Genomic DNA, 123,833 nt, shown 5'->3' on the forward strand with positions numbered 1-123,833 from the left:
CCGTTTGAGACCCACTGAGATAAGTTAACCTACACTAAAGTGAACTATCTAAACACTGAGAGAGTCCTTACCTCACTGAGCTGACGTTATAAGATCCTCTCAGTCTGACAGGAGAGGACTGTCCTCCACCTTGGTGTAGAAACAGCCCTTTATATCCGTTAGCATAGCTAGCTAACCAGATGCTAACAACATTCCACGTTACCACTCGCGCACACACAAAATGTGCTCGTGCCACACAGAGCCGAGCTTGAATGAAACACAGAGACCCATGTACTTGTACTGTAGGCTACAGTATATCATATTATTTTCGATGGCTTTACTGTATAATCAGTGTAACAGATGAACAGATCGCCACCGGCTTTCATCTAAACACACAGCCACGTAATGATAACAAAACAAAGGTCGGGGGTCATTGGTCAAGCAACACACCAATCAGAGAGCAGCAGTGAGCACACCTCAGGCTGTGTTTTATATTTGTATTCTTTATTTCTGATGTATTTCACACAAAAAACCTTTAGCAGAAACGTTTTCACTTATATGATTAAAAAAAGAAAAAAACGGCAAAGTGGCAAGGCTTGCCAACCCTGCGTTGGGGGGGCACAGTGACTCATTTGGGGGGGCATGGCCCGCGAATGACCTCCCATGAAGCCGACCCTGGGAAGAACTCACATGTAATACTGAAGTAAACGTAGTAATACCCCACTGTGTTGACGGTTGAAAGTAAAAAACCTGCATTCATTAAACTAAAGGTACAAGTTTTTGTATTTCAAATATATTTGAATGCTCACTGGCAATTATTCGGCATAATACATATTGTTAGGATCCAAAGTGTTCCCTCTTGTTTTGTCTTTGTCTGTCTGTGTCTCCCTGGCTGGGCGTGGCTGACCTGGGTTCCCCTTCCTGCCTCTACACCAATCAGCTGCTGCTCGTTCTTCCTGATTGCCACCTACACCTGAATAGGGCCCGGTCCTCATCTCCGTCTGGACCCTTGACCGTCTTACCTTGTCCTGGTGAGCAACAATGCCCACATTGAACCCTGCTTCTGTATCGTACCTTAGTTTCGGATTCATTTTGGTCACTCTCTGAGAGCTTAACACATATTATATTATTCGATTATAATAATTGAACTGACATCATTTACATTTTGCAGCTAGTAAAAGTGGAGATAACTTCAATGACGTGTTATACTACTCAGTATATTAATCTATGCATCATAACTCAGAATATAGTATTATCAAGAAATATGGACCTAAAGTAACTAGAAACTAGTGTTTGTAAATAAATGTAGTGGAGTTAAAATGACAGTATTTGCTTCAAATTACCTTAATATTTACTTAAGTACCGTACTTAAATGTAAATGTACTTTCCACCACTGTATACTGTATTAGATTGACTGTAACTTAATAATTACTTTGTTAAAGTAGAAATACCACGGTGTCTAAATATGCTGTGTAATATGCCACCGATTAGTTCTAATGGAGGCCTAATTTCTGCTCAAATGCAACAAAAAGAAGGGAAACATCAGTGAGGGAAGGACTCTGATTTATGAATGGCTGCAGATATTCACACGGCTCTGCGGCTGATTGACCAATCAAAGCCGGTGTTGTGTCAAATTATGCACCCCCGTCGTGAAATGCACCCCTTGACACGGGAACGCGCATTTGAACGTATAGTCCGCTATCCTATGTTGTCTTTTTGATGGTTGGGTTGTCGAATCCTGGATTTTGCATTCATTCGTCACTTATTTTTCAGTTAATTGTTTATTTAATATATGTTTTTATTTAATTGTGACGTCCTGTCTGTATACTTTTGCTTGTACTTGTGCTTTAAAATGTATTGTTTATTTTTACATCAAGTGCTTGAGGGTGGGATTAATATAATGTTTTTTATTTTGGGTGGTGCTTTTTATGAACAGCCTGGTTGCCACGATATGCACCCCTTGCTATCTCTGACAATAAACGTGTCACATACATGAAACTTGCTCCATGTATTGGTACTAGTCCTACAACTATACCCTCCAAAGTGCTTGAGGGTGTGATTAATAGAAGCATCTTGTTTTGGGGGGTGCTTTTTACAGTAAGCCAGGGGCTGCATTTCATGACGGGTGTGCATAATTTGACACAACACCGGCACGAGGGAGCTATGTCCTACAGCAACACCATTAATACACGGGAACATCAAGGCGCCTCGTGTCTGAGCAATAGAGGAGCTGAATTTAAAAAGCAGTGGCTTCTTTCTGCAGTGCACGAGAACACGCTGTAGACGTGTTGGGGATGAAAGCGTCTTGAGCTAACACCTCCTCTGCTGTGATGTTGACAACATGTGCATCAAGCTAACGGAGTGTGATATATGGCTTGTTTTTGACACGAGTGCGGGCATAATAAATCGTATGATCATCAGTCTCAGTAAATAAGATGCATAAGTGGAAAAAGCTGTCACGTGTGTGGCTCGTTGGTATTGTGGGCTCAGTAAATGTGCCCGTTTTCTACGAATTCATTCAGAGTTCTGACTTTTACGATAGCTATTATCCAAGAAGTTGGAATAGTTCCACATCAGCATATTTACATTAATTTGAAATCAAACGAGGTAAAATATGTATTCTTTTACGAGCTCTGGTGTGTTATCCACCAGAGACGAGCTTTAAAAACACAGAGACTTTTGTATTTGTACTTGAGAAAATGTCTCACTAATGCATTGAGAAGCTTGCCATATATTATTATTATCACATCAGTTCTGCAGAGGAAAATTGGATGAAAATGAATGGATTGTTCACCGCACTAAGAAACAGAAAAATATGTGATTTAGATAAGACTCAGATACATTTCCAAAGATAAGGCTTCACTAAGTAGAGAATTGTCAAAACTTTGATTTTTTTCAGGACACTTCAATCAGATACATCTCTGTTATATATTTGTAATATGTTACCCGAGGATTACTTGATTTCCACCGCTAATTTACCATGACTTCATATTTTCATCTTTTAGAACTAGCCTACTTTATGCCTCTGAGCTGTATAAAAAAAACATTTTATACTTTTAAAGAATGATAGATTCGCAAAGTTATCGGCTAGGCTACTTGGAACAGAAACTTCCCCAAAGATTGTCCGGCAGCTGTTGTCTTTGGACCTTTGGTTCACTTCTCCCTCGAGGAATTAAGGGTCTAAGTCCGTGGGCAGATGTGAACATGTCTGCAGGCCAACATCCGGCTGACGGTTGTTTTTATATTCTTCCTGGGTCAGAAAGGATTCACACAATCGGTATGTAATTGGACCCCAGAAGCAGAAACACCAACTGTAAAAATCTTTTTACAAGCTCTCTGAAAAATGGATCTTGGCGTGTGAAAAGGTAACACGTTGAATGTTCCAGAAGATGCATCTGTCCATTAAATAGAGTTCTTGGGAAACTGGTTTGGTTTGTGGCCCAGTTCCTATCAGCATCCGTCCACTGATCTCCAACCAGCTGCTGAACCCCACCTTAAATCGGAACAGATCTCCTCCACAGCTGACTGTCATTACCTCCCAATTAGCTTGATCGCAGATTGGGGTTCATTAGAAAGGCGGTTGAACCACTGATCAAATTATCTGAGCATGAATCAACTTAGTCATGCGACGGCTCCCACACATGATGAGCGGAGGGGGCGGTCCGGAGACCCAAAAATATATGGAGCTGCTTCAGCTCCTCTGACGTTTCTTTCTGGTCCACGCTGTGTGTCTTATGGCTGGAGCCTACACCTGCACACACACTCATTCTTCGGCTTGCGCACACACACACACGCCGCCATCCTGATCGTTCTCATCAAGCCACAGAGGAGTTCCAGATGGGGGCTTTATCAAGACTATTTGTTCATGTACACATGCTCAGAGCGAATGGAAAATAAAGACTAAACAAGAGAAGGGGGGAAGCTTCGGCAAATAGTGTTCTGGTTATTTGACTAAGCTCGGTTTCATCCTCCCTGAGATTTGCCTTGATGTGCCCCACTAAGGTGGCATTTCTTGGAAGCACATATGGGTGTCAGTACAAACAGACTGGGTCAGTGTAAAGGGGAATTATTTGCGGGGTCAGTGTCGTGTCAGTGCCGATTACGTAAATGCGGCTGAAGGCTGTCTGAGTTATGTATTTGAAGATTAAATTCAAACTAACAGCAGATTTTCTCTGGAGGCTGACATTACTGTTGATTGATGAGTTCAACTTCAGTGAGGAGTCTCCTAGAAACCATTTAAGCATGTAAACTTTACTGGCAAGAGGTGGGGAAATGAATAACTGGCCATTTTTATTGGCCACACTAGTGGTGGAGCTCTGTGGGTTACAATGTCCTCTTGTGTTGGTGACTTAAATATCCCAACAACTGTGGTAACGTTTGAAAGCAGCCTGCTAACTTTGTTTCACATTAATGTCCCCTCAAGATGAATGTTATCCTTTTTAATGATACCCCAACTTCATCTCCTAACACAATATCAATACATTCTTACTTTATAAAGTTTATTATGTATAATATGGCAACAAATAGAGCATGCCAACGCACAAAAAATACATGGTTATCATTATACCTGAACATCATTAGCATGGGTGAGCTCCAAGCATGGCTTCAGGCTGTACAATATCATTTTCCTCAGCTTGTTGCGAATCATGGTGCATTTAATAATCATTAAATATGCCCTCGGTTACTTCTCCTCGGCCTTCAGTAATTCCAAGCGCCGTACATCATAAGAGCTGCAGAGCAGAGGAGTGGAAATCAAACCTACCCTCGAGCACGGCTAATCATTTAGAATGATCCATTGAATTGTCGATGTAGTTGAGTTTTCAAAGTAATGGTTGATTCTCCCTTAGGGACAAAGTGCTGAGGGAGAGTCAGAGAGGGTTTGTTAGAAAGGGTCTGAGAGGACTATAGGTCAAAATGGCCCTTCATGCCTCTAGGTTGTAGAAGAGATACATGTTTGTTAGTATTAAAGCTTTGTTTGTGCAAGGAGTTCAAAATGCTGCAATTGGGGTTAATCATGAGGAAATGCCCCCACATTAAAACATCTTGTTTATTGTTGAACCATAAACAAACTGCATCTTGACTTCTGTACTGGTTTCAATAGTATTACTGTGATTATAGAAGCTCTGGTTCATCAGTATCAGTGTGCTGCATGTGAGGACACACTTTGTCCTCCCCTGCTTGTAATTAGCAGCAGGAGGCTGACAGGTCATATGTATGCTAATCACACACAACACAAACACAGGAGTGGACTCCAGCTGATCATTACAGGGACACGTCTCACACTCAACCTGAGAGCAAACTACTGGGTACATTTACTCAAGGTACATACTATTTTGACAAACTTGAGCATTACCATTTTCATGTATATTATAGTTTGTTCTGTAGAAGTCAACTTAAGTATTCCCAGCAGCATCTGAAGGGACTCTATTTGCCTTTTCAGAGCTTAATGGATGAGGAGGTTAGGAGAAACCAGCATCTTATCCCACTTTAATATTGATGGATGGGAGTCAAGCTGGGGCCAGGTTGCCTTATAGAGCCTTGTCATAGGAGGAAGTGTATGAAAAGGACATGCACCATGATGGGTAAGCATCACACAGCATCTCTTCAGGTCTTCCTGCTCCCCATGGAGCGTTCTGGAAGAAGAGCCACAGTGCCCCCTGCTGGAAGAAGAGCCACAGTGCCCCCTGCTGGAAGAATCCACTCACTGTGTGTCTGCATGTGTCTGTTTATCTCACTCAAATGACATGAGGAAATTGGGATTTAGTTCCACAAAAACAAAACAAATAATCCCCACTATTGAACATTGGAACACTCACAATGTGGAGATCTTGGTGTTTTACAACATTTCAAAAATGCTTTATTAGTTAGTCATAAATCAGTCATGTATTATGAGCACTGGGCCTCTGACTAATCGCTGGCTCAGGTGTGTTTTGGTTGCGGAGTGGTTCCTGTGTGTGAGCAGTTAGTCCAGAAAGCGGTCGAGCATCTTCTGGATGTTCTTGAAGGCGTCTCGGCCCAGGTAGTCGGCCTGGCCCGCCTCCCACAGCTGGCGGTGCTCCAGCCGCTTGGCCTCTGTTTCCTCGGCCCTCTGACACCATCGGGGAGGGGAGGAGGGGGCAACAGGAGGGAAAAGCAAACACATGTTTAGCTTGATTTGTTTCATGCTCTTCTTTTAAACACTTTAACCTGAGTCCAGTGGTGGAATTTAGCTAAGTACATTTACCAAAATATCATACTTATTTTCACATACTTGTACTTTACTTGGGTATTACCCTTTAATGCTACTTTATACTATAGTACAGAGGAATATGATATCGTTTTACTCGACTACATTATCTAGCAGCTTACATGACTTACTTAGATACAAGTGACACACTTTTTTTTACAGTGTATCTACAACTGTAAAATGCTACTTTACGCCACAATATTGCCACCTTAATATTGTAATAAAATATCAGATATGGAGGATTTTTTTTTCTGCGGAATTAGTACTATTACATATGATATTGTACTATTGATGGAGTACTTCTACATATTGGTACTTTAATTTATCCATCTGAATAATCCCCCCACCACTGCACATTACAAAGGCTTTAACCCTGAGCAGTATTTGAAGCAGGTAGTGAAACGTACAGGAAGTCCCTCAATGTCAGAGAGGTCATCGCTGTCCTCCTCTTCCTCTGAAGCCAGGTCCTGGGTCTGGGTCCTTTTGGGGGGGGAATCTTCCTCAGAACCCTGTATACACACACACACACACACACACACACACACACACACACACACACACACACACACACACACACACACACACACACACACACACACACACACACACACACACACACACACAGTCATTCTTTAGCACAATAATGGCAGCCGAATGAGCTCTCCTCCTGCACTGCGTGATAACACTGTTGATGTATGCTCATGGTCTGCTCAGGCTTATCTTACAGCTTGTTTAAGCACACTGCATCAAGTGGAAATGAATGAAACCAACGCAGTGAGAAGCTGTGACAGATAACAGACGCCGTGTTTCTTTTTCAGCTCCAGTCAGAGGCAGTCGAGCAGAAATGGTAAATTAACAGGAGCTAACACGAGGCCCTTGAGCTGCCTAAATACCCCCATCACAATCACCGTGATGTATTCAAAACACAAGCAGCAATGCTAATGAGGTCATTCATTAAGCTAATTCATGGATTGATTGCAAATATGTCTAATGACTACTTGCTCGGCTGCACAAAATATTTAAAATGAACTCCGAGTTACGTTTTCTTTTAATGGAGCTAGCCGTTTCCCCCTGCTACCAGTCTATATGCTAAGCTAGGCTAACTTGCTATAGACCCATCTCTGTATGTGTAAGGCAATAGTGGCCTATTTTCTCACGCAGCAGACTCGGAACAACATGTTTCCAATAATCCCATTTTTAGCTACATTTTTGTCTCACCCCCCTCCTGAGAAACATCTCTGTCTGTCCCTTCACTTAGTTCAGCAACTTAATTCAACAGCTGCTACTAGAACTTCTGATTATAGAAGTGTGTGAGCCATAAAGGTCATGAGACCAGTCTTTGGTTGTTCTGTTGTTTTATTTAGAAAAGTATTTTCACCTCATGTCTGTTTTTACTTCCTTTCTTTTAGTGTTTTCCCATCAGTTTTGATCGTCTGTCCTGGCCTAGTTAGTTAGTTCCTACTGCTCCCCATCATCCCTGCAACCACCTGACCTTCATCCCCTCGTCATCATACATACAGTAAGTCCTGCTATCCTGTTAAGTCCTTGTTTGAACCCTGTATGTCTGATTCTTGTATGCCATGAAGTTCTGATACTTATTCTGACTTTGTCCCTTTGAGCAACACCTTGTGTTATATCCAGCAGCGACGTTAGACAAAGGTGAACAGACGCATCAGCTTACTGTCTCTGTGTCAGACGGTAAATCGAACACGTTAAGAAGCGGGGGAAGAGGCATTGGTAGGGAATCGGAAATGTCCAAGATTTCTTTCACTGGCACCTTGGCTTCTCTCTTTTGGATCTGCAAAACAAGGGAGGATGTAGAGCAAATTAATCACTTAGAAAGGGAGAGCAAAAAGGCATTTTTCTTGTATATCTATTTACATGGATGAATATTTAAGACAAGGAATCATTATAATACATTATATAAGCAGTGACACTTACTGTCTCTGGGCTTACTGTCTCTGGGTCGGATGGTAAACGGAGCTCGTTTTGAAGCGGGGGAAGATTTGCGGGCAGTGAATCTGAAATGTTAGAGTTTTCTTTCCCTGGCACCTTGGCTTTTCTGTTTTGGACCTGCAGAACAGGGGAGGACGTTTAGTGTTGGAACCAGTCCCTGGGCCGGGCAGACATATGTGGCGTCTGGCTGCATGTCCACTTTCCTGCCAAACTCTGTGACAAGAGGCGCTTGAGCTGCCTAAATACCTCCCTAACAATCACCATGATGTTTGGAAAAAATCATGCACAGGCAGCACAGCTATGCTAATGAGGTCATTAATTAAAGAGCCTGTGACAGCATCCCAACAACTGTTGTGCAATGAAATATTGGGCTACTTGTAATCTCGAACCGTCAGTTTAAAAAAGAAAAAGCGATATCGTTCCGTTAAATATCAATAATTTCGAACATCGCGGGGAAATTCCTTCGACTCATTTTGAAGTTTTGGGGGAAGCCGGAAGTGACGTCAATGCGGGAACGCTTCACTGTGCGGAGAGAGAGCCAAACACGGACAAAGTGTGTTGTCATGCGTAGAAATGGTGAATTACTGAGTTTAGGCACGTTAATAACGTTTTAATGAAGTTGACTACAGTATATTCATGTTTGTCAGTGCTTTCATGTCAATTCGGCGAACATTGATAAATGATCGTGGTGAAGATGATGATTACATTAGGATTAAAAATCGGTAGTGAGAGCTGCTGAATTTCCTCCTGTAGGATGTGATATAAAAACAAATCGATTATTTTTGTAGTTGTAAACTCAAGTGGATGAAACTACATTTATTAGTGCTTTCATGTCAATTCGGCGAACATATGATACATTAAATGATCGTGAGAATGATGATTAAAAATCGTTTGTTTGAGCCGGTCTGCATTTCCTGATGAGAAAACCACCCGATGCTTTTTGTAGTTGTAGTACACCAACATGGATTAAACGTGTGGTTTTTCACCACAATGTTGGGGAAATTAATGGATAAAATGCACGGATTATTATTATTACTATTATTCCCACTCCGATCGGGACACTAGGTCCACCGTTTCCCCGCAGCGAGGCTCCCTCCCCCCGTTGACAGTTTACCTGGGCTGGGTGTAGTGGCGGACTGGCCATCGGGACGAATCCCGATGGGCCGGTACCGAAGTGGGCCGGTCGGATAAGTCACTAGCACATCCCCCATAGGCGGCGCGTGAGGCTCAGGTTTGGGAAGGCTAAATCACTTTTTTTACCTGACGCTGCCCGCCTCCGGCGTCTATAGAAAAGAGATCAACTCAGTGTGCGGAGTTTAAATCTCTCAAGTCATATTACAGGATAAAGGAAATACAGTTCAAACTGCCGTATGCAGAGAAGACGCCGACGTGTCGCACTTATCATTCATATCACATCATCAATCAGATCATCGATCATATAATGTATCATATATTTCCTTATCTCAGTCAGCTTCTCCAGCCGTATCTGGCCGTGCAACACTTACAGTGTCACATACTGTATGCAGAAGAGAAGTATTATTTTAAGCAACACATTATGTTGACGAAACACTCGAGTCAAATGTAATTAAAGTCAGATCACTCGTGTCTTAGACGTGAACGCGCTCTCAGCTGGTGAGAGAAACCCTGGCTTAATTTACCGAGTTGATAACCGTCGTAGGACCGCTTAGCGAGATCTCGTTTGTTAGTTTGTTGTTGTTAGTTTGTTTGTTACTCAAACATATCCAGGGTCTGTTGAACTGGCTTCGTAGTACAGAGCACAGGTGGCTAGCAGCGCTAATGTCAAAGACACAGACATTGCATTATATTTGTATTTTACCAGGATGCAGTGACACAAATATTTACATATTTACATTTACTATCTACAGCACCCGCCGCCCCTGACATCCCCCACTCCCCCTGTTGACAATTTACTAGCGGTACCGAAGTGGGCCGGTCGAGAGTCCCGGGATGATTTTTAGTCCCATTCCACCACTGGCTACATGACCGTATGATCGCCTATATTGACGCACCTAATTCCTAAACTTCTAACAGATACAACATAAACCGATCCTTCAGCCTCATATGAGCTCTCAGACGAGCTCTCAGACACATTCAAAATTAAACTGTCATCGCTGTCTGAGCTTGCTGCTGTGTGCGCCATCGTGCGTTTACATGCAGCTGCTGGGATCCTGAACGGTGCAGCTGGAGCGCTGTGCCCGCAATGACGTCACACGTAATTTGGCGGGACTTGAAGAATCCCCGAGAAGATCCAGAAAATGGTCAACATTGAAGGGCAGATTAATGGTTATCAAAGTACAAATATCCAAAATCAGTTCAGTAACGGTTTTCAAGGGGACAATATTTACTCAAATTGATGGGTTTGGATGATGGGGGAAACTCGTGTCACAGGCTCTTTAAGCGAATTCATGGGTTGAATGCAAATATGTCTAATGACCACTTGCTCGGCTTCACAAAATATTTTTGTTTCTACTTTGTTTTCTTCTGATGAAGCTAGCCGTTTCCCTATGCATCCAGTCTCTATGCTAAGCTAGGATGCTACTAATTTAGAGCCAATTCATAACTTTGAAAGGGGGATCTGTGTAGGACAGGGTTGCCAACTTTGGGTACCTGGCTGGAGTGAGATTTTGATATCATGGGTTTAATTACATATGCGCACGAAATGACTGCTAGTGTCAGCAGCAGGACCTTAGCATAGCCTATATATAGGATATATATACAATATATACAAATACACAATATTGGACACAGACTATAAAAGGCACAAAGTTTCATTCACTAATGAAAGTCAAACACATGTTTGTTTCCACTGTTTTATTGTGTGCCTGTCGCAATAAGCAATGAATTGACGTATCGTACGATAAATAAAAATGAACTCGATACATTTCCATTTACATGAGGATGTGACTAGCAGTTTGAAAGGATGTACTTGAATTATTATTATATATTATCATTATGTCAGTGGTCTAAAATGGTCATACAACGGTGCCGACAATATTATCGTTTATCGCAATAATTTCCGGGAAAATGTATCCAACAAAATTAATTATCGTGAGAGCTATACATGAAACACACACACACAAACAAATCTACAGACTTACTCCAAACTGCCAAATATATTAATTAACACACTCTCACTCTCATATACTCTTTGACTCTATTTTGGCCTAGTAGAACAATAAGAAGCAGACTTTTACTTTTTTATCATTTCTACTGGTTCTTAGATCTGAGCATGCGCAATACGGGTCGGCAGTTGCGAGAGAGTATTTGTGTTGGGTAATCTATGGTATATGGAGGACGGAACATGACTTAAGTATAAATAAGTAACCTGGAGCCAATTCTGCAATCTCTCCACAGGTGAAAGAGTTGACATGCTGAAAACCCAACCCCTGCAGGGGGGTCTGGGGAGATTCTCCCCCAGGAGATTTTTTTTGTTTTAGTTTTGAAATAGGTTACTAACATAAAATACACATTCTGGTAGCCTACTCTCTTGAGAAGAAAAATAAATAAATACACGACATATTTAAAAAAGTAATGCCATTTTAGTTTTTTGTTACTTTGTTCTGAAAGCTGAACCTGCTGCTCCTCACAGAGAGAAGAGGGAAGAGGCTGTGAATTACTTTACATTGTGGATAAGGGTGGTCAGCCAAAAAGGCCAAACGGGCCGTTGCCCTGGCAACATTAGCCCGTACCTGTGCACGTCCCTGCACCTATCAATCATCAAACCGTGGGGTCTTATTTCATTACGTGTTGATTTCTATCAACACGTAATGTTGTATCGATGTATATAGAGATGTACTACAGCAAAAGTATTCTCCTTCGGGACTTCCTGGAACAACACCACGCCGTTATCTTGATTCTGATTGGCCAGAAGACATTATCAAAGATGTTCTATTGAGAAGACGATCACTACCTGACAAAAGTTTTCAAAACCGTTTCTAGTCTTCGGTATTCTTGTTTTTGGCGTGAGAATAGTTTGGGCAGCGTGAGAGCGTGAGATTGAGAGAGAAAGCGTGTGTCACACGCCAGATGCGTGAGAGTTGGCAACCCTGGTGTAGGATATGATACAAATCTAATTGTCAGATCAAGAAATAAGGCATTTATATTGGATCTCCAATTGCTAAATCTACACAGAAGAATATTTAACACAAGGAATCAGACGTTAATAAGATGTTAATATAACAGTATATAAGCAGTAACACAAAAGTGAAGAGGTGCAGCAGCTTACTGTCTCTGGGTCGGATGGTAAACGGAGCTCGTTTTGAAGAGGGAGAAGATTTGTGGGCAATTTTGAATTCGAAATGTTTGAGGTTTCTTTCCCTGGCACCTTGGCTTTTCGCTTTTGGACCTGCAGAACAAGGGAGGACGTTTAGTGATGGAACCAGTCCCTGGGCCGGGCAGACATATGTGGTGTCTGGCTGCAGATACCACATAAACGTATTTGGCCTAAAAAATACAGTGACTTTATCACACCTTTTTCCCTTCAAAAGAGCTACTTATGCTGGAAAAAACGAAAAGAATAAGCTAATAATTACATATATCAACTAAATATCCATTAGTGACCCATAACAGATGCATTTGCTTACTCTCTCTGGGTCAGGCGGTGCATGGCGCCCCTTTTGAAGCGGGGAAAGATGTGCTGGCAGTGGACCAGAGTTGACCAGTTTTCCTTTCACTGGCAACTTGGCCTTTCTCTTTTTCATCTTCAGCACAACTGGCATCTTAGCTTCTTTCGTTTGGGTCTGCAAAACAAGGGAGGGTGTTTTAGTGTTTGGAAAACAACCAGTCCCAAGCCAGGCAGCCATGTGTGGCGTCTGGCCGCTCGGCCATGTCTACGCTCCTGCCAAACTCAGTGGCTGAAGAGGGGGGACTCATCAGAGGGATGTTCTGCTCCAGTGAGGGGAAATCTGCAGAGCCTCTGCCAAACATGGACCATGGCTGACTTCCTGCACAACAACCAGGAGTGACACAAGTGGTGTAGAGTAGATACACTCAAGTACCTGCTGTGGCGTCTCTGCTGCAGATGATTCCGTGTTGCTGCGGTATTCCCTCCACCACAGAGACAAAAACTGCTCCATGTTTGAGTGGCCGCCCTCCCTCTGGCTGCTGCTGCTCCAGGGCTTCACTGATCCTAGGAAGTGCACAATCTTTGCATCGTGGCCAAACCTGCAGGAGCAAACTGTAGCTCAGGATGTTTGTGCACACTGCAGCAGAGTAATATAATTGGTGTGTATCGACATACCATAGAAAGGAGCAGTTACTATAGTGATTACGGTGTTATTTTAACGGATATAAATGATGGGCTACACTACAACAATGAAGCCTTTGAAACTTTGATGGATAAAACAGAGCGAGAACCTGTAATAAGTGAAATGTGTGTAAGGAGAGATTGTGTGTGTGTGTGTGTGTGTGTGTGTGTGGTGTGTGTGTGTGTGTGTGTGTGTGTGTGTGTGTGTGTGTGTGTGTGTGTGTGTGTGTGTGTGTGTGTGTGTGTGTGTGTGTGTGTGTGTGTGTGTGTGTGTGTGTGTGTGTGTGTGTGTGTGTGTGTGTGTGTGTGTGTGTGTGTGTGTGTGTGTGTGTGTGTGTGTGTGTGTGTGTGTGTGTGTGTGTGTGTGTGTGTGTGTGTGTGGGGGTGGGTGTGTGCGTGCTCACTGTTGGAAAGCGGGCAGGTAGCTGTACAGGGAGCTGGCGCTGAGGTTGTAGATGAACGGCAGGTGTTTGCTGATGTCTTCCACCGGCCAGCCGCTGAAGAAAGAATTCAAAAGGCCCTGGTCCCCTCCTGAAGCCAACACATGTCACCAGTATTAAAAAAGTAGTTATTGTAGATGGAGTGATATAAAGTTGAATGTGGAACTTCACTGTGTTATTCTTTATTGTAGGTGATGATAATAATGAGAAAAAATAGTTGTCATGGGTTACCATCGAAGCTGCCATGCTGCCGGGCGTGCTCCAGGAGGCGGTGGTGTGTGTGCAGGGACGGTCTGAACACAAACACCCCGGAGTTGAAGCAGTCGGGCCAGCCGGGGTCCGGAGCTGCCGACAGCTCGTCTCTGTGGAACAGCTCGTCCACGTTACACAGGACCTGAGGGGGGACCCCGCCCATCAGGTCAGTGTGGGACATGCCATGATATATTGTGACAACCTTGCCTGTTCCTCCGTGTTTAACATGAGAACATGTTGACACTGAGCACACAGAGGCAGGGGGACATGCTCCTAAAGGGCCACTCATATGCTATTGATTCCTATTGGAACATGATGAGTGACCCTCAAAGAGACTGACAGGGTGTTTACTGGTGTATAGGGATAGATAACTCCAGATAGTGATAGTATAGTACGGCCATTGAGCCTGCATTTCCTCATGCTATACTGCCATTTGTACAACATCTGCCTTCTTTTTCCCTATGATCATTGACCAAGATCGCTTTTCCATTTTCCCCAAGCTCCTTCATAATAAAAGTTACCCAGCTCTTTTGCCAATGGAATTCTTTTAATGTGAAGGAGCTGCAAGCATTTCCTGTTGCAGCTCCTTTTGTGAGGATAGATCAGCATCAAACACAAAGAGTGCACTTATTGGACATAATGATGTATTTCACAGTACAATATTACACATATGTTGTGTTTCTGTGTGTGAAGGACTCACCAGTGTGTCGGCATCCAGGAACACACACTTGCTGTACTGGGTCAGAGTCCAGCAGTGGATCTTGGTGAAGGTGATGCCCAGCTCAGGACGTCCCAGCAGGGACAGGTTGAGACGGTCCTCACTGTCCATCACGTCCACGGTGATCACCTCGTCGAAGACACTCTGCAGGGCCAGCCTGGTGACGACATACATGACACGGTAAGTGAGAATTATACAAATGCCATATATTCAGCTTATATGCCAGAGAAATGAAATCATTCACCTTGACTGCTCTGAGATATTGGGTGTTACCATGACAACGATGCTGCGAGTTGTCCCGTGGCGCCGCAAACTTTTGGCCACCACTGTAGCTCCCATGCAGTAGGAGTTTGTGGTTGCCAGGGTGACAAAGGCCTCCCTACCTACAAAATGGTCACGACAAGGTTTAAACAATTTAAATATACAACCTAAGAATGGCTGTAAATAGGTTGCTAAGAGACGTTTATACCACTTTCCAAAAGAGCAATCGACTTTAAAGGTTGAATAATTTTCCAAAACTACACTTTGAGAATAACAAAATATATATATTTATGATTGTGTGTCTGCATACGTCTTTATTTGATAGTTTTAGTATCCTTACAGTTAAGAATTATTATATTTTGCTCCTAAGAATGACCCTAAGAAAGCAATTTTCACACAAAATGACACTAATGGTTATTTTGGTGCCTTGTTTTCCATTATGGTTGAACATGAGGGTGGGAGCATGTGGGGTAAGTGTAGTTGTAACTGAGCCATTTTCCTGGCCAGTGGTCAGAGGCAGAAGCTCGTGAGCTTTTGTCTGAAGACATCTCTGGGCTGCGTGTAGAGTTACAGGAGAGTCTATTCTGATTCAAATCAAACTGGGTCACTAGAGTGCACTCCGTATAATTCAACAACAGAACAACAAGTGTGCACCACAGATCAAAATCTCTTTAAATGTGCAGAAAGGGTCAACTACTAGGACACTACATCCTCAAGAAAACTCATCAAATAAGCAGTACAATGTCATTTTACACATCACTTAGGTCACAAACGATCACCTACCTGACATTTTCCGTGCGTTAAATCCGCTCTCTTTATCCAGAAAATATGAGTTAGCTTCACTTCACTGCAGCAGGCCTCTCATTGGGGGTGTGAGGAACAGTCAGCGGGGGTCCCAGGTGCACATCTCTGGAGCTGCTGTGGAACCTTAAATACTTACAGGATGAATGTGATACCGCACGCAGCAGGAAGTGACATCCCATTCTGTATTGGGAGTGTGTGTGTTCATCTGGTCATTCAACTAGTGAGTCTTGCCAGGTGTTGTGCAACTGTGTGGACCTTCAGCAGCTGCCCTCTGCTTTGGGTTCACCCTGCTTTACACAGGAAACAGTGAGGGAATATAAAGCACAAAAACATATTCTGTTAAAATACTTATTACCCCTATTAAGTATCACAATGTCAAAGAAGTGTAACCTGATTACTTTCTCTTACTTTTATATCAAATATCAATATGCAAAATCAAATGTAATGCAACTAAATTGGTATATAAAGAGTTTTATAAAGTAGTCAGTAAATCAATCTTGAGTTGTGATTATTCTGTCTCACAGTCATTTTGACTCATTTTATAGTAATAATCATAAAGCAGACGAACTGTACAACACCACTTTATTGAAAAACTCACACACACATCAGACGTAGTATACCCGGATTAGATCTAAACTTGTAAATGACATGACAAAAACCTCCCAAAAACACTTCAAAGCAGATCATGGTGTAAAAGCTGAAAGCAGCATTTATCCACATCCTCCAGTATTTACAGCTCACACTCATATTTCAGCGTCATAACAACAATCCCCTCAGGCAATCATTCTGATTTATGATACTTTACAATAAAGGCACGACTCATGGGCGAGTCTGAGGATAAAACCTGATTCTGATTATCATCACTGCGACAAAAAAGTGCATCAGCATGGCCTCAGAGTGCTGCTGAAGTCAAACTGATAAGATAGACAGCCTGCAAAAAATCATCTGTCAACGATTGACTCCTAAAACATTATTTATGAAATCCAATAGGAAAGTTTAGTCTTGTTCATGTTTTGTTGTGAAGCTGGGAGCATTAAACCTTATATAGTGGTTATGTTAATGATCTAGCTAGCTGCTAACAATGCTAGCATGGGCTGTAATAGCAAACCATGAGCTAATGATGCTAATTCTCTGTAGCACCTTTCATATTACACATGAGTTTCTTTGTCAATATAAGACATAAAGAAAGTTAAACTTCAAGGAATCAAATGACAATCAAACATAACAACAAACAAAAAGCTTCTACTGTATGTTACATTTACAAATGCGATGCAAAAGATTTTAAGCATTTACAGTACCAATACACTGTCTACATTTATTAGATCTTAAAATGAAACAATCAGCATTTCATATTAAAAGCTCCTTCCGCTGGATTTGCATCCAGTTACAGATGATAATGTCATACAAGGTCAAACATGCCTGTACCATGCTGTAGATTCATATCTGTACAAAATGAGAATGCTGTTAAGCTACCATCAATAAGAAACCAAAGCTTTCTGTGATAAACATTTCACAATAAAAGCCTTACTCAAAGAACTAAAGTCCTATGTTCTTAGTTACTATTATTTTGAAAAAGCCAAATCTTTTTTTACGGAACACTTTGAAACAAAGAAACCAATCTAAAGACATAAACTCGGGAGGGAGGGGCTCAAAAAATATAACACCAAGTCAGTGAATTAAAATGTAAGGGCAGCATAGTGAGCATGGCTTATTTGAATACCTTATTTTATTAGAAAATCCCCCGTATTTAGGCAGACTGAGGTGTACATTAAAGGGTCGCTTCACAAAAAACAAAAAGAACAAAGACATGTTGGAGTGGGGAAATACAACAAAGGTAGACACCGCAAAAATAAACACTTATTTGTTAAAACAGGACAATGATTTCATGTGTTCAGTAATAACACACAAACTATTATCATCTTAGTGATGTCAGCAGTGAACGGAAGAGAGATGAAACATAAGTGCCATATTTATTTTCAAGTTAGATTTAAAGGTGTGTGGGATTTAGTGACATGCAAACTACGGTGGCCTTCAAGGACCAAAAGAACTTGATGAACGCTGTTGAATCATTGCGGGGTGATATGTAGACTCCCTATATGAAGGGCACATTGAAAGCTCATGAAAACATTCTTAGTGATTATAAAACTTGTTTGGGAATATTAGATTGTGTTTCTGCACCCTAAATCCTACACACTGCTCCCTTAGGTTGTTTAATAAGGCTTAAGAAAGACCTAGAGAAATATGACTGTTGGTTGAAGGTACGTTTTGTAGAGAAGGCCACTGACTTTTCTTGAGTAGAAATCAGACGCTGTGTCTAGGATGTCCTGAGCAGATTGCTGAAAACTGAAACATTTAAAGGAAGAAAGAGTTAGTGCACTTGTACTTTTACTTATGATACCCTGAGTATGCTTAGCTGCTAATAATGATAAGTATCTTTCCACCTACCTTGAGGATCAGACTGATTACCGTGTTGGCCTTTACCGCTCTCTGGATCTACACCTAAACACACAACATGTGATCAGTGAGACATGTTGAGATATATTTATGTTGTCTATATGATCAGATGAGTCAGGAGTAACGTAGTGACCTCCTTGTATCTTGAAGCAGAGCTTCTTCTTCTGGTAGGCGAAGTAACTGGACGCTGCTCCCAACAGAGCCACTCCTATGGCGCTGGCAATCCCTGCAATCTTTCCAGACCCTGCTGCTGCGACACACACACACACACACACACACACACACACACACACACACACACACACACACACACACACACACACACACACACACACACACACACACACACACACACCACACACACACACACACACACACACACACACACACACACACACACACACACACAGACAGCGTATATATTGTTATTTCTCGTATGTCTCCTAACTAAAGTTGACTTTTCTATTTGTGTCAATTCAAGTTAATTTTCTATAGTTTATTCAAATATATATAAAGATAGTGTGTAAAATAATGGTCATTTCTACTGCTATACATTTTGCAAATAAAATTAATTGAGCTTAAAAAATAACAAGCATTTTCTTTTTTTAACAAATCACTGAAAGAAATTGTCAAATTATTATTACTTTGCACAATTAAAGATGTACATATCCTATGTTTATAGCTCCTTAGTAGTAGGTTTATCTATTATAGTGTTTTCCCACTCATTCTGTATATGTCCATATTGTGTACTCTATGGATAAATATTTCTAAAATCAATTTGGAATCTTTAAAGTTTTTCTAATCTAAAATTGTAATAAGAACAATACAGATGATTGGACATCCTTGTGTCTGATTGGCCCTTCATGCTCAGAACCAACATGTCAATAGTCATGTATTTACTAAATAATTATTGACGTTTCTGTCCTGAATGTGATCTTAATTCAGAGTTATTCTAACAGTAACCTGCATCACCTCAGTCTTCCACAAGGTGGCAGTCTTTGGACTTTGGATGACAGAACCTACACACACACTGGGAAAAAATTCCCAGAACACTCTGTATGGAATGTTTAAATATAGTCATGTAAAAGAAACATGAACATAAGAAACACACAGGCAGTTGGTATCAACCGGAGGATAATCAGTCAGTGGGAAAACAAACAAATAAAAAAGAGAAAGGACAGGTCTAGACAGCTGGAATACACCCAGGCTCAAGGGCAGGGTGGGACACACACACACACACACACACACACACACACACACACACACACACACACACACACACACACACACACACACACACACACACACACTGGCTGCATACAAAATAAACCTGTCTCCACTGACTGGCACTGAGTCATGAGGGAGAGGTGTGTCTTGTGACTCAGTGCTAAAACAGGGCGTTGCATGGACATGAAAAAATAATCGCAGGAGCATGCAGCCAGTGTTCTGAATGTGTGCTTCAGTGGATGATAGAATGGTTTTAAAAGGTTTAAAATGTGCATTGTGCCAGGTCAAATGTAATCAGTCAGGTGTACCTTCCATGGTTCATAAATCAGACGCGTTGTGAAGTCAACTCTGATCAGTCCGCATGTTTGTTTTATTCATTATGCATCGTACATCTCATGACTTAACATTGCATTCACAGCAGCAATGCTCCATGAAGACCAAAAGTAAGAAAAACTACAAAGAAGACACCAAAAATAAATACGCTGACGGAAACCGAAAAGAACACAGAGAGCTTCTCATGAGCTAAAAAACGCCAGAGGGAAAAAACATCATATGATCCAATTCTTCAAAGTTAATCCAATGACGAGTATGGTGGCCGTTGGAGCGAACGCACGACAATGGCCCTAAACACTTTCATAAGAGAAATGCAAATATACTTTTCAAGTTGGTGAGGATGTTTTCGTACAAACGAGAAGTAAAACCAACTGTACATGTTGGATCTGTCAGCTTTGAATGCTGGCAATGTAAAGTATGTGTGTGCGGTGCGAAGACACACACACACGGAAACTTTATGTAGGACAGCAACGACCTACAAGCTTTAAAACAACAGGAAACATTACTGTTGTGTAAGAAAAGTAGCTGTGTGCTGCAGTCACACATTAGACACTCTGCACACTAACAACATAATGAGTCCATGGCACTGCTGGGTGGAGTGAGAATACAATGAATGTAGGTCTACACCCACATACAGCAGGGTGTCTGGAATATCAGGGAGAAAGTCGACACTATATTATTTAGTCTTTTAGCGGGGGTTCACCGTACACAGATCTCTCAGCTCCATTTCAGACATGCAGCTATGTGTTACGATAACAGAGGTCAAAGGGCACAGGGGGTGTACCCGGGTTAGCTACACAGTTTCAAATTAACCTTCAAGAAAGAATAAAAAATCCCAGTAATCGTCCCGACGTCAGCTTCACAATTCTCTCACATTGAAGCAAACACTATTAAACCTGAGAGCCAATCAGATGTGAGATGCTTCAGGGTATAACTTGCAGCAGATTCATGGCCCTCTCTAACAGAGGGGCGAGGACCTGCTTTAAGTTGGATATCCACATATAGAATTCCTCTGGCATGTTAGCATTTAGCATCTTCAGGATGTGGCCCCACAGAAGGTCTGGATCTGCAACGACACACAATCGTAGCAGTGTTTTAGCCACAGAAACCAGACCGGGTCCAAGTATCAAAGATGTCAAATCACCCCCAAACACACCAGTTTGTTCTGGTGAACTGAGGCTGAACACCAACACAGCAAGTATTGGATCGGCGACCAAACTGAAGCAGTGAACCCAACTTCCTCTAAAGACCGTAAACAGGAAATCCCATCAAGACTTAAAGAGCGGACGAACTCTTCAGGGAGGAATAAAGAGGCCCACGCACAAACACAAAGACAGGAAGTAGAGAAGAAGATGAGATATGGGTTTACCTTGAGGCTCTTCAGCACCATCTAGGATGAGGACACAAAGAAGATTTAGTATTGTAGCAAACTTATAACAATACTGCAGAATGAAATATATCAGACGTACCGTTAGATTCGTAGCCGTGGTCCGAGCCACCACCTGGATTAAAAAAGAACATTTAGATTTAATTGTTGTATTTAATGATACCTGTTTTATTTTGAAATGTATTTCCTCCTTGTGTCTCGTCTGGCTTTACTTCCTGCCTGATTGTCTGATTGTGTTCACCTGCTGCCCCTCATGTCCCTGCCCCCCCCCCCAGCTGTGTCTTGTCATTGTGATTGTGAGTGTGTCTTTCCGTCTGGTTTCCATGAGGTCCTGCCTGTATTCCCCTCGTGCTCCCTGGTTTTTTTTTGTTTACCAGCTCTAGTAAAAAAAGGTCTTATTTTTCACTGCTCCTGGGTCCCACTTCCTGCCCAACCCTGATAGTATTATAAGTAGTAGTGTCATCACTGGGATTCCCCTTCTACATTTGTTTGACTTTTCTTACTCCAGCTGAGAGGGGGTGTAAGCTGTGCAGCAGAATGTGATCTGAAACCAGCCATGTGGCTCCCATTACACTGCAGAGCCTGTGGGTTTTATTCCTCTTTCTTTCGTAGAAGAACAACTAATGACTTCCATGCTGCAGCTCTACCGCAGTAAAGAAACACAAAACAAAGGCTGTATGACCATTCCTTTACTGAGCTATTTCATTATGGGTTCATCTTCTTAAATCATAAACTAGCGTACGCAGTTTATCACTCAAATTACCGTATAAATGTGAGTCCACCTTAAGCATGCCTAAAGCAGTGTTCTGGTGTCCATTTTGCACATGGCAGTGATATTTATGTTCAATAAATGCAGATAATATTTGACCGCCAGATCTTCCTCTTCTTTTTTTTCAGGACATTGGAGTTTTTCAGGACATATGGACCGGTCAGAACTTATTTTTCTGATGAAACCCGTGAACGACAGGGTTAACGACAGGTAACCCTAACCCAACCCTAACCCAAGGAGAAAATAATACAAGCGATGCTGTAGCAACTGGTAAAAATCACTAACATAACAAGTGAGTCACAGCATGTTAGCCAACATACTTACATACTTATATACCTTATTGTCAACCGTCTTACACTCTCATATGATTTCTGAATAAACCCTTTAACTGTTTTGTGTGTGTGGTTTGCAGAACTAATGCCCCTAACATGAAAGCACACTATTTCACTTCCCTCAAAACAACGAGAATAGATGAATAAGATGTGGTCAGATTGGAATGTGTCAGCGTTGCCGTGACAGTAAATACATGTTTTGCAGTTCTCTTGAGGCACTAAACTTGAATGAGTCAGACACGAAAAACAAAGGAAGGAAACTACATCAAGATTCAAAACTACATCCAGTGTTCAGAGGCATTTATATGTATATCTAACACAAATATTCATACTATATTGTATTAAGCGTAATTGAACCAATGTGATGTTAGGTCTCACCTCCTCCTGGGCCTTCATCGGGCTTGTAGCCATCACCACCAGCATCAGCTAAGTCGTTGATATCGAAAGTTCCTCCACCTTTTAGAAAAATACAATTTAACCATTAAAGTTGACATTTATTAGGATAAACCTGCTGTACTCTGACTCCACATGGGATTAAGATAACAAAGAATATCAGCAGATGTGTCCTTTTAACAGCCATTTAAATTCAGTTTAAAGACGTAATAAATGATATGTGTGGACTGACTGACCTCCTCCGCTGGGTGGTGGGTTCACTACAGGTTTGTCAGGTTTGGGGTTGGGGTCTGTGGGCACAAATCAATCATTAAGGACATACAGCAAGAAAGCAGGCCAGAAATCAACATGAGTGAGTTTGAGAATATACAGCATTTTGTTTATCAGTGTCTTTGCACAAAAGGACTGTACTGTCTATGAAAAGGAGTCATATTTGAGTGTCCTTTGTCTAGTTTAAATGGAGGATTCAACTATTTTTCCAGCTAGAACTTGTCGATCTGTCAGCTAAAATAACAGTTGATGAAAGGATATAGGATATAGCAGATCTTAAAATGGCATTGTTCTCGTGTTGCAGCGTAAAGCTAAGCTAGGCTAAAGTAGCATTTCGTTCTAGCATCCCCGTCTGGCTGCTTAGCTCACATACCAGGACAGCTAGGACTGGATCAAAAATAGAAAGCGTGCTTTAATGTGATGGAAGTAACACTACCTCAGATCATGAGGGATATAACTTATTTACACTCTTGTATAGTAGCATTAGCATCCAGGAGCTATCAAGAGCAGGGCTATCAAGGAAGAGTATGAAATTCCCCTGGCCTTGGAAGTTACACGAAGAAGATCACTTGTTTTAATAGCCTCAATGTCATGTGACCCAGTGACTCCAAATACACGCTAGATAGAAGGACAACTCAGTCCAAACTCTATAACTCCATTCGTTCACACAGTGACGTCACGAGCTACCCACAATGCAACGCGCGCCATATATATATATATATATATATATAAATACGCCATTTTCCTGGAGGTGCTAATATCCTGGAGGTGCTAATATAAACAGCTAGCTAACGTAGCCAGGCAGAGCACACTAGGTTTTTTTTCTGAATTAACGACCGAAGAAATCGCTGCATGTCTTCGGATTACATCTCTGGACTTGAGGGGTGTGCTCTAGGTCGTTACCAGCGTAAACTAGAGCTGTGTGGGTTGTCGGATTGCCCTTACAGACTGCCTGCAGATGTATGGAAAAACGACCCTCGAAAGTGGCCTTCGGTCGATTTTGGCAGCATCTACGTCTATCTTCTGGAAACACCAGGTGAATACCCCACTTGTCACAATAATATTATCATGCCAATGCATATATGTGGTAATTTAGAGTTGACTATATTGATTAAGGCAATAGACTATGATATTCTGCTTGCACCTCGTGTGAAATGGCGGATACCGGAAGTACGGTGTCGCCCTTGGCCCAAAACCCGTATGTGTGTGTGAAAGAATAGCATTTCAGCAGCTATTATTGGACCATGACTGCTGGGGAGGGGTCTATCAAACCAATTTAGAATACTTGTAAATAATACAAATAGCAAAGCTTCAGCCATTCATTGAGAACATTGCAAATTTGATATGAGACATTCCCCTCACCTGGACCCAGAGCATCCCCCAGATCAAATCCGTCGCCACCACCTGTAATCCACAAACACACGATTAAACACTCTTAATTAACACTTGTTTAATTTACATGTGACTATTTCATGTCATTGTGATTAGGTTACTTTTTGGCCCTTTTGGCTTTGTTTTGATTGTCAGCCCACAGAGAAACAGGAAGGGAACATGGCTACAAACCAGGAGATCTTAGTGGGGAAACCTACCAGCATCTCCTGAGCTCGGTTTCTTGGGCGGCTTAGGGGTCGGGATAGGCTCAGCTGCAGAAAAAAACATTTATTTAGACAAGGACAACAAAAGGTCATTTGTAAGCATGCATATATTTATATATATTTAAATCATGTAAAGCTGATACAGAAAGAAACACAGACTTAGCCTGGTATGAAAGCCCTGACACCACACACAGTGCACCGTGTATTTACCTGGTCCAAATGCATCTGAAAGGTCGAGCCCACCTGGAGGGAGAAGGAGGGGGAAAAGCATTAAACACGAACTGAACTGCTCCATTAGAAGGAATACTTTTTGTTCAGGATTAGTGAGGTCATCACTTTGCACAGTATTTACACACACACACATCTTCATGGCTGCGATATAGGGATGCAACCACACATTAAGAATGCAACCCATCAGGTTCAACCACACCGTAAAAATCACACATAGAAAAAAGAATAAAATACACCTAGATGTCACGTGTGAGGAATTCTTGTATGTTGGATTCATGGTATGTACTGCCAAAAAAGGTCATTCAACCTCTGGGGCTCATTGGTATCTACAAATGCAGGGGGGAAAAGCAACCTGCTCAACCCACACAGCCACATCACCTGTATACTGTGTGTGTGTGTGTGTGAGAATCTAGGTCATGGTTTTAAGCCTTGGTTGATGCAGTGGTGCAGTCATGATGTGGTGTTGTAGATTAGAATACAGTTGCGTATTCTACAAGAGAGAATACTGTGATCAGGTTAAATAAAAGGTGGTTTCCCTGATAGGCTTTTTGTCTATAACACATGGAATAATGTGACAGGTGAAAGGATACATACCGTCACTTTTAGGATCCTCTGGGGCCTTCGGTTCCTCTTTGGGTTTCGCAGGTGTAGGTGGTACTAAGAAATACAAATAAAGGAGCAGTTTCTGACAGTTAGCATTTCCAATTTTCTCTGAAATGTCCCCATATGTACCAAAAGTGTCACAGGTTAGTAGGATTAGTGGGCTGTGGTTTGTAAACATTCCACAGATTACTCTTGTTTTTAAAAGAAGCTATGTATGTAATATGTTACCGCTGTGTCTGTTATTTTAGTAGCTTTCCCCTCTATGCGTGTGCTACATTGTTAGAGATGCCGACGCCCAAGAACATCCCCAACAATGCAAACTAAGAAAACCCAGGCAGGTTCAGACACCACCGCATGCTTCCAGGGGACAGAAGTCATGATTCAGAAGGCCAGTGTCTATGAGCCTTCAAATTCCACCTAATAGCTTGTGTTACATTCACCTTCCCCAGCAGACATGTGTTTGAGGTTAATCATTTTTCATGTAAGGACATGACTGACAATTGAGAAAAATCCATCCCCTTAAGACAACAATGACATTTGAATGAAAGCTCATGATGAAAATGTATTTTGTCAAAAATAAAGTCAAAAATATAAGTGAGGAATAACATTTGACCCCTTAAGAGTGATTCAAATGTGTGGGCTATAAGGCTTTCTTTACTGTTTTATAAAAATGTTTTTATAATAATCTTGTTATGATGATTCTGTTGATGTAAATGCTTCTTTACCGACTTTGTTAGAGCTATACAGTGCTCTTATATTGGCCTTAATCTCCCATGTTTAGGAGTAAAAAAAAGATATGCCTTTTCAACTAAATCATCCCCAACCCTGGATGCATTCCACAGAGACGGCCACTCACCTTCATCGCCATCATCGAGAGCATCGAAGAGGTTAAATCCTGTGAGGAGTACACCATTAATCAGACATTAATAATCAACACTGATAGAAGAAACATGTTCAAGCTGAGTCAGGGTTTGAATCTCTCTCTGTGTCCACAGTGGAAGCACATGTGTTCTGTGTTTGGACGCTTCAGTCAGACAGTGTATTTGCAGGTTCCTATGGCAACTGAGTGATACGCTGTGACAAATGAGTCACTGCTCGGTGAGTTGTTTCCCCACAGAGAAGCAGATGCCTACACTTCGTTGCCCAGGAGGATTTAAAACGGTGTCACAGTGAAACACACACAGGGTAATCTTACAATGAACTTGTGTGAATGTACTCCTATCAGTCTTTTACAAACCATTTGGCTGAAATAACATGTTTGTTTACATACATTCTAAATGAGCAAATCTCTGTATAATATAGAAGTTCTGTCATTTGACACAACCCTCAGATACTTTCTGGTAAGTAAGGCTTTAACACACGAATTGCAATATTTATTATATATTAATATATTTTTGACAATAGATTTTCACATGTGTTTTCTCTGCCTCAATATGAGAGAACAGCAGCTATGGCAGTTTTGAATATTTTTCAAAATGGGTGTTTGCTCTCTTTTGGAGCCTTGTGTTTATACTGTTCCAGACAAAATGATCTTACTGCAAATTAAACTTTAATAAGTCATTTTGCAGAATCCAAATCTGTGCTAAATATCAAACATCGTCCGTGACTTAGTAACCAAACTGACTTCAAGACAGCATGCCATCTTCCTCTCAAGTGCGTGCCTGTGGTTTTCTCTGCCAGCCCTCGTTGGTTTAAACAGGATGCAGCGACGCACGGCACACAGACAATTCTGTACAAGACTATTTATATCAAATTAATTAATTGTATTTATTTTAGCTGGTTATAATTATTTTAATTTCCACAGGGGGATGTTTCTGTTTTTTTCTGAATTTTCAGTCTTTTAATATTAATATGTATTTTAGTTATCATCCATGTACAGTTATTATGTCTTACCCAAACTGTCTGTTAGATAATGACCCCATTGAAATGTATGTCCATTTTCTAATCTGTATTTGCAGCTTTTTCACTGTTATGATAACCTTAATGTCTGTGCAGGAAATATATAAGTATTGGCGGGTTTTGGCAACATGGGTGGAGTTCACATTCCAGAACCTCCAGAAAGTGGGGTAATTTAGTTCATAAATAACATTCTTTAGCATTTAACCCTCAAATACGAGAGTCATGTTAACATAAAATACTATTAAACAGTTCAAATAAACTGAAAATAATAGTCTAAAAAGTGGTCTACTAGTTTTTTCTTGGTGGGGAACATTAAGGGACCTTGACTCATGTCCTCGGGTTTAAAGTCCTTACAAGTTTGCATTATAGAACAACTGAACCTCACCTTCCTGTTTCATCCTGAAACAACTATCCTAAATGTATCCTCTTTTAAGAGCGATTACCTATTTTATATATAATTAACTCAATTTGGGATTCACTTCTTCATTCAGTGTGTCTGGTAGGAATACAGCTGGGTCAGTCATATAGTCCTTTATGGATGTTCAATCACAGGACAGGAGTAGATTATATCTTCCTAATCTTCCCAAACCTTTCACAGTTTCCACATGATGGAAAATGGGACAGTTTTCACCACCATCACTAGTAGTAAGCACTGATTATTTTATAGCAAAAATATATATATAAGTTTTTCTTTGCAGCCACTATTATGCTGTGTATTATGTGAGTATTTACTATGGACTAAATAAAAAATGCATGCTTTCCTGCTTCACCTTAAGAGACACGAACACTACCATAAACATAAAGTAGGAATAACACAAATTGGGATAAAAATAGACGTGAGCTTACCGTCTTGTGTTAAAGTCCCAGTAACAACAAAAAGAAGGGAGACAATCCTCAAACAGAGCCTCATGGTGACTGTAGAGTTACTTCCTTCGAGTTTTAATTTAGTTTAGTTTACTTTTAAACGGTCTGCTTCAGCTGGCAGGTATTTGTGGACCCAGCTTTCTTGTGCACAGTGAAAAGCAGAGCAGCTCTGGTGTCCTGTTACACAGTCATGACTCAACTTTGCCTATGAAGGGTGTGGCAGCCCTGCAGAGGGGCGTTTCACGCTTGTATAAAGAATGTTAAATTAACCCGTTAATAACGTATGTCAAATAGCATGCGTGTAGTCAGATTATATTTTCGATATAATATTCGATTTTTTTCATGATATCTTAAAATGATTGTACTATGATTTTTTCCTGTTTTTCGATTAAATATTATACTATGACTTATTTGGACATTCATGATTTATTTTACATACTATACTATGATGTTTTAAAAAAATATTTGTTTACATTGACCTTTCATTACATTTTCCAAATATTAAATATGTTTCGTAATATTTTGTAAGCTTAATTAAATATCATTAATGTTGTAACATGTAGTTTTATACTGAATGCTAAACGCTAGCTCGGTGACCGGAAGTAGCATGTCTGTAGCGTTTCAAGCATCCTTCCGCTTTATCCGTGGACAGGCAGATCTCCGCCTGCAGGGCAGACACCGGTTGTACACACATCTGAACCTGGCTGACAGTGGCAGTGATGATGTTATTGCAATACAATATACAAATATATTTTCCACATACTATTGTGTGTGTGTGTGTGTGTGTGTGTGTGTGTGTGTGTGTGTGTGTGTGTGTGTGTGTGTGTGTGTGTGTGTGTGTGTGTGTGTGTGTGTGTGTGTGCGTGTGTGTGTGTGTGTGTGTGTGTGTGTGTGTGTGTGTGTGTGTGGTGTGTGTGTGTGTGTGTGTGTGTGTGTGTGTGAGTGCGTGAGTGAGTGTGTGAGTGAGTGAGTGAGTGAGACTAGTCCGATGCATCAGAATCAGGTTTATTTCTAAATTGGTTTACCCATACATAAACACTGTGATTTAGTTCTACAAAAAAAGGAACTAATATATAAGGATTTGAAAGTGAATATACACATACAATAAATGTATAGCACACATACTATTTGCATTGTTTTCGAATTTTAAAGTAAACTGGCTCTTTCATTAGAGAAGCATTTTTTTAAAAGGGTATTTATAGAATATCTATTTGCAATGGATAGCCCAACTTTGGTATGCACTATGCACAGTCCCCTCTGTGAACAAACTAAACATTATGATGACCAAAATATGTAAAGAAAACGACGTAGTATAGTATGTTGAAAATATGGTGGAAACACAATAAAGTATTGTATGTAGAAATGTTTCTATATTTTTATATGTCAAAGATTACTATACTATCTATATATAGATTACTATACTTCCGGGTTACAGGCTCTGATAATGTACACATTTCATACATTCATTATTTTTAATACATTTTCTGTTGCTTAAACATGTTTTGTCCATGGAAAAAAATGTAAGAACAAAAACGGCATAGTATGTCGAAAATGTGAGATAAACTGTTTATTATTTTTAAAAATCAGCATTCATATATAGCCTATAAATAAATGTTTACAATAAATATAAAGTAGACTAGGTGAGAATAAGACAATTTCCAATGACTATGACAACAATTATTTGCCATGGATAGCCCAACTTTAGCAGGTACAATTCACTGTTAACAAACTAAACATGAAGATGGTTTATTCTGCCATGCCCCCCCCCCCCCCCCCCAGGATGGTATGACCCGTAGACGCCCCGCCCCCTGCTGGCCAGAGACGCTACATATCCAAGGTCAGCTGACTGATACGGATGACGCAATGGCAACAGCTCACAACAACTTCGCCAGCTCACGAGATGCACACGGAAGAGTTACTGGAGGGAATACACAGCGATAACTAGAGTTTCCTGTGATTTAAAAGGTCAGTCAATGGCCAAACGTCCACACAAACTTAACAAATAAGCAAACTAACACATAAGTGAAAAATATAAGCAAATAAACAAACACGGTACCGCTGTGTTAGCTTACAGCTATGCTAACGCCGGTACAGTTGCTACAGTCCGGCCGAATAAACAAACCGCTCATTGTCAAATTCACCCGAGTCATGGTCACTTCGAAAAAATAAAATACTGTGAGAAGTACCATGCCATTTCATTATTATTTTTTAATGGACTGATATGTTCGCTACTGTAGTTGTCAGTGGGTGAGCACTTCCGGTTTACAGGCTCTAATAATGTACACACATCACTTACATGATTCTCTTAATACATTTTCTCTAGCTTAAATATTGTTTGTCGAGGTATTTAATCCATTTGTGATGTATGTTTAGCAGCAGAGATATACTCTGTCTGCAGTGGTGTTAGGGTGCAGTTTTAATTCATAATGCGCCTATCTTGTAGCTATGATGTGTGTGTGTGTGTGTGCGTGTGTGTGTGTGTGTGTGTGTGTGTGTGTGTGTGTGTGTGTGTGTGTGTGTATAGCTCCACCTGGTGGTCACTAACTGCACATGCTATAAGTAGCAATACTACATTTAAAAATTACTTTGTTATTCGTAAAAGTCCTGCATAAAAATATACTTAAAGTACCAAAATTAAAAGTACCCCTTACGCATAATGGCCCATTTCAGAATCGTATATATATATACATGATTATTGATGTGTTTTAATCACAACTGGTCAAGGGGGAGCTCATTTGAATAACTGTTGCTGCATATCTTCACCTATACATATATGTAAAGTTTACTAAATTAATGAGTTATATTTTGTATTAGCTAATATTCTAAACCTAAAATGTAACTAGTAACTAAAAGCTGTCAAATAAATGCAGTAGAGTAAAAACAGCATCTCTCTTTGACTCTGTACTTTTTTAAATGACATACTTTGGCATGTATTCTGATATATTGAATATTTGTTTATGACTTTTTAATGACGATTACACTTTTTTTCACAATGGCATTCTATATTAATCACCTCCATATATATTATTAATATGTATCTATATATATATATGTATATATATATAATATATGCAGTGTTTCCCACAGATCTGAAATATACTTGGGGGGTGGTGGTAGTGGGTTGAGGTGACGTGCAACAACATTAACATTAGCCTTTCTTTTGGTCGCTTGTTAGCAGACCCTTCACGCGATGGCAGAGCGAACAGGTACAGGCAGGGCCCATAGTGAGAGCCCTATAGTTAATCTGCTACCCACAAATAAACATATGGACATGGGTTACTATTTAAAACAAATGATAAATGTATTTAGGAACCTATCAGTGATTTTAAGTGGGGCTGGACCTCAAATCCTCTAGGGGGGTCCGGGGGCATGCTCCCATGGTAAGATTTGTTTTTTAATTTTGGAGTGAAATGCATCAATCTGCTGCATTTTGAGGGGGAAATAAAGAGACTAGATCTATGGAAACACCTATATGAAACAGAACTGTATACATTTCAATAATCATAAAATCAAGGCCATAACCAATAACATACCATTTCCAATATGAAAAAACACTGAAACTTGTTTATTAATTTATTTTTGGTTCATTTATAGTTGTGAGTGTGTCTGTGCTCCTGAATCAGCCTCTCCTGTCTCCCTCCTCTCCTCCTGCTCCTCTTTGAGGCAGCAGCAAAGACTAGTTTTAGCTCTCAACAAGTTTTAAAAAATGTATCTTACCTTTTTTCACCTAGTTAACTTTTAATTTTTTATTGATGCATATTTTACTAATCACTCCCCTCTCAAATGGAAACATGTGTTTACATAAATGGTGACCAAACCGTTTGAGACCCACTGAGAACTTAGACTAAGTTAACTATCTAAACACTCAGAGAGTCCTTTACCTCACCTGAGCTGAGGTTATCCCGAGCTTGAATGACACACAGAGACCAATCAAGGGCTTTGATTTATGATGACAGTGGCCATGTTGGCAGGCCACATCATGTGGACAGCCAGTCACCCTGTGTGAGGCAGGCCACATCATGTAGACAGCCAGTCACCCTGTGTGAGGCAGGCCACTTAACAGGCCAGGCCATCGGGAAACCCCCCGGTCCTCCCGATGGCCAGTTCCGGACTGGGTACAGGAGGCGTAGAGCGAGGGATCATTGTCCACAAGTTAATCGATCACAGATGGCGTCGTGGTCACGGACGAATAAAAAGAAATTATACAAAAAAAAGAAATTATTAAAAAAACAACCTAAATGGGTATTGAAATATACTTGGGCGGCCGTTAATATACCTGGGCGGCCCGCCCAAGTATAGTCTATGTGTGGGAAACCCTGATATGTATTTAGTGTACAAAATGTTTCCTTTTTTAATAACGTTTTTACGAAACCTTTCTTATAACCATGTCATAATGTTTGTTTTTCAAATGGAAATGATTGCAACTTTAAATCCTGAGGACTTTCTTTATCTTGTGTTTCAGCGTTCGGAGGTCTGCAGATGGACTGGTGTTTACAGAGGGAACTATGGAGGAGTCAGGTTTGTCTCCGTTATTTTATACATATAACTATCACTAAATCACATTGTAGTGAACAATATGTGGGATTTCTATGAGTAACTAAACTATGAATTTATTTATTTATGACATATCATGACTTTTTATGCCTTTTATGACATACTTGACTATGACATTTTGTTAGAAAAATATCACTCGTCACCGGCTTGCTCTTCAATATCAGGATACATGTATTTATTATCCTTGCAAGAATGGAAGTAGTCATCACATACAGGGCTGCGTGGGACAAATAGTTCCCCGAACAGTGTCCTTCAAGATGCTCAGATACAAGAGAGGGTGTTAAGCTCCTTACACATCAAACTGACACCAAAGAACACCGAAGAACACGCCCCGACGTCACGTCGCCTCACGTCTCCTGCGTCTTGGCCATGTGTCGCACTGGAACACACCGCAAAGACTTCAGCCGACGGCCAAGAAGCACGTACGAACTGCGCATGCGTGAGTGGCAATAACTCTCCTTACCAGCAGGGCGGCGGTAGTGTGTATTCGTCATTCAAAAGAGGCAACAACCGGAAGACAGACTGCGTGATAACCGAGAGAAGAAGAACAGACTGCGTGATATAAACAAACAACAAATTGCGTGCGTTCCATGTTCACTCTACAGCGAGGAGCTCATGGGGCTTTCCCGAACCTGAGTCGAGAGCTGGAGTCAAATGAGATCTCACATTTGCCTTCTTAATAGTTTGTTTGGGTCCCTCACTTCCGTTTCGCTTCTCATGCACTGATTCGCTAAGGTGAACAGCCAATCAGTGCCTACTATACTGACTTCATGGTGTCTTTTCTTCTTTTCTCCCCACAGGACTGCGAGGACATTCATCTGACATCAACGAAGACGTGGCTTCTGGAGTTTCTGAAGAACTTACGGTACTATACTTTGACTTTTATGATATTTCCGACATACTGTACTATAACTATTTATGATATTGTCAACTATGTTGATTTTTTGCATTTTTATATATTATAGATATTTTCATTCTACTAAACTGACTTCATGGTGTCTTTTTCTTCTTTACCTGGAACACCGAGTGCAAGTACATCTGACATCAATGAAGACGGTGGCTTCTGGAGATCCTGAAGGACTTACGGTACTATGACCATTTCTGATATTTTTGACATACTATACCAGGGGTCGGCAACCCCTGGCACGCGTGCCACCATTGCAGTACCCATAAGGAGCTGTACAAATGCCGCTGCGTGGCTGTGTCTTTAGTTGAAAGCCCAGTGGCGATCTGCTCATCTCTCATCGAAATAATAAATACAAAATACACCACAGACCTCTGTTTTTCTGCTGCATCGTTTCACTTCCAGAAACATACACACGCTCGCTCACTCTCGCTCTACCATCCACACATGCACACGCCACACCGCTCTCTCTCTCTCTTAAAGGGACAGCGATCTCATCTCACTGCATGACCCTAATATCATAACATGTGTGTTCTGGAGAATCACAGAACGGACGATCGTCCTTATTATTATGCCGTTTAAACCAATTATTTAAATGTGTTTGTTAAATTCGGCATCATGTAAGTTGCGCTGACAGGTCCACGCACTGCTTCCCCGCAGCGAGGCTCCCCCCACCCTCCTGTTGACAGTTCACGAGCGTCGAGCTCCCCCCCCCGTTGATAATTCACGATCGTTGGCACGCTGATAACAATTTTTTTTTTGTAATGGCACTTCACATCAAAAAGGTTGCCGACCCCTGCACTATGTCCTTTTGTTGAATATTTTCACAAACTGACTTCATGGTGTCTTTTCTTCTTTTCTCCCCACAGGACTGCGAGGACATTCATCTGACATCAATGAAGACGGTGGCTTCCTGAGTTTCTGAAGAACTTACGGTACTATACTTTGACTTTTTATGATATTTCCGACATACTGTACGATGTTTTCTTTTAGCATTTTTCCGACATTGTTGACGGGTTATGACTTTTTTGTAATTGTTTTCAACATACTATGTCATCGTTATCGACATACTATACTACGCCTTGTGTCTACGCACTACACCGTGCCTTATTTCCACGTTAAATACGATGTTTTCTCCGACATTGGTTAGGGTTAGGGTTAGGGTTATGACTTCTTTATCATTTTTTCCAACATGCTATATTATGACTTTTCGGTCACTTTTAACGAAATAAAATACCACGCCTGGTATCCACACACTATACCGTGCGTTATTATGGCATCACATATTTTTTTCGATTATTTTGTTGCATTTTTTTAAAAAAATCGACATATGTCGTTTCAAAATGTTAAATTTTTTGAAATGCTATATTATTACTTTTCTGTCATCGTTATCAACATACTATACTACGCCTTGTGTCTACGCACTAAACCGTGCCTTATTTCCACATAAAATACGATGTTTTCATGGGTTAGGGTTAGCTATACTGACTTCATGGTGTCTTTTCTTCTTTTCTTCCCACAGAGTGAAGAGACAATCCCCCCCCCCCCCCCCGCCACGCCATCAATTAAGACCCCGGCTGCCTATGTTTCTGAAAAACTTGTGGACGTTTTCAGCCTTGGGGAAGTATAGCAGACTTAGCAGCCTGAGGGACGTATAGCAGACTTAACAGACTATCGATGTGGCTGCAGTGAGAGCCCACAGCCACTTAGCAGACTTAGCCGACTTGGGGCGGTGGCTGGGGTGCCGAGCGGCCCCCCCCAGCCACGTCAGCCCCCCCGACTTAGCACACTTAGCAGACTTAGCAGGCCTACAGACTTAGCAGACTATCGGCAGTGACTGCAGGCCCCTGCACAGGAGTGTAGTGAGAGCCGGCAGCCACCTATCGGCCGCTTATTAGACTTAGAAGACTTGGGGACGTTTAGCAGACTTGGGGACGTTTAGCAGACTTGGGGAAAAGGCTGCACTGCTATGTATGAATAAATGTGAATAAATGTGAATAAAAAAAAAGTTTCTTAAAATACATTTGTCTCCTTTGTTCATTTCCAGTTCCTAAGATAGTGTCCGTTTCACTAATCTCTTACTTCCTAACCCTCCTTTCTTCTATTCCCTTAATCAACATCCTATTAATGTATTTATTACCCTTTTATCGTTATCCTTCTGTCCATCTCCATCTCTGCATCGTATTAGGCTCGAACCTGTAACCTCTGGTCTACCAACCACCCTTCTATCTCCTTGAGCTATGAGACCTGATGACAGTTTTCTGCTGTTACTTGTATTTGAGTTCTTCATCAAGGGAAAGACACATTAAAACTCTGCATGGCACAAGACTCAAACTCCTGGGATCTTTAAACTCAGTGGACCACCCGAGGTTTGAACTCATGTTCTCTGGTCTCCAAGACAGGTTCTTATCACAGTGAGCCATCCGACCTGACACAGTTAGATGTTCCCTGGCCTATCTGAGATTTTCACCTCAGGTTTGGACCTTAAAATACACAGCCCAAGCACCTCTTATTTGACCTGAGACATTATTGTTTCGTAGAGCTTATGTCTTGTTCATTTGGGTTCGTGGACCTTAAAGATGACTGGACCTGAAGAGCCTTGAACCGGCAACCTTCTGTCTCACCGTCAGTCTTCTAGCGCTCTGAGCCATTTGACCTGACACAGTATGAGAAGGTTTTGAAGTGCTTTTGCCTTTTTATTTGGGATGATGGACTTTAAGAAACAATGTACCTCACAAGGATCGAACTAACAACCTTTAGCTTTCGGGGCAATGTTGTATCTCTCTGAGCCATTTCTTCTGGCTCTTCTTCGTTTCATTTTCTAATCTAATTCTTCACTTTGGGTGTTGGCTTTCAAAAATCACTGCACCTCACGAGGATCGAACCTAAGACTTTAGGGTTGCTGAGCAGTTGTGTATCTCTCTAAGCTATTTGATCTGTGAAGCTTTCTATTGTTTTGGAGTTACATAAAAAAACATTAAAAAAAAACATTAAAAAGTTCAAAGAATATAGTTTAAAAGAATGTATTAAATACATACATGGAAAACGACTGGAAAACTTAACTATTTGGTGTGTTTGGTGTTGAACCTGCTCTGCAGACAGGAGGGAGAGCATGTGCAGTGAGTGACCACCAGGTGGAGCTATACACACACATCATAGTCACAGGAACATTACTGGGATGGTTGTACAGACAAATCAAATCAAATATTTGGACCTGGGGAATATTTCTTTATATTACATAGCCTGTACCAGTGATATCATTACTGTGGAATACAGTTCAATGGAGTCTGTTTTTGATAGTCAACGTCTGTAGGGTAATTTGAGTGCTTTATATATTCCTAATAACTTTTTTTCGTACTAATGTAGTGAGTAGTGCACCTCAAGGCCTGACTCCTCCCCCAAACACTCCCTCATTAGAGTATAAAAGCCACCTGGGTCCCTTTGTTCTTTCCTTTTGCTCTGCCTAACTAAAATATAGGATACTTTTCTCAGTTCTGCTAGTATTTGTATGGCCAAACTTGCTACATCCTTGCAGATTGTCCTGAAGCTCAGTATCCAAAACCTCTTCCTTGTGGCGAGTAAGGCAGCACCACTGAATTGTTTGTCTGCCACATGGTGAGCTATTTTTAACCTTCATTTAACCATTGCTTTGGGTCACTTACTGCTATTTTGTTCTGTTCTCTAGACTTAGTTATTTTTGTTTATACCGTTAACATCTTTTGTTTTGTTTGTTTAATGTGTTTTGGTTGATTTAGTAGTTTGATTAGTTTTGCATTTGTCTTACACTTGACCTGTTTATCATTATTTAACCAACTGGGATCCTTTTTGTTTAACCTTGTTTCATTTCAGTAAAGCTGAGTGCCGGTCATTGGGGGGTTAGGGTTGGGGGGGCTAAGTCACCCTCACTGTTTGTAGTGAAGAGCACCGGGGGCCCGCGTGAGGAGCCTGTTGGCTGTGACTGCACCTGGTGAGTATTTGGATGCACCCTAGCGTCACGTGAAGTAGCCTGCCACCCCATCGACTGGCCTCAGCCCACCTTAGTTTTGATTTGTTCTTATACAGACTTTTAGTGTTGCATTTTAGGTACATATTTGTTAAGATCATTTTAAACTGAATAGTTTCTTTTTTATAACCACGATTTTATCTTACAGCAACCTTTCCTGAGTTCCTTTTTCTTTTATACATTTGAAACAAGAGACTTCACTTTGAAACCCGTCTCCCGCCCCTCAATTACCGAACCTGTGTCCCTGAATGTGAACGCACGAATAGACTCATTCAAAACCACAATAGCATCTTAAAATAAATAACAATGATCATGTTTAGATTATTGTAATGATTGGCACAAAGAAGTTCACCATTGATCATCTTTATTGATAGTATTCTATTTAAAGGATGAAGAAGTTCAGAAAGATGTCGTCATCCGAGCCTCCTCCTCCTCATGTCAGAAAAAACACAAGCAAGACTCAATCAGTGAAATAAATCTGCCACTTTGTTTGATTAGATTAAAATATATTTTACTCACAAGTTGTCCTGAATCTCCACACTCAGCTTCTCCCGTAGAAGCGAGATTTGGGGGCAGTGAGCTGCTTCAGCAGGCGCAGCTCGTCATCCTGATTCTCAATGATCTTCTTCAGCTTTTGGACTAACTCCAGGTTACCTGAGAAAAGGCGAAGAAAGGTGTCACAAGTGAAGAAATAACATAGAAGCCTATGAATAAAGGACAGGTAGTATCCAGTGCATGTAAATGGTCTGCAAAGGCTAGAATCCCTGTGGTCCCATACACAACTCTCCTACCTCTAGTATCATATTAGAATAAAAGCAGACTCACATCTAGCACTGGGTGCAACAGCTGTTGGAACAAGAGCATTGATACAACATTAGTTATCAATAACAACCATAGGGAGGTTATGTCAGAGGTGCTTATCTCCAACATCCTTCCAAGTATGTTAACAAATCAGATAAATGTGTAACGTAAAATAGCAGCATTAAAGTGTATAATGTACAATTACTCTGTAGCAGGTCTGTATTCAACAAATGAGTCTACCTGGACGGAGAGCGTGATCAATACTGAATCCAGAGTCGGCGTCTGAAATGACAAAATAAATGTTTGTCATACTTTTCTGTTGTAAATAATTCGATACCTAAAGAGAGATGAAAAAATACAGAGTTTTACCTACAATGCTGTGTTTGTAGAATGATTTTTTTACCCCACATTAATATCCTTTTGTATGTCAATAATTTATTAAATAAGGGAGGATTTACTCACTTCCTCCAGCAAGCTTGGTAGGTTTGGGATCTGAGGAGCACAAACGTATAATAGATAATGGCACACTTTCTTTGTCGTTTTTTTTACAGTATATATTTCAAAAAAGGTTTTTAAAGGTGACGCCAGTGCTGTGTGTTTGGGTGGTTCTGCTGCCCTCTTGTGGACAATAAATGAAGCACTGCCACCAGCTGAATAAAGTCCATTTACACAAAGATTAGTAGTAGTTTATATCAGAAATAATTACCTGGACCGAGAGCATCAGCAAGATCGAACCCTGAAAAGAAAAAATAAAGATTGAATAACCAGCGTAATGAGGTGGGAATGTGTTCTAGTGAAGAGTTCTCACCAGTGGGTTTAGTAGGTTCCGGTTTGGCTTGTCCCGAGGAGGATCCTGGAAAGTACAGACATTTTTATTCTTCCCTCCACACATGTGATTCATCTCATTGCTTTGAGGTCACATGAGCAGTGAGAGCATCACACTGCTGATTCATGCTAATAATGGCAAACCTTTACTGTCTTTAGTCGGGAAACAACCATTCATTTATAAATTAGAGATTGGGTGATTGCTACAGATTAGAAAAACAACATCAAGTCATTCTATTAACTAGAACTACAGTAGTGATGAGGAGAATTCAACTTGATTGAATCTCAAATTCAAACCCAGTGAATCAAAGTGTTTATCAATATTTTGCATTTACTGAAGCAACTCACCTCTGCCGAAAAAGCCATCAAATAGGGACCCTGATTGAGAAAGACAGAAGAAGTCATTACAACACAAGATGTAAGGTCCACTCCCTGCTTTAGGTTGTTGTGAAACGAGTGGGAGAGGGGATTTGTGGTTGTTATTTGAAATAAGGGTGTGTATGTGTAATCTCTCCCCTCATGATAAAAAGCTTTATATGTATAACAGACTTACAGATAAAGGATGAATGGATGGAAAAACTAGAACCGTCAACCATAACCATAACATCTGGAGAAAATAAGCTTTCATATTGGTGACCTTTATTAACAAACTTCACCCCATCTGAAACCCTTTGAATAATCGGTGTGTGGCTGAGTGTTACCTATGCTTGGATTTATCATTCTGTTACAATAAAAACATATAATAACTAATATAACAGCAGAGATTTAGCATTTAACTATACTTAGTTTATTAAATATACCCTAGGCTGATATGAATGCATGTTAGTTATGCTCCAGCACTTTGTACCCACAAAGTGCTGGAGCATAACTAACATAGAAAGAAAGCATTCATAGTGGAGACAAATGTAAAAAATGTATCTAAAGAGGAAAGTAATGACAATTAAAAATACAAAAACGACATTTATGGAGAAGAGAGACCTTACCTCTGGCTGAGACGGTCCCAGAGACTAGCAGCAGGAAAGCGACGCTCAGACTAAACTTCATGGTGACGGTGTTTCCTCAAAGAGATCCAGAGGTGCAGCTGACCTCCACCTTTTAAAGAACACGCCGGGTGGGGCAGGCTGTTACAACAGAGATATTGCGAAAAAAATTACTTGACGAAAACAGATTATTTCAAAACGAACAGAACAATTAGTGGTGAGCTTGTCTTGTTTTGTAGTATCAACATTACAAGGAGCCTCCCTGTTGGTGTTTTACATCATTTGTTATGGACCATTAGTAACAATTGTGAAATTACCTTTTTCATAATTGTATTCAGGAATGTACATCATATCATAACAGGTAACTGATTAGAATCCACAGCCTACCATTAAAGTGTTTATTTACCCAGAAACCATTGCATGAACTATGTGTGGGTCCCAGCCAATGAAAATGCTCCGTGTTGGATCGACTGTTGCTTGGTAGCTGATCTACAAAAACAAAAAAAAAGACTTTTTAAATAAAAAAAAAAAGTAATTGTTCATATTCAACATGTGATTTATAAAAAAATTGTCTGTGGGGAACTCTGGATTCATTATTAAAATAAACCAAATAATACACAAATTAAGTAGGCCTATGGGTCATAGCCAGCGTTTTGGATATTTTAATGACTTCCATTTATAATTAGACTTCTCGGTTTCATTTATTCGACTCTGTATAATTGTTACTGTAGCTTAAACGGCTAAATCGCTTTTGAGAGATTTTAAATCTCAGATCTGCTCAGGCGAAACCTGCTTTACAGCTCTCAGCACTCAAGCCTGCATTATTAATATAGGCAGGGCCAGTCTATTGTCGCCCATCAGCTGTAGATAGTTAACTAATTAGAGGGGCGTGGCCCTACAGCTGTGAGAACTCAGCAATCAGGCGTCCATTTTAGGTAGCACTTTCCTGGAGCGTCAGCTTCAGCGTCAGACAGGCTAAGACTGGCAAAGACATTAGAGTCCTACAGGAGTCAAAGACTGGCAAAGACATTAGAGTCCCTACAGGAGTCAAAGACTGGCAAAGACATTAGAGTCCTACAGGAGTCACGAGGGAGACAAAGAGGAGGCAAATCCTACTCTGATTGAGCTAAGTATCGTTGGTGTTTTTATTTTTTATTTTGTTGTTTAGCCCCTCATGCTATAATCATGTGTATTTTCTCCATTCCTGTTCATGTGTCTTCTCGCAATTATCACTGGCCCCGTGTATCTCGTAATCGATATAACCGGCCTGCTCTCGTCTATCCCACGTGCTCCACTGAGATCCAACATCTAGTTTCAGGTGGCCTGTGGAACTGCCAGTCAGCTGTTCCTAAGGCTGACTTCATCTCTGGCTACACCTCCCTGCAGTCTCTGGATTTCCTTGCTCTCACTGAGACCTGGATTACTCCATCCAACACATCCACCCCAGCAGCTCTCTCCACTGCATATTCCTTCTCCCATACACCCAGACCCACTGGCAGAGGAGGTGGCACTGTCTCCTGCTCTCTCCTAAATGGAGCTTTTCCCTCTTCAAGCTACCTAACTTCAACTCCTTCCACCTTTGAATTCCATGCCGTCACAGTAACCCATCCTATACAGTTAACCATTGTTGTTCTCTACCGTCCACCAGGCGCCTTGGGGGACTTCTTGGAGGAATTAGATCATCTCCTCTCACACATCCCTGAAACTGGCCCTCCCGCTGTACTTCTCGGAGACTTCAACCTCCAGATGGGGAAGATAGACGAACTAACATCTCTGTTAACCGCCTTTGCTTTCTCACTGTCTCCGTCCCCACCGACTCATAAAGCTGGCAATGTCCTTGATCTCATATTCTCAAGGAACTGCGCTACTTCTAACCTCTCTGTAAACCCGCTCCACACATCCGATCACTTCTTCATTTCATTCTCTCTATCCCTTTCCAAACATAACAAACTAATCTCTTCCCATCCTGCACTTGTCCGCCGTAACCTTCGCTCCCTCTCCCCCTCTACCTTTGCCTCGTCGGTGCTCTCAGCCCTCTCTTCCTCTGATTCGTTCCAACTACTGCCTCCAAACTCTGCTGCAGAAACTCTCCTCTCTCCTCTCTCATCCACTCTGGACTCGCTCTGTCCTCTGACATCTCGGCAGGCTCGTCAGTCCCCTCCGGCTCCCTGGCATAATGATGCACTGCGTGCTAATAGAACCGTCCTTAGGGCAGCAGAGCGGAAATGGTGGAAATCCAAACACCGTGACGACCTCCTAACCTATCAAGCTCTCCTCTCCTCTTTCTCTGCTTCGATCTCTCAGGCAAAAAGCACTTTCTTTCAAGATAAGATCCAATCTTCCTATTCCAATCCTAAAAAACTATTTTCCATCTTCTCCACCCTCTTGGACCCTCCAAAAGCTCCTCCCCCCTCCTCACTACTGTCAAGCGACTTTGTTACCCACTTTGAAAAAAAGGTTAATGATATTCGCTCTTCTTTTTCTGACTCACCTTTACTCACCGCTGGGTCACCAGACCTTCCTTCCACCAACACACTAACCTCCTTTTCCCCTCTCTCTCCAAGTGAGGTTCTTACCCTCATTACCTCTGCCCGCCCTACCACCTGTCCTCTGGACCCTATCCCTTCAAACCTCCTTCAGACTATCGCTCCTGATATTCTACCATTTCTCACCAATTTCCTCAACACTTCTCTAACTTCTGGTCACTTTCCAAACAGTCCTCAAGGAGGCAAGAGTAAACCCTCTCCTAAAGAAACCCACTCTCAACCCGTCTGATGTTATAAACTACAGGCCTGTCTCTCTCCTCCCGTTCCTGTCTAAATCACTTGAACGCGCTGTCTTTAAACAACTCTCCTGTTATCTCAATCAGAACAACCTTCTGGATCCGCACCAGTCTGGTTTCAAGGCAGGTCACTCCACAGAAACTGCTCTCATTGCTGTCACGGAGGAACTGCACACTGCCAAAACTGCATCCCTCTCCTCTGTCATCATCCTGTTGGACCTGTCTGCTGCATTCGACACGGTGAATCATCAGATCCTCCTTCGCATTCTCCAAAAACTTGGAGTTTCAGGCTCTGCACTTTCCCTCCTCACCTCATACCTGAAAGACCGTACCTACAGGGTGACTTGGAGAGGGTCTGAGTCCGACCCTTGTCAATTAACTACGGGGGTCCCTCAGGGCTCTGTTCTTGGTCCCCTCCTCTTCTCCCTGTACACAAACTCGCTCGGATCAGTCATTAGCCCGCATGGTTTTTTCTTACCACTGCTACGCTGACGACACCCAATTAATTCTGTCCTTTCCCCGCTCAGAGACCCAGGTCGTTGCACGCATCTCTGCTTGTCTAGCTGACATCTCTCAGTGGATGTCTGCTCACCACCTCAAGCTCAACCTTGACAAGACTGAGCTGCTCTTCCTCCCGGGAAAAGATTGTCCAACTCTTGACCTAACAATCAACATCGGCACCTCAGTTGTTTCCCCGACTCAGACTGCAAGGAATCTGGGTTTGACCCTAGATAACAACCTGTCCTTCACTGCAAACATCGCTGCTACAACCCGTTGCTGCAGATACACGCTTTACAACATCAGGAAGATACGTCCCCAGCTGACTCAGAAAGCGACTCAGGTTCTGGTCCAGGCTCTCGTCATCTCACGCCTAGACTACTGCAACTCCCTCCTGGCTGGTCTACCTGCATGTGCCATCCGACCTCTGCAGCTCATCCAGAATGCAGCGGCTCGTCTGGTCTTCAACCTTCCTAAATTCTCCCACACTACTCCGCTCCCTTCACTGGCTTCCGGTAACTGCTAGAATCCACTTCAAGACACTGGTACTTGCTTACCATGCTGCGAATGGATCTGGCCCTTCCTACATCCAGGACATGGTTAAACCGTACACCCCAGCGCGTGCAACTACGCTCTGCATCAGCCAAACGACTCGTTGCGCCCTCGCTGCGAGGGGGGACCCAAGTTCCCATCGGCGAAAACACGTGGGTTTGCTGTCCTGGCTCCAAGATGGTGGAATGAGCTCCCCATTGACATCAGGACGGCAGATAGCTTGCACATCTTCCGGCGCAAACTGAAAACTCATCTCTTTCGACTCCACTTTGAGCGTTAGAACTATTAACGAAGCACTTTTATACTAATAAAGGGCTGGCTTACCTAAAGCCAGTTGAGTAGCACTTGAAATGTTTGGGCTCTATGAAACCTGATGTACTTATATGATTCTGTTTCTTCAAGGTTGTGTCTTCCTGGTCGAATGTACTTATTGTAAGTCGCTTTGGATAAAAGCGTCAGCTAAATGCAATGTAATGTAATAATTTAGTTATTTGATCAAAACCAACATTTATGTTTGAAAAACTGATGGTTTTCATCTTAATGGAGTAATTCATTTGGAACATACTAAGAGTTTTCTTGTGTCGATTGAGTACAGTTACAGCCCATAATTTACCCCTACCACTGAATTAGTGGAGGTCAGTTCACAGCCAAATCCCCCCCCCCCCCCCCCCCCCCCCCCCGCTGGGTGTCAAGTGTGACTGCAACATCAAATAATTGAATGCTCCCTTTCAAAACAGTTTCAAGCTTATTAAAAGGAGACATGGCACCAAAGGTCAAATATAGCCTGAATGCATAAAATGGCCCCCCTTTGTCCCCATAACAAATCAAATTCATATATCCAGGCCAAAGAAAAATAGCAGTAAACAAGACTAGGGATACAACTCCTGTGGTTTATGGTATTCAGCTGCACGTCTGTCCATACTGTATTACCTTGGTTGGTTATTGGCTAATGGTTACACATGCCAAAAAATCGTAATCATAAAGTGTCCAAAATCTGATCAGCTCATTTTCAGACAGGTTTTTATATAAATGGATCAGGACAAAAAGAGAGAGAATCTTTTTTCCTGAAACTTTCAGAATCTATTTCCAAAGAGGGGACACATGTTTATGTATAAAAGACATGAAAAAGTGGATTTTGCATAATAGGTCCCCTTTACGTATGTGTGGGGGGAAACATTTCATAGCACCAGCTTGTCAAATATAAAGATTTGCTGCTTTACATTTACATATTTTCTGCAATGTGTATTTTTTTATCCTAATACTTTCAGCACCATATTAAATGCAGTACTGTTACTTTTACAGTGTATTATTTTTACTTGTACATAAGTAATGGATTTGAATACTTCTCCAGTTTCTGCTCACCAGTTAATCTGCAGCTTTGTGGTTTCTTGTGCATGGTCTTGTGACGCAGTTTATCTGAGGCGGAACCATGGGCAGATAAATCGCGTGCAGGCGCCGAGCCGGACTCATTACCGAGGAGCACCGCTTCCGGACCAGGCGGAGGAATGTGGCTTCTGTCAGTGCTGCTGCCTCTGCTGCGGCTCTATCTGTGCGGAGTTAAAGTCCTCATCTATCAGATGTTCAACAAGTCTTTTACACTACCAGGTCAGCTCAAATTATATCTTGAAAATGTCTGCTTCCTGCAAATCTAACGTTATATATTTGTTTTGTATATTTCAGCTAGTTATAGTACGTTCGGTTTCTATTCCGGACTCCGTTAGAAATGCGACAATTTACAAATAGATTATCTAATTTAATCTACAAAAAAACATAGTTGATGGATCCTGAGTTATTAAAATGTAATAATGGTGTCTTCTAATAATTTCGGCATCCATCTGAATAAATGACGAGGTGTCGTTCACTTGTTATAACGTTAGTTTATTATAATCTTCTATGAAAACAATAACAGAAACCATGTGGACCAAATCTGTAAAACGCCACTGCAGAAGGATCATGTATGTGTAATCTCTAACTATTACAAATTATAAAGCCAGATTTCCATAATGTTTATACTCTCAAAAGGCACAACAAGCTAATACTAAATAGTTGCTTTTCTTAAAAGAGTTTGGTGAGACTCTCTATAAATGCATGTCACTGCCATACTGTCTAATACAAGTGCTCTAGTCTAGAATAGATAACATGCTTCCATTCATAATTATGAATAATATATGTAACCCAAAACAGGTTTTTCCATTCTACATAAATGTCTGAGTGTATGTGTATAAAAAAAAGTAAGTCTTAAAAATACTATAACCATATGGATAAGGATATTTTCTGATATTGATATAGTGCGTGTATGCAAACACTTCTAAAACGAATGTTTTCACCCGTAACATATACTGTATATATCACTATAAAACAAACAACTGACTTTTAACTGAAGTTTATTTCCTAGTGAGTGGATCAAAACACTGAAAACAATGAACACTTGGTTAGCTGCTATCTTGTAGTATTAGACACTCAGTGTGATGTTGTTTTGAGTTCGGAGTATTTTGCGTAAGAGCATGTGATGAAGTAGAAAGGGATCAATACACAGAGAAAAAGGAGTGTAGAGGCTAAGCCAACGCTTTAAGCCTCTGAGGATCCGCTTGGTGGGTGTAATTGATGCACACAAGTTTGCTGCCGAATAAAGGTCAGAAACAAAGTTTCCAGTTTGAAGCAGTCCATTTATTTCCATTTGACTGGTTTCCATTGACTTGCTTCTTTCCATATTCACCACGATATTACCGTTTACACAATACCTTTGCTTTGCTTGTAATCCCTTGTTTGTGTGTGTGTGTGCTCCGTGTGTGTTCTCCGTGTGTGGTCAAAAACTGTATGGGCCTTCCGGCGGAACCTCTCCCCAACACACATAGGTTCCTACCTTTATACCCACAGTTAATTGGCTCCTACAAGGACCATTGTGTCCCCAGACTGTGAAATGGATTGAGAGGAGCTTTATACGCTCGTAATCTTACAAAGAATGCCGGCTATTTAAAAGTTATAAGGGGATTTCCTGCATTTTTGGTGTTTTTATGGAATATCCAGCATCATGACTGCTAGATCGTATGTGAATACATGAAGCAAACATTCCAGTTGTTCTGCCTGGCTCTTCAGGTGCAGCCAAGAGATGGTCATCTTAGCCCAGAAACTGCAGAATGAAATGAATGTCTCATCCAACTTTTGTTAAGAAAGTACATTTGCATATTTATCCAAATGTTGAACTACCCTCTTAAACTGTTTGCACTTAATCAAATCCAATTCAATGTCTCATAACTGACTGTCCATAAAGTTATTAAACCTTCTTAAATAAACTCAGTTGCCAGTTTATTATGTACACCGAGCTACGGTCCTGTAATGAATCCTGATGTCTCATGTGAAGTTTTGAACAATTCCCCAAGTTCTCTGATATTCTGGCTTAATCTGATCAATCAAGTTTCTTGTGTGCATGTTAACATTTCTGATGGATTACAAAATCCCATTTCAGTCAGCATAGCTTCACAAATAGCTAGAATGTCTAATCAACATCCTCAAATGTCTATTTCACTGTTCTTGTTAGGTGCTCAGTAAGTGAAGGCATCCAAGTGGATTGCTAACCAAAGGAACCCATGGAGGGTAAAAGTTCAGGACCTTCATGCTCTGGCCTCAATCTGGTAGCACACCCACGGGCAAAAAGCAAAGTCTGGAAATACTTTGGCTTCGACACAGATGCAGATGGCTGCATTTTGCACTGGAAACGAATATACTGTCGAGTATGTATGAGTCAAATAGCTTACTCTGGAAACACGTCCAATCTTTCGTACCACCTTGAGAAGAACCACCCTGTGGAGTTCAGTAAGTTTGTGAAGAGCAACACGGATCAGATGCGCGAGGCGTTTGCCACAGCATTCTCCAGGGTAAAGACCGAGCCTACAGGAACACACGTTCAGCAACCATCCCAGGACACCAACCTAAGGCAGAACTTAAACTATGAAAACAGACGACATAATGATCTGACAATAGCTGTCATCAACTTCATCTGCGAGGGGTTGTACCCTGTATCTGTAGTGGAAGAGCCTACTTTCAAGACCTTGATGAGCACCGTCGATCCTGGATACTCCCCACCGAGCAAGAGCGACCTGGCACTGAAGATGCTTCCTCAGATGTACTGCCGAACCCGGGACATGGTGTTTAATGAGCTTGCTGGGGTTCTGAATTGTGGGGTCACTACAGACCTCTGGCAAAGCCAAACCCAGAACAGGACATACATTTCCCTCTCAATGCATTCAGTTAATCACAACAGTGTAACTGGTTTCTCCATGACCAACAAGTGCCTTAAAACGTTTGAAGTGCAAGACGACAACACAGCTGAGAACATCACCAGAGCAATGTATGAAACTTTTGTTGAATGGGGGATAACTCATAAAGTCATTGGGGCCACCACCAATGGTTCTGTGGACATAGTGAAAGCATGCTCTCTCCTGGAGCTGTCAGTAGAAATGCCTTGCCTTGGACACACCGTCAATCGCGCCATGGATGAAGCCCTCCAGCTGCCGCGAGTCGACAGCTTTTTGGGAAGTTGCAGCAAACTTGTTGATCACTTTAGAGGACCGACAATCTACCTGCTGAGGGAGAGACAGAAGCAGCATGGCCTCGCTCAGTGCCCACTCATCACAGACAGGGGCAGGTCTTGGTTGGCCACGTTGGCGATGCTACAAAGACTGAAGGAGCAACAGGTGGCTGTAACTGCAACACTGATCGAGGGCTCCAGCAGCCATCATTTCAGCTTCCATGGCCCTGACTGGACCTTTTTAGAGGGCTTGATTGAAGTGCTCCAGCCTTTTAAAGTAGTGGCAAATATGTTCACTTCCTGCAGGTACCCAACCATTAGCATGGTCAGGCCGGTGCTTCATATGTTGTTGAACACCACCCTTAAGGTCAATGAAGGGGACCTCAAAGAGATCGGCATGGCCAAAGAAGTCATAGCAAAGGTCCTATCAAGCACTTATTCACAAAACACACAGCTGTCACAAGAAATCTCAACGTTCCTGAACATCGCTACGTTCCTGGATCCCCGGTACAAAAAGCTTCCTTTCCTGTCCACACAGGAGCGCTCCAAGGTGGAGAGTAACATCATAGAGGAGGCGAAAGCAATCCTCGAGAAGCAGATTGGAGAGCGGGCATGCGTTGAAGATTTCTCCGTGGTGTCTGACGAGCCACCGAGCAAAAGGCCTCACAGAGAGTCCGCCGGCAGCGCAACCCAAGAGAACCCTTTGGCCGCCATATTCTGTCAGTCCGATGCAGACCAGAGCCAGGAGGAGCTGAACGCACAGGTGGTGGAGGAGCTGAGCAACTACAAATCACAGAGAGTCCTGGGTCTGAATGAAGACCCTCTGCTGTGGTGGTCCAGCCATGCTCTCTTGTTCCCCACCCTCCCCAAGGTGCTCCAGAAGTACTGGTGTGTTCCCGCCACCAGTGTGCCATGCCACCGGCTGCTGAGCTCCTCTGGGACTGTTCTGTGTGGGAAGAGGAACCGCATAGCTCCAGCTTTAGTGGATCACCAGGTCTTCCTGTACGAGAACTCGCGGAGCTACTATGAGCCTGAGCCCTGTGAGGATGACTTGGACAATGTTTGAGAAGGAAACTAGTCTCGGTCCGCCGGTGGAATGACTGTTTGCTAAAGAGTGCTGGTGACTCCCTGCACACTATTAATACACTGTGGGGAAATGCCTTGTTGCATATCTTTAAAACGTTTCAGATAAGAAGATTGTTATCATATGTCTGTGGATGAATCCTAATGGTTTAAGTAATCTGCTTTTCATCTCGTGCTATCATCAGATCAAAGTTCTCATTTCCCACATTATTTTTGGTATATTACCAAATACCTAAAATATCTATTAAAATAACTTATTTTGGATTTTACTAAGTCTGTACAGAAAATGTAGTTAACGGAAATAAACAGCAGAAGCAGCTGGGATGTCTTTATTATTATGTAATCAATTAGGAATATTAAAAAAAGAATTAGGCTCTTTGACTGAACTTTGTGTCATTTGGGGCTGGATGTTGTACTGTATATACATATTGCAAACCCTATCAATGGCAGAGTTTGACAAATGACTTGCTTTGCAGAACACTGGCACTTTTATGATGTGAAGGAAATGCTAAAAAAAGTAAAGATTTTGTTTTCAAAATGTGCCTGACTGGTTGATGTCCATATGTTCCTTTATTGTTGCTTCTCTTTGAATACATTTTGATTGTATAACATATTGTTAGACTCCAGAAAAGCAGGTAAATGCAGGCTTCATAATGCTGTGGTGCTCTCTCCTCCTACAGTCTTACCCAGGCAGGATGGAAGGGTGGCCATTGTGACGGGGGGGACCAGAGGGATGGGTTATGAGACAGCGAGACACCTGGCCAGCCTTGGCATGCATGTTATCATAGGTATGCTACTGTCCATTCACATGCCTCTAGCCTCATTACATCGACCTGCTACCCCTTAATACATGTTAACTACATCTCTTCAGTGCAGCTTCTATTTCTACATTTACAATGTTCCAAAGAGTTTGGCTGAAGCCTACCTTGTGTAGTGAACATCTTTAATATGTAGTACTGTAAACAGATGAGCGTTAGTCATTGTGCGTGAGTTAATTTGTGCTGGACACCCACCCTCTGTAATCTCCATCACCTCCAGCTGGGAACGAGAAGGAGGAGGGGGCCGCTGCCGTCAGGAGGATCAAGGAGGAAGGATGCGAGAGGAAAGGTAACGTCTCTGTCCAACACATCAATGCAGATTACAAAGGTTTAAATAACTGCAGTCTGGATAGTTTCAGTTATGAAAACAGCCATCAAATCCTTACTAATAATATAAAACATTAGGCCCCGTTTGAATATTAATAATGAATATCAGAATACCTTTATTAGTCCCACAGAGGGGAAATGTACATTGTATAAGCTTTTATAACCACTAGTAAAGCTTTATATGAGAGAAATATGTTTGTGTTATAGCCAGTATCTAAATAAAGATGTACAGAGGACTTGAGCCCAGGGCAACAGGAGACATGATATCTCGCGTCCTCTTCTTTTTATCCACATGGAGAGATCACTTACCCAGAGAGCAATCCTGAACATAGCTGTAGACACCTTTGTTACTTTAACGTTAGGTTTTCGCACCCATAATCAATCAGGTGTTGTGTGGCTTTGTGTTCACAGCTGAGTTTGTCTACATAGACCTCACCTCGCTGAAGTCGGTGCGGAACTTTGCCCAGGCGTTCAAACAGCGCCGCCTCCCGCTCCACGTGCTGGTGAACAATGGTAGGGTGCACTGCAGGGGTTGGGGGGGGGGGGGGGTCACAGTATCCATTATAACAGATTGGCACTAACCTGTCCTCTGTGTGCTGCAGCGGGGACCATGATGGTGCCTGAGAGGAACACGGTGGACGGCTTTGAGTTCCACTTTGAGCTCAACTACCTGGGCCACTTCCTGCTGACCAACCTGCTGCTGGACACTCTGAAGAGGTCGGGGCGGGGGGGCTGCTGCTCCAGGATCATCAACATGTCCTCCGCTACTCACTACGCAGGGGTGGTGCAACTGGACGACCTAAACAGCAGGTATGACATCAGACTTTTTAGACTCACACCCCAAGCTTTATCGGTTTTTCTCGATCTTAAAAAAACAAATATGTCAGAATGATAATTAGTATCCCCCCCCCCCCCCCAGGATCTGCTACAGCTCCCATGGGGCCTACTCGCAGAGCAAACTGGCCCTGGTCCTCTTCACCTACTACCTGCAGGAGCAGATGGTGGCGGGGGGGTTCCCGGTGATCGCCAACGCCGTGGACCCTGGCATGGTGGACACGGCGCTGTACGAAAACCTGTGGAGCCTCGCTCAGGCCATGAAGAAACCTGTGGCCAAGATCCTGTTCAGGGTACAGCGAGGAAAACAACACATGATGTTAAGTTTACAATATTACCAGTGTCTAATTTTTCTGATCACGGTTTCCTACCTCAGACTCCGGCAGAGGGAGCGTCCATCTCCGTCTACGCTGCGGCCGCCTCTGAGATGGAGGGGGTGGGGGGGTGTTACCTGTACAACGGGGAGAAGAGGCAGTCCTCCCCCCTGTCCTACGACTCTGAGCTGCAGGCCGAGCTGTGGAAGAAGAGCTGCGAGCTGGTGGGCCTTTAGGAGGTCTAACCCCCCCCCCCCCCCCGATGTGACCCCCCCCACAGGGAGCTCCACACACACACACACACGTGCCTTTGAAGCTTTCACGGCAGCCAAACTTGAAAAGCACTTTTGTCCCATCATGTAGGACACAGATGCTAATGCTAACTGTAGCGCACACTATCTAATGTAGTGTTAAAGTAAGCGCTGATGCTCTGGTAAAAATGTTTAGAAATAAAACTGAAATAACTTGAAGATTCACCATTACTTTAATGACCTTAAAAATGATCAACTGTTATGTAAATGCAGATAATAATAATAAGAGGAAGGATATTGAATGATAGTATTATTATGGTTTATACTGTGGTACGGTCCAATGCTTGAGATGCCAAATGACTAACATTTGACTGTGTATCACCTTTGGAATGTATTTTAATCAAATGTATAATTTATTGATTATAATGCGCACAAATGGTTTACAATGATCACTGATTCATGCCTTTTTCCACTGGGTTGTATTGTACATATTATACAAACAGATTGTCCAATGTATTACCTTGTTAATAAACATAGAGCCTTGAAGAGTCCCAGAAATCTGAAGTTATTTAAATGTGTTATATATATAAACTATTTTATCCTCTAATTTATTTTGCAGGTTTGTTGTTTCGATGTGCCTCTTTAGACCTAATTTTGTGGCTATTTCTTATGGTTTAACAATCTATCTGAAATGAGTAATACCAAACCTATCCAGCTAGATTTTAGGTTATAGATATATTTGTTAGTTTTGGCTAAGCAGTCACTTAGCAGTTGGCCTGCTTGTGGAATAACAGCAAAGAGGATTTGGTGCAGAGACTAATCCTGAGAGCAGACAGAAACATGATGACAGGGAAACCTTTGTGAGCTAAGAGTCGACCCAGGCTTCCCTCTCTCTAGAAACATCTACGAGGAACTGCTCTGCCTCTGGCTGCCTCTGCCAAGAACTTCACTCCAATTATTGCACATTTCCACGACCCCCCCCAGAGAAAACATGCCTACATCATTCCTCACAGTCCTGCTCAGATTTCCCTTAAGACAAACGTGGAGTTTTGGGGATTTGAGTGCCCTGTGGGAGAGTTTAGGACACAATGAAAAGCCTTCATTCAACACAAACGGGCACTAAATGCAGCAGCAGAGATTAGAGGACTCCTCCACTGCACTGCCATCTAGTGGCTGAACTCAAAACGGTTTGTTTACCGTTAACTCACATTCTGGATTTATTTAACAGTGTTATGACAATATTGATCTAACTAAATGTTCTCCAAACTGTTTCTGCAGCTTTCAAATAAGTTAATTATAAAGCTAGTAAGTGAAGATTTTAGGTGACATCCATACGTTTACATTTGCAACCAAAAAAGAATTAAATCAGACAGTCTTTTATAGATTTGCACTGATGTACAGTATTATTTATTAAATCAGAGTAAAACATCATTAAAATTACCCCTATTGTACCAGTACAAGTAGTTTTGTAATTTTAAAGTAAAACTTTTGTAACAGATCACAATGTGCAAATTAAATCTCTTAGCTGTTTGTATACAAATGTGCAAAGCTGGAATACAAAAAGATTAAAGATGCCATTTTGATTTTGTAAAAAATAAGATACAGTACCGAGATGAATGACTGTGACTGTGGACACACACCGGATTTGTTCATGTATAACTTAATAACAATGAGACTGAGCAGCGGCGTACTGAGTCGTACTGTCAATATTTTACACTTTTTAAATACACACAACAAATATTCCTGGAGGGTTTAAGTCCGCTAACAGACCAAATACTGAATATATAGTTATAGCCAGATTTAGCGATCATTGTGGTTTTACAGGAAGCAACATTAATAGCAGTTTAATTGTACAGTTAATTATGTTATCCTTATTTAAAGGCTGTAACATCCCTCCATCACGTTCAAACGCTCGCTGTAAACACTGAAAAGGTTGAGAGATTTGAACGTGTGGTTACACAGGCAAAGGAGTGGCTCACATAACAATACACTCTTTAGTTTAAACACTGACAAATGTAGAAAGCTCCCATCCTCACACACCATCACTGGTAGAGATATGTGTCCGATGACTCCTATGTTGACAAACTGATGCTGCTGCGCAAGCTGCTTTGATCCAGTCTGGATCTATAAACCACCTCATGCTGTACACACGTGTTAAACAACTTGTACCATACTGTACATTCCTGCTCAGTAAACCATTTGTAAACGCCAGTGCTGTGCGGAGGATTATTCCACAGATGGCTTTAGTACTTCCAGCAGAGGACTGGAACTTTTTTTTTTTTTACCCTCAAATTGGAGACTAAATATTGGGAGAGGATATTAACATGACTTTGCCCACATGAGCTGAGGCTTTAAACGTCATTTTGGTCCAAATAGTTACAGGCATGTTTTAAAAATCATCCTCAGGACAGATTACAGTATGTTAAGTCAAATGGCCTCTGTAATGATGACGCACATCCTGCAGATAACAGGCTGAAGGTCAGGAGGCTCTAGTGTCAGCGGACCTGGAGGCACAAACCATGCACTCTTCAGCATCTGTTATCAGCCTTCACTGATTAACACTATGAGCATTTAAAGTATGGTGCATCGATACAGGATACAGTGACTGATGACAGGAGTGAGTTCTCAGTGCACTGTTGCTGCAAAGAGTATGTCCATCATATTAAGGGGGAAAAGGTACTTCACATCCTATTGATGCAAACTGATCATTTATTAGCCTAGTTTTTGATTGATTTTTAAGTATTTTGCATCAAAATGATTGCATTGTGATAGTAAATACATATGCATGTATGTAATTATGAGCTTTACCCTGCACCCCAGCTCTGTTCTGTCTGTTACTGTAAACCACTGTTGTCACTGTGTGCGTTACCTGTCGCCTCCCTGTGCCCCCCCTGGTCTCAGCCAAAGAAACTTGTCTTGGGTCTGGACCTAAAGGACCTTCTCCCAGAGTCCTCCATCTCCTCGGGGTCGTGGAACGTCGTGCTGTGGACGATCTGCGATGCTCTGTTGCGCAGCTTCTGCAGCCTGGGCTTCATCCTGCTGAGGGAAGACTTCCTGCGGACCACCTTCTGTCTGGGTCGACCCTCTCCATCCACACAGTCATCGTCGTGGGGGGTGAGCAGTTTGAGGGGCTTGGACTGGAGAACCTTGGAGAACCTCCAGCGGCCTCCATCTCTATTCTCTGCGTTCGTTGACTCAGAATGCTCGTACGCTCCTATGATGTCCCGTATGTCCAGGCTCACGTTGTCAGTGAGGTACTGGCAGGCCTTCTTCCCGCTGTAGTCCCTGATCTCCACGTCTGCACTGAAGGCCCCCACCAGCAGCTTCACCACCTCCATGTGGTTGTGCATGGCAGCGATGTGCAGTGGTGTGTAGCCTGTGTTGGAGCGAATATCAACACTGATGGGAACATGGTGCTGTTTGGCGAAGTTGATGATGAGTGCTATGAGCTCAGGCTTGTCTTGCTTGGCCGCCCAGTGCAGGCAGGTGAACCCGGAGACAAAGTCCTTCTTAAGGACCAGGCTGGGATCCGTGGAGAGGAGCTGGGACAAGCTGCCCCACTCCCCATCTGAAGAACACATCATCCACTCGTGCTCCAGCGGGTCAAGGGTCACTGACGTCCTGCTTTCGTCGTCCATGCCTGAGGAGGCCGAGTCCCCATCACTCCTGGAGGACAGGTAGACAGAGTTGCGTAACACCATGCTGCGCCTTACCTGGGGGGAGCTGCTCATCATCACCTGGATGAAGTGTTCCCGGCTGCCTTCCCCTTCACTGCCAGACAAACTGTGTGTGTCTGACTGATCTTCATCCTCCTCCTCTTCATCAGACTGCTCCTGCAGGCCCTCCAGGGACAGAGTGTCTCTGAGAGGAGCAGTGTGTACAGGCCCAGGCAGGGTGAACACAGACCCCTCTGCCGGGAGAGGCGATGCTTCAATCACTGATATCTCAGGGACGTGAGGCGCATTTCTCTCCTGCTCCTTCCTGGACTTCTCTCTTTTGATGCTTCCTCTGTTACCCATCTCACCTGTACAAACAAACTCTCGACACTTGTTGTTGTTGTCGGCTGTTATGTCCGGGTGAATAGTTTCAGAGGGGAAAACATGCGGAACTCTAACCTGGCTGTCATTTCCGTAACCTGAGCCAGGTGTGTGCAGGGCTGAGTCCGCCGCGTCATCAGCACGAGCCTGCGTGCCGTGTGGTGCACCTGCGGTATAATAACGGTGAACTAGTTCCTCTGGATGTAACGTGTGTAGGCCTACCGTCACCGCCTCGTCCTCGGTAACACTCAGCTGCTCCTTCTCCGAACCGAGAAACTTCTTCTTCACGCAGACATATTTAACTCCACTCTCACTTTTCACAAAAGCAATCTTGTCAATGTTGTTTTTAAATGTCTGACGGGCAGCCGCTTTCTTCTCCGGCTCCTCCGGGAATACGGCTTTAAAATGCGCAATCAAATCGGCGTTTTTCACTTTGCCCCCGTTCTGCTTTAGAAAGTTCAGAATTGTCTCTTGAGTGCACTCGGAAGCCATTGTAAACTAACTAAAACACTTTCAATCACGCTAATAACAACAACATACTGTGATTGTGTCCCGCACCCGAATGTTCACCGAGTCAGACCGGGGCAGAACTGAATAAAGTAGAACCGTTAATGACGACAGGTCATGCATATATAATGGGACAAGTAAGGTGGAGCTTTTCCCTGCGGTCTATTTCTACTGTTCTGGCGTTCTCCGCCTCCTAGCAACCGAGCAAGACTGTACCATTGGCTTTTAGGGAGAGGGGGGTTACTGACACCGTACCATTCATATGTAGTGGTTAAAAAGTAATTCGTGTTGCGGTTGCTATACACTTCTAAATATATATTTGTATTATTATGTAGCCTTTCAAAGTTTAATATGTTTGAAATGATATAACAGTAATACAACCTAACGTTATTTGTTTGGTCCCTTTTAAGTGGTTCTGTCGGATTTCCAGCTTTGCACTGTACCACTGTTTGTTCAAACCCATGGTTCAAACCAGTCTATGGTTCAAACTTGATTGAAAGATCTGGTTATTGATGTTTTTTTAATGAGTAATGACAGTACTGTTTGTTATGGGAAAACAAAGTGGTTGCTGCGTTGCACAACAGGACTGAACAGGTGATCCTGCTCCTGACTCAGCAAGATCATGTCAGAGCTTGTGAAGAATATTACACGCTGGGTAATCCTATGATTATGGGGCGAAAAAAGGCTGAATACATCCCAAGGTTTCCACCTCAAATCTGCACCCCTTGGTTTTAGTCTGCATACCATCAATTGGTTCAAAATGTTTTAAATATATGGACATTAAAGAAATAATGTAAAGTACAGCTGCTGGTGGCTTTAAAATAAGCAGCTAAGATACTAGTATCTTTAAATAACTGAAAGGATAACAGTCAAAGCTCAGTGAACCAACACTTGACTGCCAAACACAAACAAATAGCAAAAATACATAGATTATATACAATTATTTTCTGGACATTGTGATTATGTTTAAGTTCAGCATAAAGATGATTATTATCTCAGCTTCGGATCCAACAGATATAACACACAGAACTCAATTCTTGTAAGAAATCCTAATTAATCAGGATGAACAAGTTCCAAGTGTGTGCAAGAATGTGCTGACGTGCCCAGACACCGTTGCTGCTGCAGAGTTCAACATTTAGTCTGAAAGAACTATAGTGGGCCTACAGCTCAGGGCAGGTACCTTGTTTTAGAATCACATATGCACACCTCTTGACACAGCAATGCACAGTGATGGGTCAGCTTGCTGTGGATAAATCACTTCTGATATTGTTGTACAGGGTGCATATATTTTTACCTTAATTTCTAATGTTAATATAAATATATTTATGTATTAGTTCATTGCATACTTACTTTAACTTCTTATGTTTATATAAATGCTTTTATTTGACAGTTCTAGTACTTAAAAGCTTAAATATATTATTTAAACTTGCGTAAAAAATCAAAGAAATTGAGGGTAACCTATGTCTTTTTAGCATTTATGTATGTAAAATCTACCATGTAATCAGCAATGATCTGCTTTGTATGAGAGGCCGTCTAGCTCACAACTCATACTTGGTCTTACAAACAATATCAGAATCTCACATGCACACCACCAGGCTCTTTCACACTCAGCATCATACCGTCTTTAACGTACTGTCATTCCTTCCTTCATTTACTATTTACTAAACTAAATCTCTTAAACGCACCATCATACTCTCGTACACACACCACTCTTTCACAAACAACTATAATCTAATAGAACATTATAATAGTGTATGTGAAAGAGGATAGTAGTATGTGTGTAATCGGTAAACAAAGTATGTAAGACAGAATAATAACCTATGTAAGAGGGAATAGTATTTCATGTTAATAACAATAGTCATACAACAGAATAGCAGTGAATGAAAGGCCGAATAATAAGTACTATTAAGTACTAGTAATAAGAACGAGGGACTACTGTAAACTCATCTAGAGACTCTGCACCGTGCTCTGTTGCAGTTGCTTTATGCTTTATGAACGTGGACAACAGAGAAACATATTCTTCATGACCAAAGTTGGAATTGAAATAAAAAAGGAAAGTTAAACTTATGCTCGTCACCCTCTCCCTCCGGTCCACATGAATACAAATGATCCCAATACGTATGATTGTATGAAAATATCTTAAAATAAATACAAATGTATTTATTATAAACGTTAGTCCTTAACATCTATCACTGTGTATATTGGAACGGCTCTTATCATGGCTGCCACTGAGGGACTTCCGGGTCATTTCACTCCGTTAGGAAGGTTCCTAAGAGAAACTGACTATTCGACCGCAACCCTGCATTGTCTCTCACATACACTATCATTCTCTCTCACACACACACACACTACTAAAATACCCTCCTACATACAATTCCTCTCTCACATACACTATCATTATTTCTCACACACACAAAGTTTTCCATCTTGCATACACTACTAGAGTATTATATTGTAGTATGATGTTGTATGTAAGTGGGAATAATAGTGTTTCTAAGAAAGTACAGTTTGGTATGTTTGATTTATGGCCCAGACAAAAGTGTGTGAAAGAGAGTATGATTGTGCGTGTAAAAGTGTTTAGCAATATGTATAAAAGAGTTTAATGGTGTATGTGTGAGATTCTGATAATGTTTGTAAGACCAAGTATGAGTTGTGAGCTAGACGGCCTCTCATAGCTTTGCACTCCATCTACTGCTGCCATCTACTGGAGATGTTCCAGGCAATGCATTTCAAAATACCTTTTTCTAATTTATTGCTGGTGCAGTAGATAAATAAATGATCCATATTTCAGTCATCTTTTACAAAATATTTAATTTAATTAAAAACAAAAACCACAAGCATTACGCACACACCACAGCAGTCAGAGCGTCAGTCTGTGTGTTTCAGAGACCTCAGAGCTGGAAGGATGTCGTCCAAGTGTCTCACTCCTGGAATACACACACAAGGTTTTTATTTTTGATGTATTTATATAAGAAATGAGTGATGATAAGTGGTGGTCAACATTTTTGATGCTTTATTTATTTTTCTCTTTGCTGGAATATTTTCTCTGTATTAATGTGGAATACGTGTTGCATTGTGTTATATTACCTAGAGTGTGTAAAATATCCAGAATGAGGTCATGGAAAGCAGGGAAGAACTCCTCATGCTGCTTCACTTTCACGATGATACTGGAAAACAAAAGCATCTTGGGTTACTGTCACCTTGTACACACCTGGCCTTAAAATGCAGCTCATATTCCAAATGTATGAACCTGTCAATGTCAGCGTCTCCTAGGACATCATGGAGTCCGGCGGTGTGCTCAGCGGAGGACACCAGCGAGGCCACGCGGTTCACCACCTCTGCAGGAGGAACCCTGCTGTCTGATAGGGAAAGAAAACACTATTTATCTCCATTGTATCAGAGAGGAATATATGAAGCTTGGATTCCAGCTGAAGCCCACCGAGCTGCAGGACGTCTCGCAGGTTCCTCATGGTGTTGGTGGCCTCTCCCAGCCGACTGTACACCTCGTTCATACGCGGGTACACTCCGCTCAGCGAGCCCACGTCAAACAGCTTCTGGAAGTGAGACAGCATGGCGCCCAGGGTGAAGCGGGTGGGGCTCCTGAGCACCTGGCAGGACAAACAGCACCACAAAGACACCCAATGAGAGACAGCTTTATTTTGAGTAGGTAGTATAAAAGTATTGCAGTGTTGTACCTTCTCATCATCAGTTGCGGTGTTTTCCAGCATGGTGTCCACCAGCAGCATCATGTCCTCCATCTTCACCACTTCTGACGCAGCATGGCCCCCATCAGAGGGCTGCCAGGGCATCAGTCTGACACTCAGTTTATTTAATCCCCTTTGCAGATCCTACCAACAAATGAGAGTCATTTAAAAAGCATTGTAGACATGTGCTTTTTGAACACAGAAAGAATAGTGGCTAACACACAGGGTTATGCAATGCGCAGGGGTCAAACATCAGGTGAAGGTGAGTCCTACAGTGGTGGGCAGGTGGAGTTTACCTCCAGCAGGTGGAGCTGCTGGGCCCACCCCTCCAGTGTGGGCAGGATGGTGTGAAACTCAACGGAGGACGGTTTGGTTCTGTGCAGGCGTAGAGGCGCGTTGGGATCAGACACCAGCGATTTAATATCGTGTAACAGCTGGTAGTGAGGAAAGAAAAACACAGTTAGTTGTGTTTTGTTAGGAGGAGTGAACAACAGAAAGAAAAAAGGACAACAGTATGCTTACATGGTGATAGTAGGCACTTAAATTGCCCTGGTCATTGATGTTCTCACTGATATCTGAAGGGATGTCTTCTTTAGGAGAACTGAACAGATGGAATAAATGGATCAAATACTGGATACTGAGGCTTGCATATGGTTTACTGAAGGGGTTCAGTTACAAGAAAGGTGTTGCTACGAAACAGAGATGGATATTGCTTTTTGAAACAGCAAATCGGAGCGGTGCCTTACGGGACTTTCCTTAGAGTTCCTACCTTTGGTTCTTGTGTTTGATTGAGCCCTCCAACCGGCGGAGCTTGTGTTTGTAGAACTTCACCTCTTTGAGTGTGGGCCTACACAGAGGAACACCGTCAGTGGGATTACTCATATCAAAGCACTTCTGCTGGAGACTTAATGAACACACACCTTGTATCCAACTCTCTCTTCAGGCGCTCAACCTCCTTCTTTAGCTCTTCTATTTCACGTTGGCTTCCCTTCTGCTGCTCGTGGTATGCCTTGGAAGGAATGCAAGAGCATCAAGTACTGCTTTAAGTGAGAGAATATGAAAAACACACATGTCAGGCTACCTTGAGAATAGTTTTGAAAGATGGAGTCACATTGCTGGATGTCTTCTTGATTCCTGTCTGATGAGCCACTTGAGAACCTTGTCCTTTCACAGATCTGGGGGAAAGAACGTTAGTGTGTCTTGTTGTCTATGTACTAAAGTATTTTGTAATAAAAGGGTCAGATTTTGGGGGGGATGTTACCTGAGCTCATCCAGCAGCTGACTCATTTTGGTCTCATAGAAGTCAATCACATCCAACACCCTGCAGAGAGAAGAACCAGGAGCAACTCATCACATCTCATTTCAATGAATTTTAAAAGCTATTGTGCATGTGTCAGGCTCTTACTGCTGGTCTGCGGGGGAGTTCTGCTGGCTGACTTTGTTACAGATGTGTTGGAAGGTCTGGCTCTGTCGGGCCGAGCGTCGCTCTTCTTCTTTGACGGTGAAATAGAGTTTCCTCTGAAGGTCGGTTGCTTCCTCCCTCTGCTTGGACAGCTTCTGCTCCAGAACCTGACACAGTTTCTACACAAACATCTCTCTCTCAGACCATGTTTTCTGACTGAAGCTAATAATTGACAATATTCACCATTTATTAGTTTATTTTCATATATGTCTGTCATCATTGTGTGTTGTGGACCTACCTGCTGCTGCTGCTGAGTGTGGCTGTGCTGCTGGACGGCCTTGCTGAGGCAACGGTCCTCCAGGTCCTGGACCCTGGTCCTCACCACGTCCAGCAGCCCCTCCAGCTCTGTGGCCCTCTGAGACTGCTGAGCGGCCCCCCTCATGTGCTCCTGAACCTCCTCTCTACACAGTGTACACACATGCACAAGATTCACTCTAACAATCAAACAAGTGCATTGTTACATTCTAAAAAGCAAGATGCTGCAAGTACATTAGCTTCAGTGATCAGCGAGCCGATTGGCCGATGTCTGATGTTGACAAAAAGCATTCTGACATAGCATACAGTAAATTCATTCAAACGATTGCTTGCCCTGGAGGTGTTGTGGAGAAATAAGAGCAGTGTTCCAGTCAGCTGCTCTCCCTCTGCCCACTAGCCACCTGGCCTTCAGCCCCCCACCCCCACTGAGTGTTCATACCTGCACTGAGCTGTATCTCTGTCAAACTCCTCTGATGAGATGAGATAGCAGGAGGACAGGTGGTCTGCTTATGCATTATTAAGTAGATACGGACACCATCAGTAACATCTACTGCAGGCATGTACACTGAAAGACCCTCAGCTGTTTCAGATCAATCTCATTAATTCCATACATTCCAGGAGGATGATGCTATTTTATATAATGACATTTTCATATTTAACCTTATGCAGCTAATAAACGGATTCCTGTTTGACTACAAATATCTTATTTGATGTCAAAATGGTACTTAAAATAATGCTTCTCTCTTGGGATAAACCTCTACATTTCAGGATGAATTGGTTGGCAGTTTGACTAACTTGAGTTCGCTGTTGGACTTGATGAGCTCCTGGATTAGAGCCTGTCTTCTGTCCGAGTCTGTGAGCATCGTCCTCATAGTCATCCTCATCTCACCAGCAGACTTCTTGTCAAGCAGAATCAGATCTAAAGACACATGAAGATTCACACAACATATACATATTGTCTATTCCAAAAGAAAAGGTATCTGCAAATCTCTCTTATAGACAAATTAAATTCAATACATTTATGTAAACTCAGACATGTTGACAAGAGATGGGAGCTATTGCCTCTTACCAGAAACATTCCTATTCTCTACAGGATCTGCAAAATACACAGGCTTAAATCCGTGATGCTGCAGAAGTTTATTCACCCCATCCCATTCTGCCTGCTCCTCCTGAAACACACACACAACACAATGTACAAGCAAACATTACAAAGCAATGTGAAGCTGTTGACGACGTCTGAGCTCTACCTGAAACTGCCTGGAAGTCCACAGATAAACATATGTCTTATTTCTTGTTGGCAGCAAAGTAGCTCTCCTGCTGTCCATGTCTTACACTGCAGAAACAACTCAAAGTGTCTGCAGGTCTTCCAGCTGGAGGGCTGAACTACAGGCAGCAATGAAAGGCGATCCACGCCTCCACACACACGCCTCTTCAGCAGCGGTGGAATGCTATAAAGTACTGTATTATTTCATTTAACCTGAGTATTTTCAATTTATGCACATTTATACCCCTACTCCACTACATCTTGGAAGCCAATGATGCACTTTTTGACAGCTTTATATTTACTTAAGATTCACATTATTAGCAAATGCAAAATTAAATCAACTAAGATATAAAAATGATATGGTAACCTAAAAATATAGGTTAACATATCCTACTGTTGTTTTATATTTAATTTGCTCAACCTTTCCCAGTTATGAGACATTAATGCATAAATAATTAAGTTATTTAATATGCAATATTCTGAAATAGGCCATTAGGATTCCATTACTTTTGTACTTTTACTTAAGTAAGATTCTGAAAGCAGAAATTCTACTTGTAACATAGTATTTTCATTACTACTTAGATCTGAGTAGCTTTCCATGAGTTTAAACCGACAAAAACAAACAGAAATGAAGAACCAGCTGATAGCTTATTGATATGCAGTTCCTATACAAAGGTCTAATAATATTAGTATATAATGACCCTTTATTACTTTACTTTTGACGTCCTTTACTAGCTTAGTTAGCTCGGTTAGCTTCTGGCTGTAGCTTACAAGGTACCACTTCATATTAGCAGTGTGTCTGGTCCTGCAAGAGGTCTTTATGAATGAAAATACGACATTAATTATTATTTATTACCATTGTTGGTGTCGCCGTTACCAGCTGCAGAGTTGTCCGATAGTTTTGCACCTTTATACAGTCAATGTTTGTGAACTAATAAGCGTAACTTCACTGTTTATGTCAGGCATTTACGTTTCATGTGTGGCTCTTCCGTGATTCAAACAATTGCGCGCTGACGTCATCGTGCTTAACCAATGGGATGTGGCCGTTTAAGTCCTTCACCAATCAGCGTGTGGTACCAACTGCCAAAAAGGTTTTACCTAAACTTTAAAGCCTTCCTCTTTCTAAGGCACTGGATGTACACAAGTCTTTTATTCAGTATATCACAAAGATATAACCTTGAACTTAGCCATATTGAAAGAAAATCACATTAATTTTGATACCAAGTACATGGTCATTCAATAAAAATGATTTTGTGTTCTCAGAATGAATACAGCTGCACTAAACACCAGTTACCACAGGATGGCAGACATGTCTCAGCGCGTCTGCACAATGCAACATCTACAAATATCTCAACAGTATTTAAATCTTACTGCCTTCTCCCTGTATTGTTCAAACAGTTCATCCTCATTAATGTGCACATATGCTAAATCTATTTAAAGGAGGGAGTGATTTTGATGTGTAGCTTAAAGGTCGAGAAACTAAACTAAAGTAGGCTATAATAAAACCATATTCATCACACAGTATGATGACACAATAGTCCATGTACATCAATATGTTTACATTCAGGTAATAAATAGTCCAATTAAGTGATGTTGTTTTTTAAGCTTGAGTTGGAGCCTGGGATGAACTCAGTGGTCCAGGTAGTATGGAGGTAACGTAATCACCCGCCATAAATCATACAGCACAGGTCAATGGGACCCTCGACTCCATCAAGGCCTACATTCCCATTTAAATGTTCTGCTCAGTGGAGTTGATGTATGTGGGGACACAGTGAGTAGCCAGGCTCTCGCTGCCTCTATTCAGGAACAGAGGCTGGTGACCTTTCCTCTCTGGATCCGTGAAAACGAGACTCTGGTACATTAGGGCCAGGTACAGTAGGTGCTCCACAGCGAGACCTCACGTCCAGGGAAGACGAATGTCAGACAGCATGTAGGGCGACAATGACAAAAGGGGAAGAAAATCATCTCCGAGTCATAATATTACCATAATATATACTTGGAAATAAGAAGGTGGTGGGATTAGTTTATGCTTGTCTGCTGAGTGCTGCGTTACTGTATGTACATTCAGTTCGTGCAGAGGCCCATTAAGTGGCTAATGGGGTTTGATCGCCAGGGAAACGAGCCGCGACAAATGAGAAGATGTCCTAATGGGTGGACCACCCAGCCACAGAGTTTGATGGAGGGGGACGAGACACCCCGGCTCTGCTCCAAATGTGCTTCTTCAGCTTCAAGATGATAGTCTACTGCGGTATTTTTCAGAAAGTAGTGCAAATCTAATCTGCTGAGTTAAACCAACAGTGATTGTATCAACTACCAATGGGCACTTTTAGTCAATTGATTTTAATTGTGGATAGTAGCTCTTCGCCAGCAGGGCAGATATATCTTGATATATCTGGAATCATCAGAGCAGAACAGAATTGCTAAGAAATGACTTCCCAAGTATTAAAATGTGTAGAGGACAGGGCCTGTTCTATGGCCCATGTCAGAGGCTTAGCCAGGGAACGTAATTTGCAGATACAATGGGGAAGGTGGAGAAGTATAAAGAGCTGTTTTCACTAATCCCACTTCACTTTGAAGCAGTTTCTATTTTCTCTAATTTGCAGCTCAAATCCCACTGCCTGGAAATCCTGTTCCGAATTTTGCTCTTGTTTGTGACCTATAGGAAGAGGAATGGAGCCAGAGGTTTTGGCAAAAACACATCCCAAAAAACGGTCAATATAGCAAAGCATGTTTTTGCAGGGGTCTGTTCCCTGGTTCTGCAGAAGACAGGTAATCCACACACAGATTATCTTCCTCTGTCATGTTGCACAGGTGCTGCAGGCTGATAGGACACACTAACAGGCGTCTGTGGAGATGGCGCTCAAAAAAAGCTTAAAATAGACAACGAAACAACAAAAGCAAGGCAGCAAGATTTAACTAAACGCCATCATTTTGACACCTTGACTGTCATGCTGTGAAACAGAAAGTTGTGCTTTTCACAATAAATGTTTTCTTTTGCTTCATATTTCTGGCTCTTGAGTGGGTTGTATTATATTTGCTGTAGGTGTATTGTATTGATAAATTGCGCAAATAAATAAAATAGCATTGATAATGTCATAATACGAGGTGAAAGAAGTACCAATATATTATTGTCAAATTATTACAAGTAAAGGTCCTGCATTCAAAATCTTACTTTAAAGTATAAAAACGAATTATTATGCATTGTGTTATCTCCCTTTAAACTGGAGTAGAATATAAATGAAAATACTCAAGTAAAGTACCTCAACATTTTAGGTAATTAAGTACAGTAAATGTAACTCTAAGTACCACCACACCTACATTGGGAGTCCCAATGTGTGGTGGTACCAAAGCAGTGGCCTCAATTAAAAGCAGACAACCATCCACATGACTGTAACAGCATTTTATTAAATCTCTAGCTCAGTGACTTGACTCTACATATTTATATTCATAGTTCTCATGCTTTACAGGCGGAGCTCATGCATCAGGCCCCACATCTGTTCATGTAAAGTAGTGAGGCTCACCCAGCACCAACATGTGCACCGTTCACTCCAGCTTTACCTCACAGGCAATGGAGAAAACAGTTTCTCCCTTTGGAAACCCCTCTAAAAACCCAGAGGGCCCAATCTGGAGTGAGGAACAGGTCTGCACATGCTCAAAGGTCAGACACATTTTCAGCAATACATAGAAGCAGGAAGATTTAAAAAGAAAACAACTGGTTAAGTATGCCCTGTGTGTGTTTGGAGGAGATTAACAGCAAATAAAAATGACAGAAAAAGGAATTTACAACATTAAAAACACAGTTCTAAATACAAGCTAGATCAGGACATGGAGTAGAGATCATTTCGGTGCTTTCGAGGACACAGGTCTGTTTGGTTTGAAAGAGTTGAACATCACACATCAACACCACATAGAGGCAGATCACAGGAATACAAAAGTACATCTGAATGAGTGTAAAACAAGAGAGAAAATAAAAAAAGTGTCATCTGCTGACATCTTTGGTGAGCTTTTACTGGTGGTGACAGTGACATCACTCCTGCATCGCTGCATATGGACCATCACTGCTGTTGAGTTTCATTGCATAAGGGTCATGACCCTGATCTAGTGCAACACGACAAGAGACTTTAATTGGTTTGTCGGATGTGAAAGAGGCTAATCGTACTCAAATGCATCATGACATCACATAGGAACAACTAAACAGTCCAGAAAAAGTTGTGACACCGTTTCAGAGAGCTCAAATGACACATATCTATTCTCAATTTCTACCGAGTGAAGTAATATAAAAATATATGTTATCACTTGTTAATTGTTGTGAAAGCAACACCTATTCATTTATTGTTTATTTATTTGATTGTTCATGTTTGTTCTAGTAGTAGTTTAATGTGCTGGGGTACTATTTAAATATTTGTTTTAAACTCGATGGATACCTCGCGTTTTTACTGCAAACCAAATCAAAATAACCTGATCTTTTTTTGTATTGTGAAAAAAGTGAAGGTATATGAACTTTTTAGCTACCTTGACTTAAAAAACTAATATATTATGATTCCACTTTAATCCATCCTTATAGTGCCGTCACTTTTAAAATGACACTGTGTAACTTTTAAAGGAGAAATAACACAATACTCCTTTTCATACATTACATACAAACATGGTGTTTTCCCCTTGGCTCCCATCAGGTACACCTAGACCAAATGTAGCTGTTGAAAAAGCCTTTAAAACAGGAAGCTGTGTGTTATTTCACAGACACATTCACATGCATGCCTTCCTAATGTTGCAGGATTGTGACTCCACATGTTGGGGATCTGTAGAATCGCATTCTAAAGTCTTTCCTGTCATTCTAGACTTCTGAGAAGAATGGAAATATGTTTGTAAGAACTGCAGCAAAGCAGAAACAACCCTTAGGAGGACCTTTCCAACGTATCACAACACCGACACACGATGACAAACCTTCTACTGAATCAATTTGGTATAATCACACATGCAAAAGAAATACATCCCTATTTTTATACAAACAAGTGCTAAAGAGTTTCCATTCCCAATGTCTGTTTTTACATATTTAAAGTTGCATAAGTTTGTGCTGGCAGAGGGAGGAGCTATAGAGCTTCAGGCCAGTCCATGACGACGCACACGGAGGATTCCCCGTACAGGAAGTGAAGCAGCAGTCTGTTTCCTGTCTCAAGTGTTGAGAGAGAACAGGTCCTGCTCGATGGGTTTCTTCACCCAGGCGCCCAGGCCCGCCTTGTGGAAGGCTTTGAAGAGCGACTGCTTGGCATCGTGGTACTCCACCGCCGCCAGCTTGGCGTCGCTGTAGCTGATGGGCCGCGGCGCGCTGATCCGCAGCGTGGAGGACAGCTGCATACACACAAAGAACACACGTTAGCTGTGAGAATAATGAAACTACATCAGAATCAGAAAAGGATTAAGTTGTCCAGCAGCGAGGACATTTACAGCTAACGGACAGTGCAGATAAGAAACTTGACTTACGTATTAAAAAAAGAGGCAAGTTAATAAAAATAGTCTGTAGATCAGGGGTGTCAAACTCAATTTCTTCGCGGGCCACATCAGCATAGTGGTTGCACTCAAAGGGCCGGTTGTAACTTTAAGATAATATATCAAAATACATATATAAATATTTAATATATATAAAATAATGTATTATATGACATTATTGCCTCTGCATTGTATTATTATCGGATAGGGTAATAACTTCATAATTAACTATGTCTGAAAGCAGAAGTCTAGGGCAAATCATTGCAGGTCTTTTCACTGAGAATGTTACAAAATGATTTAAAAAAAATCTAATTCTGAGAAAAAGGCAAATTCTAAGAAAAAAGTCAAATTTGAGATGCATTGTGGGATATGTAGTTTATGGGCAACGTGCTTCTGTAAATCGGCATGTAACCGTATAATAAACATATTATATTCTTTGCAAGCTCTTGAGGGGCCGCATGAAATGAAGTCGCGGGCCGGATTTGGCCCCCGGGCCTTGAGTTTGACACCCCTGCTGTAGATGATCTCTTACTTTACTATGGTTAAATAAAACATGGGCACAAAATAAAACATATGTAACAAGAATGATTAAAAAGTCACAAAAGCACTTAGCTAAGAGGATAAATGGTAAATGGACTGATTTGTAAAATGATTCTGTACTGTTAGCAACCACGGAAAGAGCTTTGAAACTTAACACACACTAGTGGCAGAACATAGGAATCAAAGCAGCATCATATAAAACATATTATTTACAATTATAAGTATTCACTTGGCAGGTGGGATCTAAGAATCCAACCTACAGCAGATGAAGGAGAAGTCACAGATAAGTGGCTCGTCCTGATATAAAGGTGTGTGAATGAGAGAGGCGGAGTTTGGGAGGGGGGTCCCGGAGGGGGTGGTGTTACCTTGCAGTGCAGGCGCTGCCAGCGTCCGAACAGGGCGTGCTTACAGAGTCTGGAGGGTCTGCTCAGGTCGTCCTTCCCTGTGGTGGCGTTGATCACCTCCAGCCCCGGGTCCCCCACCGTCCAGTTCACGCTGAAGTTCGGAGCTTTCCCCGGCTGACGAGCCTCCGCGTTACTTATACCTGAGGGGGAGAGGGGATGGATTTAACTCACTATTTTTACATCATTTTATACTCCCATTAGATATTTCAGAGGCAAATAGCGTCATTTTGACCCCACAGTTAATAGCTCACAAAGGACATTTTGAGTTTATTAATAATCTTGAACAGTCCTAATTTAAATTGGTGATTGTCGACTGGTAAACTTAAAATATTTTGAATTTCCTGTCTTCCTAACATACTTTACTCTATCTGCCTGAGACCCTGTCCTCTGACCCCCCCTGATCTCCCATCAAACCCTCGCTGCTCTTCAGTGAAGGAGCTCCAGATGTGTGCGGACAGATGAGTGGGATCATGGTGGAGTGTGTCTCACCGCTGAGCAGCGGCTTGTTCAGGCTGAACGACGGGGGCAGCTCCTCCATCTCCGTCACCCTCTGGTACATGGCCCTGGAGAGGTGGTCCGCGTGGTACAGGCTGCCCAGGATGATGCTGGAGAAGTAGATGGCGTCCGTGAAGTAGCTCATCAGAGAGCCTTGGAATCCCACCACGTTCCACCTGGAGGGGGACCAAACACCCATTAGTAAGTCCCAAAGGTTTAGGCAAGGCAAGGCACGTTTCTTTTTATAGCTCAGATATTCAGAGCTTAATAACTGAACGCTGCCTCTACATGTTTAGTTTTGACTCTGGGGACAGAATGTAGACCCGTCCTGGGTGTGACCTAAAGATTACTACATGATCTGATGTCTACATTGCTGTTTCAGGAGCTGTTATGGCTTGGTTGCGATTCATCAAGTGGTCTAATCAAAGCTCCAGCGGCCTGATGGCCCCCCGAGGACCCGAGCTGGAGTGATTGCAGCGCGACACGGAGATCATTCATCCTCTCCACACGTGCACATCCTCATCAGATCGTAGTGGTCTGCTCTAAAACACCCTTCAACACCTCAAGAGTGTCTGCAGGGCAGCAAGGTAAAGCTGCGTGAGAGGTTATGTTGATTCAACTGCTCAGACTCAAACGGCTTTTTTAGTCCCAGGAACATCGCTACGTAGTGTAGCTGCTGACAGTGTAGCTGCTGACAGTGTGTGTGAGGGTCGGGATACAACACACACCTGGCGATCTTGTCGCTGCAGGACATGGTGAGCAGCCTCTCCCCCTGCAGGACCCCGTCCCACGTCTGGATGGTGTTGCTGGAGCGCACCGGGATGGTTCCCTCTCCAGACTCGATCTTAGTGCGCAGCTGTCCCCGGGCCTTTCTGTTCGGGTGTCTATCCCCATAATCTGAGTGGGGGGGGGGAAGAATACACTTTAGATCTTTTGGTTTGCAAATTATGTTCATGTATCTTCATCATAATTCTTCCTGCGTACCCTCTACTCCGGCCTCGTGCGGGGAGAAGATGCGAGCGTCTCCACACGGGGACGTGCTGATGTACAGGTGGAACTGCACGTTCTCCTTCAGTCTGAAGCCCTGTATGCTGTCACACCGGATGAAGATGGACTTCTGCTGCTCCTCCTCGTGGCTACTGGAGACACGTAGATTAAGGGAGGTTTGACATGCAGGAGACGAAAAGGGATGAATGCACAGCAAAACTGCACAGCTGTTCCAATTAAACATTTGGGAATTCTAAAATAAAAGACAGAATTCCGATAATAAAATTAGATTTCTAGAATTATTATTATACACCAAATAATAAACCTGATTCTGATGCACATTAAGCTGTAAGAACTATCTTGATTCTCTGATATTCCTTGAGATTTCACAAACGTTCTAAATCAAAATTCTGCTTCTTCCTATTGTGGTAAGAACTGTAGCCGTGTGTAGACACAGAGTGTGAGTGTGACTGACCTGAGGAAGTGCTCCAGCTGCGAGTACAGGAACCTGATGAGCGAGCGGCGAGCCACGATCTCAGCGTGGCAGTCATTGAGAGCCAGCCCTCTGTCGCTCATGTATTCACCGTTGATGCACTTTGTCCCCGTGGAAACGCAGATCACCTGAGCCTCCTTCACATCGGCACCTGTACGCCAAAGGAAAGAAGTCCTGACATCGTACATAAAACTGCTGAGTCAGGTGTTCTGTGACCATCCCCAATGAAAATGCAGCTAAAGACAAATAATGCTGCAGCTCCATTGGGTTTGACTGACACGAAATAAATCACCTGTTGTCATGACGACCCCTGACAAAACTTTCCGCCGAGCGTGCGGCGACGTGAAGTTGTCCGTCAGTTCGCCGAACTTGTCGACGACCAGGCGGGAGACGGCGTCTGCCAGAACCTGAGCACCAAAACAAATCAAATGATTATACATGAAGCAAAATGATGGAAAATGAAACTTTGAGCAAAATGTTGAAAATGGGGACTGCGGCTTTTGGGTAATACAAAGACGAAGAGACAACAATGCGATAAGAAGAAAGTGAAAGCTCTTCTTATCTGCCCCGGAACTATTATTGAATATTTCAATTAGGAATGCTGCACTGGTGTGGATGACAGGCAGGATGTGAGCGGCTTAGAACAGATCCTCTGTTTCACTCACTGCTCTGGAAGTAAAGCGGAGAGACTGCTATAATGAGCAGCAGTGTTTGAATAGCACTCACAGGGTGATGCTAATTAAGATAGCAGCTGTCTTATCAGTGTGCATGGATTACAGCCGGGGATTAGCCTATGTGTAAATAGATTCCCAGTGAATTGGACTTGTCTCTCCTGAAGCCGTCTTCACTCACACTTTCAGGTTGGCTACGAACAACCGTCTCGTAAGACGACAGATCTAACCTGGGAGCTACTGTCAAATCACGACATGCCTCAAAACTGCTTTATGGTTATTTGCCGTCTGGTAAACCACTAAATATGACGTTAACTTGCAGAGTTGGCAGACCACATGTGCAACCTAACACATCTGGATAATGGACAATGTAGATTTTTAGGTAATAGTATTGGGAAACCCACATTATCTAACGTTCACTAGTCCCAGTTTGCGGGTTTATTACTCCTAAAAATAAGTAAGGAAAGTAACGGGGCCTTTCAACACTCATTAACCTTGGTCCCTGCTTACCTGAGGCAGGTGCAGCTGCAGTCCCTCTCTGGGTATGGGCTGTCTGGACGGGGCCTGGTCCAGCTGCATGTTGAACAGAGCGGACAGAGCAGCCTGCGCCGCCCGGGCCTTGGCCAGCTTCTTGTTCCGCCCAGAACCCTGGAAGTTCTGCCCGTCCACCGTCACCGACATGACAAAGTTCTTGGCGTGGCTCTCCCCGCTCTCTGACACAAAGTCGTACTTGAGGCCCGGCCGCAACTCATTGAGGATCATGACAGGGTTCTTGCCGCTTGTAGGGGACATGAAGGTGGAGGGGACTGGAGGTAAGGGGGCCTGGATCAGGTTCGGGACGGGGGAGGGGAGCAACGGGTACTCGACTCCCAAAGAGCTGAAGGAACCGTTGCTGTTGGACGTGAGATAAAAGGGGTCATCTGCGGGGGGGGATGTCTCGAAGGCATTAAAGAGCATGTCTGGGAAGTCGGCCTGGTCCGAGGTGAAGTCCGTGTGGACAGACAGAGTCCGGCCCATGGCCATGTGGGCCTCAGAGGCGTTGGGGAACTGGACGAAGGAGCGCAGGGCTTTCTCTGCTGCGTTCAGCTTGGCCTTCTTCTTGGTGGAACCAGCGCCCTCGAAGAACTGCCCGTTGACCTCCACCGTCATCACGAAGACGGGCGCGTGGACCGGCCCGGTCTGAGAGAGCAGTTTGTACTGCAGCCCCGGCTTGATCTCATTCAGCTGCATCAGGGCGTTCTTAGGCAGAATGGGCCCGGGGATTTTCTTACGCTTCTTGGGCTTGTACTTGGAGTGTGCATGCCCATTATTGCCCTCCTCTAAGGGACGTTTCCTCCCACCCCCAGCACTCCCATTGGGGAGTTGAGCAGCCTCAGCCGCAACCCCCTCTTTGGAGAAGAGGTTGTCCAAGTTGCGATTTTCCTTAACATCTGTGCTGCATGAACCTGCGGTGCCCAGAAAGAGTAACTTACAATGCCTTCGTTGCAGGATCTTGTAAATGTAAAATTTAGAGATTCCTTTACCTTTCTTTGCAACTGAACAAGTGATGTGTGTTCCTTAATTATTATTGAAATATAATGTATAGTGGCAGTTTAGCTTTTGGTACAAGTGTATTCTAAACACATTCATATGTCAATGAGGGTGTTTCACACAAACATAAGTAATATTTGCAAATGTATACAAAATTACGTAAATCGTCATTTAAAGACTTAATTAGCATGCAGGCTATTTCTATACTCATATTTAGCAAACTAAAGGATAAACTATTTACACCAGGAGCTTTGAGAACATATTTCTACATGTCTTTATCTGGACGATGGTGTGTCTTGGGAACACATATCACCCGGCCCTGTTAACAAAGCTGATGGAACTTAATGTAAACTTCCATTTATAACATCCTCCAGCAAAAGCTCGATAGGTTACTCCTTTCGGTGCTCAGGACAGAAAACAATCCTATAAGACGCAGGTTTAGAGAGGTTGTGGGGAGAGATGGAGGTGCAAACAAGGGGTGTCAACTTTTCCAAAATAATGCAGTACTTCAACTGAGCCTGAAGAGAAACACCAGAGAAATTATTCACTTTTAGCATCTAAAACCAGACAAAAACACTTGAGCAGGAGCAGGAAGTGGATTATTTGGATAAAAGACAACAGAAAAGCTTCAAAAATACATATGTTTATATTAAAAGATGATCAAATATCTTAGCACCTAGCTCCCTTCAGAATGTTTTAGCGTATTTCAGCTTTGGTTTTTGCAGCAGGTTATCAAAATCTTTCATTCACAGTTCCTCTTTCTCTCTTTACAATACTGACTGACTGAACATGGCCAATACACTTAAAAACAAGTGAAATGTTCACAATGTTCCCGTTTTTAAACAACTGACTTGTTAGCCACATTTAGCATTGTTTTCCATTTGAAATGACTTCCTCTTAAACCAAAGAGTGCAGTGCTTGCACAGAGTTTGTCGTTCAGTCACAGCCAGATGCCGACTGCAGGCAGAGTTAATAACAAGCGTGCCGGAGGGGGACGGAGCTGAAACATGAAAAAACACAATAGCAGATAATGCCTTGAGCAACCAGAGGGGGGGGATGATTATAGGTCTGCTGGGGAACGTGCTGTTATTGTTGCTGTGGCTCAAAGACAATCACTGAAGCAGAAACAGACCCTTTATCCATTAAAAAGTGAATTCACTGGCTGCAAGGTCAATGCTTCCAAATGTGCCTTGGCATGTCCAATTGAGATATCAACACGTTACCTTGCATCTGAAATGTCTTCTACGTGACTTCCTGTTTAGGATTTTAGGCAAGCAGCCCGTGGATAACCTTGAGCAACTCTCCCCACACTCGGCCATAATCCACATGTTCTCCCCATGCTTTCACTTTGGCTTACATGGATTACTGCTGTGCCAACACAAATAAAGAAAGTGTTTAAAGAGGCCTGTCAGTTAGCATCAGCAGCACCGGTCACGATGCTAAACGGGCTATCTGGATCCCAAGCAAACAGACTCCCTTCAGCCTGACAACCAGCCCCTTTCTGAAAACACTTCGTTGAAGCTTGATCCTATCACTTTTGCAAATAAATAGCCAACTTATCAAACCGTTTCCCTGTGAATGAGCTTTCAACAGGCACCTGAATGGAGTGAGATGAAAGTAAAGCTGTTTGCCCTGCATTAACTTCACTTGGAATCTGTCTTTTCCATAAAATCCCATCGAGGCTTATCGTGGGTCAGGTGGTGTTAGGGCTGAAATAGACCTACCTTACAGTGCCAGAGAGGGGGCTTTAGGGGGCTTTTTTTGTTTAGAGCAACGGGAAAAGCAGAGAAATGTACCATCAAAGTGGAGTGAAAGCTCACAGTAGATACACCCTGACCCTGGGATTAAGCTCCGACCTCCCTCTGAGCTGGCCAAAAGGAATTGGACGGTATATTTCCAAGGAGAGTCCCACAGCAATGCAATGCACCATGGGTATTTAACTCAGTGCTTCCTTTACCTACATGCATGCATCTCATACACAACCTGGACAGTATGTAATAAAGCATGAATGTACACGTGGATCACTCACTCATGCTTTTGACTTGCCCCCCCTCAGTGGTGGGCAGCCTCTGTTGGATTGGAGCGGTCCGATCTCCCACTCGACCTGAAGGGCACACAGCACATGGTTACCAGTGGTGGAAAGTACACTTTGGAGGTATTTTAAATCAGTAGATCAGTCCTTCCATCATGCTGAAACCGTTAGCGCTGCAGATGTCTATACAAACCTTTAGAACACATGTCACTTTGGCACTTCTCCTTTGCTCGTATGTCACACCTCATCACCCAGCTCACCCTCCACCTGGCCCTTCCTACTCCTGTCAGTCTGTCTGCTGATAAGACACCAGGCTGATTATTTCCTGCCTTTTAATCAGGAAACTGTCACTCAGCACGCCATCTGTGCCAATAAACAAACTGAGGCGGGCAGAAATGACGCAATCATTATCTTTGATTAACTGAGATGTGGGCTGTCAGCGTACACAGGGGGCTACTGGACCAACCTCAAAATGGTGTTCACACTTTAAGATTCCTTCATATCAGAAGACCTCATAAAGTCCCTACTGTATGTGTATATGTTTTTTTTGTCCCTGTTGAAAGCCATTTATGGAAATATTTGTTGTTCTACAGAGAAATGAGTCCTCAAACCCGGAGATAAGTTAGCATTTTACCCCTTCCTGTTCGATTCCTCCTCAAAGGTTTTTGTGTCCTACATTTAAACGTCATCACTTCTCCACTCTTTACTCAGCTAGCTCAATTCAAGCCAATGAAATCTGCCTTCCTCTGGAAAAGGAGCAGAGGCTGTTGGGAAAAAGGCTTCGCACTCGCTGTGTAATCGCTCTCTGTCGACAGATATGTCCTGCTGCCCCGCTGCCACTCAGCTGTTGGCTCCTCACATTAGAAATGACAACGTTATCAGGCTGCTGCCGCCGCTCTATTGTGCGAGACGGCAGCAAGGGGAACACGGCTCAGGTTCTCCAGATAGTGCGGGGAGGAAATGAACTCAGAAGTAAAATGCCAAGAAATGGAGTTAAGCGAGGATTGTCACAGAAATGTAAAACTTTTGAGTGTTTGTATTATTCAGAAACCCTGTTTACCTCATTATAGACTCACATACATCTCACAAACTCTGCTTTATCTCACCCAGACAGTGTTTTAAAGGTTTCAAGTTGTAAATGTTTCTCCTTTTCCTACAATAAGGGATGAGGATAAGTGGACATCCCCACTGTGTTGCATGATGGGAGAATACTGTTGAATTTCCAGATCATCAGACTTTTATCATGCAGTATGAAACACTTTCTGTTGAGCATTTATACAAAGCGCCGTCTCCAAATTGGAAAGAAGATGATATAGCGGAGGATAAACAACGGGCAGAATGGGAAGTGGCACGTATGTTAAAGGAACCCGTGGCCTCCCATGCATGGCATAGGGAGAATACGTTTATCAGATAAGCAGGAAAGAATCAATCTATTTACGCTGCGTAGTGCCACACTCCTGCCTCGGATCATGCATCACAGCACTAACAACCACCGCACTACCACACTGATGCTGTGTACACTCCAACAACAGGAGAATATGAAAGTGAAGTGAAAACCAATCAGGAAGCAACAAAGCAGACATGTTTAGCTCTCTCCTCTGAAGAAACCTAACATTATATATATCCATGTCCTATGTTTTCCTCGTGTGCAGCCCTAAGGAGACCCCATCAACAAGGAGAGAGAATCTGGACCACGGCCATCAGCGACTGAGCCGACAGTGATAGATGGATTTCAGAGGCTTTTTCTGGTGCTTGAGGCGAGTTACAATCAGAACCAGGGGGGGGGGAAACAACTGCAAACAGCTGTCGGAGAACTCTTTTAGCGACCTAATGTAGACGGATTGATGCTGAGGAGAAGCAGACAGCGAAAAGGGAAAAAACCGTGGTCTCAAACATGTGATGGAGACAAAAAGAAAAAACGTTGTTGTACACAATGCTTTTCTCACACACACACTCAGTTTCGCCCCGTGAAATGACATTTTGAGGCGTGCAAAAATTGGAGGTGATGAGATGATGGATGAGGAGGGACGGAGCAGAAACTCTAGGATGTATCGTAGAGTCACAGCAGAAGGGAACATGTGTATTCCTTTAGTTCAAAACACGTGGGGCTAACATTCAAATAATTGTAAAGTTGACATTTTGACAGATTACTATGCCACAATTAAGTCACTTTAATTTCACTTTCACAGGCTTCTGGAGTTGGATTGAAATGTGACATTTACAGCAGATTACAATACAACTCACAACAGGTCTGCGTGATGTAAAACCACCGTATTCAATCACAGGAAATAAATGAATAAGGCTACTCACTTTTTTTTAATGAAGACCTAGAGCAGGGGTGTCAAACTCAATTTCATCGCGGGCCACATCAGCGTTATGGTTTCACTCAAAGGGCCGGTTGTAACTTTAAGACTATATAAAAATACATATATACACACATACACATACACACATACATTTATTAGATTACATGAATGGATGGATTATTTTCAGATACGTCTGAAAGCAGAAGTCTAGGGCAAATAATTGCAAGTCTCTTCAGTGTGTGCATGTCACACAATTATTTAAAAAGAAAAGCCAAATTCTGGAAAAACAAAAAAAAGAAGTAACATTTTGAAAAAAAAGTAACATTTTGAGAAAAAGGCAAATTCTAAGAAAAAAAAGCATATTCTGAAGAAAAATTGAGAATAAAGGCAAATTTGAGATGCATTGTGGGACATGTAGTTTATGGGCAACGTGCTTCTGTAAAGTAGCATGTAACCGTATAATAAACATATTATATTCTTTGCAAGCTCTTGTGGGGCCACATAAAATGAAGTCGCGGGCCGGATTTGGCCCCCGGGCCTTGAGTTTGACACCCCTGACCGAGAGGTATTCGACTCTCCACATATCTGTATGTTTGAGAAACGTTGTTTAAATGGCAAAGTTGCTAGAAAATAAACCCCTCACTGCTCCCCAAGGACACTTGCATGCGTCAGCCATCTTTCTATCATTCCCACTGTGAAATCTTTGTGACGGCTTGTATTTGCTGAGTGGTCCTGGCAGTAGCTGCAGGCCCACTGCTGTATCAGTTCCACGCACTAATACCACCAGAGTCCTGACCAGGTATTTGTGCTGCTGACAGCAGACTGTTCACACCACTGTAGCGCCCTCTCACCGGGGGCCAAGGAGAAGAGGTGAAGCAATTAGGAGGATTATCTACTTCCATACTGCAGCGGCCAGGCAGACAGAATGCTGGGATAGCGCTTTGTGAATGAAGCCTCGGGGCCAATAACCACAGGAGCCACATGTGAAATAAATGTCAGGGTCATGAGAGGTTAGCTGGAAGTGAGCACCACACTCTTTAAAGATACAGATGTGTGACAGATGAGTCTGTATACTTCGAACACTCCCCTAAACTCCAGGGGAAAAGGAAAAAAGCTGAATGGTACAATGAGTCAACAGAGAGACTATCAATGGAGCACACTCCCTGACACTCCTGGCAACAAATCATACAGACACTGGACTGATACCTGGAGAAGCTCCATAGGGTCAGCCGCCACCCCTTCCCTCTTTTTTTTACTGGAGTTCAACTTCTCTTCGGACAATGGTTCAGATGGGACATTTGGGACTTGCTTGGGGGACTGAGCTCTGAAGCTCACACATCTGGAAGACCAGTGACCACCAAGTGACCAGGATCTGTACAAATGAAACACACATTCTCAGTCTTACAACCTGACTGAGAAACATGCATCCCATCCTTTAGAGGTGAATACAATTGTAAAAAAGATACTATAGCCACTACCAGAACGTGTTATGCTACTGCATGTAAGCTGTATATAACTCCAGCTGTAAATACAGATATGTAGCACTGAGATATTTCCCTGCATGCCTCAGGGCTCTTTGCTGTCTATTTAGCACAACTGTGCCAGTTTATCCCCCCCCCCGCCCAACCTCACTGCTCGCCTAGCACACACTCGCATTTCCAATTAACGCTTTTGTCACAGGTAGCCCTGCCTCCTGGGCCTGAACATGGTTGCTGGGACACGGAGACATGCACGCTGAGGAGCCAGTGGAGCAACAAGGGTTAGAGCGGGACTACATCTTCCCACTACTCCTATTTGGGGAATGGAAAATAAATGATTTGCTGCCCAATTGAGTGATTCCCTGGAAGTCCACAATTACATACATACAAATAATTCAACATGTGTAGCAGCCAAATCCTTTGAGCTTCGTCATTTTTCCTGACTTTCTTTATTTTTCATAGGGTCTCAGAAGGTCTGCCTGAGAGACCCTCGCCCTCGCTGACCCTCCTCCCCCCCATTCTCTGTTCATCACCGGCCCCGCCGCGCACAACAGATGGCTATCACTGTTCTCTGCACCCCAGTCAGGGCCAGGCCAGCAACCTGCTATCTCCCAGTTGGGGCTCAGGGCTGATGTTGAATTTCACACCCCATGGCATCAGGATTAGCCAGAGCCGGAGCTGATGGACAGGCAGGTGGAGGTGCAGGGTGGATTTATGGATTTATGGACGTAATGTCATTTCGCCCGGAATGTTCATAGGTTAGTACTTCCACTATTTGGAAGAGAGTTACCCAGCTGTGAATGCCAGTATGCAAATCATTCCTGTATTTAGTTACAAAGCTGTCAAACAAGGACATGATGGAGAGGAAAAAGCTGTTGCATACCCCTAACCCTAACCAATGTACACCACGGTATTCATACAAAGAAGACACCACTACTGAAAAGCTGTGTTGAAGCTCGCTTGAAGAAACCAGCAGCTTGTGGTCAAACACAGATCTTCTGGAGGGAAAATGGCTCTGCATATTATGGAAAAATACCTTACAGTAAGGTTTGGAGGTAAGATTGTGGTGGTGCACCAATTGGAAGGTGGGTGGTTTCAATCCCCTGCAGTCAACATGTTCAAGGGTCCTTGTTCAAGATACTGAACCCCAAATGGCTCCAGAAATGGCATCATTTGTGAGGATAAATGGCAGAAGAATCCCAATGATGATCCATAAAGTTAATAAGTGGAATATTTATATTTTCACCTAAGGACATGCTTATGACGTTTTACTACTTTTGTACGAATCATCAAAGAAAGTGTTTTATGGATCTGCTGCTGCCTTTGTATTTCATTATGATGAATCATTTCCTGTTGATCTGGGAAATGTGACACCCGACAGGAACATTCACACGGTTCAACAAACACGGTTCATCTGATTTGATCTGATACGATGAGTGCATTTGAAATACAAATCTTGCTTCAATTAAGAGTCAATATGAAAGACAGGTGTTGCCTCGATGCTTGGGAGCTGCCTCCTGCTCCACCTGTCTGATGGGGGGTGGTGGAGCCTGAGGAGAGGGTGGGTTATCAGCAGAGCTTCAGGGCGGAGGGGGGGGGGCTGTATCACAGATCTGAGCTGCGGTTTTGGGTCGACAGACACATCCCATAGCAGCGTGCCGTCCACGCCTCAGAGCACATCGGCTTATACCTCGTCTGAAATTCACTTTTGCTCCCAGTAGATTAAACTCACACTTCAGTTCATCTCACAACACCTCGCTTAGCAGGGACACGGAAATGATGGGCTGCTCTCTCGCCCCGCATGCAAAGTATGTACATTCCTTTACACATTAATACTGTTTAGCGCACTCCCCATGAATAACACTTAGGACAAATTGAATATTCCCGAGTGGGATACAAATATGACAAATCTGGGTGTACCTGCCGCGCTGCTTTTTGTGACCAGAGCCGGAATTTGAATTAATTTGAGGATTTAGTGCACTTGACTTTAGCAGCCAGTGAAAAATATGAGCAGAGGTTTGCAGTAATGCACAGGATGTAAGAGTGCTGCTCTGAGACTCATATGTTCACTTATATTGTCTGAGGGGTAAAGTAAATGCTTCTGCAAAAATAGGAAAATATCTCTCCAGTATTGTAATTAAAGAGACCCTATTCTGCTTTTTAGAGTTTTCACTAGTGTGCGATATAGCTTTCTGTGCATGTAAATGGTCTGCAAAGGCTAAAAACCCAGAATAGCTTCCATTGGACTCCTTTGTTTACTCCCCTAACATAACGACATCAGGGGTGTCTATATCAAAAAAAGTCATTCTTCATGTTTTAACATATACAACATATCAAATATCTGTTACCCTGTAATATCAGTGCAATACACTTCATGAACTTCATGAAATAATTGTTCTGATAATAGAAGTAGTAACGCACTAACAAAATGATCAAGACATATATTGATATGAAGTATGGATTAACAAAATATGAAGTTGCATTCTTCATGCCTCTTTGATGTTATTTTCTCATTGTCGTTTATTGGTATATCCAGTTTTCATGTAAATAATGTAGCTTTTCTTACTTTGTATCTTCTTTAACTGTGTCTATCTATCATCACAAACACAAAGGCAAATTCCTCACATGTGTTAACCTATTGGCAATAAACCTGATTCTGATAACATCTAAAAGAGTTTTAACAAATGTCATTCACCACAGCATCATTTACACTTCAAACCTATTATATTAAGCTATTTCTAGGATAAAGTTGAAAGTCAAATAAATGAAAAGATAACCACCAACAAAAGCTCTAGTAGCATCAGATTATTAAAACGTGCTCTCAGCTGCAGATAGAGTCCCTCCCTGACCCCCATCCTCCCCCAGAGGTACCTTTGCGCTCGGAGCGTTTCTTCCTCCTCCTCCTGCACCTGCGGTGGCTCAGGCAGCATGGAGCCGCCGTGGGGGGGGGGGCCGTCCAGCAGCAGAGCCATGGTGTGTCCCCTCGGCTTCCCTCAGGCTCACTCAGCCCGACGCTCAGCAGACACAACTTTACACTGAGCGGGGGGAGGCAGGGGGAGGGGCTGCCGGCACATGGGCTCGCTGCTATCAGATAAACGGGGAGGGATTTCTGCTCCTCCCCTCCTCTACCTCTCCTCTCTGTTTTCATCCCCAATCTTAAATCCACACTGAACTTGGCTTTGGAGCGCACTTCAAAAAATACCAAACAATGCCTTTCGCATTCACTTCATGACACTAGAGTAGCTACAATGAGAGCAGGGAACACTAACACAAAATCCTCCCAATCGGAGCATTAGCAGCTAAAGAGAACCACAAATGGACTTCTATATGAAACATGCTTCTGGTGAAACCTCGGGTCTATGATAGATCATTGGACAGTGGAAGAAAAACATGCATTCATATTTGTTTCTTTGCATTTTCCTTTACATTGTGAATCTGTCTATAATGTAGGAATACAGGCTTTATGAGATATGCATGATCCGTAAAAGGATGACTGACAAAGCACTCAAACTACAGGATGCTAGACAGTAAGAAAGCCAGCACTGCCCCCTGCTGGGCTGCAGTTAAAGTGAACCTTAGCGTTGTAGAACAAACTATCCACACAGGCTTTGAAGGGTACTACAGCCCCCCCCCCCCCCACAGGCGTTTTTGTTTACATTGTGTACAGGTGTGCAGTGTAACCTAAAGCAGTGTTTTTCAAAGTGGGGTCCCCGACCCCCCGGGGGGCCGCCAGGGGGGTCAAGCAAAGTTTGGGGGAAAGGGGAATTATTTTATTTTTTAGATGTTATTAATAACTGCATATCTATCAATCTACAGTTGCAAGAAAAAGTATGTGAACCCTTTGGATTCTCCACACATAGCGTTGTGTGTTCCTTCCAAACAACTCAACTTTGGTTTCATCTGTCCACAGAATATGTTGCCAGTAGTGCTGTGGAACATCCAGGTGCTCTTTTGCAAACTTCAAACGTGCAGCAATGTTTTTTCTGGACAGCAGTGGCTTCCTCCGTGGTGTCCTCCCATGAACTCCATTCTTGTTCAGTGTTTTACGTATCGTAGATTCGTCAACAGAGATGTTAGCATGTGCCAGAGATTTCTTTAAGTCTCTAGCTGACACTCTAGGATTCTTCTTCACCTCATTGAGCATTCTGCGCTGTGCTCTTGCAGTCATCTTTACAGGACGGCCACTCCTAGGGAGAGTAGCAACAGTGCTGAACCTTCTCCATTTATAGACACTTTGTCTTACCGTGGACTGATGAACATCAAGGCTTTTAGAGATACTTTTGTAACCCTTTCCAGCTTTATGCAAGTCAACAATTCTTAATCGTACGTCTTCTGAGAGCTCTTTCGTGCGAGGCATGGTTCACATCTGGCAATGCTTCTTAAGAATAGCAAATTCAAAACTGGTGTGTATTTGTTATAGGGCAGGGCAGCTTCAACCAACACCTCCAATCTCGTCTCATTGATTGGACTCCAGGTTGGCTGACTCCTGACTCCAGCTCTTGAAGAAGTCTTTAGCCTAGGGGTCCACCCTGCACTGTGAATGTTTACATGGTGTGTTCAATAAAAACATGAACACATATAATTGTTTGTGTGGTATTAGTTTAAGCAGACTGTGTTTGTCTATTGTTGTGACTTAGATGAAGATCAGAACACATTTTATGACCAACTTATGCAGAAATCAAGGTAATTCCAAAGGGTTCACATACTTTTTCTTGCAACTGAATGTGTCCTTTGATGTCAATCTTTTAATATTTTTCATTTATTCATATTTTATTTTATTGTTTTTAAATCACACGACCGCCCTTCAAGCCAATCAGAATCGAGCTGCCGCTACTGAGAGTGAAACTGAGTATCTGCTCAGCTTTTGGAGCAAGTGAGAGCTAGTGAATATTTCGATCTGCAGCTGGATGAGAGCACGGATGTCGCAAATATTGTTGTTTATATATATGAATATAAATTAGTTTATTGTTAATATTACTGTTGAATATTATATATAATATTATTAAGGCATAAGTAGCTTTCAAAAATGCTAAAAAGATATGTTAATTGTTCATATTACTGTTCAAGATTATATAATATTATTAAGACAGAAATCACTTTAAAAATATGTTTACTGTTGATATTACTGTTTAATATTGTGTTAAGAATGTTTAGACAGAAGACACAATGAATGTAATGAATGACAAACAAAAGATGAATACAAAAATGTTTTAGAACAATAACTGATTATTAATTATTAATACGAATATATATTAAGAAAATGTATTAAGCTGTATGATTAATTTGTCATATTTTCCATCATAATGTACTCATCATTTAAAAAAAGTTGTAACAGGGGGGTCCCCGCTAGAGGATAATGCTATATGGGGTCCTTGGCATGGCAAAGTTTGGGAACCCCTGACCTAAAGCAAATATGGAGTATGGAAACAGCAACTTATTGAAGTCTTAAAATATTCAAATAGCAACATTAAAGGGACACATTCATTTGAAGTACCCTCTGGCCTGTCATATACACAGCGATCAGTCACTTGAATCCAAACTCGATGCCATGAAGTTGAAAAGATGTGTCCTTTTATAGAGTGGTCCAGTGTTGATGTCATTTTGTAGGACGGTATAGAAGCAAGAATCGCTCCATTGCCCTCGAATCGCTCCATTGCCCTCGCCAATGATACTTAAAAGGTTTTGTAATAAATGCAATCGGCAGAAGCAATAAGCTAATGTTAGGCTATAGAGGAGCTACATCACGGTCACATGACTTCACGTCACCACTTGTCATCAACCGTTTTGACACACAGAAGCTTCAGCTCGTGCCTTATTTCAGGCTTCTAAGCAAAAGATGCATTGTGGGAAATGTAGTATCCAGAGTTTTGGGACCTTGACCTTTTTTATTTCTAAATGTGTACCAAATAAATAAGGGGTACCAACCTGTAAGTGTTCTTCAGTGTTCTTCACCGCCTGGAAGGATTCACCAATGTCTTGCTCTGAAATGAAAAAAGATCTGATATGAATACAATGATTTCTTATATTTTTTATAAAGAGTGGAATAAAAAGTTGTGTCTGCGTCAGTGTGCAGGGTGCAGTGACGCAGTGTGGCCTACAGGTGGAGCAGCAGGACTTTACATCCCTTCTCTTCTCTGCATCCAAACCACCGACTGTATATCAGATCTTGGCATTCACAATGGAAGGAATGTTTTGGGAACAATTGGGAAGAGGACATTCCAACATTTCAGCAACCAGTGAAACTCGGTGTGCCTGAGAGGATCCTGCGCTGACAAGCAGAGATAACATCCAGAGATGCAGATCACAAAGGAGCTTTGGGTGTGACGCTCGCAATCCTGCAGGGTGTCACAGCGTCTACAGTCACTTGAATCAAGCTGGGGAAAAGACGCTGGGATGTCTGCTGGGGAAAAGTCCTTTTTTAAATAAAGATAACTGGAGACAAATGAAGATCAGAGAATATAGGAGAGGGTGTTTCTGCAGACAGGCCTCCCACGTTTTAACAGTCTGGTTATTGGGAATAGAATTGGATTGTTTTCCAGTTAACAAAAGCAAATTGGATGTTAGATGAAAGTCATCTTAGGAAATGTTAAATTAGGGAAGTTATATCAGCTACTAACTCAGTTTAGCACAAAGACAGGACACAGAGAAAAAGCTGCCCCATACAAAACAACATCTGACCTCCAAAGCTCAGTTATTCATATTTTATATATGATATTATATATAATGTATGCAAAAATAACCACTCAATGTTAGTGCTCAGACTGTGCTTTGCTTATCCATTTCATTACATCTTGCTTTTTTATTTTAATATGAATGTGTGTTGTTTGAATGCTTGTATGAAATGTTAAACCGTCTCTGAGTATTTAGAAAGGTGCTATACTAATTACATGTATTGTTGTGTGGGTGTATCCAAGAAAAATCCAATAAATCCTAAATAAACGTGATGTATTTATGTTAAGATAAGAATGTAAATATAACAGATATAACTACGCGTCATTTCCTCAGATACAGATTCACAAACCTAAGGCTGCACAATTAATGGAAATATTATAGAAATCACAATATGAAATTGTGTCATATCCAAATTATGATAAGTGCAGAATTTGATAAAGGCAAGATATGAGAACATTTTATTTTATATTAATTATCATGGTGCTACAGAGAAGTCCCAGCTTGACAAGACTAAATAAAATATCCTTGTTTTGTACAGATCCACTTGGAGAAAAACACACCATGATCATGACCTATGTTTTCATTTGAATAATGTTAAAAAATGGTCCTAAATATTTTTAATTATATCACGATTGCAATATAAGTTTAAATAAATTACAAGTAGTTATTTGTAAAATGCTACTGTACATTATTGAGCATCATTTCTAGTTCCCAGCCCCCCCCCACACTCCTTTCCACAATGGTCTTAATAGTATGTGGTCAAGGCCAGAGCAAACGATCCTGATGCATGGTTCATTAGGTCTTTAAATGCAACATGGGTGAAAACTGAGGGGATGGTTCAATACATCTGAAGAGAAGAAGCAATAGATGGGATGAGGGATCATAGAATGTGGGTGACAGGACTCTCTCTGACATGTACTCCGAGTCAGCGAGGTCTAATGGCCACGCGGTCAGGGAATCAGAGCTCTGAATGTGAGGGGACGCGTGCAGGAGAACAGAGGACCAGCGGCCCGGAGGCTGATAGGATGAACGCTTCTCCCCTTCTTCCACACGCAAGAGAAGCAAACACGGGGGATGTCTGTAACCTACTTTCATGCATTTGCATATTTTTCAGAGAGGGTATAAGACGCAGTTTTATCGCGGGGGGTTGAAGGGATGGCGATGGGGGTGGGGCAGTTTAGGGGCCTGACAGGGGACGTGCTGGTTGGAAAGCCAAAGTCAGCGTTTCAACCCCCTCGAGGTCACCTTGATCCAATCGAGCCAAACGTCTATGAAAGAGCCTCTTGATATTACTAATGTATCCATTGATGAATGTATTTATGAACGCTGTCTTTTCAATGGCCCATAAACATTTACAGTGGTGAATATTTCATCACAGATCAGCACATGAAGAGGACAACGCAGTAAATCCCATAATACACGCCGTACTGTGGGGGAGGTGTCCGCAGAGACAGACAGTTTCACCCCCAAACCTGATCTGTTTTCTTGGATACTATCAAAAGGGGCATTACGTACAAATGACGAATTTGGAGAGGACACACACATCACTGATGAATTAGATGTCTTATTTATTCAAACCTTGCAGTGGATTGCAGCTGCAGTGTGTTAGCGTCACCTCTACAACTTCCTCACCTTCCCATGAGGACACAACAAGCTCTTCAACTGAACTTCCTTAAAGAGGCACGTTTACCAAGTGTGTGGAGTCTGAACAAATACCCATCATCGGTCAGAAAAAACACTACTATGGAACATAATCCCTATTCAATGGGCTGTATACCAATCGGTGTTACTACCAGGCTGCTAGCAATTAGCACTGAATATTTGTTTTTGTCTATAAAAAAATAAATGCCTATTACAATTGTCCAATGCAAAGTTACTATATTCATATTGCATGTTTTGGTCGACCTACAGAAAAGACAATTTGTAAACATGTTTGTTTTCTGAAGATCTTCCTGTATGAAAACATAAGAAACATTACATTCTCAAAAGGCACAGCTTTCATTTCATTTTCACCTTGACTCATCTTTGTGTTCTCAGAGTTTCCCTCCTCTCAATTGTGCTCCGCTTTCGGTCCTGCTATTTTTATTCAAGGAGAGCTCATCTGATCTGATCTCAGCACTCTTCTAGCTGCTTCTGTGATTCAAGTGTGTGGAAGGTTAAATTATAGCAATCATTTCCCCGGCCCGAGATACTGTCGAGCAAAACTACGGGTCAAAGAGCCAACTCACAACCCCAGAGCGTGCAGGGATGATGATGACGAGGATCTTACTATTGTTGGTGCTGAAGGAAATCATGCAGGGTTGTTAGGGAACTCAAAGTACACTTGGTTTTTCTCCTTTTTTAAGAAGATGTTCTCGATAAAGTATCTTTTTTACGTATTTCTTTCTTTCATAATATCTTTTCGTTAACTAAAATATCCAAACAATTCCATTTATAATAGAGATAAATGGGAATAAACAAACAAATCCTCACATTTTAGAGGGACAACCATTAAGTGTTGGTATTTCATTTAAATTAACAGTACATTTATTTTTTAATAGGAGCATAAAACATAATATTATATAAGCAACAGCAGTGCATGTTCAGTATGTAGCAGCTATGAAGGTCATGTTGATATGCATTGATTTAAAACCACTTTTTTATGGTTTGATTCCAATATATTTTAGACACAGTAAATATTTTTGGTTTATATGATATGATATATTTGTAACTCCTCCGTCAGAGCATCTCAATGCGCTAACTCTAACCCCAACCCTTGTTAGAGTTAAATATATGGAACTTTAAATTATTAAAGAATCATTTTGAAATATATTTATAAGACACAATTGTGTAGATGGTGATATTTCATTTGATTGAGTGTGTTATCCTTCAGAATAAAGGTATCATTATCGGGCCCCTCTCGGGTTTTTTCCTCATGTCGGAGCTGTTATCCGCGCAGCGACTCGGCTCGATGAGTCCCCGGAGCGTTGTTGGGTTACGCGGCACCGAGGCCGCTCGATGGCCTGTCTCTTACTGTATTGGAAAATGTCTGTCTTGATGGAAGCGTCCGGGCCGAGGGGACACTTTGCTGACACGCAAACTGCACACCCTAACGCTCACACATCACCCGTGTGCCATTTACTCTCTCACTCTCACTGCCATGCTTTATTGACATCCAGATGAAATTGAAAGTATGGGGGGGGGGGGGGGGGGGGCCCGGGGGATGGGGACAGGTCACATTCCTGCGACCTTCAGCATTACAACACATCGATCAGTGACTCACTTTCACTTATACGCAAGAACAATGAAAAGATAACCGTTGTGGTCACGGCTGTTTCCATGGGGTCTGTCGGTTGTGAAAACACTGTACTCCCTGCTGAGATGTAAAAAAGCCCAGATGAGTGAAACTAAAGTACCTGCTGTTAGGATGAGTTTCAAAAAGGATCAAAGTGATTGCAGCAGAAGCACCAATTCACCTACATTACCTTATTTGGCACAATTTCAATGTTTTTGAAATGGCTATTCCCTATAGTTTCGAGAACCCGCACAATAATCTTTCATTAACCTTGAGACATATTTAGAGCTGTATCTGTATGACGGCTAACACTACCATTGAAGTCGTTAGAAGTCGGATCTGTTCTTTAATAACATCCCTTTGGCCTCTGCTACACTAATGAATGCACAGAAGCGAATGTGGAGCTGCTTTTGCTCTGATATTAAAAGGGACACAGCAGGTAGGGATAATAAATACGTGAGGAGAGCAGAGTTTATCACCACTAACTAATTATCTGCTGTCTTGCTTCCAGCGCCACCAGTCCTCCCCGCCAGTGAAGAGTTACGATTGGACATGCATCGCAGCAAAAAAGCCCTCCACTGCTCTCAGCTTCCTCTCCACCCCAAACACGCTTATTAAATTCATCACAAAGTGTAACAGAGATTATCTGTTTGTTAGCTAATGAGGCCCTGACCCCCTGGAACACCTGGTGCACAGGTAAACACTCTCTAATACAACAGCTAACAGCTTTCTGATATTCCTCTTACACACAGGAGCACCATAACCATTCTCATCTGTCACTCTCACATAAGTGATGTATTCAATATGAGCATTAGGGCAGCAGAATGAATCAATCAATTAAGCAAACAAATCTAAGGTAGTTATTCTTCCAAATTGTGCGGGGCTTAAAAATGCTATGTGGTTTTTGGGATGACTAGAATGCATTCAACACATATACAGTATATAAAACAAGCATGCAGTTGATAGCACTATATTATGGCTAGAGTGAGCTAACTGACTTTAAAATGTATTATATCCCACAATGCAATGCTTTGCGCAAACATCACAGCCATGCTGCAGTCCCATTGAAGGCAGTGACTCCTCTCTGCTCCACAAAGTCACCTTGTGTCCCCGCAGCAGAAGCACCCAGGGGTTAGTCACAGCGCGGCCCCTGCTGGCCCCCGTCTGACGCACTGTCTCTGTGCACACCGCTCCCCGCTCCTAAAATAAGCATAGAGCATCCTCTGTGATGTGATGCCGGCTGACGTGCTTCTACAGAGGCGTCATTAGATTTAGAAAACTTTTTAGAAGGAATAAATCAGGTTTGGGTGAATCCTCAAAGTGCGCGTCTCACAGAAGACTCCTCACAGCTGCATTGGTCTCGTCACCATTGATCACGCCATGAGGGGAGTCGGTTTGCAGTGGTTGCGTAAGAGCAGGGTCCTGCGTTCACCTCGTGCTCTGTTGACTCAGTGGCAGACCACCGTGCACACGCAGTCCTCTCTAAATACATGAGAGCAGCACAAGATCACATCCTGGGTCAAAAGGATGCTGTGAAGTCCATTATCACAAAGTAATGTACATGTGCTCAACAGTACAGAATCCCTACACACAAATTAGCATCTGGCAAACACACTTAGGATTCCTAGTCAATTAACTACTTCAAGTTAATTTGTTTTTTTAATAGGTTTTAGTCATTTCCTGCAAGTCAAGTGTTTGAGCTAAAGTCTCTTTTTGATCATTAAATGTCAACGTTCCTTGGGACTGCACTTCGCCTTGGATTCAGCTACTTCTGTTGAACTTTGACTTCCTTTCTATCTAATAGTATGACTGTTGAAACATGGTACTTGCTACCTACTAGCGCTGCCTGTTTTGTATCTTGTTTGGGATTCAAATCCATACAATAGACGTCTTTTTAAAGCATATGAACATTCTAATTATTGTGGCAATCCCACTGTGGAATGAAGTAGGTTAAGCCTATATATAGAGGGACAGCTCATTGCAGTTATTATAGCAAATCCCCTAAGCTTCCAGCACGTTCCATTTTATTTTGTTGTTCGGGAATCCTTAATGATAGGCAATGCTATTTCTACGCTAGTGTTAGCGCCTCAGGTCCACTGCATGTGTTTGCACAGCGTTCTCTTCTCCAACTCCGTCCAACATTGGTTGTTATTGCAAAGGAAATGTGCGTGAAAGCAAACTGATGAATGAATGACGGAATCTAGAAAGCCGTGCAGCATGAGTGAACCACAAGTCCCAGATCGACTCAAGGATTCGCTCAATCGTTGGTATTGATCGACAATTCCCAGCAGATATATTGTGAGAGTTCAATCTTGTTGTGCATTGAGGGAATAATAAGAGAATAAAGACGTGCAGATGAAGGTAGAGCTGGGCCGGCTTTGAGTAATGACATCATCAACACGTCCAATATCTGAACACAGATCATAAACTTTAACACTGCCATTACATGCTGCAGTCACACACACACAGTGGCGTGAGTGTGTATCCGCGGTGGATGCATTGAAGAGCAGGTGAGGAGCGATGAATGATTCAGCAGGCCTCTGATAGCCTGGCTGCCATTAATGAGGGCGGGCGCTCACTCTGCTTCGTCAAAGGGGGCAACCTATGAAATATTAAAAGGTATGTCGACGGCAGCTCGACACGACAACGCTGACCCCCGTTAAAAATTCAAGTTAGAACGGAGGCAGAAGAAATAGCGCTGACTCGAGGAAGGATTCTGGGAAAACACACATCAGCGTCTCAGAACCTGAGGCAGCAGAACTAGTATCGACACACACGGGCTGAAGATGGAGGAAAGGAGATGCTAGATTTACAGACAGGGATCAAGACGTTGGTAACATTTTGAAATGTAAGTGGCAACAAATTAAGTACAATTATAAATAAGTGGTGTAATCGTTCCTTTCTTTCTTTCCACTTCCAACCTGTGTTGTTTTTTTCTTCCCACCCTAGACATATGATCCTTCCTCCTTAACCGTCAACATGTATTCCTTATTCAGTCATCCATCCATTGATGCCATACACCATGTGCCTCTCCTCCATCACTGTCCACAGGGGCTTCCATCATCTCCTCACTGCTGCTGATGTATCCAATCACACGGGCTTAACATATTTCCAAACCTCACAGCGCATTCCCGCCTCTGACGGTGTGATTTTAAGCCATCTGCCATCAGCGCTCCACACACATCTAATACCAGCACTGACTCAAATACAGCAGGGCTCCATCACTCTGCCTTGTGATGGGTAACATAATGAGTCATAATGAATGATGAACCAAAACAAACAGCATTCCTCCAGTCACACTAAAAACCAGTCAATGATGTTTGAGCATGTTGGACTCTTTGAGCAGGCTGTCAGAAGATAAAAGAGCTTGCACTAAAGACATTAGTTACACCGCTAAATGCACTTTAACACAAGGGTATCTTCTCTCGCACTTTAGGTAGCTCTTGTATCTTCTCTTGCACTTTATATGTCGTAGCTGCTATATTGTATTACCATGTCATAAATACTTGTGTATGCTGCTCTTGCTCTTTTTGCATATCATGTATTTTGTTTTTGCTATGTTTGTAAAATGTAATTTTCTTAAATGTTTTATGTGAGGGACTGCGGATGGAAATTAGCTCAAAGCTAAATCTGGCACTGTTACGCTTGACATATTTGAATGTTTTAAGTGTTCATTATTGTGCATTGTCCCTGCCAAATAAACGATTAAATGAAATGAGTGGTGTTGGACATAGGACAAGAGCAGCGGTGTTTTCAAGCCTTATTTGTTATTAAGTCATGAGGTGGAGTTGTATTGAATAATTCTCTGCGTTTACCAGCTTGTATTAGGCGCTGCTGTGATATCCTATCCAATACATTAACAAACTGTGTCTCCCAGTGGATGAACAGACATTGGTTAGATCACTTGGAGCCATCGTCGTCCACACATCGACCAACTATAATCCCCGTCCATTTATCTGGCCGATATGGAAAGAATGAAATATCACGATATGTGGATCAAACACCTTGATATCGATATTGCGACGTATGCATTTATTTAGCATTTTCCAGTCTTTGCAGGGGCTGAAAACGTGTACATTTTGACTGCAGGGGCTAGACGGATTAAACCCTCCGATTGGTGGACGAGTCGACGCTCTGCCTCCTAAGGTTTGATGTCCATACAAAGAGATACTTTATAAATGACTACTTGGGTATGGGAAAATAACAAAACGTCTATAAAACTTCTGGTAAGTTCAGAAATGATAACTTTTTGTGAAGCAAACCCATCGAAAGACAACACTTATGCCATGTTACAATATCATCGTCCATCCAAAGTCTAAGACAGTATCTACTTCCATATCCCAAGTCTTTGGGTTGTACTACTAAAATTGGAAACAATCCAGTCAAATCCACACTGCACAAACCGGGCAGATATATTCCTGAGGACAGAAGAGCACAAATTGATGTGATGATACCAAGAAATGTGTCCACGCTTGACTTCAGGAAACAATCCGTCCACATGGATGTGCCTGCAGGGCGGTGTGAGAGGAGAGGACTGATGTGAGACGGGGGTTAAGCTGGAGGCGCAGTAATTGTCTGAAAGAGGATTCGGCAGTCTTCAAAATGTTTCCAAGAGCCCAGACTGCCCCGCTAATCCCTGAGAGAGAAGCTGAGTCGGAGAGAGACTGTCACCAAGTACGTCTGATACGCACAGAAACACATTATATCACTTCCTGGTCCTTTATACTGGCTGGATACTTCAATACTCTAAATGTTGCAGTGGGCCAGAGTAGGGGGTTGGTAAATACTTTGTAAATCATGTGCACTTTCTCAAGACTTAGGGGCTTTATTTCCAACAAGCATCAAGCAACAAATGTATCCACTTATTCAAAATATCAAGAAAAACCTGAGGAATATGTTGAAATATACGATATTGTATTTCTTTACACTTTAAACATTAACATGTAATGACTATATAGCATGTGTTATTATATTCTATAACTAGATATCTACCTGAAATAGCCACTTGATAAAGCCTTTTTACTTGAATTTCTCATGTATATATATCATATTTGATTTTTTATTGCACAATCTAAATTGACAACCCCTCATACAACAGAATGAGAGCATTTTTGCTAAGGATGCCCACTGACTGACTCACTGACTTTGAATACTGCATTCTGTCATACGCCTATTTTACTGCTATTTCTGTGCAGGCAGGCTAAGTGGAAGACAAGAGAGAAAAAGCCCAAGGCAAGTTGAGCCGAGCCATGCAGAGGCCAGAAGTGATCGCAGCGCAAAATGAATCTCCCAATTAGGCGTTGTGTTGTTCCGTTGTCTTCGTACGAGTATTTTAATATGTGTTTCCTAGGAAGTGGATGTTTAGTTGTGAATTTATACATTTAACAACATCATGGTGCTGAAATAATGCTAGTGTGTGTGACAATTTACAATTTGCATTAGGCTGTATTTTAAAGTGACTGCATGTTGGATTATTTAAGTTATTTTTCAGTATGCCTTATGGGTTAATTTGAACACACACTGGTGACAGGGCCAGCAACAAAGGACTGCACAGATCACGCTGTGGAAAACATGTTTGGGAAAATAAGGGCTGTACTTTTCCTGCAGAAACAGGAAGTGAGGCTCAGAGCTAAAATAACTGCCAATGGGACCGAGGTGTGATTTCAGGTGCGAGACCCTGATCACGCTCTGAGTCCAGCTCGGGATATTTGTTGCATCTGGGTACATTTGAAATTATTTCAAGAATTAGAAGCTTTTATATGATGCTTCATGAGAGTCAGGTGGTGAGCCAAAAACTATTTCCTCTGTTTTCTGTGTGCTAATCTCAAGAGCATCACAACCACTTGATTTACACCCTTTTGGTGCAGGCCAGGTTATTGAACACTGTATCTATAAAGCCTTTATCCTAGTCTATGGTGTATGAGCATCTCAAGAAGCATTGATGTTCCATGGCTATTTCCTGAACACTCCTCACTGCTGCTATAAAAAAGCGATTTTTACTATCCTTTTGATCCAACAAAACCCTATTTACCTAATTGTAATTGTTTTTACTATTAAGCTTGTTATATAATTTCATGTATAGGTATTTTTTGCTGATAAAACAATCCAGATTAAATGTAGATGTTTTCATGGAGGACAGGACATAATGCAGATTGCGCATCTCGGATATTGGCATTTGGTTTTATGTGTATTGCCATAAACATATTAGATTTTGCTAATCTTGTCAAATAAATTGATTAATCCACGAATATAACATGATTGAAAATGCTTCTAATATTGCGGATTTGAGATGGTATTTAAGGAGTCGTGTTTGCTGCGCGTTTGCTCACGTCGAGAAAAGCTCGCCAAAGTTAACCGAGGAAACTATTAATTTAAAGGAAAACGTAACAATCAGCCATGTTGCTTTTGATATTAATCAATTGTATATTCTAAGCTATTAATTTGGACTAACCCTTTAATTCGGCGAATGGTTAAAACATATTAAAGCATTATGTCCAATAATACACCAAGATGCCTGTTGAAGCTATCACCTGTTTTAATGCCGCGAAATGCAGCGGACTTCGCTGTAGTAAAACGTTAGCTTGGTAACGAAGTCGGAATTAAACAGGCATTACCACTGCTTTTCACCTCATACACATGCCGTATTATTCAAAGTGCTTAATTTGTCCAAAAAAAGACTGAGTTGTGTTTAATGAGCCATGTACTTATATCCCTTACATGAAGAACATTTAAATGAACACATTTCCTAATGGAGTTTTGAGTGGGCAAAGACAGTGGTGCAGGTAAAACATGTTATGTATGAAATTGACCCATTAACGGGTACTTACGGTCTGTTTACCGGTGCTGTCACTCAGAGTATCCGACTGAAGGTACCCTCCTGGTGCAGTGATGCTGCGGCTCCGGGCTCCACACACTGCGGGAGAGAGAGGGAGGAATCACCGGGCAGTATGAGCCAGGGACGGGGCTCTCCTGGTGCTCCAAAAGATGCCTGCTCCTATTGGACCAGAGGAAAGAGGCGGGCGCAGGAAAATGAGGCCACATGGGCGCATTACGCACCAGCACACACACTGATTGGACACAAAGCCTGTACAGTGACAGATACACTGTTTTTACTCGCCATGTGTAGCACTGGATTTATACAGCAGCACTACTAAAAAGCTCTAGTTAATATTCTAATGAGAAATATACGAAGGAAATTACTTTATTAGACATTTTTTTTAAATAATCTCTTCCTAAAATATATGTACAGTATGTATATTATATGACAATACCACCACCATTTATGTTGCAGTCATATTGCAGCAGTATGAGGATGCAGGTAATTGCTCTGTACCTGCAGGCTGCAGAGGAAGGGGGGACAGGTGTAGATGTGAGGGTCCATGGGGGGGAAATGGAGAAAGTCTGGTGAATGGATGGATGAGGCCTTAGGGGGAGATGTGGCTGCAGAGGGGGAGAAATCTAAGAAAAATGGTCAATCACGTCACATTTGTACCACCTCTGCACTGATTTATTAAAGAGGTGACATTTTATGAAGACTTTCAGTGTACTTGTTGGTTATTTTTAACGTGTGCTCGCCTCTTTAATTTAATATGTTGGGGCCTAAAGCCTAAAAAAAATCTAAAACTGTGGGACCTATAATGCTGTCAGACAATCCTTCCCCGGGACGCTCTCAGGTTAATCTGAGTGCACGGTGTCTCATTAAGTCACACTGTGTTTTAAAGCAGGAGCGAGGAAGCCCTGCAGCAGAGTCTCCTCTGCTTCATCACCTGTGCAGCACTCAGGAGGCAGAGGCAGGATTCTCACTGTCTAAGCATCTGTTGATCTGAGAAAACAGAGTGGAAATAATGGCAGATGCCAGCAGATATTAATGAGTCATGTAGAGAAATATGTGAGTGAGCTGCAGCTGATCTGGAGTCAGATAACAGTGGAAATGTTCAACAAGGAACACGCACAAAGGTCCCAACTCTTTACTCGCTCCATTCATAGCTCATAATAAGATACAATTAATTAAAATAACTTGTGTGGCTCATCATATGCAGCATGTACAGTTGTCCTGCAACAGGAACATATTTAGTTCACTGGGACTTCAAAATAAAGGATTGTATAAGAGAAACCTGTAATGTATTCATGCATTATATGAGCTCTCAAATGAATTACGCTTGCTAATTAATTAATGTAACATAATGTTGAATAATCATCTTAACAACTGTACCTGTGAAACAGCGGAGGAATATGATAAGATACGTGATAAGAAAATACATTTAGCTGTAAATTAGTTTTGTTTCCCCACAACTTTATCTGAGTCATTCTGCAGATGTAATGATTTCTAACAACAGTTCCTGTAACTCATGCACTCATTTAAAGCCAACATACTGACATTACATATCAATACATGGTAATATGGTTCACCTGTGCAGATGACGTGTGATTTCCACCCATTTTCTTCTCATGTCATCCAACTGTCATAAGACTTTAATCAGTGTTGGATATAAAACTCCATCTAGATCTTTTGCTCAAGTAAAAGTAGAAATACTATAGTCTTAAAGTACTCCATTACAAGTAAAAGTCCTGATCCCAAAAATGTTACTTAGTAAAAATAGTACAAACAGTAAAAGAACTCATTCTGCACAATGACCCATTTCACAATAATATGAAGTACATAAGTATTATCAGCTTAATGTACTTCGAGTATCAAAAGTACTCGTTATGCAGAATGGATATTATTGCAGTATTATGTTATTATTTTCTCAGTTTTCTATAAATGTAAGAGCATTTTAGTGTTGTAGTTGGCGAGCAATTTGGATACTTTAAAAATAGAATGTGTAAATTAGTACTATATTATACCATATCAGCTTATATGTATTTTTAATGTATAGTGATTGTTAAAATACAGTGAAAAGTATAATATTTGCCTCTGAAATGAGTAGGAGTATAAAGTAAATGTGTGTGTGTTATACCTCAGTTCACCTCCGAGGATCAGCCGGTGACGACACACACTGTCAGGTCTCTCTCTATGAAGGAGGAATGTCTGACGGCCACATGACACAACATGTCACTCAGAACCTGTGGATGTGTCCGTACCTGTCCGAGAGGGGAGGTCAAACATCTGCAGAGGAATTTATTAAAACAATCTCTGATTACTTTCATTTGACACTGTGCTCGTTCATTATTAATGAGTCCTAATGGCTGCGCGGAGTATTGATCAGTCTCATCGTTGTCTCTTTTCTTTGCTCACTTACATATTTTCTAACATGCATGGTGAAGAAGACAAGATAAACTGGAACTCATCACATTGAATGACTTACAAACGCCTGCTTTATTTACATGTACTCCGGTTACTTCTACTACATTTCAAGGGAAACATTCAACTTTTAATTACACAGTATGTATAACAATCACAGTAAAGCACATTTTTTAGGATACTACTTACATACTTCTACATGCAGATATACTGGAGTATCTTTTTGTGATCGTTGCTGAAGCTTTTGTCTTCCCCTGCTCTGCTGGTTACGGACTTTCAGCCAAACATAAGCAGATTAAAGCTTCGTCCGCTGCTCCTGGTCTAAATAACTTCTCAAGAAAGTGGCAAAATGATATATCATTATTACATGTTATCTATATAGCACCTTTTAAAGTACTAAAAGACACTTTGCAACAACTAGTAAACAACGGAGGCCATGTTGGCGGAGGATTTGTATTAGGTAATAATCTGTAATTAAAAAACTGTAAGTAATTTAAAAACGACAACATTACCTTCCAAATGATAGTGGAGTAGAAGCATGTATTAGCATAACATGTATTTACTCAAGTACCTCAGGTGTACTCATTCACAGTACTTGAGATTCAGCTATTACAAATTTCAAACACAATTTGAAAAACATCATGAGAATTTTTTTCATGGCACCGTATGATTAAGTGAAAAGTCAAATACAGAGGTGTTTTTATTAAATATTAAAGATGCCCCCACATCTCCCAACACGTGGATGTTCTGCACATTTACATAGATCAGTGCAGTTGCTATGGTTATTATTACTGATGAGTCACTCTGATCTTATAGTCACTATCAGAGTGATGAGTGTGTGGGTGGACAGAAACAAAGCATACATTTGTAAATGATGCTGGGAGCCAATACAAATGAAGTGTAGCAGAAAACACACAGAAGCTCAGAGTTAACGGTTTATTACTGAAGAGGAGGAGTGAAGTGCAAATACTACACTTCGTCTTCACCTCTGTGTGGAGCATGATTCAGTCAGGGAAAGGGGGCATCTGTAGATGAGTGTCTGTGGAGGAGCTGCTGTTAGCTGGGCCCCTGCTCTTCCTCCTGCCTCATCCTCTTCCTCAGCTGCTCCCCGATATCCGCCAGAGGGTTCATCTTGGCGGAGAGCGTCTTCACCGCGCTGTCGAACCGGCTGCTCTCCGTTTCCCTAAAAAGACACACACACACACACACACACACACGTTCAGCTGTGTGGAGGAGAGGCCGATACATGTCATGTGAATAATATTGATGAGGAAATGTGCTCACAGGAATCGGCGTTTCTGTGACTGTTTCATCTGGCTGAAATCTGTCGGCTCAGGCCTCTTCACCGGCCTGGAGGAAACACACAGAAAACAATTTCAACTCAAGACTTCTAGTGATGGAAATGGAAGAGTTTAATATAACGTCACACATATTGGCACCGGTTACAATGAAATGTAGTCTCTATTTTACCCATCCTAGAATTAGGATCAGTGGGCAGCTACTAAATAGAGCCTGTGAGTCGTGTGGGCACCTCCGCACCATCCACATGGAGGATGTGTGATCAAGGCACTCAACACTCACTGCGTCCTTTAATCTAAATCCTATGTGTTGATTAAACGTCTGACAGTATCTGCGACTGGTTCTCTTCTCAAGGACAGGAGAAATGTGATAATTACGGAGCACCACGCTGGGTGCCTTCCAGAGAGGTCACCTTGGCACTTACACTTTGTTTTTCCGGCTCTTGCGGCGCGCTGCGGGGGCCGCGGTGGAGGGCCCGATGAGTTCAAAGAGCTCCGGCAGGGCGTCGGCCAGCGGCCTCATGTCCCCCACCACCGGCGTGGCCTGCCGCCGGGCCTCCAACGCCTGCTTCTCCTTCGCCAGTTTGATGGAGCTGATCTCTGAGAGGAGGCAGAGAGGGACATGCTGAGCCACACAATACAACTCCATTCACAATACATGGAAATAAGAAAAACATGTTCGAAAACACTAAAAAGGTGCGTTTCCAATCAGGAGCTTTAAGCCTCAACACGGCTATCAGTCTTTCAGAACGCACTCTGATCAGACTCTGCCCTCCATTATCTGAAAAAAGGTCAGATTTCTTTCTAATTTTATTCTAATTCCTGAAAACTGTCAGCCTTGGGTTTCAGCGGCATCGAGCCTCGCGGCCATTAGCACCTAATTAGACGCCAGAACAGGATACGTGTTGTGTTACTCGGGAATTGATTGGCTCAGCACAAGGTTGGGTTTCAGGCCTGATGGTGATTATGGGACATGGCGGCACGGTGAGGAATTAAAATCTAAACACAGACTGACCCAAACATGGAGCAAAAATCCCCAAACTCACTCATCTATCAGGTCACTCATTCTTCAACTGGCTCCAACAACAGACATCAATGAAATCCTTGATCTGACAATAAAATATCATTGTTAAATATGTGTGTATTCATATTAGTGCAGATAGAAACTCACTGTTCATCCATCGATCCCTCCTCTCCTTCATCTTCTCCTTCTTTGTCTTGAGTTTCTTGTCTTCTTGGCCTGTGACACACACACACACACACACACACACACACACACACACACACACACACACACACACACACACACACACACACACACACACACACACACACACACACACACACACACACACACACACACACACACACACACACACACACACACACACACACACACACACACACACACACACACACACACACACACACACACACACACACACACACGACAGGTCACACCAAACCCCACTGCATCGGGTAAACCTGATCATTAAATTAATTTACGAGTTAAAGATAAATCAAAGGTGAGAGGAATAAAGCCGCCACTCCTCGCCCCCCCCCCCCCCCCCCCCCCCCTTTCTGAGTGATCTCTTTACACAATCTGGAGTTCGATATATGTATAGATTGATCAATAGCAGTCTATAATATTTGATTATGTCTTATACGTCTCTGAAAGAATGAATACAAATCACCACCGTCTTAATCAAATATATCTGGGTTTTATTTACCAAATATCTGTTTTGGTTGCTTTACTTTTCCTCTTTATTGAATGCCATGTTAACGAAGTCATGTGATGTGTTGGCTGGCCGTGTTCCTATCCATCTATCGGGGTCAGAGGTCAGAGGCAGCTCACAGGCCGCGTGTCATTTCAATGAGCGCAGCAGGGTCTGATGGGAATGCTCTGCGCTGGACTATTGATCCCATTTAGACCGACTTCAACACCTAGCATCTGCCTTATTTCACCGCGTAGTAATATGGAGTTTCCTTTTTTTCCTTTCTTTTACTGTTTCTGATGCGGTTTTTACCAGAAAATGCGTGCTATCTGTCAATCTGACATCAAATGTGTCTTCAGATTTAGTTTACGGTGGCAAAGGTTATCGGAAAAAGTAGACCGGCGCTCACCTATGTCTCCAATAATCAGCTCGACCAAAAGAAGGAATACAGAACGTTCCTCTGATGAGCTACATTTAGGGTTTGGGTTATGGTACGAATTCTTGGAGGAAATGTTCTCCAGCTGTGTGTTCAGACAGGCCCGCTATCTCCGGAGACCCTGGCAGGCCTTTATCTGCCCCCCCCTGTTCCTGCTGCTGTTTGCAGTCAGAGAACAGGCAAAGATAGGCATCTGTAGTGCTGACTACAATGTGGGTCGAGGTGGAGAAATCTAATCTCCCGTGAGTGGGTGGGGGTGCTTTACCACCACACCGTTCCCACTGGGAGCATCGTCTTCCCGCTGTTAGATGAAATGGATAGCTGTGATTACCCACATCCACCCCCCCCCACCACTGTACTGCCCATACACCCTGCTCACAATACTGGACTGACAGCTCTAAGGTGGGCAGAGAGGGTGTGTTTAGACACTGTGAAGATGGAAGGTGGGGCAGTTAGAGATGATGGAGAAAATTTTCTTTAAAAAATATATATTTTCTTTAAATCATCATATATTCTTAAGACACTTGTAAACTCAGTTAAATGGGAGAGCAACAGAGTCGTTTTGGCAATGCCAATCTAAGGTCTCAGGTTCTTCCAACAATGCAACACACAGAATACTTAACATCATTTCAAATCAAAGTAAAGATAATAATACGACGTGCCATAAGTTGCAGGGAAAATCTATATAGTGGAACATAAAAAAGATTAGATAATAAATACTGTGCAGTAGAATCAAATATGGCGAGGTGTAATAATATATATATATATATTTATATGTGAACTAAATAGTGATAATAAGTATTACAGTATTTATTTTTAAATCTTACATTTATATTATTCTAATTCCTGCACCTTACTTGCACCATTATTTTTTTACTAATTATTAATTAGTGCCCTAAAAAAATAATGGTGCAAGTAAGGTGCAGGTAATTAATATGACAATAAACATTTTTATATATTCTCAGTGTGCCCTTAATCTCACTATACTGTTATGAAATTAAATCCAAATTGAAATGAAGAAATCTGATGTAAAAAATATATAATTTAATATCACTGTGACTTAAATGCTGTTGGCGTTCTAACACAGCAGTAATAATCCATCCTGGTGTTTGACAGAGACATATGACTGCAGAGTGCTTCCCAATGAGGCGTGAATGTCATGACTTTTGAGTTTCAGCCAATCACAAACCTCCTGTCCGCCTATATGTCCTCATGCTCTGATGGACACTGACAATATGACAGCTGGAGCCCATGCATAAACACCAATATAGATATAAAAACTGATAAAAACCCATCTGAAGGGTTTTCTGTAGCATCTTACTCAAAATGTATATGGTATTCTGTGCATTTAATATGAGTATAATGTCATTTAATAAGCACTGTAGTAAACATTGCTTCCATTACGGGATAATTGGCCTTGAACCAAAGAGGGGAAAAACAACAGACGGGTGTTCAAATGAAATGAGGAGAAACATGGGCGTGTTGAAAGGTGGAATGATGATGAACATGGAGGAGAGGAGAAGGAAATGGTCCTGAGAAGCAGGGTAGAGGAAGAGGAGAGTGTTTAGGGAGCTGACCTCAGAATAAAGAGGAGCAGGGGGATTTCCCTCAAGGGTCCGTTAGTGATACGACACCGCTAATAAGACTGCACACCGAGCGCTTTGTCAGGGGGCTCAGATACACTGATCTTATATTCTAACACCACCTCAGAGAGAAGTGTATGCTTAAGGAATGCACTGGTATGCACATTTTTATACGCAGGTTTCTATTTGTAATTAGTGCTTTAATGTTCAAAAAGCTTTCATACTGCCTGTGCTGCAGCACCTCTTTTCACCCTCTGTCTGAAACCAGAGCCCAGTCTGCTCTGATTGGCTAGCTTGTCGGCTCTGTTTTAATGATTGGTTAATGGGTCCAGGCATCGACACGTCACGATCTAAGGCTGCAAAATGTATTGTAATGTTATCGAAATATGGATTAATAATAATGTGTGAGCAAATAGAATCATTACTAGGGAAAATGATGTTCAGTGTGATGCATTCAAGGACTTCCTAATAGTCCATTCTCTGCATTGAACCTGGTCCCATCAATAAAGAGAGACAGCCGCAGCCTCAGTCTTCCACTGATGCAGCTAAACCGTGATTTCATGCATGAGCTAAATTTACACCCTGCTGCTCTATAAATAGCAGCGGGCCCGTTGTCTGCTGAGGCTTCATGCAGCACGGCGTGCGTAGCTACTACGCCCACCTCCATCCTCCCCCCCCCCTCCCTCCGTCAGACTCAGCTCTGCATCCTTTGGATCATCTCCAAACAGGTTTCTGTTGCAGAGCTGGAAGGAGATGATCCAAGTGACACAGAAAATACCTCCCAAAAAACATTTTCTAGAGTCTGGGTGGTGCTGATGAAGCGGGCGGACAATCACAAGCCTGATCCACCATCTAGTGGCCAGAGAGTGTAAGCACATCTTCAGAATGTGGTGTGATCACACCAATCAGATGTATTTATCTCACTCCTGCTACGCTTGGCGAGTAACGGTGACCTGTCACACTCAAGGTTCTTTTTTCTTTTATCCATTCCTTATCTTTTGTAAGTCTTACCTGTCTTGGCAGGTGCTGGAGCTGGTTCTGGTACATGTGGAGCTTCTTCTAGCTTCAGAGTCTGTACCAGGGCCTCTGGAGATATGTGAGTGCCGGAGAAGATCCCAGAGGGGAAGGAGCTCTGTCCCAGGGCCTGTGGAAGTTCACAAAATAAATCAATGAGTGTGATGCCCCTGTGGGTTCATCAGTAGAGAGGAGGTGGCTGTCCTGTCTGTGCTGATTGGTGATTGGTGATTGCAGTAACTCAGGGCACCTGGGTCTGGTGCCCTGCAGCTATTTAAAGCCTCTCTGCTCCTCTCTGTGCTCTCTCTGCTTCTCCCTGCAGGCACACCGGTTTTGTTGAGTATATTAGGAGTTTCTTCAGTTGCTTTACTTTGTGCACTTCAACTACATATTGCGCCGAGGCTTCGGAGCGTGTGTCGAGTATTCCCCGAAGCTTTTTGTGAAGCATGTATCGAGGCTTGTATCGTTTTGGGCCAGTGACGTCATCGATGACAAACGAAGCCTCGCTGCCTGTCGATACCACGTGACTGCTTCACGAAGCGATTCAGATCGGTTGAACCGTTGAACCACAACGCTCATAATACCCATGGATGTATAATAAGAACCATATTACCCCTCCTGTACCCGGGCCCGGTGACACGATGGAATTAAAAGAGCTCAGACCCTCACTTATAGAGGTCGGAACATGTCATAAGTATAAATGGATGCAAGCATAAATAAATGTAGGAAAAAAAACATGAACAAATAATTGAATAAATACAGGAATACATATGTGTCATTGTTTTCAGGAAGATTTAGTGTGTGTGCTGTGGCTCAGCTGGAAAGCAGTTGACTCATGACCGCAGGGTCCCTGGTTCAACGACTGCACAATACGTCTTTTTTGTTGTTTATAAAAGCTACAGCTAAATGAGATAATGTAGTTAACAAATGTATTCTTTGATATGGTTTAGCCTTTCTCCGGCTACAACTACAGGATCGTAGTTGGATCATAAGTCCTGGATGGATATCCTCGTGGATTCATCTTCCTATTATACACACATGCATTTCCAAACATTTGGACTACCTATGTTGCAAATGTATTATCTTTTCAATTTACACACGGCATCTATTGCACGTCTGTCCGTCCTGGGAGAGGGATCCCTCCTCTGTTGCTCTCCCTGAGGTTTCTCCCATGTTTCCCTTTAAACTGTGGGTTTTCTCCGGAAGTGTTTCCTTGTACGATGTGAGGGTCTAAGGACAGAGGGTGTCGTATTGTCATACTGATATTCTGTACAAACTGTGAAGTCCACTGAGACAAATGTAACATTTGTGATATTGGGCTATATAAATAAACATTGATTGATTGATTGATTGATTGATTGACAACATGGTTAAGTTTATGAATATTATTAAGGAATCCCTCTTTGCAATGTTTACCAGCCTCCTTAGGCTTTTCAATCACAATCATTCAACTGGAATAAAAACAATATTGTTAACATGAAAAAAGGATTTTATGTTCGTTGTTTAGAGTTATTCTAAGGCTTTACTCATCGGGAACTCGGTATGAGATAGAGCACACTGTTGAGATGTCCAATCTGCCTGTTTTACACACTTTGACCAACAGGGGGTTGGTGTTCAAATGAAGCCCACGATGAAGCCTCATGAGATGAAGCCTTTTGAGATGAAGCCTTTTGCGAACCAATTGGTTGGAAAGCTTCAAAGCTTCATAAGGCTTCATCTCGCCATCACTAACTTCAACACTCTCACACACATACATGTCCATACAATCCACACCCTGCACTTACATTACTGATACCACTGACATCCACACCTCATACTTTACTGGTTTTGATTTGATTCGTTTGTCCTAAATAAACATCTTTTGTTAACCATCGACATGGTGTGTCTCTTCTTTGTTGTGGCCTTTTGAGCCAGGTCATAACAAATGGGGGCTCGTCCGGGTTATTTGGTTAAAAGTTTGTGTAATGCTCAGAGCACATGGTGTCATTTGAGCAGCTGATTAGTTGATGTGGTCCAGCTGTGTGCTGGCTTGGCGCCACTACTGGGGGACACATCATGTTTTTTGGGTTTCAGGAAGCTTTAGTGTTTGACATGGTGTCAGGTTTTGTGTGCCAATCAGAAGGTAAGATGTTGCTGCTTGTTACGCTTTTGTAAAGGGATTTCCCCGCTAGGCTTAAGTGGCGTTTCCCCTTGGGTTGCGTCTGTTTTTGTTTTGTTCATAGTGTAGTGGCCACGTGGTTAGTGTCAGCTGTTTTCGGACAGCTGTCTGCGTGCAGGTCGCTCCATAACTCCGCCGGGTTCCAGTGCGTAATTACCCGCCGCAAGCCACATGAAGACTAGGTGAGTTTAGTAAGATTTTGGTTAGGCAGTTAGGGGGAACATTCTCTGTTGGGTTTTGTCTTTTGCACAGGCGTGTTGACAGTTTAATACTTTGCTTTCTGATTGGGTATAGGCAATATATTATGGCTTCTTTGTCGGCGTTTGTGGATGCGCCCTCAGTGTCTTTCTTAGATGATTGCCAGAAGGCGCAGTTGGTCGAAATAGCAGAGCATTATGAAATTGCTGTTGTGGGGAGCAAGCGGAAACATGAGCTGTCATCGTGTCATCTTTGTTTGAGCAGGGGGTGTTGCAGAAGAGTGAGTCTGGTGCGGCAGGGGTCGGGCCGGTAGTGGTTCAGACAGCTGGTTTGACTTCGAGCAGCAAAAGGAGCTTTTGGCCATGCAGTTCAATCAGGAGAAGTTGAGGTTGGAGCAGGAGAGGTTGAGGTTGGAGCAGGAGAGGTTGAGGTTGGAGCAGGAGAGGTTGAGGTTGGAGCAGGAGAGGTTGAGGTTGGATCAGGAGAAGTTGAGGTTGGAGCAGGAGAGGTTGAGGTTGGAGCAGGAGAGGTTGGAGCAGGAGAAGTTGAGGTTGGAGCAGGAGAAGTTGAGGTTGGATCAGGAGAGGTTGGAGCAGGATAAGTTGAGGTTGGAGCAGGAGAAGTTGAGGTTGGATCAGGAGAAGTTGAGGTTGGAGCAGGAGAGGTTGAGGTTGGAGCAGGAGAGGTTTATGTTGGATCAGGAGAGGTTTAGGTTGGATCAGGAGAGGTTGGAGCAGGATAAGTTGAGGTTGGAGCAGGAGAAGTTGAGGTTGGATCAGGAGAGGTTGAGCTTGGAGCAGGAGAAGTTGAGCTTGGAGCAGGAGAGGTTGAGCTTGGAGCAGGAGAAGTTGAGGTTGGAGCAGGAGAAGTTGAGCTTGGAGCAGGAGAAGTTGAGGTTGGAGCAGGAGAGGTTGGAGCAGGAGAATAGTGCTGTAGCGACGCGTCGACTTCAAAATATCGTCGACAACATATTTCCGCGTCGACGCGTCGCTACACACACGTGGGTCACCCAAAGCAACAAGCAGTTCGCAATCGCACTTCAAACACAATGGAGACTGAAACGGCTACCACCTCCTCCTCACAGGATTGCGCACGAAGCCCCCAAACGAAAACATCTCGCCCTAGGTCTTCAAAAGCATGGGAATATTTTAAAGTTAGTCCAAAACGCAAAGATATTTATATCTCACTGAGACTGCTGCATAGCCTAGCAGAAGCAGCAGCTAGCTGTGGTGGCTACCATTAGCAGCTAGCATTTGCTCTCCGATTTTTCATAAAAATGGAATTATGGATTATAAATTCAATCATTTTTTTATACATAGACGTTAAAAACCTATGGATTAACCGATTCAGCCGCGTTTTTTCATTTTAATGCCATTGAACACGTCTTTTGATCAGATTGACAGCTACGGTGGTGAGACGATCTCCCTAGAAGCTCTGTGAAGGTACGTGTTGTGATGACTGTATTTGCTTCCCCTGTCGCGAGTCCGGATCACTCAGTGATGATACTATATACCTACATAATCTGTGGAGTCTCAGCTTTAATCGGATATATTGTATGTGCAGCTACGATAAGTAATAAGGGTACTGTTATCTTGAGTTCTGTGCCAATGTCCGTTAGCATTTTTCGCTCAGGGGTCATTTAGATGCTTCTTATGAGACTTGTGTTTTGTTTTGGTAAACATGGTTTGTATCGTCAATTAGCTGAGATTATTTCCGTTAATCTGGTATATACATTAATAGGTTCTTAAATATTAAGATTCCCTGAGACACAGTATCGTGACAAATTTTTTTTTTACATTACGTTTTTTTTACATTACGTTTTTTATGAATTGAACAACAGAAAAATAATCGTTAGATTAGTCGACTAATCGTTCAAATAATCGCCCGATTAATCGTTTTCAAAATAATCGTTTCCCCCCCAGCACTACAGGAGAAGTTGAGGTTGGAGCAGGAGAGGTTGAGGTTGGAGCAGGAGAAGTTGAGGTTGGATCAGGAGAGGTTGAGCTTGGAGCAGGAGAAGTTGAGGTTGGATCAGGAGAGGTTGGAGCAGGAGAAGTTGAGGTTGGATCAGGAGAAGTTGAGGTTGGATCAGGAGAAGTTGAGGTTGGAGCAGGAGAAGTTGAGGTTGGAGCAGGAGAAGTTGAGGTTGGAGCAGGAGAGGTTGAGGTTGGATCAGGAGAAGTTGAGGTTGGAGCAGGAGAGGTTGAGGTTGGAGCAGGAGAAGTTGAGGTTGGAGCAGGAGAAGTTGAGGTTGGATCAGGAGAGGTTGAGCTTGGAGCAGGAGAAGTTGAGGTTGGATCAGGAGAGGTTGGAGCAGGAGAAGTTGAGGTTGGATCAGGAGAAGTTGAGGTTGGATCAGGAGAAGTTGAGGTTGGAGCAGGAGAAGTTGAGGTTGGAGCAGGAGAAGTTGAGGTTGGAGCAGGAGAAGTTGAGGTTGGATCAGGAGAAGTTGAGGTTGGAGCAGGAGAGGTTGAGGTTGGAGCAGGAGAGGTTGAGGTTGGGGCAGGAGAGGTTGAGGTTGGATCAGGAGAAGTTGAGGTTGGAGCAGGAGAGGTTGAGCTTGGATCAGGAGAAGTTGAGCTTGGAGCAGGAGAGGTTGAGGTTGGAGCAGGAGAAGTTGAGCTTGGAGCAGGAGAGGTTGAGCTTGGAGTAGGAGAAGTTGAGGTTGGAGCAGGAAAAGTTGAGGTTGGAGCAGGAGAAGTTGCAGTTGGAGTTGAGGGGTCAGCAGCAGGAGGTAGAGAAGCGTTTAGAGGTGGAGAAGGTGCTGGAGGTGGAAAAGATTAAATGTGAGGTGGAATATGCTAGATTACGGCTGATTGGAGAGGGCAAGCTTTCTCTGGTGGAGGATGGTTCTGATAGGTCGGCATCGGGTAGTGGCGATATTATTTCTTACTTGCGGTTAGTGCCAAAGTTTAATGAGCGTGACCCTGACATTTTTTTTACTCTATTTGAACGCATAGCAGAGGCAAGAAACTGGTCAGATTCGGACAGAGTGCTGTTACTTCAGTGTGTACTCACTGGGCGAGCACAGGAGACCTATTCAGCTGTTTGTGGTGAACATGCTTTGGACTATGCCAGAGTAAAATCAGCAGTGTTAAAATCATACGAACTGGTTCCTGAAGCGTATCGTCAGAAGTTGGGTCAAGGGGGATAAGCAGACACATGTGGAGTTTATCCGTGATTTGACTTCTCATTTTCAGCGGTGGTGCGCGGCAGCAAAGGTTGCCAGTTTTGACGGTCTTTGTGAACTCATTGTATTAGAACAATTTAAAGATGTTATCCCTCAGCGTGTGGCCACTTATGTAAATGAGCAGAAACCTTCCACCGCGCTTAGAGCTGCTGAATTAGCGGATGATTTTGTGTTGACACATAAGGGCAGTTTTACAGAGAAAAAGTGGTCTAGGGGTGATTGGAGACGTGGAGAAGATGGTGGCTATTCCCGCGGTGGTGCAAAGTTCTCACCAGACTCCTCCCATAATGGATTTGCAGGTCCGGGGCGATCCGAGGGCACCAGAGTGGGCTAATGTCATTATTGCCGAGAAGAGGGTCATTGGAAGGAGCAGTGTCCGTTGCTGGAACCTGAGGGGAAGCCTCGTTCTTCATCACATGCTCCAGCCATGTGTTGTTCTGCCGTTTTGGTTAAAAAGCCGCAGGGTGTAAGATCGGGCATGGTGCCTGTTAAGAAGCTGGTTTGTGACGACTTGGATGTGGGTTCTGTTTTTGAGCCGTTCATAACGGAAGCCGTTGTATCAATGGTCGGTAGTGACAAGTATGTTCCGATTAAGGTGTTGCGTGACACAGCAGCTAGATACTCATTTATTGTTGAGTCAGTGTTGACTTTTTCGTCAGAGACTGGGGTTTTGTACTGATGAGGGGCATGGAGATGGGCTTGATTCCTGTGCGACGTCATACAGTAGTGCTGGATTGTGAGCTGGTACGGAGAGTTGTGTCTATCGGCGTGCATCCCGCGTTGCCACTTGATGGGGTACAGATGATTTTGGGCAACGATCTAGCTGGTAGTGCTGTGTGGGCGGGTGTGCCACCGCCTGTGGTGGTTTCGGGGCCGTTGGCATCTGTAGAGCCAGATGAGAGCGGTTTGCCATTTCCAAGTGTGTCTCCAGTTTATACTGTTACGCGTGCGCAGAGCCGTAGGATGTCTACTGACCTACCTGTTTCGGAGTCTGGAAAAAGTGGTCCAGCACGGTCCTTTGACTTTGAGATCGAGACAAAGAAGAAGGAGAAGACAGTCAAAGTGGTGAAGGAGAAGAAAGAGAGGAAACCCTGCAAAGCGAAGAAGAGGAGGCCGAAGAAGAGGAGGCCGAAGAAGAGGAGGCCGAAGCGCCCAAGAGGCCGATGAGCGCCTACATGCTGTGGCTCAACGCCAGCCAACCCAAGGAGGAGTGGGACATAAAAGGCAGTGGAGGCGAAGAAGCAGTACGAAATTGCAAGGCAAGAGTTCAAAGACAGCGGCGGAGGAGGAGCGTCCTCCAGTCCTAAGAAGGAAAGTAAAAAAGCTGGAGTTAAGAAGGAGGATATTGGGTTGTCGTGGATCCCTTTGGGGCCCCGTCTTAAGGGGGGGGCTGTGATGCCCCTGTGGGTTCATCAGTAGAGAGGAGGTGGCTGTCCTGTCTGTGCTGTGGTGATTGCATTGATTGCAGTAACTCAGGGCGCCTGGGTCTGGTGCCCTGCAGCTATTTAACGCCTCTCTGCTCCTCTCTGTGCTCTCTCTGCTTCTCCCTGCAGGCACACCGGTTTTGTCGAGTATATTAGGAGTTTCTTCAGTTGCTTTACTTTGTGCACTTCAACACTCTCACACACATACATGTCCATACAATCCTCACCCTGCACTGACATTACTGATACCACTGACATCCACACCTCATACTTTACTGGTTTTGATTTGTCCTAAATAAACATCTTTAGTTAACCATCGACATGGTGTGTCTCCTCTTTGTTGTGGCCTTTTGAGCCGGGTCATAACAATGAGTATAATTATTATTATGATTATTACTGGCTGCCTCCTTACTTAGACAATTTGAATACTTTAACAGGATTCTGTAAGACAATCTGAGCTATTTTGTTTGTTTGTATGTGCATGCCTTTATCTTTAGTTGTAACAATGTAGTTGTCCCCTCTGTGGGACGAATTAAGGAATTATGATTCTGAGTCACTGAATGCTTCATCTCAGCATCATAGTCCTGATTCAAATCCTTACATAGGGGTCTGTTGTTTTCATTACATATTTTGTTTGTTTTTGAATTACATTTGATTTACCTTAATTGCTTTAAAATGAAGAGCATTTAAAAATAAAGCTAACCTATTAACATAATTGTCCGATAATGGAACCAAGAAATCCATTCATAACAAAGACGTGTTTTTCTCACGGTTTTACTATTTGCTGGGCTAAAACATGTTGACAACATCTATTATTTTACGTATTTGTCGAGTAGTTCTCACAACAGACCTGTCTGGCGTTGTTCTTGTTATTCCCCAGCAGTGTAGTACTTGTTTTGTGTGGCTCCGCAGCAGCAGCAGCGGGTCTCTCTACCGCCAGACTCGGCGGTGATAACACGGACTGTGGGTGCAGCTTCACGGCCTCCTGGTGGAGCTTCTGCCGGACATGTTTGATTTTCCCCACCATTTTAATATATATGTAAACCTGGAGAATTTTACATTAATCTCAGCTGTACACACAATACACTGTGATGCAGCTCCCCGTGTCGACAGCGTGTGACGTCGTCAAGTTAGCGACACTACTACCGGAAGTACATTTATTTAAAATCATATTAAAAACGCACATGTTATTCTGAGTAATATTACATTTGTGAGAAAAGTACTTTGCAATTTACTTTTAAAATATTCTACCAATTTAGTGTTGTTATTGGGTTTTGTATTTAAAACACCTGTACATACGGCATTATTGTCTGAATAAGTTTTATTCTGAAAGTCAAATCCGGAAATGCGTGTTTATTCTCGCGGTAACTTCATTGTTGACATGACAAACGTAACTGGTGTTCCGGTTTAGTCAGTCGATGGAAAACGATGCAGAGCGAAAGTTCCGCATGCTTTTAATTGCTATATGGTTTTGCTGTCCTACTGGCAGTAACTTTAATATATAAAGAATAAAATGTTTACATTATTAAATGAAAATCATATTTATTTGCAGGCAGTGACAAAAATGACGTCTTTTATAATAAAAACAAAACAAGCAAATAAACACTTCCATGTGCTATTCTGTACAGAGCATATGAATGTTTCCATGTATACAAAAATAGACATATCAAAAACACATTTACACAAATGGGAAGTATAGATACATATATATACATACTACAAAGATAACATCAGATTACACAAGACTAAGTACATTCAGATTCAGCCTGTCACTGTAGCTCGAGATGTATAATGATGTTTATAAGAGATACATGAGGGTACATTTAAGGTACTATACTAGATTTTTCAAATAATGCCCGCTATATTGCATATTTAAATACCTAATAATCCAAAGAGGTTACTTGATGTTTGCTCAAAATATTTGTACGTGCTTTTTCAGAGACATCTATTTAATATATATATTTTAGTATCAGCCTACAAGATATTCTTTGTCCCTCCTATAGTTGGAGAAGGTGGTTTTGTTCAATCTTTGCTTACTTGTTTCCTAATAGAACGTGTCGAAATCTATAGATTTGACCATTTGGACCTCGATTTTTTTAACAGAATAAGAATTAAAATGTCTTGTTTTTCTCTAACAAGAAGACAATTTGTTTGGAAGACAATTGCATTTCAAGCTTTGCATGAGACTGTGAGGTCACACAGAAGTGCTGTTCGTAAGAGAAAATACTGAGAGGAAATATAAATCCTGATCTTAACATATTGGTGGCACTTTCTTCTCTATAACACATCAAATCTTTGTGCTACAGACATCGAGCATGATTAGCAAATTCCAAGTGAATCACAGGAAAAAGTGACACAAACTATAGTGAATGAAGCAGAAAAACATATATACATCTGCTGCAGAAGAACCACTAAATATTTGGCGGCGTAGTATTTATTCACATCAAATAATAACTATAATAATATGAAATACTGTTTGAAGAGCTATGGGTGTGTTATACGGGAAGGAATGACTCTAATAACTAAATAATATGTTATTTTATTACCCTTGCTCTATGAAAGAGTAGAAGGTTTACTCCAGTTCTGTGACCCTGACGTGTACGAATAAGGAGGAGGGGGGAATACTGGTTCCATCTCTGGACAAAAGGTGAATGTGACGATAACCTGGGAACACAAAGAAAAGCCAGAAGATAAAGAGAATAAGCTTTCTTGATATATTGTTATTCGAATGTATTGTTAGTACAAGTAAGTCTGCTAGAAGCTGTAGAAGCATCCTTACCTTGCTGCATGCAGATCAGAGGGAGTGTATACTGGCCCACAAAGTCATTTCTGGATGTCTTGTCATAGTCTTCCACTACAAAGCGCACCATGGCCAGCTCAGGAGTGTGGATGGTGAAGCACAGAGTGTCATACCACACAGGATTAAACCCTGCAGAAAAGGAGAAATCCCTTCCATGTCAGCATCCACAGCATTTTAAAGTTATACATCCTCTCCATTCATCCATTCATTCCTCTCCTGTACCGTTGTTATCGATGTATCTGGTCTCCTGCTTGGCCTGGTCCATGGGAACACCGTGGATCTCCACTCTGACCAGAGGATCCACGATGGAACCCTCCTTTATATTGACTTTGGGCAGCTGCTGACCACTGATCACCTTAAACACATCCATACAATGACTTATATAAAGCAACGATTGGAAAACTGCAGGGAAACACCTTTATTTATTTCCCGATGTTGTGTACCTGTATGGTTAGGACGACAGGCTGGTAGCCTTCCCGTTCGTGAGGTGTCTCAGGGTCAAATTTCTCTGCCTCTCTCATGAATCTGGGCTTTAGGACGTAGCCGCAGCTGTTATTCTGACGAAACAGTCCGTCATTCAAATCCATCCCCTCCCCGGCAGTCTGGAAGTTCAACGCAACTGTATGAAAAGGAAAAAAATGCACTTTTCTGGTTTCCCCATTTAAGTTAAGAAAGGGGGCTTTATGGGTCAACCATTTTTCAGTTGTATTCACCAATTTGGCACCCAACATTCCACATTTCCTGAGGGTTGAAATTGGAGGAGTCAGTTCTGAAGCCACTGGGATAAACCCTGGTCAGCTGCCGTGAGTTATGGTGCACAAAATCGGCCCCTAAAATGGAGATATCAGAAGATTACAAACATCAAAAATCTATTTCTAAATACAGTATACATCATAGGCCTACATTCCAAGGTGTAAAGCGGAAATATGCCTGACTCACCAGCCTCTCTCAAGTGTTTCCGGGCCTTGGACTCAGTGAAGGAGGCCACCTCGTAGAACTTGGAGTGGATGCGGGAGTGTTTGAAGTTACTGAAGTGGACACTTTTGCAGTAAACCACACAGTCTGACAGCTCATTGGAGAGACGCTGCTTTGACTTCTGTAAAGATAAGAAGAGAGAAAATAAAGGAATAATGAAAGCTCCAAGAAGCTTCTGCAGTTCTGCTGCCTAGGATGAACCCTGAACCCAATGATCCAAAAGGCATCCTCGTCATTTACATATTAGAGTCACATCGAGGTCAATTTACTCACAACCATGTAATAGGGTCAACCCTTGAGATGCACCCTGTCATGGATGGAAGCTCATCAGAACCTTGTGACAACCCCCTGTTGAATTGTGCAAGTGATACTCGCCCACGATGCCAGAGCTAAAGCAGGTGTGCTGCCAGGGGAGCTTCCATGACTGATCAGAGGGGCAGTGGACCCAAACTGCACCATGACAGTGAGAGCACCCCTGCCTGCAAGCCTGCCTGCTTCCACATGAAAACTGATCCTGCAGGTTTAGCCCAGACTTCACAGTGTCACCGCTCCACCTTCACCCGTCCACCAGACAGCCACCCTGCAGACACCTACACCAGCAACAGGGGCCAAAGTCGCCCCGGGCCTCACCTCTGGTGACAGTGCTGACAGGAGTCCCAGTGTGGCGTTTCATGCTTCTCAGATGCTAATAAATAAACATGACTTTAAGTGCCCCATGATTCCTTTGGCCAATTAGTTTGCTAATGATATATAGGCATTTAACATTATCCTGTAAAGCCTTACACACTTACACTTAGGGACAAAGACCTGTCCTATAGCACGGACCTCATCCAGATTGCTTAAATGTGACATGCCAATGGAGCAAACACTAAATGACCACTATGGATGCCAATCAGATGCCATCCTGAGTCAATAGCAACAGGAAGTGACACTTGTAACGGGATATATGACTTGACATGAATTGGTCCCATATATCTGACATACGATTGGCCCAAGTTGACTAAAATGTAATTGATTAAAAGTATTTTAGGAACTCTTTAATTTAAATCTCCCAATTAAAGTTGGATTTACATTCTATCCCTACTTAGAGACTCTATACCTCAGCATTTACCAACACAGGTGATTACTGACTGTGATAAATGCCATTCAGAGTATCAAATATCCCGTGTTAGAGGAGACTGTACAACCTTCACCTAGTTAGGGACAGACTGGCATGGCACTCCTGTCCTTTTTCTCATTGACCCCCTTTACACCTATACTGTCAAACTACTCCACATGAAACTGAACGGATATATGTCTCGACAGATGTTTATATCATTTGGTTTAAGTGATTTTGATTAAGTTCAGATGTACATGGCTTGGGTAAAAGACACCAGTGTCACGAGTGGTTGACAGTGTTGAAGCTCTTTCTTTCCTGTCTTGCCTGCCTCTGTCTTCCTCTGCCATCACAGTGTAAACAGATCAGCTTATCTAACACCCAATGTCTGCTCCCTGACCTTAACCTCCTCTATTTTTCATGAGGGACGACAGGAGTTTATGCAATCCTTTTCGCTGGGCGACCAGATTTCTAAAAACGAATGGCTAGGCTTTTGTCCCGATAGGCTAAATTGTATGAAGCTCATAAACCCCCAATATTTTTGACATACCTTAACCGTGCGACGGACACTCTCTCTGTGCTGGTTCTCTTCTTCAATGTCAGCCACCTCGTCTTCATCACTGAGCTCTCCAGTCTGAGAGTCTTCCGCCAACTCGTTGAAACTCTCCTCCAGACCACCGATTTTCTTCGCCTTCAGCAGGATCTTCCCCTTCAGATCCTGACAGGAAGTTCAAATAAACCCTGCGGTCAACACTCACGTCCAGTCTACTTTTCAGATAATTCAAAATAATGCTTGGATAATAGTTGGCTAATGGTCTTTTTGAGGGAGTGGTTCCTAGGGGGAAAGTATTGTGGTAATGAATAATTCAAGGTGCCACTGTTGCATGTAGACACATCATATTGTATGGCAGGGGTGTCTCTGACAGGCTTTAGGGGGAAAAGTGAAGGTGCCCCGAGCTCCTACCAGGCGGAGTACCCACTGTTAACACCACACTATGTTTTGCTTGGTGCTAGTCTGCTTTGAATTACTGCCAGGCTGCAGGATTAACTTTATCTTGTAACTGAAGTCACTTAATCACTGGTCAAAATCAATGGACAGCAGAACACAACCATCCAGGAACTGCTTTGCATCGACACTTGATAACTGGTAACTCATTTGAGTAGCACCTTGACACAAATACAGTACAATGGGTCAAGCTGTTGAAATGAACATAGGGATGCTATTTTGGATTAGCTCCGGTATTGAGATAAATAGGTTGAAAGCATTCATTCAGCGCGGTGCGGTGACATGTATCGATGTTTTCACTTTCCATCAATGATATTGGATCAATATATATATCGATTAAGATGGTCACAGAACCAGTGTAGTGCTTTAAAGTCCTACCTGCAAGTTTACTAAAGGACAGAGTGTTTTCTTACACACTAAGTGGGTTGATAAGACACTGCACTGCTCACCTCAGGAGACGGCAGCCTGCTGGGGGCCTTGGCGTCTAGTGTGCTTTTCAGCAGCTTGTCCCCAAGGATGTGGTTGAGGTGTTGGGCCATGACTCTCTGTTGCTCAACACCGCAGTGGTTCTCGATTGACAGGATGACTGGATATTCCGATGCCTGGGTGGCGGAGAGGTGGAGGCTGTGAGTTTGTAATTGAACACTGGAGAGCATTATCATGGGGGAAAGCTAATACGCCCGCTGCCATACACCTGTGGGTTATGACTTGGTGGGAGAAAGACAGCAGATGGATGGACAAGGGGTCAAAATATTCAGCTGTGGACGGATGCTCATACACAACAGGTTCTGTCGTGCATGTAACCCTGGCAGCACGATGCTGGCACTGTGTGGCAGATCCCTGGCTAGCTGACTTTATAGGGCTTTCAGATGATGGTATCATTGTTTTCACTCTCATTAATGTACAATGAGAAGCTGAGCGATTTGTTGATACAGCTTATCTTGACAATTAAAGCATAAAACAATAGCAATTCTAGCGGGTTATAAACTGTGCAACTTAAAAAGAATAATTTGGAGCAATGTGTTTATCTCTCCATTTAAACTGTGAGGTAGAAAATTGTGCAATTGAGATTCGTTTAAAGATGAATTCATTTATATTGTGGCGAAAAACAGCTAATGCTACCTTGAAGGCATAGTTGCCGACTGCGGTGACCACATCCTTGAAGAGTATCTTGGAGGTAAACGTGTGTCCATGATAGACGATGGGCTCTCCGTTGGCACCATCCCAGCAGTCCACCTCCACACACCGACAGCCACGACTCAGAGCCCTGAGCAGCAAACGCAATCCAATATTGGTGTTAGTAGGCATTTGCTTTGGTCGATTTAACCCCAAAAAGACATTTCTAGCAGCCTGATCTCAGTGAACTCAGTACCTGATGTATCCCTCCACACTGCTCTGCCCTCGGAGCTGGTCCTCCATCAGGTAGGTGTTGTGCGAGGAGGAGATGAAGTAATGGCACAGCGGCTGGCTCATGTCCTGGAAGATGCCCAGCCACTGTGGGTTGAAGATGGAGCCCTCAACTGAGCCGAGGTACATCAAGAAACCGTCAAACGTCATGGCATTCAGCAGCTTGGCTGGAAACACAGAAACTTCGGATATCAAGATGGCTCCCAAAGTGTAAACCAATACCTAGCCACACAGGGTAGGACTTCACAATAATCTCGATTATCTATGGTCTCATATCATCTACAGTGTGCAAACTTTATTTTTAATATTAAACCTTTATTTAACCAGGTGGTCCCATTGAGATCATCGATCTCTTTTTCAAGGGAGACCTGTCCAACATGGCAGCAAATACAAGAACTGCACCTGTGTCAGAGGGCTCGTAGCACTCAATGAGCTGCTTGGCGTGCAGCTGGATGTCGCCCCCTTCCAGCTGCTCATCTCTCAGAAAGTCCTCCAAGTCTCTTTTGGATAATTTCTGGCCATCAAAGGAGAACTCCTGGAAAACCCTCAGCACATCGTCTCGCTGGGTCAACATCTTGTAGAAAAGCACAAACTCGTCATCCTCCAGTGTCCCCGTCTGGGACTTATCGGCCGTCTGAGAGAAGAGAGAAAAACTATGGATGGATGCAACAAAAGCCAGGAGGTCTTCAGGACCTAACAAACACTCTTAGTCGAATACTTAAATCACATTATGTCCATAGTTTTCAGCTCAAAAGCTCTTACTGTGAAGAGACGATGAGCATGCTGCTCGTTCATGTCCACATTCATCATCTTCAGTAAATCTTGCACTTCCTTGAAGTTCATCCTGCCATCGTTGTTCTTGTCTGCCTTCTTGAACCAGTCACCAATCCATCTGGGTACACCACTTAAGGAAAGTGTCACATTCAACAGTGGTAGGGAGATCCTCAATAAGGACTGACAAAAGGACTGTTCACTGTTCAGGGACACTCCGCAGTGTATATTTTAAAAGTATTACAGTACAGTACATTGTCGTTACTAGTTTTATCAGTACACAACTATCTACACTGGATACCAGTGTAGCTAACACTTTGAATGACATTTGATTGAAATCACAGAGTGAAAGATACTGGTCAAGTTTCTCCCGCTCCCCCATGTTCTCAAGGTTCTCAATCAGCTTCCTCATGCCTCTGACCCAGGACTGTGCTTCCTCTGAGGACTCAGCCACCAGGTCCAGGTTGCCCCTGCGCCCGCGGAAGACCAGCGTGAAGCATCGGTCAGCTGGGAACTCATCGGCGATGCTGAGGAGCACCTCTGACTGGTGACCCTCTCGTATTGCCTCCAAATCGCTCACTGAAACTGGGCACGATGACAATGGTTAGATAAAACTAATCAACTTTTGTGAATGACTCCTTGACATCGAGGTGGTCAGGAAATCACGTGTTCTTACATGTGGAGTGTGTGTTGCCAGCCTTCTTGGACTTGTACCAGATGGTCATGAAGTCGTCCTGCAGTTTGAAGTAGCGCTGCTTCTTCCAGGTACGAGATTTGATTTTCCTCATTATCGTCCCCACCAGCATGGACTGGAGGTTGTCATCCCCCTGGATGCCTAGAAAGAGAAGGTTAGATGTAGTCATTGAAGATGCTCTATGTATCAAAATCTACTATAAACATCCCCATCTGTGATAGAAGTCTAGGTTGGCCATGTTTTACCAATTAGACATGGAAATCCCAGTGCAAGAGAAAAGACTTACGGAGGACGCTCTCTGTGGAATCCATTTGTTGTTGTCTCACACTTCTGCCATCTAAAGGAAATATGTAAATGTTATTGTACAGTAAGCCTTTCATGCTTTTACAAAATAGTAACACACATTTTGATGATTAATCATCAGTAATGTCAATTCAATGACAAAGCGATTAAAGGCATAGATCTGCCAGAAAAGTCTAGTAAATACTGAAATGACAGGCACATTATGGCAAATGTTGCTTGGACAGTTCTATGCAGGTCCACATGCGGTATATCTTTTATCTTCATGAAATGATAAAGCAGGAATATGTGAGCTGTGTATAGAAGGTGGGTGTAGCTGCATTAGATGCACCATCAGCCTCATCATTATCTCCCACTAAGCTGCGCTGAATGTTCTCTCTGCTGTCCTGCACTTTTTGTTCTGTGTGTCGGGTCACTAAGCCAACTAATCTTCCCAAATCCCTGTCATAGTTTCAGCATTCCCTTCACTTTATGACACGACTAACTGGGTCATGCTCAAAACATCAGACAGTGTATATCATTTGGGCTGTAAACTATTTCGTTTTAGCATAGACACTATTCCTCAGCCTGCAGTAATGCTATATGGTTGGCTAAGATTGTACTGTCTCAGTAACTTCAAATATAGTTCAGAAAAACACATCACATAGACAAAGATAAGTCATTTTAGATAGAGAATAGACTCCAGAAAAGAAGTTGATCCGCCAGCTGCTCTTTCACACCTAAATAGTCTGTTTATATAGAAAATACAGTAATAGACAAATGCTGACGGTATATCATGTAACGGGAAGATCCAATCTGTCTGTTTGCTGTTGTTGGACAACTTGAACATCTGTTATATTATTTAAAAGAACTTTTTTACTGAAACATCCACACCTAATAAAGGTCCAACTATTACTGCATGTACATGGACCCTAACCCAGTCCCAAAACACAAGCAATAAGCATTATTGATTAGAATCTGACCTGTTGCAGGATCATCCCTGAGTCCCACGGGCTGAACAGATCAAACTGCCGTCTCTCTGCATGCCGTGCTGCAACTACTGAAGCGCCTCTGTGAAAATCACCCCCCCACCCCCCCTCCTCCCAAAGAGAGAAGTGCAGGTTCAACTAAATTAACGAGGAACTATTGTTTAGGCTGTTGAATAATCATTGCATGAGGAAGCCAATCAAACTCATCTTCTGCTACCAGTAGTGGAATGGGACTACAGTATAATACGAATCATTTGAAGGTATTTTATCTCAGTATTTCCATGTTATGCTACTTTATACTTCTACTTCACTACATTTCGGAAGCACTTTTTACTCCACTGCATTTATAGTTACTTTGTTTAAAACATTCATTCATCAATAACCATAGTACAGTAATATATACAGTACTTTTATTTTTAATATTCAAGGCAAGGCAAGTTTATTTATATAGCACTTTTCAACACAAGGCAATTCAAAGTGCTTTACAAAAAATGAAAGAGATTAAGAAAAAAGCATAAAAGCATAATTTGTCGTCAGAACGTTTGTACTTTTACTTAAGTAAGACCTGGAATGCAGGATTGTCCTTGTAACAGAGTAATTGTACACTTCAGTATTGCTATGTTCACTTCAATTAAAGATCTGAGTTATTTTTTCACCATTGCTACTAAGTTAGGTTGTGCTATTTGTTGTTAAAGTGTTTAAAGTTATTGTGTATTTTAAGCCTCTACATGGCTAAGTGCCCAAAATCCACAGACAATTCAAGGAAGTAGATAGTTTGTCTTTTAATGTGCACTTTAATCTGAGTTTTTCCAACTCAGTGAAATCTGCTACAGTGAGAAACTGACTCACGTGTCGTGTCTTGTTACTAGACCCCGCTCATCAAACTTTAATCAGGACAGTTTATCTGCAGGTCTGAGGACAGCACAGCCAGGAGAGATCCAACGTCAAATGAACGTGCCCCTAAATTCCCTCTGCACCCGTCACTGATGCACCTGAGAGCTCACACACATGCGTTTGTAAGATTTGAATATTAATATCTGTGGTCTTCATCCAGGCCCCATCTCAGGTTCTGAGGCATTAATAATCCACAGCTGCAGATCAGCTTCCAGATCAGATGACACAGACTGAGCCAAGGCTGAAATGGAGGGGCTCCCTCCATCGCAGGAAGGAAAAGAAACTACATTACCCAGCAGCAACCTCAGGTGACCTGGAGTGATGATAGTCTCAACAAGTTAACACCACTTTCATGATAGCTGAGGTGTAAATAGCTACTGGATTTACGTACTTCTACACTAGATGTACTATACATTATATCCACGGCGAGCTAAAAATGGTACACATTATTTTGCATTAAATTGCAACATAATCCTCCAGATTACCTAAAAACAAAGTGTTATCTCATCAATTACTGCCTTTTTAACTGTTTTCTCAAAATATTATATTGCAACACCTGAAATCAGGGTAATATTGTGTACGATAATACTATATTTATCTATTTAATTTTTAAGTGTAACTTGAAAAATGTACATTGATGTGTTACTAAGCGCAGCTAGTAAATATAGTCAAATGAATCAATTGTGTTTTATATCATTTTGTGCTTTATGTTTGAATGGAGTTCAATATACAATGTTTTGCCCCTAAACATTTG

At 42.4% G+C, this 123,833-nt stretch overlaps 9 protein-coding genes and 1 long non-coding RNA gene across 14 annotated transcripts; 3 read left to right on the plus strand and 7 right to left on the minus strand.

Moving 5' to 3' along the window:
- Positions 1 to 5,810: 5,810 nt before the first annotated feature.
- Positions 5,811 to 16,104, minus strand: gyg2 (glycogenin 2). Of its 2 annotated transcripts, none has more exons than XM_034216928.1 (12): positions 15,882 to 16,104; positions 15,082 to 15,220; positions 14,820 to 14,994; positions 14,099 to 14,261; positions 13,832 to 13,958; positions 13,180 to 13,345; positions 12,766 to 12,921; positions 12,408 to 12,527; positions 8,162 to 8,278; positions 7,887 to 8,003; positions 6,613 to 6,714; positions 5,811 to 6,067 (listed from the first exon to the last, which is right to left on the minus strand). In XM_034216928.1, exons 1-12 carry the CDS (start codon positions 15,886 to 15,888, stop codon positions 5,942 to 5,944), a joined length of 1,515 nt encoding a protein of 504 aa, XP_034072819.1. In that variant the 5' UTR covers positions 15,889 to 16,104; the 3' UTR covers positions 5,811 to 5,941. The 2 variants fall into 2 exon arrangements, with proteins under 2 accessions (XP_034072819.1, XP_034072818.1); XM_034216927.1 differs by having other exon boundaries at positions 8,147 to 8,278; positions 15,882 to 16,101.
- LOC117546671 lies at positions 14,162 to 23,220 on the plus strand. Its single transcript, XR_004569060.1, has 3 exons — positions 14,162 to 14,285; positions 14,813 to 15,017; positions 22,201 to 23,220. It is a non-coding gene; the product is annotated as an uncharacterized LOC117546671 (long non-coding RNA).
- On the minus strand, positions 16,468 to 28,457 carry cd99 (CD99 molecule). 3 transcript variants are annotated; one of them, XM_034216968.1, is made up of 13 exons: positions 28,242 to 28,457; positions 26,353 to 26,391; positions 25,488 to 25,550; positions 24,873 to 24,905; positions 24,657 to 24,710; positions 24,430 to 24,471; positions 23,034 to 23,087; positions 22,783 to 22,860; positions 21,386 to 21,418; positions 21,286 to 21,306; positions 18,490 to 18,603; positions 18,348 to 18,401; positions 16,468 to 18,245 (listed from the first exon to the last, which is right to left on the minus strand). In XM_034216968.1, exons 1-13 carry the CDS (start codon positions 28,303 to 28,305, stop codon positions 18,217 to 18,219), a joined length of 678 nt encoding a protein of 225 aa, XP_034072859.1. In that variant the 5' UTR covers positions 28,306 to 28,457; the 3' UTR covers positions 16,468 to 18,216. The 3 variants fall into 3 exon arrangements, with proteins under 3 accessions (XP_034072859.1, XP_034072858.1, XP_034072860.1); XM_034216967.1 differs by having other exon boundaries at positions 18,490 to 18,606; XM_034216969.1 differs by lacking the exons at positions 16,468 to 18,245; positions 18,348 to 18,401; positions 18,490 to 18,603 and adding an exon at positions 19,887 to 20,982.
- A 17,176-nt stretch (positions 28,458 to 45,633) lies between these two features.
- LOC117546610 (zinc finger BED domain-containing protein 1-like) lies at positions 45,634 to 50,311 on the plus strand. Its single transcript, XM_034216897.1, has 2 exons — positions 45,634 to 45,763; positions 47,697 to 50,311. The coding sequence occupies exon 2, from the start codon at positions 47,746 to 47,748 to the stop codon at positions 49,750 to 49,752; it is 2,007 nt and encodes a 668-aa protein (XP_034072788.1). The 5' UTR covers positions 45,634 to 45,763; positions 47,697 to 47,745; the 3' UTR covers positions 49,753 to 50,311.
- On the plus strand, positions 45,642 to 52,871 carry dhrsx (dehydrogenase/reductase (SDR family) X-linked). The gene is made up of 7 exons (XM_034216952.1): positions 45,642 to 45,763; positions 50,450 to 50,557; positions 50,808 to 50,876; positions 51,326 to 51,427; positions 51,517 to 51,724; positions 51,834 to 52,041; positions 52,125 to 52,871. Exons 1-7 carry the CDS (start codon positions 45,664 to 45,666, stop codon positions 52,296 to 52,298), a joined length of 969 nt encoding a protein of 322 aa, XP_034072843.1. The 5' UTR covers positions 45,642 to 45,663; the 3' UTR covers positions 52,299 to 52,871.
- On the minus strand, positions 52,853 to 57,010 carry LOC117546618 (ankyrin repeat domain-containing protein SOWAHC-like). The gene has a single exon (XM_034216910.1). It carries the CDS (start codon positions 56,840 to 56,842, stop codon positions 55,211 to 55,213), a length of 1,632 nt encoding a protein of 543 aa, XP_034072801.1. The 5' UTR covers positions 56,843 to 57,010; the 3' UTR covers positions 52,853 to 55,210.
- Positions 57,011 to 59,642: 2,632 nt separating this feature from the next.
- cep70 (centrosomal protein 70) lies at positions 59,643 to 64,535 on the minus strand. Its single transcript, XM_034216909.1, has 16 exons — positions 64,399 to 64,535; positions 63,348 to 63,447; positions 63,074 to 63,197; positions 62,262 to 62,424; positions 61,967 to 62,142; positions 61,823 to 61,882; positions 61,643 to 61,736; positions 61,482 to 61,570; positions 61,331 to 61,408; positions 61,084 to 61,162; positions 60,858 to 60,995; positions 60,553 to 60,705; positions 60,297 to 60,465; positions 60,108 to 60,216; positions 59,945 to 60,024; positions 59,643 to 59,784 (listed from the first exon to the last, which is right to left on the minus strand). Exons 1-16 carry the CDS (start codon positions 64,399 to 64,401, stop codon positions 59,726 to 59,728), a joined length of 1,674 nt encoding a protein of 557 aa, XP_034072800.1. The 5' UTR covers positions 64,402 to 64,535; the 3' UTR covers positions 59,643 to 59,725.
- Positions 64,536 to 66,926: 2,391 nt separating this feature from the next.
- On the minus strand, positions 66,927 to 99,005 carry LOC117546609 (double-stranded RNA-specific editase 1-like). 2 transcript variants are annotated; one of them, XM_034216896.1, is made up of 12 exons: positions 97,245 to 99,005; positions 96,739 to 96,905; positions 85,891 to 85,946; positions 76,179 to 76,253; positions 73,130 to 74,064; positions 72,241 to 72,355; positions 71,931 to 72,099; positions 71,453 to 71,604; positions 71,197 to 71,365; positions 70,463 to 70,644; positions 69,935 to 70,113; positions 66,927 to 68,891 (listed from the first exon to the last, which is right to left on the minus strand). In XM_034216896.1, exons 4-12 carry the CDS (start codon positions 76,180 to 76,182, stop codon positions 68,715 to 68,717), a joined length of 2,082 nt encoding a protein of 693 aa, XP_034072787.1. In that variant the 5' UTR covers positions 76,183 to 76,253; positions 85,891 to 85,946; positions 96,739 to 96,905; positions 97,245 to 99,005; the 3' UTR covers positions 66,927 to 68,714. The 2 variants fall into 2 exon arrangements, with proteins under 2 accessions (XP_034072787.1, XP_034072786.1); XM_034216895.1 differs by having other exon boundaries at positions 71,453 to 71,607.
- A 1,069-nt stretch (positions 99,006 to 100,074) lies between these two features.
- On the minus strand, positions 100,075 to 113,294 carry fam207a (family with sequence similarity 207 member A). Its single transcript, XM_034216960.1, has 6 exons — positions 113,019 to 113,294; positions 105,196 to 105,328; positions 101,622 to 101,690; positions 100,876 to 101,050; positions 100,437 to 100,502; positions 100,075 to 100,335 (listed from the first exon to the last, which is right to left on the minus strand). The coding sequence occupies exons 1-6, from the start codon at positions 113,193 to 113,195 to the stop codon at positions 100,209 to 100,211; spliced, it is 747 nt and encodes a 248-aa protein (XP_034072851.1). The 5' UTR covers positions 113,196 to 113,294; the 3' UTR covers positions 100,075 to 100,208.
- Positions 113,295 to 113,693: 399 nt separating this feature from the next.
- LOC117546606 (1-phosphatidylinositol 4,5-bisphosphate phosphodiesterase delta-4-like) lies at positions 113,694 to 121,470 on the minus strand. Its single transcript, XM_034216892.1, has 15 exons — positions 121,204 to 121,470; positions 120,900 to 121,058; positions 120,580 to 120,808; positions 120,215 to 120,344; positions 119,855 to 120,086; positions 119,418 to 119,619; positions 119,168 to 119,312; positions 118,495 to 118,647; positions 117,590 to 117,757; positions 115,908 to 116,064; positions 115,682 to 115,798; positions 115,412 to 115,587; positions 115,191 to 115,323; positions 114,948 to 115,097; positions 113,694 to 114,832 (listed from the first exon to the last, which is right to left on the minus strand). Exons 1-15 carry the CDS (start codon positions 121,295 to 121,297, stop codon positions 114,741 to 114,743), a joined length of 2,337 nt encoding a protein of 778 aa, XP_034072783.1. The 5' UTR covers positions 121,298 to 121,470; the 3' UTR covers positions 113,694 to 114,740.
- Between the last annotated feature and the right edge of the window lie 2,363 nt (positions 121,471 to 123,833).

This window comes from Gymnodraco acuticeps, unplaced genomic scaffold (genome assembly GCF_902827175.1).
Source record: "Gymnodraco acuticeps unplaced genomic scaffold, fGymAcu1.1, whole genome shotgun sequence".
In the NCBI taxonomy this organism is placed as follows: Eukaryota; Metazoa; Chordata; class Actinopteri; order Perciformes; family Bathydraconidae; genus Gymnodraco; species Gymnodraco acuticeps.

Coding starts and splice junctions, on each gene's coding strand:
- gyg2 (XM_034216927.1), bottom strand. Junction 13,959..14,098: donor GCAGCATGGCAGCTTCGATG/GTAACCCATGAC, acceptor TGTTGGCTTCAG/GAGGGGACCAGGGCCTTTTG. Junction 12,528..12,765: donor CACCGCCTGACCCAGAGAGA/GTAAGCAAATGC, acceptor CTTGTTCTGCAG/GTCCAAAAGCGAAAAGCCAA.
- cd99 (XM_034216967.1), bottom strand. CDS start 28,305: ATGAGGCTCTGTTTGAGGATTGTCTCCCTTCTTTTTGTTGTTACTGGG. Junction 21,419..22,782: donor CGATGAAGGCCCAGGAGGAG/GTGAGACCTAAC, acceptor TTTTTAATCCAG/GTGGTGGCTCGGACCACGGC. Junction 21,307..21,385: donor CCACGGCTACGAATCTAACG/GTACGTCTGATA, acceptor TCCTCATCCTAG/ATGGTGCTGAAGAGCCTCAA.
- dhrsx (XM_034216952.1), top strand. CDS start 45,664: ATGTGGCTTCTGTCAGTGCTGCTGCCTCTGCTGCGGCTCTATCTGTGC. Junction 50,877..51,325: donor GGAAGGATGCGAGAGGAAAG/GTAACGTCTCTG, acceptor TTGTGTTCACAG/CTGAGTTTGTCTACATAGAC. Junction 51,725..51,833: donor CTGGACGACCTAAACAGCAG/GTATGACATCAG, acceptor CCCCCCCCCCAG/GATCTGCTACAGCTCCCATG.
- LOC117546610 (XM_034216897.1), top strand. CDS start 47,746: ATGGAGGGTAAAAGTTCAGGACCTTCATGCTCTGGCCTCAATCTGGTA.
- LOC117546618 (XM_034216910.1), bottom strand. CDS start 56,842: ATGGCTTCCGAGTGCACTCAAGAGACAATTCTGAACTTTCTAAAGCAG.
- cep70 (XM_034216909.1), bottom strand. Junction 60,706..60,857: donor AGCAGCTCCACCTGCTGGAG/GTAAACTCCACC, acceptor ATTTGTTGGTAG/GATCTGCAAAGGGGATTAAA. Junction 60,466..60,552: donor CCGCAACTGATGATGAGAAG/GTACAACACTGC, acceptor TTGTCCTGCCAG/GTGCTCAGGAGCCCCACCCG.
- LOC117546609 (XM_034216895.1), bottom strand. Junction 72,100..72,240: donor AGGGGTCGTCATGACAACAG/GTGATTTATTTC, acceptor TTTGGCGTACAG/GTGCCGATGTGAAGGAGGCT. Junction 70,114..70,462: donor GAACAAGCCGCTGCTCAGCG/GTGAGACACACT, acceptor TCTCCCCCTCAG/GTATAAGTAACGCGGAGGCT.
- fam207a (XM_034216960.1), bottom strand. CDS start 113,195: ATGGTGGGGAAAATCAAACATGTCCGGCAGAAGCTCCACCAGGAGGCC. Junction 105,329..113,018: donor ACAAGAACAACGCCAGACAG/GTCTGTTGTGAG, acceptor GAACTTCCACAG/GCCCTGGGACAGAGCTCCTT. Junction 100,503..100,875: donor AAGAGCCGGAAAAACAAAGT/GTAAGTGCCAAG, acceptor TGTTTCCTCCAG/GCCGGTGAAGAGGCCTGAGC.
- LOC117546606 (XM_034216892.1), bottom strand. CDS start 121,297: ATGAAAGGCTTACTGTACAATAACATTTACATATTTCCTTTAGATGGC. Junction 118,648..119,167: donor TCGGCAACTATGCCTTCAAG/GTAGCATTAGCT, acceptor TCCGCCACCCAG/GCATCGGAATATCCAGTCAT. Junction 115,588..115,681: donor GAATGTTGGGTGCCAAATTG/GTGAATACAACT, acceptor CTTTTCATACAG/TTGCGTTGAACTTCCAGACT.